The 111513-nt window shown below is 48.4% G+C and overlaps 2 protein-coding genes and 1 long non-coding RNA gene across 3 annotated transcripts; 1 reads left to right on the forward strand and 2 right to left on the reverse strand.

The window, feature by feature from the left end:
- Positions 1–15792: 15792 nt before the first annotated feature.
- On the reverse strand, positions 15793–61306 carry LOC141162452 (uncharacterized). The gene is made up of 3 exons (XR_012250781.1): positions 61187–61306; positions 60059–60142; positions 15793–16463 (listed from the first exon to the last, which is right to left on the reverse strand). It is a non-coding gene; the product is annotated as an uncharacterized lncRNA (long non-coding RNA).
- Positions 60597–64072, forward strand: LOC141162451 (uncharacterized). Its single transcript, XM_073648589.1, has 2 exons — positions 60597–60754; positions 61961–64072. The coding sequence occupies exons 1-2, from the start codon at positions 60736–60738 to the stop codon at positions 63775–63777; spliced, it is 1836 nt and encodes a 611-aa protein (XP_073504690.1). The 5' UTR covers positions 60597–60735; the 3' UTR covers positions 63778–64072.
- Positions 64073–80081: 16009 nt separating this feature from the next.
- LOC141162453 (E3 ubiquitin/ISG15 ligase TRIM25-like) lies at positions 80082–82755 on the reverse strand. The gene has a single exon (XM_073648590.1). The coding sequence runs from the start codon at positions 82727–82729 to the stop codon at positions 81152–81154; it is 1578 nt and encodes a 525-aa protein (XP_073504691.1). The 5' UTR covers positions 82730–82755; the 3' UTR covers positions 80082–81151.
- Between the last annotated feature and the right edge of the window lie 28758 nt (positions 82756–111513).

Below are 111513 nucleotides of genomic sequence, written 5' to 3' on the forward strand. Positions count from 1 at the left end.
GGGAGGGATGGGAAAAAAACATCCGCCAAGAATACTGGGCGCACTGCTGCGACAGGGGGGCAGTGTGCCCCAGCGCCCAAAAAGGACAGTAAGGCCCCAAAATCTGTGGGTGCAGGGCGGGCAGCGGTGCCCAACAAACAGTCTGCCCAGCACAAGGAACAAAATGCTGCAGTAAGGGGGCGGGGCGCTCCAGGAGACGACCTGCAGAAAGCCAGCAGCAACCAAAAGAAAACGGGTGTGGTGCTGCAGGGAAAGGAGTCTCTGGGAGTGCTCACCTCCCCCGGCCCAGCAGGTGTGAGTGCAGAGACACCAAGGGAGGAAGGAATGGAGGTGACTGTGGAAGGTGCAGAGAACAGCAGAGGTAATGGGGTGACAAGTAAAGGGAATGGAAGTAGTGGTGCAGTGAATGATGGGAGTAATGGTGGAGCAGATGGTGGGAGTAATGGTGGAGTAGATGGTGAGAGTAGTAGGAATGGTGGAAGTAGTGGTGCAGTGAATGATGATGCAGCAAATAGTGGGGGTAGTGGTGCAGTGAATGATGATGCAGCAAATGGTGGGGGTAGTGGTGGAATGAATGGTGGGAGTAGTGGTGTAGCAAATGGTGGGGGTAGTGGTGGAATGAATGGTGGGAGTAATGGTGTAGCAAATGGTGGGAGAAGTAGTGGAGTGAATGATGGGAGTGGTGGTCCTGCGAATGGTGGCAGTAGTAGTGGAGTGAATGGTGGGAGCAGCATTGGTGTTGGTGGGGGGGAAGTAGGCGATGGTCCCGCTGCCCCCCCAGCATTGGCTGGGGCTTCAGCCCAAAGCTATTCAGGAGCTGTCAGTGCTGGGGGTAGTAGTGCGCCCTCTTCTGGTGGCCCTGGGGATGGTGACTTGCAACAGCAGCTCCTGGAAGCCCTGAGGAGAGGGGAGAGCTCCATCACTGTAGAGGGGAGGGAGGTTGATCTGTCTTTCTGGATAGAGAGACATGGTCTTTCAGCCTTCCGAGATAGAGGGGCAGAGACTGTCTGGTCTCTGCCGACAACGGGGCAGAGGAGTAACCGTAGGAACCTGGTCCGTCTCCAGTGGGTAAGCTAGGATGCCTGTCCTGATAGGTCGAAGGTGGTTGAGCTCCTGCTGGGGATGGGCTTTGCGGCATATGACATCTTTGCCTTGATCCATCCCTACGGGACCTCCTACTTCGATGTCAGCTTCGTGAGACCGGAGGGCCTTGAGCTTTTCTGGTCTCGCCATGAGCTGGCTCGGAGTCGCCCCGAATGGCATGGTCTCTTTCCCCTGGCAATAACCCGCCAAGATTCAGTCAGGAAAGTGACCGTTTTGACTAGTAACGAGTCACTTTCCTGTATGGACATTACCACCTGGGTGAGTCGATACGGAGAGGTCACCAATATTCCCGAAAAGAATCTGGATGACCATGGTATCTGGTCAGGGGCCTGGACCTTCATGGTGAAATTGAAGGTTTCGGGAAACACTGTTACCCATATCCCCTCCTCAACCTTTTTGGGGAGGGATAGGATCTTGATTTTCTACCGGGGGCAGCCTAAGGTCTGTCACAGGTGCGGTAGCCCCACACACTTCAGTGCGCAGTGTACCACCCAGAAATGCGCACTGTGTGGGGACCTCGGTCATCTTGCTGCTGCCTGTCGCAGGATTAGGTGTAACTTGTGTGGTGACCTCGGTCACCCGTTCAGTCGCTGTCCGCGTTCCTTCGCCAATGCGGTCCTGAAAGCGGCGAGTGCGGGACAGGCGAAAGCCGGGACTAATCTTGCTGGTGAAGGGACCAGCAAAGGCGGGGGAGGCAGGGATCCGGTGAGGAGCAAGTTGCCGCCATCCAACATCAGGCGGCAGGAGCAGCACCGTGGGGACAGGGGGCAGGGAGTAATGTCCCTAAACTCTGACCCAGGTACTTCACTTGCAGCTGAGGATCCTAAAGACAGTGAATTGAGTGAGGAGATCAAGAGACTTGAAAGGGAAGAGCGAGAAGACGCCACGTCTTCCCAGGAACCCTCTTCTGGTGACAGTCTAGATGAGGGAGAGGGGGAGTGGTCACAGAAAAAGAAAAAGGGTAACAGGAAAATGGCCAGAGGTAGGAGGGGGACCAGGTCTCGAGCTGCCTCTTTGGAGTGCGACCCCTCTGACTCTCTGGCCGTGATCCAGGCGCCATTGGAGGGTTCAGCCGCCCCCCCTCTGGTGGATCTCTCCAACCGGTTCGGGGCTCTCCAGGACCTCCCTCTGGAGGGGGGAAGTGGGGACCCGGGGCCGGAGGTTGCGGACAAGGTGGTTGGGGCTCAGGAGATGGCTGGGTCTTCCTCTCGGGGGCAAATACAAAGCCCTCTGGGGGGGACGACTAACCCAGGACCACCAGACAAGGGCAAGAATGTATGTAAGGAGAGAATGGACGAGTCTGTTTGTCTTAAGCGCACTAAAAACCCGTCGTTATCGGAGGAAGAGGTTGGGACTGTCAGTGGTGGGAAGAAAAAGGCTATCTAATTCAATCAATCATGATGGCGGCACCCACCCCGTTGACGCTGGCAACTATTAACGTTTGCAGCATAAAGTCAGATGCGGCAAGGTACACGGCCTTTCATTTTCTCGGCCAACTTGACGCCGACATTTTGTTTTTGCAGGAGACCAGGTTGACCGATATATCAACCTTGCAGAAAGCAAGGCGGGAGTGGAGGCATGGACCCTCCTACTGGTCTCTTGCGGCTGAGCCGTATAGCGGGGTTGCGGTCCTTTTTAAGACCGCAGCGGTTGAATGCAGACGAGTGATCGAATTAGAAATGGGGAGATGCTTGATCCTAGATGTCTCCATGGGGGGACAAGAGCTTCGGCTCATTAACATCTACGGTCCCCAGTCCAAGTGGGACCGCAAATGTCTCTTCCTGAAGATCAAACCTTTTTTATTTTCGAGTCGGCAGGTGGTCTTCGGAGGGGATTTCAACAACGTCACGAGATCCTGTGATAGAGGAGGTTCCGGAGACCAGCTGGCTTATGACTGCGTCGCGTTAAACAGGATAGTGAGTGAGGCTCGCCTGGTGGATGTCCACATCCGGCACAACCCGGGCGACACGGGATTCACCTTTTTTAGAGGTAGTCAGTGCAGGTCTAGGCTAGACAGGTTTTATTTGAAGGAGGAGGCCGTCTCTTCACCGTTGTCGGTTGTGGAGGTGGAGTTCTCCGATCACTGTTTGATTATGTTTTCTCTGAACGTTACAGAGACTCCTCGGATGGGAAGAGGTTATTGGAAGCTGAATTTGTCACTCCTTGAGGAAGAAGCTGTAAGACGGTCTTTTGAGGAATTCCTTCAGAGCCAGGTACCATTGCTGGGCCTAAGTAACACTAAGTCGGAGTGGTGGGAGATGTTCAAACATCGGGTGGCGAGATTCTTCTGGCACCTCTCGAACCTCAGAAGCCTGAACAGGGATCGCCTGTATCAGAGCCTGAGGAGGAAACTCGAGCATCTTGTTTCGACTGGAGGTAGCCGTGAGGAGATCTCCAGAGTGAAGTTCTTGCTGAAGAGGTGTCAGTACGATAGGCACGCATCTTTGGTTTTCGAGAGGGACTACGGGAAGTACTGCTCGCCCGACCCTTACAGAAATTGTAAGATGTCAGTGAATAGTAAGATAGTGACGGGGCTGGTGGACAGTACGGGGTCCCTGAGAAGGTCCAGATCAGGGATCTTGGAGGTTGTCAGTTCCTACTACTCGCACCTCTTGGGAAGGAGGGAGCTGGATCGTGACGGGATGTCGGTTTTCCTGGATGAATCTGTTCCTGAGCCAGGGGCTGACCTCTCGCTGGGCGGTTTGGCAGAAGCGATCAAAGAAGAGGAAGTGAGACTGGCGATCGATGGGCTTAGGCCCAAAAAGTCGCCAGGTCCGGATGGCTTAACATCCGAGTTCTTTAGGACCTTTAGGGACTCTTTGGTCCCCCTCTTGACTCAGGTGTTTAACGAGTGTCTCTCCTCGGACACTCTGCCGAGATCATTAAGGAAGTCAGCTTTGATAATTTTGTCAAAGGGTAAGGATCCATCACGCATTGAGAACTGGCGTCCGATAGCACTTCTCAATGTGGACAGGAAGATTTTGGCTAAGATACTTTTCAACAGGCTGGTGAAGTTTGCACCCCGGCTCCTTTCGGAGGTTCAGCACTGTTGCGTTCCTGGCCGTAGCACTTTTAGTGCTGTTCTAGGTGTCCGAGAGGCCGTGGAGCAAGGCAGAGCGGGCCTTTGGAAGGGGTTCTTGCTGACCCTGGATCAGGCAAAAGCCTTTGATCGGGTTAACCACGAGTACCTCTGGTCCACTCTTTTGAGGTATGGTCTGCCTGGAGGGTTTGTGGACTGGCTTAAGACCTTGTATGCAGGGGTTGAGACTTTCCCTCTGGTGAATGGGTGGATTGGACGACCTTTCGGGGTAGGGTCCGGTGTCCGTCAGGGCTGTCCTCTTAGCCCTTTGCTTTACGCATTTGCGATCGATCCCTTCCTCAGAAGGATCGATTGTGGACCGTTGGCGGGGGTGCGGATGGGCGGGGCGGCGCGGGAGGCTATCCTGAGGGTGGTGGCCTACGCGGATGATGTCACCATCTTTGTTTCTTCGCAAGAGGAGGCAGCGGCGGTGATGTCAGAAGTGGAGCGCTACTCGGAGGCATCCGGGTCCAAGGTCAACCTGGATAAGTGTGAGAGTCTCTGGCTGGGAGGCGGAGATCCCAGTTTTGATCTTCCGGACACCCTCCCCGAACCCCAAGAACATGCCAAAGTCCTGGGCATCGAATTCGGCCAGGGTGATTACCCCACGAAAAACTTGGAAGGCAGAATCAAAGGTGTCGCCCAAAGAGTGGACCAATGGAGGGGTTGGTCTTTGACCCTGAGGGAAAGGGTTGGCCTGTGCAAAGCTTTCCTGCTCCCCTTGCTAATCTACCTGGGCAGCGTCTGTGTCTTGCCAGAGCCTCTCTGGACACGGGTCTACAGTCTGTTCTTCCAGATGTTATGGGGGAACAGACTAAACCTAGTCAAGCGGGAGGTCACTTACCGCACGAGGAGACTAGGGGGTTTGAATTTGGTAAACCCCGTGGTGTTCCTAGTGAACACCTTCTTGAAAGTGAACGTGGCAAACCTCTGGAAAGAGAGGGCTCCTCCGTGGGTATTCTCCTGCAAGGGATGGTTTCAGCCTTTCTTCCAGGAATGGGAGACAGGGGGAAGAGTGAAGGATCTCCGCACACCACACGGGCATCTCCCGGCTTACGTTACCCCGGTTCTGAAAATGATCCGCCGGTGGGGTCTGGGAATGTGGGAGGTGAGGTCCCTCCCGAGGAAACTCCTCGATATGAGGGTCTTGCTTTCTCATTTTCAGAGTCCATTGGTCCTCAAAGACTGCCCAAGTCGGGATCTGGAGGTTGGGTTGAGTTTGTTAAATTCTAGCAGGATCCCCAAGAAGTACTGGGACTTGACTTGGCGCTGCTTCCATGGTAAGCTGTATGTGAGGAACAATTTGAAGTACAGGAGCTCGGAGGACAGGAATTGCCCCCGTGAGGCTTGTGCTAACGTGCTGGAAAGCATGGAGCACTTCCTGCTTCATTGTCCCTTTAATACAGAGGTGTACAACAGGCTGGGGGCTTCCATTGGTTGGCCGCAGCTGGCTACTCTGTCCTACGCCGGGTGGGCCTATGGAGCGTTCGGAGACCTTGGGAGAAGGGACCGAGACACTTTATTCATAGTCAGCGCAGTGGTGAGGTATTTCACGTGGAACGCACGAGTTTTAGTTTCGACGCAGAGTAAAATCCTCCATGTAGATGAAGTCTGTAGGAACATCCTAGGTGACTTGGTGAAGGTACGTTCTCTGGAGTATGAAGGACTGGGTGCCCGGAGGGCGGCCCGTCTCTGGAGGGGCTTTTCCTTCAGGGTGCCTTAGTCCGGTAGTACTCCTATATCCTGGTGGTGGGCTGATGTCTTTTCACCCTAGATATTTGTTTTGTATTTCTGTCTCCTGGATAGAAGGTTTGCCGGCATCGAACTTGAGCCTTGGATGGTGAGTGTGTAGGTTGTGTTCTGTATATATTGTATATAATGTATAATAGGGGTTTTTAGTTAGGTTGGGTGGGGGATTTGGGGGGGGGGGTTCTTCATCAGCGGTGATAAGAGGACTGATCTGGCCTGATCCTAGCTCGGAGTAATCCTGAACTTTGTGGCCAGGGCTGGATCAGGGGTGGCGGGATAGTTAGTGTAGGTCTGTGTTTTATGTATATATATTTAAAATTACAAAAAAATATAAAATATAAAAAATAAAATAAAATAAAAAAATAAAATAAAAAAATTGTCCATATCACTATTGTATATATTGTTATTTTTGGTTTTCTGTGGTGTGAATGAGGTGCGGTAAGGGTGTGACAGTAAGGTCAAGCAGTGGGACCAGTAGGTTAGTGTTAGTGTCCGGTTGTATATACGTTATATTAGGTTTAGTGTTTTATTGTATATAATCTTGTATATAGGACGGTGTGAGCGTTGTGTGGGATTGTATATAGTAGTATGAATGAAGCTGGGCCGGGGGTTTTATAATATTTATTTCTTGTATATGTATATATTCCTGGGGTGATGGTGATTTTGTTCTTTCTCTGTAGGTCGGATCTTATATTTGTGTTTTGATTTATTTTGCTTCTATTTTCTGTGATTTGTGTCGGGTTTTTGTCGTCTTGTTCTGCAGTTTTGTTCTTATGTTTTGTGTCCTGTAATGTTTTCTTCTATAAATAAAAAAGACCTACAATCTATTACTCCATGTTATCATGGAAATTGCCTCTTCAGAGAAAAAGAGGACTTGAACTCTATAGCGCCACCTATTGGAAGCAGCGATCCTACAAGTCACTATCGACCCTTTAACGAGCCTTGCAATATGATTTAGGATAATAGCCAAATCAGAATCTCAATTTGCAGACCTGTTTCGGGCTGTTGGTCCTCATCAGTACAAAGTATGAGAACTGATTTGGCTAGATGAGAGGCTCTGGACTGAGGTCTAAGGGGTAACGTTTCTCTTTGTGGAGAGTGACACACCGACTCTGGCATGCCAAGGTAAGGAGGCTTAGTCGCCATGCAATGCTCCTCTGGGAAATTTAATATGCAAATTGCCTCTTCAGAGAAAAAGAGGACTTGAACTCTATCAGCTCTCATACTTTGCACTGACGAGAGCCAACAGCCCGATACACCGTGTCTGCAAATTGAGATTCTGATTTGGCTTTTATCCTAAGTCATATTGCACGACTCGTTAAAGGGTTGATTGTGACTTGTAGGATTGCTGCTTCCAATAGGTGGCGCTATAGAGTTCAAGTCCTCTTTTTCTCTGAAGAGGCAATTTGCATATTAAATTTCCCAGGTGAGCACCCCCGAATCCGGTGACAGTCAGGGTCTTCCCAGGAATGAGTTCTTCGGGTAACACGAACTCAGGGCGGCTGAGGGTGCGTTCTGCGCCAGTGTCCTTAAGGCCGACAGTAACGGTGTTGCCCTCAGTAACCGGTTGTAAGTTCTCATGGGCCCTGCCAACTGCCCCACCCACAAAAAGAATGGCTGCAGTATGCGCTGGGGCCTCAGGTGTGGGGTCCATCTTCTGCCTCTCCGGGCAGACTAGGCTGATATGACCCGTTTGGTCACAAGTATAGCACTTACGGGAGTCAAATGCAGGCTGGGTGCTGGAAGATGAGGCAGAACCCGCTGAGGGCCGGCTGGCTGGAACACTGGGGATGGTTGTAGGCTTACCCCCTTTCCAGCTGGCGGTGGCTGACTTCCGCACCTCTGGTGTATGGTTGACCTCATAGGCATCTGCGATCTGGGCTGCTTTGGCGGTTTCCTTTGGCTCCCGGTCCAGCACAAACTGTCGCACTTTCACAGGGCAAAGGCAAAGAAACTGGTCCTTCACCATCAGATCCTTCAGGTCCTCAAAGGTGGTGACTGACAGTCCTTGGATCCACTGCTCAAAATTGGTTCTGAGCCCATCCACCGCATCACTGTAGCTATCATGTGGTCCACGTTGGAGGGCTCTGCACTTTTTCCGGTAAACCTCCAGAGTCAGCTGGTACTTTTTTTTATCAGGGCCTGCTTGACGGCCTTGTAGTCTCCATCTTGTTCTCAAGGGAAAGAAGCAAACACGTCCAGAGCTTTTCCTCTGAGCCCTGGGGTTAAATACCTGGCCCACTGGGTTTCAGGCAGATAATACTGCCTGCAGGCTTTTTCAAACCCTCGCAGAAATATGTCCAAGTCCCCGTCTTTCTCCATTAAATTAAAATGCTCAGGACGGGGTTTAAAACTGTTGGTACTGCTGGACTCACTGCTCGATGGGGTGGACCTCGGCATCTGGATTCAGGCTAACTCCAGTTGGTACCACTGCTCATCTTGCCACCTTCGCTCAGCAGCCTCTCGGTCAGCTTGGGCCTGGCTCTCAGCGTCCTCTCGGTCAGCCTCTCGGAATTTTAGGATTAGTTGAGCCGTCCTTCATGATCGTCTGCTGTGAGCTGCTCCAAGGCCATCTGCAGGTGGGAGTCCACACTACCCTGGCTGCGGGTATGGCTGGCAATCACAGGTGGGACCCCTGCAACGGCACCATCCGGGCCTTGGCTGGCCGCCCCATCATCAGGGCTCTGCTGTCGGACAGGCTCTGCAGCACATTGCAACCGTTCAGCAATCATTGGGCCTTGTTTTTGCCCGTGGGGTCAATCTGTCTATGCTCACACAGAGCAGTGATAGTGTCCTCTGACTGCTGGTGATACCAGGGCTCTCCACATGTAGCCATTATTGCCAAATAAAAGTTAGGACAGAAAAACAAGAGAAGAGGAGGGGGTGCAACTGCTACATGTACAGTAATGTCCCAGATAAAAAATATTAAAACACTGAGTCTGATTTCTTAAAACTTTGCACAAAATTCTCAAAAGAACCGTGCAAGTTTTCAGTAACAGGAATGATTGCTCAATCCAGTCACTGATGTTCTGTAATATCCCACCGCTGCCACCAATTTGTCAGGGACTCACACGGACGACAGCGGGAAGATCACACAATATCTCACCGTTGCCGTCACTCTGTCCGGATTTCATCAGGGATTCGTGAGCACACGATCCCGACTACTCACTACGGAGCTATCGGCAAGCGAGCAGAAAGCGTATGGCGTCACACCTCCAGATTCCAACGCATGGAATATGTGTATACGCCCCGTACAGTTACTGCCAGCTTCATGATAGCCCAATTATTATTATTCGCTGCCACCACCGGCCGAGTTTGAAATATAATACAGGCCTGGCCAGACGCCTGCGTTCTGGTAGCGTATGGCTTCAGGGGAGGGAACTATTACAGGACAAAAGAAACAGAACTATTAAATTTTATATTTAATCCAAAAGGGAGGCAGTGTTTTCAAAAATATACAAAGATTTTACAAAGGGGACAATTCAGTAGAGATTATACAGTTACACAAAATAAACAGGATTAAAGAAGAAACTTACTCTATACAGTTCACAGGGACGACTCGGTATAGGTGGAGGTGAGACACTCCAGATTTGACCGTTCTCGAACAGGATTCATTGCTATATTAAATATATATTCCCGGCAAAAAATGCTCATCCATCCTCCGTGGATTCTTTTATGCCTAAGGAGAGGCCTGCCAACACACCCCCTGGGATGACATCACGGTGGCTGGTCTCCAGCCTTCATATTTTTATTAAGATATGTTTTTTGCGATAACTTATTGTTGATTGATCTTAGAGGCCCGAAAGTGATACCACATTTTTCGTTATGATTTTACCTTTCTTTAGAGACCACACATGGCATAGCTGCAATCCGTTATTCTGGTACTTTTGCGCTACAGCGACGGGAAAATATCCATATTGTTCCCTAGCTGACCCTGTCACTAAAAATATAGGTCCCATTATTATCGGAATTGCCATCACCCCTGTTGAACCCCCCCCCCAAATCCCCAACCTAACTAAAAACCCCCTTTATACATTACATACAATATATACAGTACAGACCAAAAGTTTGGACACACCTTCTCATTTAAAGATTTTTCTGTATTTTCATGACTATGAAAATTGTACATTCACACTGAAGGCATGAAAACTATGAATTAACACAGGTGGAATTATATACTTAACAAAAAAGTGTGAAACAACTGAAAATATGTCTTATATTCCAGGTTCTTCAAAGTAGCCACCTTTTGCTTTGATGACTGCTTTGCACACTCTTGGCATTCTCTTCATGAGCTTCAAGAGGTAGTCACCGGAAATGGTTTTCACTTCTCAGGTGTGCCCTGTCAGGTTTAAAAAGTGGGATTTCTTGCCTTATAAATGGGGTTGGGACCATCAGTTGTGTTGTGCAGAAGTCAGGTGGATACACAGCTGATAGTCTTACTGAATAGACTGTTAGCTGCTTTTTTCCTGCCATAATACAAATTCCAAGTAAAGAAAAACGAGTGGCCATCATTACTTTAAGAAATGAAGGTCAGTCAGTCAAAAAAATTGGGCAAACTTTCAAAGTGTCCCCAATTGCAGTTGCAAAAACCATCAAGCGCTACAAAGAAACTGGCTCACATGAGGACCGCCCCAGGAAAGGAAGACCAAGAGTCACCTCTGCTTCTGAGGATAAGTTTATCCGAGTCACCAGCCTCAGAAATTGCAGGTTAACAGCAGCTCAGATTAGAGACCAGGTCAATGTCACACAGAGTTCTAGCAGCAGACACATCTCTTCAACAACTGTTAAGAGGAGACTTTGTGCAGCAGGCCTTCATGGTAAAATAGCTGCTAGGAAACCACTGCTAAGGACAGGCAACAAGCAGAAGAGACTTGTTTGGGCTAAAGGACACAAGGAATGGACATTAGACCAGTGGAAATCTGTGCTTTGGTCTGATGAGTCCAAATTTCAGATCTTTTGTTCCAACCACAGTGTCTTTGTGCGACGCAGAAATGGTGAACGGATGGACTCTACATGCCTGGTTCCCACCGTGAAGCATGGAGGAGGAGGTGTGATGGTGTGGGGGTGCTTTGCTGGTGACACCGTTGGGGATTTATTCAAAATTGAAGGCATACTGAACCAGCATGGCTACCACAGCATCTTGCAGCGGCATGCTATTCCATCCAGTTTGCGTTTAGTTGGACCATCATTTATTTTTCAAAAGTACAATGACCCCAAACACACCTCCAGGCTGTGTAAGGGCCATTTGACCAAGAAGGAGAGTGATGGGGTGCTACGCCAGATGACCTGGCCTCCACAGTCACCAGACCTGAACCCAATCGAGATGGTTTGGGGTGAGCTGGACCGCAGAGTGAAGTCAAAAGGGCCAACAAGTGCTAAGCATCTCTGGGAACTCCTTCAAGATTGTTGGAAGACCATTTCCGGTGACTACCTCTTGAAGCTCATCAAGAGAATGCCAAGAGTGTGCAAAGCAGTCATCAAAGCAAAAGGTGGCTACTTTGAAGAACCTAGAATATAAGACATATTTTCAGTTGTTTCACACTTTTTTGTTCAGTGTATAATTCCACATGTGTTAATTCATAGTTTTGATGCCTTCAGTGTGAATGTACAATTTTCAGTCATGAAAATACAGAAAAATCTTTAAATCAGAAGGTGTGTCCAAACTTTTGGTCTGTACTGTATATATATATATATATATATATATATATATATATATATATATATATATATATAAAATTAGAAAAAATGTATTTCGGCTTGTTGTGGTGTGAATGAGGTGAAGTAAGAGTGTGTGACTGTAAGGTTAGGCAGTGGGCCAGTAGGTAAGTATTAGTTCAGTTTTCAGTTGTAGATAGGTTATAACAGAGGCTTACATACTGCTGGTGCAGCCGGTGCAATTGCACCGGGGCCCGGCGGTGCAGGGGGGCCCTTGCAGGTTGGATAATAATGAGGGCAATCTGGCCAGTTTCTCGGATCCCGAGGCTCCCGGGAGCCCATGGCCAGATTGCCCTCATTCTGTGCGGCGTGTGACACAAACGTGCGGTGCTTGATGACATCAGCCAGCAACGCGCGCCTGTGTCAGGGAGAAAAGTTGCTGGTGAGGACGATGCTGCAGGGGAGGGGGCTGAGAGGTAAGTTGTTTTTTTTTAATTTTATCCAATACACTGGGGCAATGATGGGGTGGAGGGATAGCAATGATGAGGATGATGGGGGACAGCAATGATGAGGATGATGGGGAGGAGAGAAATTATGAGGGTGTTGGGGGGACCGCAATGATGGGGGGAGAGCAATAATGGGGGACAATATTGATGAGGATGATGGGGGGAGAGCAATGATGAGGGTGATTGGGGGACAGCAATGATGGGAGGAGAGCAATGATGGGGGACAGTAATGATGAGGGTGATGTGGGGACAGCAATGATGAGGATGATGGAGGACAGCAATGATGAGGATGATGAGGGGGAGAGCAGAGATGGGGAGAGCAATGATGAGGATGATGGGGGACAGTAATGATGAGGATGATGGGGGAGAGCAATGATGGGGGTGATGTGGGGAGAGCAATGATGTGGGTGATGGGGGAAGAGCAATGATGGGGGTGATGGGGAGAGCAATGATGGGGGTGATGGGGAGAGCAATGATGGGGGTGATGGGGGGACAGCAATGATGGGAGTGATGGGGGAGAGCAATGATGGGGGTGATGTGGAGAGAGCAATGATGTGGGTGATGGGGGAGAGCAATGATGGGGGTGATGTGGGGAGAGCAATGATGTGGGTGATGGGGGGAGAGCAATGATGGGGGTGATGGGGAGAGCAATGATGGGGGTGATGGGGGAGAGCAATGATGAGGATGATGGGGGACAGCAATGATGGGAGTGATGGGGGAGAGCAATGAAGAGTATGATGGAGCAATGATGAGGGTGATGGGGGGAGAGCAATGATGGGAGTAGTGTGGGACAGCAATGATGGGGGGTGGTGTGTGATAGCAATGATGGGGGTGGTGTGCAACAGCAATGATGGGGGTGGTGTGCGACAGCAATGATGGGGTGGTGTGGGACAGCAATGATGGAGGTAAGATGCATATGACACTTTATAATGAATTGAAAGGTGGGAGAAGACGCTGTCAGGGACTTGTAATGAATTGGGATGTGGTGGAGGATGCTCAGTACCTGATAATGTCTTCTCCCACCTCCAAAGTGTGGGGGAGACAAATGTATATATACAATATATGTGACCTTGTTATTTTATAGGCTGGAGATCATCGTGACAAGAAGAGACGTGGCTGGGAGATGTGGACATGAAGGTCTGACCCGATGGAGACGTCAGCGGTAAGTGCCGGGATGTAAATATTATTCTGTATCTGCGCTGTGTGACTTGGAGTGATAATGTTATCTGTAAAATCCCTTAGGCCACATTCTCACATTTGTGTGAAATGTCCGTGTGCTGCCAGATTTTTTTATCAGATGGTTCACGGACTCGTAGAGTTTGATAGATCCATTCACACATCCATAAAAATCACGGATCTGAGAATGAGATCTAAGAGGGTCAGAGAATGTCCTGTTCTGATCCGATTTTTCACTCTTTGTTTCATTGCAGCCATTTGGTAAATTCTAAAAATTTCATTTTTTTTATCATTATAGTACACTCTGCACCCCATCCTGACTGAAAAAAAACAAATTTAGAAATTTTTGCAAATTTATTAAAAAATAATAACTGAACTATCACATGGTCATAAGTCTTCAGACCCTTTGCTCAGTATTGAGTAGAAGCCCCCTTTGAGCTAGTACAGCCATGAGTCTTCTTGGGAATGATGCAACAAGTTTTTCGCACCTGGATTTGGCGATCCTCTGCCATTCTTCCTTGCAGATCCTCTCCAGTTCCGTCAGGTTGGATGGTGAACGTTGGTAGACAGCCATTTTCAAGTCTCTCCAGAGATGCTCAATTGGGTTTAGGTCAGGGCTCTGGCTGGGCCAGTCAAGAATGGTCACAGAGTTGTTCTGAAGCCGCTCCTTTGTTATTTTCGCTGTGTGCTTAAGGGGTTGTCCAGTACTTTAAAAATATGCCAATGTGTTTTAATGATAAATAGAAGCTTCTTTCTAATTACCTCCAGGTGCTGTTTCTGCCTGTGAGCGGCGCCATGACAGGCAGCACGTGACCCCCGGCCGCAGCCAGCTCTGACATCCGTTGAGGTCACGACAAGTCCAGGCTGCAGTCGAGGGTTCCTCTTCCGCGTTCCACCGGTGGCTGCTGGGTTGTGGGTGGGGTTACCCGCTACTCACACCCGGCATCCACCACGCGCTCTCCCTGTCCCCATTCATTGGGAAAGCGCATGGTGGATGCTGGGTGTGACACAGGGAATAACCCCGCCAACAACCCAGCAGCCACCGTGGGGACCCCAGCGCTGAGTCATGCCTCACTTGACGTGACGTCAGCAGGGGGTCATGTGCTGCCTGTGAGCGGCCACCAATAGCGCCGCTCACATGCAGAAACAGCTCCAGGAGGTAATTAGAAAGAAGCCTCTATTTATCATTAAAACACATTGGCATATTTTTAAAAGCACCGGACAACCCTTTTAGGGTCATTGTCTTGTTGGAAGGTGAACCTTCGGCCAAGTCTGAGGTCCAAAGCAATCTGGAAGAGGTTTTCTTCCAGGATATCTCTGTGCTTGGCTGCATTCATGTTTCCTTTAATTGCAACCAGTCGTCCTGTCCCTGCAGCTGAAAAACACCCCCATAGCATGATGCTGCCACCACCATGTTTCACTGTTGGGATTGTATTGGGCAGGTGATGAGCAGTGCCAGGTTTTCTCCACACATACCGCTTAGAATTATCACCAAAAAGTTCTATCTTCGTCTCATCAGACCAGAGAATCTTATTTCTCATAGTCTGGGAGTCCTTCATGTGTTTTTGAACAAACTCTATGCGGGCTTTCATATGTCTTGCACTGAGGAGAGGCTTCCGTCGGGCCACTCTGCCATGAAGGCCCGACTTGTGGAGGCATGCATCTCCCTACTGCATCTCTGGAGCTCAGCCACAGTGATCTTGGGGTTCTTCTTTACCTCTCTCACCAAGGCTCTTCTCCCACGATTGCTCAGTTAGACTGGACGGCCAGGTCTAGGAAAACTTCTGGTGGTCCCAAACTTCTTGCATGTAAGGATTATGGAGGCCACTGTGCTCTTCGGAACCTTGAGTAATGAAGAAATTCTTCTGTAACCTTGGCCAGATCTGTGCCTTGCCACAATTCTGTCTCTGAGCTCCTTGGGCAGTTCCTTTGAGCTCATGATTCTCATTTGGTCTGACATGCACTGTGAGCTGTGGGGTCTTATATAGACAGGTGTGTGCCTTTCCAAATCAAGTCCTATCAGTTTAATTAAACACAGCTGGACTCCAATGAAGGAGTAGAACCATCTCAAGGAGGATCACAAGGAAATGGACAGCATGTGACTTAAATATGAGCAAAGGGTCTGAATACTTATGACCATGTGATATTTCAGTTTTTCTTTTTTAATACATTTGCAAAAATTTCTACATTTCTGTTTTCTTCAGTCAAGATGGGGTGCAGAGTGTACTTTAATGAGAAAAAAATGAACTTTTTAGAATTTACCAAATGGCTGCAATGAAACAAAGAGTGAAAAATGTAAAGGGGTGTGAATACTTTACGTACCCACTGTATATATAATATATAATATATATATATATCTGTAGCTTTGTTGCAATAAAACGAGGGGGGCCCACACACATTTCTTGCACAGGGGCCCCAAGCTGTCAGTGTCCGCCCCTGGATTTTAATATATGTAGTATTGTATAATATAGTTATGTGATTTTAGGGTTTTATTGTATATAACATTGCATATAGGACGGCGTGTTTGAAGTGTATATAGGATAGTATGAACATTGTTTGGGTTTGTATATAGTAGTATGAATGAAGCTGGGCCAGTGGTTGTACGTGATTTTATACTATATATTATTTTTATGTAAGGAAGGGAAAGGTGGGGCATTCATGTCGTGATGGTTATTTTGTTTCTTCACTTTTAGTTTTATTTTCTTCATTATTTTGTTTCTTTTATTGTAAATTTTCTTTTTATCCCTTTTCAGTAGGTCGAGAATCTTCTTCCGCTTCTGGTTTATTTATTTTGCTTCTATTTCTGTGATTTGTGTCGGGTTCTGTCATCTTGTTCTGATCTGGAGCTTTGTTCTTGTGCTTTGTTGTATCGTATCCTGTGATGTATTGTAGTTGTGTTGTGTAGTGACACTTCTTCTGTAAAATAAAAAAGACCTACAATCTATTGCTCCCTGTTATCAGCCGTGTCATCTGGCTTCTCTGTCTCTCCGCCCCATAACTCTGTGGGTGCGATGCTCTGCAGAGCGGTGTGTTTCTTGGTGCCGCCGGTGATCCATTCCTCGATGTCCTCGCTCCCCGGTGTACGCCCGCGTCCTTGGATAATACAGTCGGGCAATAATGGCCCTAGAACATCGTGTTCCATCGAAATCCTGGAAATGTCGCGTCTCCTCCGCTCTTATCTGACCCGACCTGATCTGTAAACAGCGGCGAGAATCCGTTATCTGTGTCCTGAGCACCAGGCCGCCGGGCACAGACCCGCAGACCATTACCCTCACCCCTAGGAGGCGAACGCTGTATCTAAGCCTACCATATGTGGTACTGTCTGCTGTATCTAATCCTCATCAGTAGGTGGGGAGTCACCTGCCTCCTGTACCGCCGGTGAGGTGGGCTCTCCCATACATGAGGTCCCACTAACTCTTTGTTGGGCTACCCCGGGTGTATACCGCGTCCCCGTCTGTTGTGACGAGCGGCCGCTCTCCTCAGGGCAGTGACCGAGCGGCCATCATCACAGCACACAGGAGGGACCGAGACACCGCCAAAATCACACAGATCAAACAGGATCTGACCTGACGGACAGGGACGAACACAGCCAGCAAGTGCCCCCCAGAGCCGCCAGCTACCCCCAACTCTGCATCTAAGCCTGTCCTGTGTGATACTGGCTGCTGAGCCGTGTATCTAATCCTATCCTGTGTGATACTGTCTGCTGAGCCGTGTATCTAATCCTATCCTGTGTGATACTGTCTGCTGAGCTGTGTATCTAATCCTATCCTGTGTGATACTGTCTCCTGAGCCGTGTATCTAATCCCATCCTGTGTGATACTGTCAGCTGAGCCGTGTATCTAATCCTATCCTGTGTGATACTGTCTGCAGAGCCGTGTATCTAATCCTACCCTGTGTGATACTGTCAGCTGAGCCGTGTATCTAATCCTACCCTGTGTGATACTGTCTGCTGAGCCGTGTATCTAATCCTATCATGTGTGGTACTGTGTGCTGAGCTGTGTATCTAATTCTATCCTGTGTGATACTGTCCGCTGAGCCGTGTATCTAATCCTCTCCTGTGTGTTACTGTCTGATGAGCCGTGTATCTAATACTATACTGTGTGATACTGTCTGCTGAGCCGTGTATCTAATCCTCTCCTGTGTGATACTGTCTGCTGAGCCGTGTATCTAATCCTATCCTGTGTGATACTGTCTGCTGAGCTGTGTATCTAATCCTATCCTGTGTGATATTGTCTGCTGAGCTGTGTATCTAATCCTCTCCTGTGTGATACTGTCTGCTGAGCTGTGTATCTAATCCTCTCCTGTGTGATACTGTCTACTGAGCTGTGTATCTAATCCTCTCCTGTGTGATACTGTCTGCTGAGCTGTGTATCTAATCCTCTCCTGTGTGATACTGTCTGCTGAGCCGTGTATCTAATCCTATCCTGTGTGATACTGTCTGCTGAGCCGTGTATCTAATCCTCTCCTGTGTGATACTGTCTGCTGAGCCGTGTATCTAATCCTCTCCTGTGTGATACTGTCTGCTGAGCTGTGTATCTAATCCTATCCTGTGTGATACTGTCTGCTGAGCTGTGTATCTAATCCTCTCCTGTGTGACATTGTCTGCTGAGCCGTGTATCTAATCCTATCCTGTGTGATACTGTCTGCTGAGCCGTGTATCTAATCCTCTCCTGTGTGATACTGTCTGCTGAGCCGTGTATCTAATCCTCTCCTGTGTGATACTGTCTGCTGAGCCGTGTATCTAATCCTCTCCTGTGTGATACTGTCTGCTGAGCCGTGTATCTAATCCTCTCCTGTGTGATACTGTCTGCTGAGCCGTGTATCTAATCCTATCCTGTGTGATACTGTCTGCTGAGCCGTGTATCTAATCCTCTCCTGTGTGATACTGTCTGCTGAGCCGTGTATCTAATCCTCTCCTGTGTGATACTGTCTGCTGAGCTGTGTATCTAATCCTATCCTGTGTGATACTGTCTGCTGAGCCGTGTATCTAATCCTCTCCTGTGTGACATTGTCTGCTGAGCCGTGTATCTAATCCTCTCCTGTGTGATACTGTCTGCTGAGCCGTGTATCTAATCCTATCATGTGTGATACTGTCTGCTGAGCCGTGTATCTAATCCTCTCCTGTGTGACATTGTCTGCTGAGCCGTGTATCTAATCCTCTCCTGTGTGATACTGTCTGCTGAGCCGTGTGTATCTAATCCTCTCCTGTGTGATACTGTCTGCTGAGCTGTGTATCTAATCCTCTCCTGTGTGATACTGTCTGCTGAGCCGTGTATCTAATCCTCTCCTGTGTGATACTGTCTGCTGAGCCGTGTATCTAATCCTCTCCTGTGTGATACTGTCTGCTGAGCCGTGTATCTAATCCTCTCCTGTGTGATACTGTCTGCTGAGCCGTGTATCTAATCCTCTCCTGTGTGACATTGTCTGCTGAGCCGTGTATCTAATCCTATCCAGTGTGATACTGTCTGCTGAGCCGTGTATCTAATCCTATCCTGTGTGATACTGTCTTCTGAGCAGTGTATCTAATCCTATCCTGTGTGATACTGTCTGCTGAGCCGTGTATCTAATCCTCTCCTGTGTGATACTGTCTTCTGAGCCGTGTATCTAATCCTATCCTGTGTGATACTGTCTTCTGAGCCGTGTATCTAATCCTATCCTGTGTGATACTGCTGAGCTGTGTATCTAATCCTATCCAGTGTGATACTGTCTGCTGAGCCGTGTATCTAATCCTATCCAGTGTGATACTGTCTGCTGAGCCGTGTATCTAATCCTATCCAGTGTGATACTGTCTGCTGAGCCGTGTATCTAATCCTATCCTGTGTGATACTGTCTTCTGAGCCGTGTATCTAATCCTATCCTGTGTGATACTGTCTTCTGAGCCGTGTATCTAATCCTATCCTGTGTGATACTGCTGAGCCGTGTATCTAATCCTATCCAGTGTGATACTGTCTGCTGAGCCGTGTATCTAATCCTCTCCTGTGTGATACTGTCTGCTGAGTCGTGTATCTAATCCTATCCTATGTGCTACCGTCTGCTGAGTCGTGTATCTAATCCTATCCTGTGTGATACTGTCTGCTGAGCCGTGTATCTAATCCTATCCTGTGTGATACTGTCTGCTGAGCTGTGTATCTAATCCTCTCCTGTGTGATACTGTCTGCTGAGCTGTGTATCTAATCCTCTCCTGTGTGATACTGTCTGCTGAGCCTTGTATCTAATCCTCTCCTGTGTGATACCGTCTGCTGAGCCGTGTATCTAATCCTATCCTGTGTGATACCGTCTGCTGAGCCGTGTATCTAATCCTATCCTGTGTGATACTGTCTGCTGAGCCTTGTATCTAATCCTCTCCTGTGTGATACCGTCTGCTGAGCCGTGTATCTAATCCTATCCTGTGTGATACCGTCTGCTGAGCCGTGTATCTAATCCTATCCTGTGTGATACTGTCTGCTGAGCCGTGTATCTAATCCTCTCCTGTGTGATACTGTCTGCTGAGCCGTGTATCTAATCCTATCCTGTGTGATACTGTCTGCTGAGCCGTGTATCTAATCCTATCCTGTGTGATACTCTCTGCTGAGCTGTGTATCTAATCCTATCCTGTGTAATACTGTCTGCTGAGCCGTGTATCTAATCCTATCCTGTGTAATACTGTCTGCTGAGCCGTGTATCTAATCCTCTCCTGTGTGATACAGTCTGCTGAGCCGTGTATCTAATCCTATCCTGTGATACTGTCTGCTGAGCCGTGTATCTAATCCTATCCTGTGTGATACTGTCTGCTGAGCCGTGTATCTAATCCTCTCCTGTGTGATACCGTCTGCTGAGCCGTGTATCTAATCCTATCCTGTGTGATACTGTCTGCTGAGCCGTGTATCTAATCCTATCCTGTGTGATACTGTCTGCTGAGCTGTGTATCTAATCCTATCCTGTGTGATACTGTCTGCTGAGCCGTGTATCTAATCCTATCCTGTGTGATACTGTCTGCTGAGCTGTGTATCTAATCCTATCCTGTGTGATACTGTCTGCTGAGCCGTGTATCTAATCCTATCCTGTGTGATACTGTCTGCTGAGCTGTGTATCTAATCCTCTCCTGTGTGATACTGTCTGCTGAGCCGTGTATCTAATCCTCTCCTGTGTGATACCGTCTGCTGAGCCGTGTATCTAATCCTCTCCTGTGTGATACTGTCTGCTGAGCTGTGTATCTAATCCTATCCTGTGTGATACTGTCTGCTGAGCCGTGTATCTAATCCTCTCCTGTGTGATACTGTCTGCTGAGCCGTGTATCTAATCCTATCCTGTGTGATACTGTCTGCTGAGCCGTGTATCTAATCCTATCCTGTGTGATACTGTTTGCTGAGCTGTGTATCTAATCCTATCCTGTGTGATACTGTCTGCTGAGCCGTGTATCTAATCCTATCCTGTGTGATACTGTCTGCTGAGCCGTGTATCTAATCCTCTCCTGTGTGATACTGTCTGCTGAGCCGTGTATCTAATCCTCTCCTGTGTGATACAGTCTGCTGAGCCGTGTATCTAATCCTATCCTGTGTGATATTGTCCGCTGAGCCGTGTATCTAATCCTATCCTGAGTGATACTGTCTGCTGAGCTGTGTATCTAATCCTATCCTGTGTGATACTGTCTGCTGAGCCGTGTATCTAATCCTATCCTGTGTGATACTGTCTGCTGAGCCGTGTATCTAATCCTCTCCTGTGTGATACTGTCCGCTGAGCCGTGTATCTAATCCTATCCTGAGTGATACTGTCTGCTGAGCCGTGTATCTAATCCTATCCTGTGTGATACTGTCTGCTGAGCTGTGTATCTAATCCTCTCCTGTGTGATACTGTCTGCTGAGCCGTGTATCTAATCCTCTCCTGTGTGATACTGTCTGCTGAGCTGTGTATCTAATCCTATCCTGTGTGATACTGTCTGCTGAGCCGTGTATCTAATCCTATCCTGTGTGATACTGTCTGCTGAGCCGTGTATCTAATCCTATCCTGTGTGATACTGTCTGCTGAGCCGTGTATCTAATCCTATCCTGTGTGATACTGTTTGCTGAGCTGTGTATCTAATCCTATCCTGTGTGATACTGTCTGCTGAGTTGTGTATCTAATCCTATCCTGTGTGATACTGTTTGCTGAGCTGTGTATCTAATCCTATCCTGTGTGATACTGTCTGCTGAGTTGTGTATCTAATCCTATCCTGTGTGATACTGTCTGCTGAGCCGTGTATCTAATCCTATCCTGTGTGATACTGTCTGCTGAGCCGTGTATCTAATCCTATCCTGTGTGATACTGTCTGCTGAGCCGTGTATCTAATCCTATCCTGTGTGATACTGTCTGCTGAGCCGTGTATCTAGTCCTCTCCTGTGTGATACTGTCTGCTGAGCCGTGTATCTAATCCTCATGTGTGATACTGTCTGCTGAGCCGTGTATCTAATCCTATCCTGTGTGATACTGTCTGCTGAGCTGTGTATCTAATCCTCTCCTGTGTGATACTGTCTGCTGAGCTGTGTATCTAATCCTCTCCTGTGTGATACTGTCTGCTGAGCCGTGTATCTAATCCTCTCCTGTGTGATACTGTCTGCTGAGCCGTGTATCTAGTCCTCTCCTGTGTGATACTGTCTGCTGAGCCGTGTATCTAATCCTATCCTGTGTGATACTGTCTGCTGAGCCGTGTATCTAATCCTCTCCTGTGTGATACTGTCTGCTGAGCCGTGTATCTAATCCTATCCTGTGTGATACCTTCTGCTGAGCCGTGTATCTAATCCTATCCTGTGTGATACTGTCTGCTGAGCCGTGCATCTAATCCTATCCTGTGTGATACTGTCTGCTGAGCCGTGTATCTAATCCTCTCCTGTGTGATACTGTCTGCTGAGCCGTGTATCTAATCCTCTCCTGTGTGATACTGTCTGCTGAGCCGTGTATCTAATCCTATCCTGTGTGATACTGTCTGCTGAGCCGTGTATCTAATCCTCTCCTGTGTGATACTGTCTGCTGAGCCGTGTATCTAATCCTATCCTGTGTGATACCTTCTGCTGAGCCGTGTATCTAATCCTATCCTGTGTGATACTGTCTGCTGAGCCGTGCATCTAATCCTATCCTGTGTGATACTGTCTGCTGAGCCGTGTATCTAATCCTATCCTGTGTGATACTGTCTGCTGAGCCGTGTATCTAATCCTCTCCTGTGTGATACCGTCTGCTGAGCCGTGTATCTAATCCTCTCCTGTGTGATACCTTCTGCTGAGCCGTGTATCTAGTCCTCTCCTGTGTGATACTGTCTGCTGAGCCGTGTATCTAATCCTATCCTGTGTGATACTGTCTGCTGAGCCGTGTATTTAATCCTCTCCTGTGTGATACTGTCTGCTGAGCCGTGTATCTAATCCTCTCCTGTGTGATACTGTCTGCTGAGCTGTGTATCTAGTCCTCTCCTGTGTGATACTGTCTGCTGAGCCGTGTATCTAGTCCTCTCCTGTGTGATACTGTCTGCTGAGCCGTGTATCTAATCCTCTCCTGTGTGATACTGTCTGCTGAGCCGTGTATCTAATCCTATCCTGTGTGATACCTTCTGCTGAGCCGTGTATCTAATCCTCTCCTGTGTGATACCGTCTGCTCAGCCGTGTATCTAATCCTCTCCTGTGTGATACCTTCTGCTGAGCCGTGTATCTAGTCCTCTCCTGTGTGATACTGTCTGCTGAGCCGTGTATCTAATCCTATCCTGTGTGATACCGTCTGCTGAGCCGTGTATCTAATCCTATCCTGTGTGATACTGTCTGCTGAGCCGTGTATCTAATCGTCTCCTGTGTGATACTGTCTGCTGAGCTGTGTATCTAATCCTCTCCTGTGTGATACTGTCTGCTGAGCCGTGTATCTAATCCTATCCTGTGTGATACTGTCTGCTGAGCCGTGTATCTAATCCTATCCTGTGTGATACTGTCTGCTGAGCCGTGTATCTAATCCTATCCTGTGTGATACTGTCTGCTGAGCCGTGTATCTAATCCTCTCCTGTGTGATACTGTCTGCTGAGCCGTGTATCTAATCCTATCCTGTGTGATACTGTCTGCTGAGCCATGTATCTAATCCTCTCCTGTGTGATACTGTCTGCTGAGCCGTGTATCTAATCCTCTCCTGTGTGATACTGTCTGCTGAGCCGTGTATCTAATCCTCTCCTGTGTGATACCGTCTGCTGAGCCGTGTATCTAATCCTCTCCTGTGTGATACCTTCTGCTGAGCCGTGTATCTAATGCTATCCTGTGTGATACCTTCTGCTGAGCCGTGTATCTAATCCTCTCCTGTGTGATACTGTCTGCTGAGCCGTGTATCTAATCCTCTCCTGTGTGATACCTTCTGCTGAGCCGTGTATCTAATCCTATCCTGTGTGATACTGTCTGCTGAGCCGTGTATCTAATCCTCTCCTGTGTGATACTGTCTGCTGAGCCGTGTATCTAATCCTATCCTGTGTGATACTGTCTGCTGAGCCGTGTATCTAATCCTATCCTGTGTGATACTGTCTGCTGAGCCGTGTATCTAATCCTCTTCTGTGTGATACTGTCTGCTGAGCAGTGTATCTAATCCTCTCCTGTGTGTTACTGTCTGCTGAGCCGTGTATCTAATCCTCTCCTGTGTGATACTGTCTGCTGAGCTGTGTATCTAATCCTATCCTGTGTGATACTGTCTGCTGAGCTGTGTATCTAATCCTATCCTGTGTGATACTGTCTGCTGAGCCGTGTATCTAATCCTATCCTGTGTGATACTGTCTGCTGAGCTGTGTATCTAATCCTCTCCTGTGTGATACTGTCTGCTGAGCCGTGTATCTAATCCTCTCCTGTGTGATACCGTCTGCTGAGCCGTGTATCTAATCCTATCCTGTGTGATACTGTCTGCTGAGCCGGGTATCTAATCCTCTCCTGTGTGATACTGTTTGCTGAGCTGTGTATCTAATCCTATCCTGTGTGATACTGTCTGCTGAGCTGTGTATCTAATCCTATCCTGTGTGATACTGTCTGCTGAGACGTGTATCTAATCCTCTCCTGTGTGATACTGTCTGCTGAGCCGTGTATCTAATACTATCCTGTGTGATACTGTCTGCTGAGCTGTGTATCTAATACTATCCTGTGTGATACTGTCTGCTGAGCCGTGTATCTAATCCTCTCCTGTGTGATACTGTCTGCTGAGCTGTGTATCTAATCCTATCCTGTGTGATACTGTCTGCTGAGCTGTGTATCTAATCCTATCCTGTGTGATACTGTCTGCTGAGCCGTGTATCTAATCCTATCCTGTGTGATACTGTCTGCTGAGCCGTGTATCTAATCCTATCCTGTGTGATACTGTCTGCTGAGCCGTGTATCTAATCCTATCCTGTGTGATACTGTTTGCTGAGCTGTGTATCTAATCCTATCCTGTGTGATACTGTCTGCTGAGTTGTGTATCTAATCCTATCCTGTGTGATACTGTTTGCTGAGCTGTGTATCTAATCCTATCCTGTGTGATACTGTCTGCTGAGTTGTGTATCTAATCCTATCCTGTGTGATACTGTCTGCTGAGCCGTGTATCTAATCCTATCCTGTGTGATACTGTCTGCTGAGCCGTGTATCTAATCCTATCCTGTGTGATACTGTCTGCTGAGCCGTGTATCTAATCCTATCCTGTGTGATACTGTCTGCTGAGCCGTGTATCTAGTCCTCTCCTGTGTGATACTGTCTGCTGAGCCGTGTATCTAATCCTCATGTGTGATACTGTCTGCTGAGCCGTGTATCTAATCCTATCCTGTGTGATACTGTCTGCTGAGCTGTGTATCTAATCCTCTCCTGTGTGATACTGTCTGCTGAGCTGTGTATCTAATCCTCTCCTGTGTGATACTGTCTGCTGAGCCGTGTATCTAATCCTCTCCTGTGTGATACTGTCTGCTGAGCCGTGTATCTAGTCCTCTCCTGTGTGATACTGTCTGCTGAGCCGTGTATCTAATCCTCTCCTGTGTGATACTGTCTGCTGAGCCGTGTATCTAATCCTATCCTGTGTGATACCTTCTGCTGAGCCGTGTATCTAATCCTATCCTGTGTGATACTGTCTGCTGAGCCGTGCATCTAATCCTATCCTGTGTGATACTGTCTGCTGAGCCGTGTATCTAATCCTCTCCTGTGTGATACTGTCTGCTGAGCCGTGTATCTAATCCTATCCTGTGTGATACCTTCTGCTGAGCCGTGTATCTAATCCTATCCTGTGTGATACTGTCTGCTGAGCCGTGCATCTAATCCTATCCTGTGTGATACTGTCTGCTGAGCCGTGTATCTAATCCTCTCCTGTGTGATACTGTCTGCTGAGCCGTGTATCTAATCCTCTCCTGTGTGATACTGTCTGCTGAGCCGTGTATCTAATCCTATCCTGTGTGATACTGTCTGCTGAGCCGTGTATCTAATCCTCTCCTGTGTGATACTGTCTGCTGAGCCGTGTATCTAATCCTATCCTGTGTGATACCTTCTGCTGAGCCGTGTATCTAATCCTATCCTGTGTGATACTGTCTGCTGAGCCGTGCATCTAATCCTATCCTGTGTGATACTGTCTGCTGAGCCGTGTATCTAATCCTATCCTGTGTGATACTGTCTGCTGAGCCGTGTATCTAATCCTCTCCTGTGTGATACCGTCTGCTGAGCCGTGTATCTAATCCTCTCCTGTGTGATACCTTCTGCTGAGCCGTGTATCTAGTCCTCTCCTGTGTGATACTGTCTGCTGAGCCGTGTATCTAATCCTATCCTGTGTGATACTGTCTGCTGAGCCGTGTATTTAATCCTCTCCTGTGTGATACTGTCTGCTGAGCCGTGTATCTAATCCTCTCCTGTGTGATACTGTCTGCTGAGCTGTGTATCTAGTCCTCTCCTGTGTGATACTGTCTGCTGAGCCGTGTATCTAGTCCTCTCCTGTGTGATACTGTCTGCTGAGCCGTGTATCTAATCCTCTCCTGTGTGATACTGTCTGCTGAGCCGTGTATCTAATCCTATCCTGTGTGATACCTTCTGCTGAGCCGTGTATCTAATCCTCTCCTGTGTGATACCGTCTGCTCAGCCGTGTATCTAATCCTCTCCTGTGTGATACCTTCTGCTGAGCCGTGTATCTAGTCCTCTCCTGTGTGATACTGTCTGCTGAGCCGTGTATCTAATCCTATCCTGTGTGATACCGTCTGCTGAGCCGTGTATCTAATCCTATCCTGTGTGATACTGTCTGCTGAGCCGTGTATCTAATCGTCTCCTGTGTGATACTGTCTGCTGAGCTGTGTATCTAATCCTCTCCTGTGTGATACTGTCTGCTGAGCCGTGTATCTAATCCTATCCTGTGTGATACTGTCTGCTGAGCCGTGTATCTAATCCTATCCTGTGTGATACTGTCTGCTGAGCCATGTATCTAATCCTATCCTGTGTGATACTGTCTGCTGAGCCGTGTATCTAATCCTCTCCTGTGTGATACTGTCTGCTGAGCCGTGTATCTAATCCTATCCTGTGTGATACTGTCTGCTGAGCCATGTATCTAATCCTCTCCTGTGTGATACTGTCTGCTGAGCCGTGTATCTAATCCTCTCCTGTGTGATACTGTCTGCTGAGCCGTGTATCTAATCCTCTCCTGTGTGATACCGTCTGCTGAGCCGTGTATCTAATCCTCTCCTGTGTGATACCTTCTGCTGAGCCGTGTATCTAATGCTATCCTGTGTGATACCTTCTGCTGAGCCGTGTATCTAATCCTCTCCTGTGTGATACTGTCTGCTGAGCCGTGTATCTAATCCTCTCCTGTGTGATACCTTCTGCTGAGCCGTGTATCTAATCCTATCCTGTGTGATACTGTCTGCTGAGCCGTGTATCTAATCCTCTCCTGTGTGATACTGTCTGCTGAGCCGTGTATCTAATCCTATCCTGTGTGATACTGTCTGCTGAGCCGTGTATCTAATCCTATCCTGTGTGATACTGTCTGCTGAGCCGTGTATCTAATCCTCTTCTGTGTGATACTGTCTGCTGAGCAGTGTATCTAATCCTCTCCTGTGTGTTACTGTCTGCTGAGCCGTGTATCTAATCCTCTCCTGTGTGATACTGTCTGCTGAGCTGTGTATCTAATCCTATCCTGTGTGATACTGTCTGCTGAGCTGTGTATCTAATCCTATCCTGTGTGATACTGTCTGCTGAGCCGTGTATCTAATCCTATCCTGTGTGATACTGTCTGCTGAGCTGTGTATCTAATCCTCTCCTGTGTGATACTGTCTGCTGAGCCGTGTATCTAATCCTCTCCTGTGTGATACCGTCTGCTGAGCCGTGTATCTAATCCTATCCTGTGTGATACTGTCTGCTGAGCCGGGTATCTAATCCTCTCCTGTGTGATACTGTTTGCTGAGCTGTGTATCTAATCCTATCCTGTGTGATACTGTCTGCTGAGCTGTGTATCTAATCCTATCCTGTGTGATACTGTTTGCTGAGCTGTGTATCTAATCCTATCCTGTGTGATACTGTCTGCTGAGACGTGTATCTAATCCTCTCCTGTGTGATACTGTCTGCTGAGCCGTGTATCTAATACTATCCTGTGTGATACTGTCTGCTGAGCTGTGTATCTAATACTATCCTGTGTGATACTGTCTGCTGAGCCGTGTATCTAATCCTCTCCTGTGTGATACTGTCTGCTGAGCTGTGTATCTAATCCTATCCTGTGTGATACTGTCTGCTGAGCTGTGTATCTAATCCTATCCTGTGTGATACTGTCTGCTGAGCTGTGTATCTAATCCTATCCTGTGTGATACTGTCTGCTGAGCCGTGTATCTAATTCTATCCTGTGTGATACTGTCCGCTGAGCTGTGTATCTAATCCTATCCTGTGTGATACTGTCTGCTGAGCCGTGTATCTAATCCTCATGTGTGATACTGTCTGCTGAGCCATGTATCTAATCCTATCCTGTGTGATACTGTCTGCTGAGCTGTGTATCTAATCCTCTCCTGTGTGATACTGTCTGCTGAGCTGTGTATCTAATCCTCTCCTGTGTGATACTGTCTGCTGAGCCGTGTATCTAATCCTCTCCTGTGTGATACTGTCTGCTGAGCCGTGTATCTAGTCCTCTCCTGTGTGATACTGTCTGCTGAGCCGTGTATCTAATCCTATCCTGTGTGATACTGTCTGCTGAGCCGTGTATCTAATCCTCTCCTGTGTGATACTGTCTGCTGAGCCGTGTATCTAATCCTATCCTGTGTGATACCTTCTGTTGAGCCGTGTATCTAATCCTATCCTGTGTGATACTGTCTGCTGAGCCGTGTATCTAATCCTATCCTGTGTGATACTGTCTGCTGAGCCGTGTATCTAATCCTCTCCTGTGTGATACTGTCTGCTGAGCCGTGTATCTAATCCTATCCTGTGTGATACCTTCTGCTGAGCCGTGTATCTAATCCTCTCCTGTGTGATACCGTCTGCTGAGCCGTGTATCTAATCCTCTCCTGTGTGATACTGTCTGCTGAGCCGTGTATCTAATCCTCTCCTGTGTGATACTGTCTGCTGAGCCGTGTATCTAATCCTATCCTGTGTGATACTGTCTGCTGAGCCGTGTATCTAATCCTCTCCTGTGTGATACTGTCTGCTGAGCCGTGTATCTAATCCTATCCTGTGTGATACCTTCTGCTGAGCCGTGTATCTAATCCTCTCCTGTGTGATACTGTCTGCTGAGCCGTGTATCTAATCCTCATGTGTGATACTGTCTGCTGAGCCGTGTATCTAATCCTCTCCTGTGTGATACTGTCTGCTGAGCTGTGTATCTAATCCTCTCCTGTGTGATACTGTCTGCTGAGCCGTGTATCTAATCCTCTCCTGTGTGATACCTTCTGCTGAGCCGTGTATCTAATCCTCTCCTGTGTGATACCGTCTGCTGAGCCGTGTATCTAATCCTCTCCTGTGTGATACCTTCTGCTGAGCCGTGTATCTAATGCTATCCTGTGTGATACCTTCTGCTGAGCCGTGTATCTAATCCTCTCCTGTGTGATACTGTCTGCTGAGCCGTGTATCTAATCCTCTCCTGTGTGATACCTTCTGCTGAGCCGTGTATCTAATCTTATCCTGTGTGATACTGTCTGCTGAGCCGTGTATCTAATCCTCTCCTGTGTGATACTGTCTGCTGAGCCGTGTATCTAATCCTATCCTGTGTGATACTGTCTGCTGAGCCGTGTATCTAATCCTCTCCTGTGTGATACTGTCTGCTGAGCCGTGTATCTAATCCTATCCTGTGTGATACTGTCTGCTGAGCCGTGTATCTAATCCTATCCTGTGTGATACTGTCAGCTGAGCCGTGTATCTAATCCTCTCCTGTGTGATACCTTCTGCTGAGCCGTGTATCTAATCTTATCCTGTGTGATACTGTCTGCTGAGCCGTGTATCTAATCCTATCCTGTGTGATACTGTCAGCTGAGCTGTGTATCTAATCCTCTCCTGTGTGATACAGTCTGCTGAGCCTTGTATCTAATCCTCTCCTGTGTGATACTGTCTGCTGAGCCGTGTATCTAATCCTATCCTGTGTGATACTGTCTGCTGAGCCGTGTATCTAATCCTCTCCTGTGTGATACCGTCTGCTGAGCCGTGTATCTAATCCTCTCCTGTGTGATACTGTCTGCTGAGCCGTGTATCTAATCCTCTCCTGTGTGATCCTGTCTGCTGAGCCGTGTATCTAATCCTATCCTGTGTGATACTGTCTGCTGAGCCGTGTATCTAATCCTCTCCTGTGTGATACTGTCTGCTGAGCCGTGTATCTAATCCTATCCTGTGTGATACTGTCTGCTGAGCCGTGTATCTAATCCTCTCCTGTGTGATACTGTCTGCTGAGCCGTGTATCTAATCCTATCCTGTGTGATACCTTCTGCTGAGCCGTGTATCTAGTCCTCTCCTGTGTGATACCTTCTGCTGAGCCGTGTATCTAATCCTATCCTGTGTGATACTGTCTGCTGAGCCGTGCATCTAATCCTATCCTGTGTGATACTGTCTGCTGAGCCGTGTATCTAATCCTATCCTGTGTGATACTGTCTGCTGAGCCGTGTATCTAATCCTCTCCTGTGTGATACCGTCTGCTGAGCCGTGTATCTAATCCTCTCCTGTGTGATACCTTCTGCTGAGCCGTGTATCTAGTCCTCTCCTGTGTGATACTGTCTGCTGAGCCGTGTATCTAATCCTATCCTGTGTGATACTGTCTGCTGAGCCGTGTATCTAATCCTATCCTGTGTGATACTGTCTGCTGAGCCATGTATCTAATCCTCTCCTGTGTGATACTGTCTGCTGAGCCGTGTATCTAATCCTCTCCTGTGTGATACTGTCTGCTGAGCCGTGTATCTAATCCTCTCCTGTGTGATACCGTCTGCTGAGCCGTGTATCTAATCCTCTCCTGTGTGATACCTTCTGCTGAGCCGTGTATCTAATGCTATCCTGTGTGATACCTTCTGCTGAGCCGTGTATCTAATCCTCTCCTGTGTGATACTGTCTGCTGAGCCGTGTATCTAATCCTCTCCTGTGTGATACCTTCTGCTGAGCCGTGTATCTAATCCTATCCTGTGTGATACTGTCTGCTGAGCCGTGTATCTAATCCTCTCCTGTGTGATACTGTCTGCTGAGCCGTGTATCTAATCCTATCCTGTGTGATACTGTCTGCTGAGCCGTGTATCTAATCCTATCCTGTGTGATACTGTCTGCTGAGCCGTGTATCTAATCCTCTTCTGTGTGATACTGTCTGCTGAGCAGTGTATCTAATCCTCTCCTGTGTGTTACTGTCTGCTGAGCCGTGTATCTAATCCTCTCCTGTGTGATACTGTCTGCTGAGCTGTGTATCTAATCCTATCCTGTGTGATACTGTCTGCTGAGCTGTGTATCTAATCCTATCCTGTGTGATACTGTCTGCTGAGCCGTGTATCTAATCCTATCCTGTGTGATACTGTCTGCTGAGCTGTGTATCTAATCCTCTCCTGTGTGATACTGTCTGCTGAGCCGTGTATCTAATCCTCTCCTGTGTGATACCGTCTGCTGAGCCGTGTATCTAATCCTATCCTGTGTGATACTGTCTGCTGAGCCGGGTATCTAATCCTCTCCTGTGTGATACTGTTTGCTGAGCTGTGTATCTAATCCTATCCTGTGTGATACTGTCTGCTGAGCTGTGTATCTAATCCTATCCTGTGTGATACTGTCTGCTGAGACGTGTATCTAATCCTCTCCTGTGTGATACTGTCTGCTGAGCCGTGTATCTAATACTATCCTGTGTGATACTGTCTGCTGAGCTGTGTATCTAATACTATCCTGTGTGATACTGTCTGCTGAGCCGTGTATCTAATCCTCTCCTGTGTGATACTGTCTGCTGAGCTGTGTATCTAATCCTATCCTGTGTGATACTGTCTGCTGAGCTGTGTATCTAATCCTATCCTGTGTGATACTGTCTGCTGAGCTGTGTATCTAATCCTATCCTGTGTGATACTGTCTGCTGAGCCGTGTATCTAATTCTATCCTGTGTGATACTGTCCGCTGAGCTGTGTATCTAATCCTATCCTGTGTGATACTGTCTGCTGAGCCGTGTATCTAATCCTCATGTGTGATACTGTCTGCTGAGCCATGTATCTAATCCTATCCTGTGTGATACTGTCTGCTGAGCTGTGTATCTAATCCTCTCCTGTGTGATACTGTCTGCTGAGCTGTGTATCTAATCCTCTCCTGTGTGATACTGTCTGCTGAGCCGTGTATCTAATCCTCTCCTGTGTGATACTGTCTGCTGAGCCGTGTATCTAGTCCTCTCCTGTGTGATACTGTCTGCTGAGCCGTGTATCTAATCCTATCCTGTGTGATACTGTCTGCTGAGCCGTGTATCTAATCCTCTCCTGTGTGATACTGTCTGCTGAGCCGTGTATCTAATCCTATCCTGTGTGATACCTTCTGCTGAGCCGTGTATCTAATCCTATCCTGTGTGATACTGTCTGCTGAGCCGTGTATCTAATCCTATCCTGTGTGATACTGTCTGCTGAGCCGTGTATCTAATCCTCTCCTGTGTGATACTGTCTGCTGAGCCGTGTATCTAATCCTATCCTGTGTGATACCTTCTGCTGAGCCGTGTATCTAATCCTCTCCTGTGTGATACCGTCTGCTGAGCCGTGTATCTAATCCTCTCCTGTGTGATACTGTCTGCTGAGCCGTGTATCTAATCCTCTCCTGTGTGATACTGTCTGCTGAGCCGTGTATCTAATCCTATCCTGTGTGATACTGTCTGCTGAGCCGTGTATCTAATCCTCTCCTGTGTGATACTGTCTGCTGAGCCGTGTATCTAATCCTATCCTGTGTGATACCTTCTGCTGAGCCGTGTATCTAATCCTCTCCTGTGTGATACTGTCTGCTGAGCCGTGTATCTAATCCTCATGTGTGATACTGTCTGCTGAGCCGTGTATCTAATCCTCTCCTGTGTGATACTGTCTGCTGAGCTGTGTATCTAATCCTCTCCTGTGTGATACTGTCTGCTGAGCCGTGTATCTAATCCTCTCCTGTGTGATACCTTCTGCTGAGCCGTGTATCTAATCCTCTCCTGTGTGATACCGTCTGCTGAGCCGTGTATCTAATCCTCTCCTGTGTGATACCTTCTGCTGAGCCGTGTATCTAATGCTATCCTGTGTGATACCTTCTGCTGAGCCGTGTATCTAATCCTCTCCTGTGTGATACTGTCTGCTGAGCCGTGTATCTAATCCTCTCCTGTGTGATACCTTCTGCTGAGCCGTGTATCTAATCTTATCCTGTGTGATACTGTCTGCTGAGCCGTGTATCTAATCCTCTCCTGTGTGATACTGTCTGCTGAGCCGTGTATCTAATCCTATCCTGTGTGATACTGTCTGCTGAGCCGTGTATCTAATCCTCTCCTGTGTGATACTGTCTGCTGAGCCGTGTATCTAATCCTATCCTGTGTGATACTGTCTGCTGAGCCGTGTATCTAATCCTATCCTGTGTGATACTGTCAGCTGAGCTGTGTATCTAATCCTCTCCTGTGTGATACTGTCTGCTGAGCCGTGTATCTAATCCTATCCTGTGTGATACTGTCTGCTGAGCCGTGTATCTAATCCTATCCTGTGTGATACTCTCTGCTGAGCTGTGTATCTAATCCTATCCTGTGTAATACTGTCTGCTGAGCCGTGTATCTAATCCTCTCCTGTGTGATACTGTCTGCTGAGCCGTGTATCTAATCCTCTCCTGTGTGATACAGTCTGCTGAGCCTTGTATCTAATCCTCTCCTGTGTGATACTGTCTGCTGAGCCGTGTATCTAATCCTATCCTGTGTGATACTGTCTGCTGAGCCGTGTATCTAATCCTCTCCTGTGTGATACCGTCTGCTGAGCCGTGTATCTAATCCTCTCCTGTGTGATACTGTCTGCTGAGCCGTGTATCTAATCCTCTCCTGTGTGATCCTGTCTGCTGAGCCGTGTATCTAATCCTATCCTGTGTGATACTGTCTGCTGAGCCGTGTATCTAATCCTCTCCTGTGTGATACTGTCTGCTGAGCCGTGTATCTAATCCTATCCTGTGTGATACTGTCTGCTGAGCCGTGTATCTAATCCTCTCCTGTGTGATACTGTCTGCTGAGCCGTGTATCTAATCCTATCCTGTGTGATACCTTCTGCTGAGCCGTGTATCTAGTCCTCTCCTGTGTGATACTGTCTGCTGAGCCGTGTATCTAATCCTCATGTGTGATACTGTCTGCTGAGCCGTGTATCTAGTCCTCTCCTGTGTGATACTGTCTGCTGAGCTGTGTATCTAATCCTCTCCTGTGTGATACTGTCTGCTGAGCTGTGTATCTAATCCTCTCCTGTGTGATACCTTCTGCTGAGCCGTGTATCTAATCCTCTCCTGTGTGATACCGTCTGCTGAGCCGTGTATCTAATCCTCTCCTGTGTGATACCTTCTGCTGAGCCGTGTATCTAATGCTATCCTGTGTGATACCTTCTGCTGAGCCGTGTATCTAATCCTCTCCTGTGTGATACTGTCTGCTGAGCCGTGTATCTAATCCTCTCCTGTGTGATACTGTCTGCTGAGCCGTGAATCTAATCCTATCCTGTGTGATACTGTCTGCTGAGCCGTGTATCTAATCCTATCCTGTGTGATACTGTCAGCTGAGCTGTGTATCTAATCCTCTCCTGTGTGATACTGTCTGCTGAGCCGTGTATCTAATCCTATCCTGTGTGATACTGTCTGCTGAGCCGTGTATCTAATCCTATCCTGTGTGATACTCTCTGCTGAGCTGTGTATCTAATCCTATCCTGTGTAATACTGTCTGCTGAGCCGTGTATCTAATCCTCTCCTGTGTGATACTGTCTGCTGAGCCGTGTATCTAATCCTCTCCTGTGTGATACAGTCTGCTGAGCCTTGTATCTAATCCTCTCCTGTGTGATACTGTCTGCTGAGCCGTGTATCTAATCCTCTCCTGTGTGATACTTTCTGCTTAGCCGTGTATCTAATCCTCTCCTGTGTGATACCGTCTGCTGAGCCGTGTATCTAATCCTATCCTGTGTGATACTGTCTGCTGAGCCGTGTATCTAATCCTATCCTGTGTGATACTGTCTGCTGAGCTGTGTATCTAATCCTATCCTGTGTGATACTGTCTGCTGAGCCGTGTATCTAATCCTATCCTGTGTGATACTGTCTGCTGAGCAGTGTATCTAATCCTCTCCTGTGTGTTACTGTCTGCTGAGCCGTGTATCTAATCCTCTCCTGTGTGATACTGTCTGCTGAGCTGTGTATCTAATCCTATCCTGTGTGATACTGTCTGCTGAGCTGTGTATCTAATCCTATCCTGTGTGATACTGTCTGCTGAGCCGTGTATCTAATCCTATCCTGTGTGATACTGTCTGCTGAGCCGTGTATCTAATCCTCTCCTGTGTGAAACTGTCTGCTGAGCCGTGTATCTAATCCTCTCCTGTGTGATACCGTCTGCTGAGCCGTGTATCTAATCCTCTCCTGTGTGATACTGTCTGCTGAGCTGTGTATCTAATCCTATCCTGTGTGATACTGTCTGCTGAGCCATGTATCTAATCCTCTCCTGTGTGATACTGTCTGCTGAGCCGTGTATCTAATCCTATCCTGTGTGATACTGTCTGCTGAGCCGTGTATCTAATCCTATCCTGTGTGATACTGTCTGCTGAGCCATGTATCTAATCCTATCCTGTGTGATACTGTCTGCTGAGCAGTGTATCTAATCCTCTCCTGTGTGTTACTGTCTGCTGAGCCGTGTATCTAATCCTCTCCTGTGTGATACTGTCTGCTGAGCTGTGTATCTAATCCTATCCTGTGTGATACTGTCTGCTGAGCTGTGTATCTAATCCTATCCTGTGTGATACTGTCTGCTGAGCTGTGTATCTAATCCTATCCTGTGTGATACTGTCTGCTGAGCCGTGTATCTAATCCTCTCCTGTGTGAAACTGTCTGCTGAGCCGTGTATCTAATCCTCTCCTGTGTGATACCGTCTGCTGAGCCGTGTATCTAATCCTCTCCTGTGTGATACTGTCTGCTGAGCTGTGTATCTAATCCTATCCTGTGTGATACTGTCTGCTGAGCCATGTATCTAATCCTCTCCTGTGTGATACTGTCTGCTGAGCCGTGTATCTAATCCTATCCTGTGTGATACTGTCTGCTGAGCCGTGTATCTAATCCTATCCTGTGTGATACTGTTTGCTGAGCTGTGTATCTAATCCTATCCTGTGTGATACTGTCTGCTGAGCCGTGTATCTAATCCTATCCTGTGTGATACTGTCTGCTGAGCCGTGTATCTAATCCTATCCTGTGTGATACCTTCTGCTGAGCCGTGTATCTAATCCTATCCTGTGTGATACTGTCTGCTGAGCCGTGCATCTAATCCTATCCTGTGTGATACTGTCTGCTGAGCCGTGTATCTAATCCTCTCCTGTGTGATACTGTCTGCTGAGCCGTGTATCTAATCCTCTCCTGTGTGATACTGTCTGCTGAGCCGTGTATCTAATCCTATCCTGTGTGATACTGTCTGCTGAGCCGTGTATCTAATCCTCTCCTGTGTGATACTGTCTGCTGAGCCGTGTATCTAATCCTATCCTGTGTGATACCTTCTGCTGAGCCGTGTATCTAATCCTATCCTGTGTGATACTGTCTGCTGAGCCGTGTATCTAATCCTCTCCTGTGTGATACCGTCTGCTGAGCCGTGTATCTAATCCTCTCCTGTGTGATACCTTCTGCTGAGCCGTGTATCTAGTCCTCTCCTGTGTGATACTGTCTGCTGAGCCGTGTATCTAATCCTATCCTGTGTGATACTGTCTGCTGAGCCGTGTATCTAATCCTCTCCTGTGTGATACTGTCTGCTGAGCTGTGTATCTAGTCCTCTCCTGTGTGATACTGTCTGCTGAGCCGTGTATCTAGTCCTCTCCTGTGTGATACTGTCTGCTGAGCCGTGTATCTAATCCTCTCCTGTGTGATACTGTCTGCTGAGCCGTGTATCTAATCCTATCCTGTGTGATACCTTCTGCTGAGCCGTGTATCTAATCCTCTCCTGTGTGATACCGTCTGCTCAGCCGTGTATCTAATCCTCTCCTGTGTGATACCTTCTGCTGAGCCGTGTATCTAGTCCTCTCCTGTGTGATACTGTCTGCTGAGCCGTGTATCTAATCCTATCCTGTGTGATACCGTCTGCTGAGCCGTGTATCTAATCCTATCCTGTGTGATACTGTCTGCTGAGCCGTGTATCTAATCGTCTCCTGTGTGATACTGTCTGCTGAGCTGTGTATCTAATCCTCTCCTGTGTGATACTGTCTGCTGAGCCGTGTATCTAATCCTATCCTGTGTGATACTGTCTGCTGAGCCGTGTATCTAATCCTATCCTGTGTGATACTGTCTGCTGAGCCATGTATCTAATCCTATCCTGTGTGATACTGTCTGCTGAGCCGTGTATCTAATCCTCTCCTGTGTGATACTGTCTGCTGAGCCGTGTATCTAATCCTATCCTGTGTGATACTGTCTGCTGAGCCATGTATCTAATCCTCTCCTGTGTGATACTGTCTGCTGAGCCGTGTATCTAATCCTCTCCTGTGTGATACTGTCTGCTGAGCCGTGTATCTAATCCTCTCCTGTGTGATACCGTCTGCTGAGCCGTGTATCTAATCCTCTCCTGTGTGATACCTTCTGCTGAGCCGTGTATCTAATGCTATCCTGTGTGATACCTTCTGCTGAGCCGTGTATCTAATCCTCTCCTGTGTGATACTGTCTGCTGAGCCGTGTATCTAATCCTCTCCTGTGTGATACCTTCTGCTGAGCCGTGTATCTAATCCTATCCTGTGTGATACTGTCTGCTGAGCCGTGTATCTAATCCTCTCCTGTGTGATACTGTCTGCTGAGCCGTGTATCTAATCCTATCCTGTGTGATACTGTCTGCTGAGCCGTGTATCTAATCCTATCCTGTGTGATACTGTCTGCTGAGCCGTGTATCTAATCCTCTTCTGTGTGATACTGTCTGCTGAGCAGTGTATCTAATCCTCTCCTGTGTGTTACTGTCTGCTGAGCCGTGTATCTAATCCTCTCCTGTGTGATACTGTCTGCTGAGCTGTGTATCTAATCCTATCCTGTGTGATACTGTCTGCTGAGCTGTGTATCTAATCCTATCCTGTGTGATACTGTCTGCTGAGCCGTGTATCTAATCCTATCCTGTGTGATACTGTCTGCTGAGCTGTGTATCTAATCCTCTCCTGTGTGATACTGTCTGCTGAGCCGTGTATCTAATCCTCTCCTGTGTGATACCGTCTGCTGAGCCGTGTATCTAATCCTATCCTGTGTGATACTGTCTGCTGAGCCGGGTATCTAATCCTCTCCTGTGTGATACTGTTTGCTGAGCTGTGTATCTAATCCTATCCTGTGTGATACTGTCTGCTGAGCTGTGTATCTAATCCTATCCTGTGTGATACTGTCTGCTGAGACGTGTATCTAATCCTCTCCTGTGTGATACTGTCTGCTGAGCCGTGTATCTAATACTATCCTGTGTGATACTGTCTGCTGAGCTGTGTATCTAATACTATCCTGTGTGATACTGTCTGCTGAGCCGTGTATCTAATCCTCTCCTGTGTGATACTGTCTGCTGAGCTGTGTATCTAATCCTATCCTGTGTGATACTGTCTGCTGAGCTGTGTATCTAATCCTATCCTGTGTGATACTGTCTGCTGAGCTGTGTATCTAATCCTATCCTGTGTGATACTGTCTGCTGAGCCGTGTATCTAATTCTATCCTGTGTGATACTGTCCGCTGAGCTGTGTATCTAATCCTATCCTGTGTGATACTGTCTGCTGAGCCGTGTATCTAATCCTCATGTGTGATACTGTCTGCTGAGCCATGTATCTAATCCTATCCTGTGTGATACTGTCTGCTGAGCTGTGTATCTAATCCTCTCCTGTGTGATACTGTCTGCTGAGCTGTGTATCTAATCCTCTCCTGTGTGATACTGTCTGCTGAGCCGTGTATCTAATCCTCTCCTGTGTGATACTGTCTGCTGAGCCGTGTATCTAGTCCTCTCCTGTGTGATACTGTCTGCTGAGCCGTGTATCTAATCCTATCCTGTGTGATACTGTCTGCTGAGCCGTGTATCTAATCCTCTCCTGTGTGATACTGTCTGCTGAGCCGTGTATCTAATCCTATCCTGTGTGATACCTTCTGCTGAGCCGTGTATCTAATCCTATCCTGTGTGATACTGTCTGCTGAGCCGTGTATCTAATCCTATCCTGTGTGATACTGTCTGCTGAGCCGTGTATCTAATCCTCTCCTGTGTGATACTGTCTGCTGAGCCGTGTATCTAATCCTATCCTGTGTGATACCTTCTGCTGAGCCGTGTATCTAATCCTCTCCTGTGTGATACCGTCTGCTGAGCCGTGTATCTAATCCTCTCCTGTGTGATACTGTCTGCTGAGCCGTGTATCTAATCCTCTCCTGTGTGATACTGTCTGCTGAGCCGTGTATCTAATCCTATCCTGTGTGATACTGTCTGCTGAGCCGTGTATCTAATCCTCTCCTGTGTGATACTGTCTGCTGAGCCGTGTATCTAATCCTCTCCTGTGTGATACTGTCTGCTGAGCCGTGTATCTAATCCTCTCCTGTGTGATACTGTCTGCTGAGCCGTGTATCTAATCCTCTCCTGTGTGATACTGTCTGCTGAGCCGTGTATCTAATCCTCTCCTGTGTGATACTGTCTGCTGAGCCGTGTATCTAATCCTATCCTGTGTGATACCTTCTGCTGAGCCGTGTATCTAATCCTCTCCTGTGTGATACTGTCTGCTGAGCCGTGTATCTAATCCTCTCCTGTGTGATACTGTCTGCTGAGCCGTGTATCTAATCCTCTCCTGTGTGATACTGTCTGCTGAGCCGTGTATCTAATCCTCTCCTGTGTGATACCGTCTGCTGAGCCGTGTATCTAATCCTCTCCTGTGTGATACCTTCTGCTGAGCCGTGTATCTAATGCTATCCTGTGTGATACCTTCTGCTGAGCCGTGTATCTAATCCTCTCCTGTGTGATACTGTCTGCTGAGCCGTGTATCTAATCCTCTCCTGTGTGATACCTTCTGCTGAGCCGTGTATCTAATCCTATCCTGTGTGATACTGTCTGCTGAGCCGTGTATCTAATCCTCTCCTGTGTGATACTGTCTGCTGAGCCGTGTATCTAATCCTATCCTGTGTGATACTGTCTGCTGAGCCGTGTATCTAATCCTATCCTGTGTGATACTGTCTGCTGAGCCGTGTATCTAATCCTCTTCTGTGTGATACTGTCTGCTGAGCAGTGTATCTAATCCTCTCCTGTGTGTTACTGTCTGCTGAGCCGTGTATCTAATCCTCTCCTGTGTGATACTGTCTGCTGAGCTGTGTATCTAATCCTATCCTGTGTGATACTGTCTGCTGAGCAGTGTATCTAATCCTCTCCTGTGTGTTACTGTCTGCTGAGCCGTGTATTTAATCCTCTCCTGTGTGATACTGTCTGCTGAGCCGTGTATCTAATCCTCTCCTGTGTGATACTGTCTGCTGAGCTGTGTATCTAGTCCTCTCCTGTGTGATACTGTCTGCTGAGCCGTGTATCTAGTCCTCTCCTGTGTGATACTGTCTGCTGAGCCGTGTATCTAATCCTCTCCTGTGTGATACTGTCTGCTGAGCCGTGTATCTAATCCTATCCTGTGTGATACCTTCTGCTGAGCCGTGTATCTAATCCTCTCCTGTGTGATACCGTCTGCTCAGCCGTGTATCTAATCCTCTCCTGTGTGATACCTTCTGCTGAGCCGTGTATCTAGTCCTCTCCTGTGTGATACTGTCTGCTGAGCCGTGTATCTAATCCTATCCTGTGTGATACCGTCTGCTGAGCCGTGTATCTAATCCTATCCTGTGTGATACTGTCTGCTGAGCCGTGTATCTAATCGTCTCCTGTGTGATACTGTCTGCTGAGCTGTGTATCTAATCCTCTCCTGTGTGATACTGTCTGCTGAGCCGTGTATCTAATCCTATCCTGTGTGATACTGTCTGCTGAGCCGTGTATCTAATCCTATCCTGTGTGATACTGTCTGCTGAGCCATGTATCTAATCCTATCCTGTGTGATACTGTCTGCTGAGCCGTGTATCTAATCCTCTCCTGTGTGATACTGTCTGCTGAGCCGTGTATCTAATCCTATCCTGTGTGATACTGTCTGCTGAGCCATGTATCTAATCCTCTCCTGTGTGATACTGTCTGCTGAGCCGTGTATCTAATCCTCTCCTGTGTGATACTGTCTGCTGAGCCGTGTATCTAATCCTCTCCTGTGTGATACCGTCTGCTGAGCCGTGTATCTAATCCTCTCCTGTGTGATACCTTCTGCTGAGCCGTGTATCTAATGCTATCCTGTGTGATACCTTCTGCTGAGCCGTGTATCTAATCCTCTCCTGTGTGATACTGTCTGCTGAGCCGTGTATCTAATCCTCTCCTGTGTGATACCTTCTGCTGAGCCGTGTATCTAATCCTATCCTGTGTGATACTGTCTGCTGAGCCGTGTATCTAATCCTCTCCTGTGTGATACTGTCTGCTGAGCCGTGTATCTAATCCTATCCTGTGTGATACTGTCTGCTGAGCCGTGTATCTAATCCTATCCTGTGTGATACTGTCTGCTGAGCCGTGTATCTAATCCTCTTCTGTGTGATACTGTCTGCTGAGCAGTGTATCTAATCCTCTCCTGTGTGTTACTGTCTGCTGAGCCGTGTATCTAATCCTCTCCTGTGTGATACTGTCTGCTGAGCTGTGTATCTAATCCTATCCTGTGTGATACTGTCTGCTGAGCTGTGTATCTAATCCTATCCTGTGTGATACTGTCTGCTGAGCCGTGTATCTAATCCTATCCTGTGTGATACTGTCTGCTGAGCTGTGTATCTAATCCTCTCCTGTGTGATACTGTCTGCTGAGCCGTGTATCTAATCCTCTCCTGTGTGATACCGTCTGCTGAGCCGTGTATCTAATCCTATCCTGTGTGATACTGTCTGCTGAGCCGGGTATCTAATCCTCTCCTGTGTGATACTGTTTGCTGAGCTGTGTATCTAATCCTATCCTGTGTGATACTGTCTGCTGAGCTGTGTATCTAATCCTATCCTGTGTGATACTGTCTGCTGAGACGTGTATCTAATCCTCTCCTGTGTGATACTGTCTGCTGAGCCGTGTATCTAATACTATCCTGTGTGATACTGTCTGCTGAGCTGTGTATCTAATACTATCCTGTGTGATACTGTCTGCTGAGCCGTGTATCTAATCCTCTCCTGTGTGATACTGTCTGCTGAGCTGTGTATCTAATCCTATCCTGTGTGATACTGTCTGCTGAGCTGTGTATCTAATCCTATCCTGTGTGATACTGTCTGCTGAGCTGTGTATCTAATCCTATCCTGTGTGATACTGTCTGCTGAGCCGTGTATCTAATTCTATCCTGTGTGATACTGTCCGCTGAGCTGTGTATCTAATCCTATCCTGTGTGATACTGTCTGCTGAGCCGTGTATCTAATCCTCATGTGTGATACTGTCTGCTGAGCCATGTATCTAATCCTATCCTGTGTGATACTGTCTGCTGAGCTGTGTATCTAATCCTCTCCTGTGTGATACTGTCTGCTGAGCTGTGTATCTAATCCTCTCCTGTGTGATACTGTCTGCTGAGCCGTGTATCTAATCCTCTCCTGTGTGATACTGTCTGCTGAGCCATGTATCTAGTCCTCTCCTGTGTGATACTGTCTGCTGAGCCGTGTATCTAATCCTATCCTGTGTGATACTGTCTGCTGAGCCGTGTATCTAATCCTCTCCTGTGTGATACTGTCTGCTGAGCCGTGTATCTAATCCTATCCTGTGTGATACCTTCTGCTGAGCCGTGTATCTAATCCTATCCTGTGTGATACTGTCTGCTGAGCCGTGTATCTAATCCTATCCTGTGTGATACTGTCTGCTGAGCCGTGTATCTAATCCTCTCCTGTGTGATACTGTCTGCTGAGCCGTGTATCTAATCCTATCCTGTGTGATACCTTCTGCTGAGCCGTGTATCTAATCCTCTCCTGTGTGATACCGTCTGCTGAGCCGTGTATCTAATCCTCTCCTGTGTGATACTGTCTGCTGAGCCGTGTATCTAATCCTCTCCTGTGTGATACTGTCTGCTGAGCCGTGTATCTAATCCTATCCTGTGTGATACTGTCTGCTGAGCCGTGTATCTAATCCTCTCCTGTGTGATACTGTCTGCTGAGCCGTGTATCTAATCCTATCCTGTGTGATACCTTCTGCTGAGCCGTGTATCTAATCCTCTCCTGTGTGATACTGTCTGGTGAGCCGTGTATCTAATCCTCATGTGTGATACTGTCTGCTGAGCCGTGTATCTAATCCTCTCCTGTGTGATACTGTCTGCTGAGCTGTGTATCTAATCCTCTCCTGTGTGATACTGTCTGCTGAGCCGTGTATCTAATCCTCTCCTGTGTGATACCTTCTGCTGAGCCGTGTATCTAATCCTCTCCTGTGTGATACCGTCTGCTGAGCCGTGTATCTAATCCTCTCCTGTGTGATACCTTCTGCTGAGCCGTGTATCTAATGCTATCCTGTGTGATACCTTCTGCTGAGCCGTGTATCTAATCCTCTCCTGTGTGATACTGTCTGCTGAGCCGTGTATCTAATCCTCTCCTGTGTGATACCTTCTGCTGAGCCGTGTATCTAATCTTATCCTGTGTGATACTGTCTGCTGAGCCGTGTATCTAATCCTCTCCTGTGTGATACTGTCTGCTGAGCCGTGTATCTAATCCTATCCTGTGTGATACTGTCTGCTGAGCCGTGTATCTAATCCTCTCCTGTGTGATACTGTCTGCTGAGCCGTGTATCTAATCCTATCCTGTGTGATACTGTCTGCTGAGCCGTGTATCTAATCCTATCCTGTGTGATACTGTCAGCTGAGCTGTGTATCTAATCCTCTCCTGTGTGATACTGTCTGCTGAGCCGTGTATCTAATCCTATCCTGTGTGATACTGTCTGCTGAGCCGTGTATCTAATCCTATCCTGTGTGATACTCTCTGCTGAGCTGTGTATCTAATCCTATCCTGTGTAATACTGTCTGCTGAGCCGTGTATCTAATCCTCTCCTGTGTGATACTGTCTGCTGAGCCGTGTATCTAATCCTCTCCTGTGTGATACAGTCTGCTGAGCCTTGTATCTAATCCTCTCCTGTGTGATACTGTCTGCTGAGCCGTGTATCTAATCCTATCCTGTGTGATACTGTCTGCTGAGCCGTGTATCTAATCCTCTCCTGTGTGATACCGTCTGCTGAGCCGTGTATCTAATCCTCTCCTGTGTGATACTGTCTGCTGAGCCGTGTATCTAATCCTCTCCTGTGTGATCCTGTCTGCTGAGCCGTGTATCTAATCCTATCCTGTGTGATACTGTCTGCTGAGCCGTGTATCTAATCCTCTCCTGTGTGATACTGTCTGCTGAGCCGTGTATCTAATCCTATCCTGTGTGATACTGTCTGCTGAGCCGTGTATCTAATCCTCTCCTGTGTGATACTGTCTGCTGAGCCGTGTATCTAATCCTATCCTGTGTGATACCTTCTGCTGAGCCGTGTATCTAGTCCTCTCCTGTGTGATACTGTCTGCTGAGCCGTGTATCTAATCCTCATGTGTGATACTGTCTGCTGAGCCGTGTATCTAGTCCTCTCCTGTGTGATACTGTCTGCTGAGCTGTGTATCTAATCCTCTCCTGTGTGATACTGTCTGCTGAGCTGTGTATCTAATCCTCTCCTGTGTGATACCTTCTGCTGAGCCGTGTATCTAATCCTCTCCTGTGTGATACCGTCTGCTGAGCCGTGTATCTAATCCTCTCCTGTGTGATACCTTCTGCTGAGCCGTGTATCTAATGCTATCCTGTGTGATACCTTCTGCTGAGCCGTGTATCTAATCCTCTCCTGTGTGATACTGTCTGCTGAGCCGTGTATCTAATCCTCTCCTGTGTGATACTGTCTGCTGAGCCGTGAATCTAATCCTATCCTGTGTGATACTGTCTGCTGAGCCGTGTATCTAATCCTATCCTGTGTGATACTGTCAGCTGAGCTGTGTATCTAATCCTCTCCTGTGTGATACTGTCTGCTGAGCCGTGTATCTAATCCTATCCTGTGTGATACTGTCTGCTGAGCCGTGTATCTAATCCTATCCTGTGTGATACTCTCTGCTGAGCTGTGTATCTAATCCTATCCTGTGTAATACTGTCTGCTGAGCCGTGTATCTAATCCTCTCCTGTGTGATACTGTCTGCTGAGCCGTGTATCTAATCCTCTCCTGTGTGATACAGTCTGCTGAGCCTTGTATCTAATCCTCTCCTGTGTGATACTGTCTGCTGAGCCGTGTATCTAATCCTCTCCTGTGTGATACTTTCTGCTTAGCCGTGTATCTAATCCTCTCCTGTGTGATACCGTCTGCTGAGCCGTGTATCTAATCCTATCCTGTGTGATACTGTCTGCTGAGCCGTGTATCTAATCCTATCCTGTGTGATACTGTCTGCTGAGCTGTGTATCTAATCCTATCCTGTGTGATACTGTCTGCTGAGCCGTGTATCTAATCCTATCCTGTGTGATACTGTCTGCTGAGCAGTGTATCTAATCCTCTCCTGTGTGTTACTGTCTGCTGAGCCGTGTATCTAATCCTCTCCTGTGTGATACTGTCTGCTGAGCTGTGTATCTAATCCTATCCTGTGTGATACTGTCTGCTGAGCTGTGTATCTAATCCTATCCTGTGTGATACTGTCTGCTGAGCCGTGTATCTAATCCTATCCTGTGTGATACTGTCTGCTGAGCCGTGTATCTAATCCTCTCCTGTGTGAAACTGTCTGCTGAGCCGTGTATCTAATCCTCTCCTGTGTGATACCGTCTGCTGAGCCGTGTATCTAATCCTCTCCTGTGTGATACTGTCTGCTGAGCTGTGTATCTAATCCTATCCTGTGTGATACTGTCTGCTGAGCCATGTATCTAATCCTCTCCTGTGTGATACTGTCTGCTGAGCCGTGTATCTAATCCTATCCTGTGTGATACTGTCTGCTGAGCCGTGTATCTAATCCTATCCTGTGTGATACTGTCTGCTGAGCCATGTATCTAATCCTATCCTGTGTGATACTGTCTGCTGAGCAGTGTATCTAATCCTCTCCTGTGTGTTACTGTCTGCTGAGCCGTGTATCTAATCCTCTCCTGTGTGATACTGTCTGCTGAGCTGTGTATCTAATCCTATCCTGTGTGATACTGTCTGCTGAGCTGTGTATCTAATCCTATCCTGTGTGATACTGTCTGCTGAGCTGTGTATCTAATCCTATCCTGTGTGATACTGTCTGCTGAGCCGTGTATCTAATCCTCTCCTGTGTGAAACTGTCTGCTGAGCCGTGTATCTAATCCTCTCCTGTGTGATACCGTCTGCTGAGCCGTGTATCTAATCCTCTCCTGTGTGATACTGTCTGCTGAGCTGTGTATCTAATCCTATCCTGTGTGATACTGTCTGCTGAGCCGTGTATCTAATCCTCTCCTGTGTGATACTGTCTGCTGAGCCGTGTATCTAATCCTATCCTGTGTGATACTGTCTGCTGAGCCGTGTATCTAATCCTATCCTGTGTGATACTGTTTGCTGAGCTGTGTATCTAATCCTATCCTGTGTGATACTGTCTGCTGAGCCGTGTATCTAATCCTATCCTGTGTGATACTGTCTGCTGAGCCGTGTATCTAATCCTATCCTGTGTGATACCTTCTGCTGAGCCGTGTATCTAATCCTATCCTGTGTGATACTGTCTGCTGAGCCGTGCATCTAATCCTATCCTGTGTGATACTGTCTGCTGAGCCGTGTATCTAATCCTCTCCTGTGTGATACTGTCTGCTGAGCCGTGTATCTAATCCTCTCCTGTGTGATACTGTCTGCTGAGCCGTGTATCTAATCCTATCCTGTGTGATACTGTCTGCTGAGCCGTGTATCTAATCCTCTCCTGTGTGATACTGTCTGCTGAGCCGTGTATCTAATCCTATCCTGTGTGATACCTTCTGCTGAGCCGTGTATCTAATCCTATCCTGTGTGATACTGTCTGCTAAGCCGTGTATCTAATCCTCTCCTGTGTGATACCGTCTGCTGAGCCGTGTATCTAATCCTCTCCTGTGTGATACCTTCTGCTGAGCCGTGTATCTAGTCCTCTCCTGTGTGATACTGTCTGCTGAGCCGTGTATCTAATCCTATCCTGTGTGATACTGTCTGCTGAGCCGTGTATCTAATCCTCTCCTGTGTGATACTGTCTGCTGAGCTGTGTATCTAGTCCTCTCCTGTGTGATACTGTCTGCTGAGCCGTGTATCTAGTCCTCTCCTGTGTGATACTGTCTGCTGAGCCGTGTATCTAATCCTCTCCTGTGTGATACTGTCTGCTGAGCCGTGTATCTAATCCTATCCTGTGTGATACCTTCTGCTGAGCCGTGTATCTAATCCTCTCCTGTGTGATACCGTCTGCTCAGCCGTGTATCTAATCCTCTCCTGTGTGATACCTTCTGCTGAGCCGTGTATCTAGTCCTCTCCTGTGTGATACTGTCTGCTGAGCCGTGTATCTAATCCTATCCTGTGTGATACCGTCTGCTGAGCCGTGTATCTAATCCTATCCTGTGTGATACTGTCTGCTGAGCCGTGTATCTAATCGTCTCCTGTGTGATACTGTCTGCTGAGCTGTGTATCTAATCCTCTCCTGTGTGATACTGTCTGCTGAGCCGTGTATCTAATCCTATCCTGTGTGATACTGTCTGCTGAGCCGTGTATCTAATCCTATCCTGTGTGATACTGTCTGCTGAGCCATGTATCTAATCCTATCCTGTGTGATACTGTCTGCTGAGCCGTGTATCTAATCCTCTCCTGTGTGATACTGTCTGCTGAGCCGTGTATCTAATCCTATCCTGTGTGATACTGTCTGCTGAGCCGTGTATCTAATCCTCTCCTGTGTGATACTGTCTGCTGAGCCGTGTATCTAATCCTCTCCTGTGTGATACTGTCTGCTGAGCCGTGTATCTAATCCTCTCCTGTGTGATACCGTCTGCTGAGCCGTGTATCTAATCCTCTCCTGTGTGATACCTTCTGCTGAGCCGTGTATCTAATGCTATCCTGTGTGATACCTTCTGCTGAGCCGTGTATCTAATCCTCTCCTGTGTGATACTGTCTGCTGAGCCGTGTATCTAATCCTCTCCTGTGTGATACCTTCTGCTGAGCCGTGTATCTAATCCTATCCTGTGTGATACTGTCTGCTGAGCCGTGTATCTAATCCTCTCCTGTGTGATACTGTCTGCTGAGCCGTGTATCTAATCCTATCCTGTGTGATACTGTCTGCTGAGCCGTGTATCTAATCCTATCCTGTGTGATACTGTCTGCTGAGCCGTGTATCTAATCCTCTTCTGTGTGATACTGTCTGCTGAGCAGTGTATCTAATCCTCTCCTGTGTGTTACTGTCTGCTGAGCCGTGTATCTAATCCTCTCCTGTGTGATACTGTCTGCTGAGCTGTGTATCTAATCCTATCCTGTGTGATACTGTCTGCTGAGCTGTGTATCTAATCCTATCCTGTGTGATACTGTCTGCTGAGCCGTGTATCTAATCCTATCCTGTGTGATACTGTCTGCTGAGCTGTGTATCTAATCCTCTCCTGTGTGATACTGTCTGCTGAGCCGTGTATCTAATCCTCTCCTGTGTGATACCGTCTGCTGAGCCGTGTATCTAATCCTATCCTGTGTGATACTGTCTGCTGAGCCGGGTATCTAATCCTCTCCTGTGTGATACTGTTTGCTGAGCTGTGTATCTAATCCTATCCTGTGTGATACTGTCTGCTGAGCTGTGTATCTAATCCTATCCTGTGTGATACTGTCTGCTGAGACGTGTATCTAATCCTCTCCTGTGTGATACTGTCTGCTGAGCCGTGTATCTAATACTATCCTGTGTGATACTGTCTGCTGAGCTGTGTATCTAATACTATCCTGTGTGATACTGTCTGCTGAGCCGTGTATCTAATCCTCTCCTGTGTGATACTGTCTGCTGAGCTGTGTATCTAATCCTATCCTGTGTGATACTGTCTGCTGAGCTGTGTATCTAATCCTATCCTGTGTGATACTGTCTGCTGAGCTGTGTATCTAATCCTATCCTGTGTGATACTGTCTGCTGAGCCGTGTATCTAATTCTATCCTGTGTGATACTGTCCGCTGAGCTGTGTATCTAATCCTATCCTGTGTGATACTGTCTGCTGAGCCGTGTATCTAATCCTCATGTGTGATACTGTCTGCTGAGCCATGTATCTAATCCTATCCTGTGTGATACTGTCTGCTGAGCTGTGTATCTAATCCTCTCCTGTGTGATACTGTCTGCTGAGCTGTGTATCTAATCCTCTCCTGTGTGATACTGTCTGCTGAGCCGTGTATCTAATCCTCTCCTGTGTGATACTGTCTGCTGAGCCGTGTATCTAGTCCTCTCCTGTGTGATACTGTCTGCTGAGCCGTGTATCTAATCCTATCCTGTGTGATACTGTCTGCTGAGCCGTGTATCTAATCCTCTCCTGTGTGATACTGTCTGCTGAGCCGTGTATCTAATCCTATCCTGTGTGATACCTTCTGCTGAGCCGTGTATCTAATCCTATCCTGTGTGATACTGTCTGCTGAGCCGTGTATCTAATCCTATCCTGTGTGATACTGTCTGCTGAGCCGTGTATCTAATCCTCTCCTGTGTGATACTGTCTGCTGAGCCGTGTATCTAATCCTATCCTGTGTGATACCTTCTGCTGAGCCGTGTATCTAATCCTCTCCTGTGTGATACCGTCTGCTGAGCCGTGTATCTAATCCTCTCCTGTGTGATACTGTCTGCTGAGCCGTGTATCTAATCCTCTCCTGTGTGATACTGTCTGCTGAGCCGTGTATCTAATCCTATCCTGTGTGATACTGTCTGCTGAGCCGTGTATCTAATCCTCTCCTGTGTGATACTGTCTGCTGAGCCGTGTATCTAATCCTCTCCTGTGTGATACTGTCTGCTGAGCCGTGTATCTAATCCTCTCCTGTGTGATACTGTCTGCTGAGCCGTGTATCTAATCCTCTCCTGTGTGATACTGTCTGCTGAGCCGTGTATCTAATCCTCTCCTGTGTGATACTGTCTGCTGAGCCGTGTATCTAATCCTATCCTGTGTGATACCTTCTGCTGAGCCGTGTATCTAATCCTCTCCTGTGTGATACTGTCTGCTGAGCCGTGTATCTAATCCTCTCCTGTGTGATACTGTCTGCTGAGCCGTGTATCTAATCCTCTCCTGTGTGATACTGTCTGCTGAGCCGTGTATCTAATCCTCTCCTGTGTGATACCGTCTGCTGAGCCGTGTATCTAATCCTCTCCTGTGTGATACCTTCTGCTGAGCCGTGTATCTAATGCTATCCTGTGTGATACCTTCTGCTGAGCCGTGTATCTAATCCTCTCCTGTGTGATACTGTCTGCTGAGCCGTGTATCTAATCCTCTCCTGTGTGATACCTTCTGCTGAGCCGTGTATCTAATCCTATCCTGTGTGATACTGTCTGCTGAGCCGTGTATCTAATCCTCTCCTGTGTGATACTGTCTGCTGAGCCGTGTATCTAATCCTATCCTGTGTGATACTGTCTGCTGAGCCGTGTATCTAATCCTATCCTGTGTGATACTGTCTGCTGAGCCGTGTATCTAATCCTCTTCTGTGTGATACTGTCTGCTGAGCAGTGTATCTAATCCTCTCCTGTGTGTTACTGTCTGCTGAGCCGTGTATCTAATCCTCTCCTGTGTGATACTGTCTGCTGAGCTGTGTATCTAATCCTATCCTGTGTGATACTGTCTGCTGAGCTGTGTATCTAATCCTATCCTGTGTGATACTGTCTGCTGAGCCGTGTATCTAATCCTATCCTGTGTGATACTGTCTGCTGAGCTGTGTATCTAATCCTCTCCTGTGTGATACTGTCTGCTGAGCCGTGTATCTAATCCTCTCCTGTGTGATACCGTCTGCTGAGCCGTGTATCTAATCCTATCCTGTGTGATACTGTCTGCTGAGCCGGGTATCTAATCCTCTCCTGTGTGATACTGTTTGCTGAGCTGTGTATCTAATCCTATCCTGTGTGATACTGTCTGCTGAGCTGTGTATCTAATCCTATCCTGTGTGATACTGTCTGCTGAGACGTGTATCTAATCCTCTCCTGTGTGATACTGTCTGCTGAGCCGTGTATCTAATACTATCCTGTGTGATACTGTCTGCTGAGCTGTGTATCTAATACTATCCTGTGTGATACTGTCTGCTGAGCCGTGTATCTAATCCTCTCCTGTGTGATACTGTCTGCTGAGCTGTGTATCTAATCCTATCCTGTGTGATACTGTCTGCTGAGCTGTGTATCTAATCCTATCCTGTGTGATACTGTCTGCTGAGCTGTGTATCTAATCCTATCCTGTGTGATACTGTCTGCTGAGCCGTGTATCTAATTCTATCCTGTGTGATACTGTCCGCTGAGCTGTGTATCTAATCCTATCCTGTGTGATACTGTCTGCTGAGCCGTGTATCTAATCCTCATGTGTGATACTGTCTGCTGAGCCATGTATCTAATCCTATCCTGTGTGATACTGTCTGCTGAGCTGTGTATCTAATCCTCTCCTGTGTGATACTGTCTGCTGAGCTGTGTATCTAATCCTCTCCTGTGTGATACTGTCTGCTGAGCCGTGTATCTAATCCTCTCCTGTGTGATACTGTCTGCTGAGCCGTGTATCTAGTCCTCTCCTGTGTGATACTGTCTGCTGAGCCGTGTATCTAATCCTATCCTGTGTGATACTGTCTGCTGAGCCGTGTATCTAATCCTCTCCTGTGTGATACTGTCTGCTGAGCCGTGTATCTAATCCTATCCTGTGTGATACCTTCTGCTGAGCCGTGTATCTAATCCTATCCTGTGTGATACTGTCTGCTGAGCCGTGTATCTAATCCTATCCTGTGTGATACTGTCTGCTGAGCCGTGTATCTAATCCTCTCCTGTGTGATACTGTCTGCTGAGCCGTGTATCTAATCCTATCCTGTGTGATACCTTCTGCTGAGCCGTGTATCTAATCCTCTCCTGTGTGATACCGTCTGCTGAGCCGTGTATCTAATCCTCTCCTGTGTGATACTGTCTGCTGAGCCGTGTATCTAATCCTCTCCTGTGTGATACTGTCTGCTGAGCCGTGTATCTAATCCTATCCTGTGTGATACTGTCTGCTGAGCCGTGTATCTAATCCTCTCCTGTGTGATACTGTCTGCTGAGCCGTGTATCTAATCCTATCCTGTGTGATACCTTCTGCTGAGCCGTGTATCTAATCCTCTCCTGTGTGATACTGTCTGCTGAGCCGTGTATCTAATCCTCATGTGTGATACTGTCTGCTGAGCCGTGTATCTAATCCTCTCCTGTGTGATACTGTCTGCTGAGCTGTGTATCTAATCCTCTCCTGTGTGATACTGTCTGCTGAGCCGTGTATCTAATCCTCTCCTGTGTGATACCTTCTGCTGAGCCGTGTATCTAATCCTCTCCTGTGTGATACCGTCTGCTGAGCCGTGTATCTAATCCTCTCCTGTGTGATACCTTCTGCTGAGCCGTGTATCTAATGCTATCCTGTGTGATACCTTCTGCTGAGCCGTGTATCTAATCCTCTCCTGTGTGATACTGTCTGCTGAGCCGTGTATCTAATCCTCTCCTGTGTGATACTGTCTGCTGAGCCGTGTATCTAATCCTCTCCTGTGTGATACCTTCTGCTGAGCCGTGTATCTAATCTTATCCTGTGTGATACTGTCTGCTGAGCCGTGTATCTAATCCTCTCCTGTGTGATACTGTCTGCTGAGCCGTGTATCTAATCCTATCCTGTGTGATACTGTCTGCTGAGCCGTGTATCTAATCCTCTCCTGTGTGATACTGTCTGCTGAGCCGTGTATCTAATCCTATCCTGTGTGATACTGTCTGCTGAGCCGTGTATCTAATCCTATCCTGTGTGATACTGTCAGCTGAGCTGTGTATCTAATCCTCTCCTGTGTGATACTGTCTGCTGAGCCGTGTATCTAATCCTATCCTGTGTGATACTGTCTGCTGAGCCGTGTATCTAATCCTATCCTGTGTGATACTCTCTGCTGAGCTGTGTATCTAATCCTATCCTGTGTAATACTGTCTGCTGAGCCGTGTATCTAATCCTCTCCTGTGTGATACAGTCTGCTGAGCCTTGTATCTAATCCTCTCCTGTGTGATACTGTCTGCTGAGCCGTGTATCTAATCCTATCCTGTGTGATACTGTCTGCTGAGCCGTGTATCTAATCCTATCCTGTGTGATACTGTCTGCTGAGCCGTGTATCTAATCCTCTCCTGTGTGATACTGTCTGCTGAGCCGTGTATCTAATCCTCTCCTGTGTGATACCGTCTGCTGAGCCGTGTATCTAATCCTCTCCTGTGTGATACTGTCTGCTGAGCCGTGTATCTAATCCTCTCCTGTGTGATCCTGTCTGCTGAGCCGTGTATCTAATCCTATCCTGTGTGATACTGTCTGCTGAGCCGTGTATCTAATCCTCTCCTGTGTGATACTGTCTGCTGAGCCGTGTATCTAATCCTATCCTGTGTGATACTGTCTGCTGAGCCGTGTATCTAATCCTCTCCTGTGTGATACTGTCTGCTGAGCCGTGTATCTAATCCTATCCTGTGTGATACCTTCTGCTGAGCCGTGTATCTAGTCCTCTCCTGTGTGATACTGTCTGCTGAGCCGTGTATCTAATCCTCATGTGTGATACTGTCTGCTGAGCCGTGTATCTAATCCTCTCCTGTGTGATACTGTCTGCTGAGCTGTGTATCTAATCCTCTCCTGTGTGATACCTTCTGCTGAGCCGTGTATCTAATCCTCTCCTGTGTGATACCGTCTGCTGAGCCGTGTATCTAATCCTCTCCTGTGTGATACCTTCTGCTGAGCCGTGTATCTAATGCTATCCTGTGTGATACCTTCTGCTGAGCCGTGTATCTAATCCTCTCCTGTGTGATACTGTCTGCTGAGCCGTGTATCTAATCCTCTCCTGTGTGATACTGTCTGCTGAGCCGTGAATCTAATCCTATCCTGTGTGATACTGTCTGCTGAGCCGTGTATCTAATCCTATCCTGTGTGATACTGTCAGCTGAGCTGTGTATCTATTCCTCTCCTGTGTGATACTGTCTGCTGAGCCGTGTATCTAATCCTATCCTGTGTGATACTGTCTGCTGAGCCGTGTATCTAATCCTATCCTGTGTGATACTCTCTGCTGAGCTGTGTATCTAATCCTATCCTGTGTAATACTGTCTGCTGAGCCGTGTATCTAATCCTCTCCTGTGTGATACTGTCTGCTGAGCCGTGTATCTAATCCTCTCCTGTGTGATACAGTCTGCTGAGCCTTGTATCTAATCCTCTCCTGTGTGATACTGTCTGCTGAGCCGTGTATCTAATCCTCTCCTGTGTGATACTTTCTGCTTAGCCGTGTATCTAATCCTCTCCTGTGTGATACCGTCTGCTGAGCCGTGTATCTAATCCTATCCTGTGTGATACTGTCTGCTGAGCCGTGTATCTAATCCTATCCTGTGTGATACTGTCTGCTGAGCTGTGTATCTAATCCTATCCTGTGTGATACTGTCTGCTGAGCCGTGTATCTAATCCTATCCTGTGTGATACTGTCTGCTGAGCAGTGTATCTAATCCTCTCCTGTGTGTTACTGTCTGCTGAGCCGTGTATCTAATCCTCTCCTGTGTGATACTGTCTGCTGAGCTGTGTATCTAATCCTATCCTGTGTGATACTGTCTGCTGAGCTGTGTATCTAATCCTATCCTGTGTGATACTGTCTGCTGAGCCGTGTATCTAATCCTATCCTGTGTGATACTGTCTGCTGAGCCGTGTATCTAATCCTCTCCTGTGTGAAACTGTCTGCTGAGCCGTGTATCTAATCCTCTCCTGTGTGATACCGTCTGCTGAGCCGTGTATCTAATCCTCTCCTGTGTGATACTGTCTGCTGAGCTGTGTATCTAATCCTATCCTGTGTGATACTGTCTGCTGAGCCATGTATCTAATCCTCTCCTGTGTGATACTGTCTGCTGAGCCGTGTATCTAATCCTATCCTGTGTGATACTGTCTGCTGAGCCGTGTATCTAATCCTATCCTGTGTGATACTGTCTGCTGAGCCATGTATCTAATCCTATCCTGTGTGATACTGTCTGCTGAGCAGTGTATCTAATCCTCTCCTGTGTGTTACTGTCTGCTGAGCCGTGTATCTAATCCTCTCCTGTGTGATACTGTCTGCTGAGCTGTGTATCTAATCCTATCCTGTGTGATACTGTCTGCTGAGCTGTGTATCTAATCCTATCCTGTGTGATACTGTCTGCTGAGCTGTGTATCTAATCCTATCCTGTGTGATACTGTCTGCTGAGCCGTGTATCTAATCCTCTCCTGTGTGAAACTGTCTGCTGAGCCGTGTATCTAATCCTCTCCTGTGTGATACCGTCTGCTGAGCCGTGTATCTAATCCTCTCCTGTGTGATACTGTCTGCTGAGCTGTGTATCTAATCCTATCCTGTGTGATACTGTCTGCTGAGCCATGTATCTAATCCTCTCCTGTGTGATACTGTCTGCTGAGCCGTGTATCTAATCCTATCCTGTGTGATACTGTCTGCTGAGCCGTGTATCTAATCCTATCCTGTGTGATACTGTTTGCTGAGCTGTGTATCTAATCCTATCCTGTGTGATACTGTCTGCTGAGCCGTGTATCTAATCCTATCCTGTGTGATACTGTCTGCTGAGCCGTGTATCTAATCCTCTCCTGTGTGATACTGTCTGCTGAGCCGTGTATCTAATCCTCTCCTGTGTGATACAGTCTGCTGAGCCGTGTATCTAATCCTATCCTGTGTGATACTGTCTGCTGAGCCGTGTATCTAATCCTATCCTGAGTGATACTGTCTGCTGAGCCGTGTATCTAATCCTATCCTGAGTGATACTGTCTGCTGAGCCGTGTATCTAATCCTCTCCTGTGTGATACTGTCCGCTGAGCCTTGTATCTAATCCTATCCTGAGTGATACTGTCTGCTGAGCCGTGTATCTAATCCTATCCTGTGTGATACTGTCTGCTGAGCTGTGTATCTAATCCTCTCCTGTGTGATACTGTCTGCTGAGCCGTGTATCTAATCCTCTCCTGTGTGATACTGTCTGCTGAGCCGTGTATCTAATCCTCTCCTGTGTGATACTGTCTGCTGAGCTGTGTATCTAATCCTATCCTGTGTGATACTGTCTGCTGAGCCGTGTATCTAATCCTATCCTGTGTGATACTGGCTGCTGAGCCGGGTATCTAATCCTCTCCTGTGTGATACTGTCTGCTGAGCCGTGTATCTAATCCTCTCCTGTGTGATACTGTCTGCTGAGCTGTGTATCTAATCCTATCCTGTGTGATACTGTCTGCTGAGACGTGTATCTAATCCTCTCCTGTGTGATACTGTCTGCTGAGCCGTGTATCTAATACTATCCTGTGTGATACTGTCTGCTGAGCTGTGTATCTAATACTATCCTGTGTGATACTGTCTGCTGAGCCGTGTATCTAATCCTATCCTGTGTGATACTGTCTGCTGAGCCGGGTATCTAATCCTCTCCTGTGTGATACTGTCTGCTGAGCCGTGTATCTAATCCTATCCTGTGTGATACTGTCTGCTGAGCTGTGTATCTAATCCTCTCCTGTGTGATACTGTTTGCTGAGCTGTGTATCTAATCCTATCCTGTGTGATACTGTCTGCTGAGCCGTGTATCTAATCCTATCCTGTGTGATACTGTCTGCTGAGCCGTGTATCTAATCCTCTCCTGTGTGATACTGTCTGCTGAGCCGTGTATCTAATCCTATCCTGTGTGATACTGTCTGCTGAGCCGTGTATCTAATCCTCTCCTGTGTGATACTGTCTGCTGAGCCGTGTATCTAATCCTATCCTGTGTGATACTGTCTGCTGAGCCGTGTATCTAATCCTCTCCTGTGTGATACTGTCTGCTGAGCCGTGTATCTAATCCTCTCCTGTGTGATACTGTCTGCTGAGCCGTGTATTTAATCCTCTCCTGTGTGATACTGTCTGCTGAGCCGGGTATCTAATCCTCTCCTGTGTGATACTGTTTGCTGAGCTGTGTATCTAATCCTATCCTGTGTGATACTGTCTGCTGAGCTGTGTATCTAATCCTATCCTGTGTGATACTGTCTGCTGAGCCGTGTATCTAATCCTATCCTGTGTGATACTGTCTGCTGAGCCGTGTATCTAATCCTATCCTGTGTGATACTGTCTGCTGAGCCGTGTATCTAATCCTATCCTGTGTGATACTGTCTGCTGAGCCGTGTATCTAGTCCTCTCCTGTGTGATACTGTCTGCTGAGCCGTGTATCTAATCCTCATGTGTGATACTGTCTGCTGAGCCGTGTATCTAATCCTATCCTGTGTGATACTGTCTGCTGAGCCGTGTATCTAATCCTCTCCTGTGTGATACTGTCTGCTGAGCCGTGTATCTAATCCTCTCCTGTGTGATACTGTCTGCTGAGCTGTGTATCTAATCCTCTCCTGTGTGATACTGTCTGCTGAGCCGTGTATCTAATCCTCTCCTGTGTGATACTGTCTGCTGAGCTGTGTATCTAATCCTCTCCTGTGTGATACTGTCTGCTGAGCCGTGTATCTAATCCTCTCCTGTGTGATACTGTCTGCTGAGCCGTGTATCTATTCCTCTCCTGTGTGATACTGTCTGCTGAGCTGTGTATCTAATCCTCTCCTGTGTGATACTGTCTGCTGATCCGTGTATCTAATCTTCTCCTGTGTGATACTGGCTGCTGAGCCGTGTATCTAATCCTATCCTGTGTGATACTGTCTGCTGAGCCGTGTATCTAATCCTCTCCTGTATGTTACTGTCTGCTGAGCCGTGTATCTAATCCTCTCCTGTGTGATACTGTCTGCTGAGCCGTGTATCTAGTCCTCTCCTGTGTGATACTGTCTGCTGAGCCGTGTATCTAATCCTCTCCTGTGTGATACCGTCTGCAGAGCCGTGTATCTAATCCTATCCTGTGTGATACTGTCTGCTGAGCCGTGTATCTAGTCCGCTCCTGTGTGATACTGTCTGCTGATCCGTGTATCTAATCCTATCCTGTGTGATACTGTCTGCTGAGCCGTGTATCTAGTCCTCTCCTGTGTGATACTGTCTGCTGAGCCGTGTATCTAGTCCTCTCCTGTGTGATACTGTCTGCTGAGCCGTGTATCTAATCCTATCCTGTGTGATACTGTCTGCTGAGCCGTGTATCTAATCCTCTCCTGTGTGATACTGTCTGCTGAGCCGTGTATCTAATCCTATCCTGTGTGATACCGTCTGCTGAGCTGTGTATCTAATCCTCTCCTGTGTGATACTGTCTGCTGATCCGTGTATCTAATCCTATCCTGTGTGATACCGTCTGCTGAGCCGTGTATCTAGTCCTCTCCTGTGTGATACTGTCTGCTGATCCGTGTATCTAATCCTCTCCTGTGTGATACTGTCTGCTGAGCATTGTATCTAGTCCTCTCCTGTGTGATACCGTCTGCTGAGCATTGTATCTAGTCCTCTCCTGTGTGATACTGTCTGCTGAGCCGTGTATCTAATCCTCTCCTGTGTGATACTGTCTGCTGAGCCGTGTATCTAGTCCTCTCCTGTGTGATACCGTCCGCTGAGCCGTGTATCTAATCCTATCCTGTGTGATACCGTCTGCTGAGCATTGTATCTAGTCCTCTCCTGTGTGATACTGTCTGCTGAGCCGTGTATCTAGTCCTCTCCTGTGTGATACTGTCTGCTGAGCCGTGTATCTAATCCTCTCCTGTGTGATACTGTCTGCTGAGCATTGTATCTAGTCCTCTCCTGTGTGATACCGTCTGCTGAGCATTGTATCTAATCCTCTCCTGTGTGATACCGTCTGCTGAGCTATGTATCTAGTCCTCTCCTGTGTGATACTGTCTGCTGAGCCGTGTATCTAATCCTATCCTGTGTGATACCGTCTGCTGAGCCGTGTATCTAGTCCTCTCCTGTGTGATACTGTCTGCTGAGCCGTGTATCTAGTCCTCTCCTGTGTGATACTGTCTGCTGAGCCGTGTATCTAATCCTATCCTGTGTGATACTGTCTGCTGAGCCGTGTATCTAATCCTATCCTGTGTGATAATGTCTGCTGAGCCGTGTATCTAATCCTCTCCTGTGTGATACTGTCTGCTGATCCGTGTATCTAATCTTCTCCTGTGTGATACTGGCTGCTGAGCCGTGTATCTAATCCTATCCTGTGTGATACTGTCTGCTGAGCCGTGTATCTAATCCTCTCCTGTATGTTACTGTCTGCTGAGCCGTGTATCTAATCCTCTCCTGTGTGATACTGTCTGCTGAGCCGTGTATCTAGTCCTCTCCTGTGTGATACTGTCTGCTGAGCCGTGTATCTAATCCTCTCCTGTGTGATACTGTCTGCTGAGCCGTGTATCTAATCCTCTCCTGTGTGATACCGTCTGCAGAGCCGTGTATCTAATCCTATCCTGTGTGATACTGTCTGCTGAGCCGTGTATCTAGTCCGCTCCTGTGTGATACTGTCTGCTGATCCGTGTATCTAATCCTATCCTGTGTGATACTGTCTGCTGAGCCGTGTATCTAGTCCTCTCCTGTGTGATACTGTCTGCTGAGCCGTGTATCTAATCCTATCCTGTGTGATACTGTCTGCTGAGCCGTGTATCTAGTCCTCTCCTGTGTGATACTGTCTGCTGAGCCGTGTATCTAATCCTATCCTGTGTGATACTGTCTGCTGAGCCGTGTATCTAGTCCTCTCCTGTGTGATACTGTCTGCTGAGCTGTGTATCTAGTCCTCTCCTGTGTGATACTGTCTGCTGAGCCGTTTATCTAGTCCTCTCCTGTGTGATACTGTCTGCTGAGCCGTGTATCTAATCCTCTCCTGTGTGATACTGTCTGCTGAGCCGTGTATCTAATCCTATCCTGTGTGATACCGTCTGCTGAGCTGTGTATCTAGTCCTCTCCTGTGTGATACTGTCTGCTGAGCTGTGTATCTAATCCTATCCTGTGTGATACTGTGTGCTGAGCCGTGTATCTAATCCTATCCTGTGTGATACTGTCTGCTGAGCTGTGTATCTAATCCTATCCTGTGTGATACTGTCTGCTGAGCCGTGTATCTAATCCTATCCTGTGTGATACTGTCTGCTGAGCCGTGTATCTAATCCTCTCCTGTGTGAGTAGCTGCCCCCGCTGGCAGACCTAGGTAACAGCAGGCTTCTACCTTGTTGCGTGCAGTCTGGTAATGGCGGTTATGATGGCGGGCAGCAGCTTCTTATCTCCGCTCCTGCCTCCGCTGGCCGCGGTCCTGTGTACACATAACGGTTAATATTAATCAGACCTGTCTCATCTCTTCCCCTCCATTTATTTGTTATTTGTCTATTATTGTATTGGAGTCACCGGCTTGCATGTCATTTCATGGAAACCGTCAGCAGGCAGGTCAGCTGCAGCGGCTGTAACCTGCTCAGATCCACGGACCTTTCATATCATAGCATAAAATCCTTATACGTAGGCACACCAGAAGAAACAGATCCGTCAACAGCACCCTGCTGACGGTTTCCAGGTCATTCTGTGAATGGATTCATAAAGGGGGGTCACAATTCACCCCCCAATCCCTCTTTCCTCCTCCCCTATATATTACAGGTAGTGAATAGGTTAACAATGCAAAGTCTTTCCAGGACACATCCCTTTAATTCCCCAGTCTATGATATCATGGGCTATGAATAGGCAGCCACCTAGTAACCAATGTGTTAACCCTGGCGGTGAGAGGGTTAACGAGGCGAGCGCTTTCCAGGACCCAGCCTATCTGGAGCTGGCCAGGAGCACTCGCTGTTATCACCCTGCTCAGTGCTCGCACTGACCCCGGAGCCAGCCGCAGTGTCCACTCTGCTATGTGCCAGTATGGGCCCTACAAGCGCAGGTAGGTGACCCGAAAAAGTCCGGGATACGCCCCAATAGCCATATCTAGGGGCTGCGGGAAGTAGGAGACCTGTCGACATCGTGGCCGCCCTCCATACCCTGATGCTACTACAGCCAGGGCTACTTGCTGATGTTCTCCCAGCCAGGGTGTGGCTCACAAGGTGCCCACGATGTCCGCTGCTAACTGAACTACTTACTGGATGCATTAGGCATCAGGACCCCAATAGTTACTAAATTCATTTTAAAGGGGGTCCCCAATTTCCAGAAATCTGTTTACGGACACAATATGGTTGAGTACCCCCCCAGTATTTAGAAATTGAGCGGAGAATCCTCCCACCAGGAAGCCACATGGTCTATGGACACATGAAGGTGGGGTGTACATTTGGGGGGGGGTCTTCTTCACAAATTACACTGTATAGAAAGCACCACCTACTTGCTGATGAGCTCCAGCTATAGATGATAATTCATATTCATTGGTACCTCCAATCTCAGTGTAAAATCTTTAGGTGCAGAATTAAGAGGCGATCATAAAGGGTTAATAAAAGCCCACGTTACCCGCCTCTCCCCCCCCCCCCAATATTCCCTCCCGCGGACCCACATGACATGCTGAGTCAGGAACAGGAGGCGTGATGCCAGCGGTTTTTGACACCTTCCCAAAATTCAGGCGTGAATAGTGAATATTGTCCTATAATGTAATAGATACGTTCCGTGCACTGGCCTGATATATATATATGTCGCCAGACCGCGAGACGGCGCCTTATACGAAGCCGCCAAATCTGTCCCGAAATGCGGTGGCACTGGAGCAAAAGGGGGGTCACTGACAGATCTGCCAGCCAGGGGTTTGGGAGAGCTGCATCACGGAAGGTGGCCAAGTTGGTTGAGATCCAACTTTTCCGGGAACCGATATTAGACGATGAGGGCAACTTGGGGAAACTTTTTGGACTTTGACTTTTTGGACACTGTCACCCTACCATCTTTGCCAAATTTAAAGCTCATCCCCTTCATTGAGGCTCCTCGCCTCTGACTATAGGTATTATCCTGATTGTAGGTTATACTCTCTATCAGAATTCAGCCCTCTGTGTACTGACTTTCTGTTGGGTTTGTGCCTATGAACATCATCCAGTCTGTAAAAGCAGAACTGTAGTGTAAAGAACGGGGGAGAGTCCACTCTTATGTCTTACTCCATTTCCTATTTTCTTTTCCACAGAGGTTGTAGCCTTGATCCTTCTCTGCAGTTTCGTGACAAGGACCTGTGTGGCCTCAGAGTCTCGAACTACTGAAGGAGACGCAACTTTATTATCTACGGAGACTAAATGTCCAACATCTTGTGTTTGCAGTTACGACTACAATGAAGACTACAACGTCTTTTGCAGCTCTCGGAATCTCTCCCGTGTGCCAGATCTACTGCCCACAAGTGTCCGAGCCTTATGGCTGGATGGCAACAATCTTACCGCCGTGCCCACAGAAGCTTTCAAAAACTTATCCCAGCTTGACTTTCTTAACCTGCAGAGTAGCCACCTTACTAGCCTAGAGCCACACGCCCTCCATGGCCTCAAGGGTTTAGCCCATTTGCATTTAGAAAGAAACATCTTGAGGTTCTTGGCCCCTAACACCTTCCTTCACACCCAGAACTTGGTCTCCTTGAGCCTCAACAACAATTACTTCACAAAGATCGAAGATGGCTTATTCTCAGGTCTTTCAAACCTTTGGTACCTAAACTTGGGCTGGAACTCATTGGTGGCTCTTCCGGACACCGTGTTTCATGACCTACCTAACCTTAGAGAGCTAATTTTGGCTGGAAACCATCTGACCTACGTTCATTCTCCGTTGTTTGTAAGTTTGGTGGAACTAAAGGAGCTGGACCTCAGTGGGAATATGTTACGAGGGTTGAAAGCTCACATTTTTATCAAATTACATAAGCTTCAGAAATTGTATCTCAACCACAACATCATCTCCACCATCGCTTTTCGAGCCTTTTTCGGCATGAAGTCCCTCCGATGGTTGGATATGTCACAAAATCGTCTGGCTGCCCTTTCTGAAGACACCTTTACTGGTTTACTAAGCCTCCATGTTCTTAGGTTGTCCAACAATTCTCTTATTAGCTTACGCCCAAGGGTCTTCAAGGATCTCCAATTTTTAGAAGAGCTCAACTTGAGCTACAACAAGCTCAGGACTCTAGTTGAACGAGTGTTTGAAGGTCTTGGACAACTTGAATTCTTGTCTTTGAATAATAATAACATTCAGGAGATCCGTCCAGGAGCGTTCACGGGACTCTTCAACGTGGCAGTGATGAACTTGTCAGGGAACTGCCTCAAGATCCTTTACGAACATTCGTTCCGAGGACTCGGAAAGCTTCATAGCTTGCATGTGGAGAACAGTTGTATCAGCAGGATAAAGCCTCACATGTTCTTGGGCCTCTCGAATCTTAGGAGGCTCTTTCTCCAGCATAATGACATCTCAGTCATCGATGACAACAGCTTCTCTGACCTTCAAGATCTACTAGAACTTGACCTTCGGTTCAATAAGTTGACTCAACTCTCAGCTAAATCCTTCATGGGACTCAAAGATCTCTCCTACCTTCTTCTGGCCAACAACCAACTGCAGACTCTTTCTTCGGAGACCTTCAGTTCATTTCAGAAGCTTCAATGGCTTGATCTTTCGGACAACCTCTTGAATGTTGTGGCTACTGACACCTTTCTGCCGTTTTCTCGTCTTCGGTATCTCAGCCTTCAAAGGAACCCACTGAAAATCATCTCGATTAGTACCTTATTCATGAGTTCTCCAATCCAACAGCTGTGGTTACACGGGAACCATTGGGATTGTGGCTGTTCCCTAAAGGACCTAAGAGACTTCTGCCTAAGAAATGCCACCGTTGTCCCCAGAGTTGTACAGTCCATGTCGGAGGGTTATGATACCAGTCCTCCTAACTACATCTACAACAACATCACCTGTGCTGGCCCCCTGATGGTTGTAGGACAGGACCTAAGGGATTTGAGTGATGAACATTTTTCGCAATGTCCTTGATTGGAGGGCGACAAACTTGGGATGATTTACTCCCATTACACAATGTCAAACTGATGACACCCCTGTAGGACACCAGGCTTCTCCTTTAGGGAACTGCATCGTTCAAATACCATCTACCAATGGACCAATTGACGATTCAGCCTCTCGCTCGATTGTACCCATCATTTTTTGCATTAGTTGGTCTGTGGAGTATGTTCCTAGTGGACTGATATACCCATATACAAAGCATGCATGCTTCCTTTATAGTGGACAGACCTTTAATGAACTATATAAAAAAAAAGAATATTCCATTGTCTTACAGTTGTGGAAATGTTTTCTCATTGGCTTTTTCTACGTGGCCATCGTAGAGATGGATTAGAAATTCTGAATATCTATGTAGCAGTCAAATCTCCGTCTTTTTGATACTGAGTCCCAAACCTCCACAAAGCGTAACCGTCATTTTAATTTTTATTTCCCAAATCAAGGGTAAAATCCGTATTTAGCATAGACACAATGTTCCCATAACTGAGATAGGAGATGACAGTTAGTGCTTAAAAATTCTATGGAGAGGGGAGGAGCTAGAGGCAGAGACAGAGATTCTGCTGCAAGTTCTCCTGAAGCAACAGTTACAGTTCTCCATAAAACTTTATGAGCACCATCTGTCATGTCTTATCTTGGTAATGAGAAAGTGTGTACTCACTACAGACAGATTTTACCTGTGAACTGAGAATTTTGAGAATAAAAGATAGTACTGGTGGAGAAACAAGCAGATTTCTCTGATAAGATATATCACAAAGTTTCTTATTTTCCCATGTACTAATGGTTTATGAAAAATAATACGCTTTAAATACCATTAGAGTTGCCTTCAGCCACCACTAGGGGGAGCGTACTGTCTAATTCAATGTATAAACTGTATGCAGTGTCCTCCCTCTAGTGGTGGCTTCAGGTAGCCAGGATTATTTGATTTAACTGTATGGATGGATATGCTGGGGATTTGGAGCTCTGTATCAGAGTAAGTATTGTATGAAAATTCAGAGGTGTAAAATTTTGGAGCTTTTCATTGAACGGCATTCTATACTAAATAAAAATGGATAAAAGTAAACAGAAGAGAAACTGTCAGGAAGGATGCGGAAAACGTAGGTTTACATTTTCTCCTGATGCTTTCCATCTTCATCTGGGAGATGAGGGAAGATGTGGGCTAAAAGAGCGGACATTTAGGCTCAATTCATCACAGAAATTTCACCAGAATTTTGTAACTTGCTTTAAAAAGTTGCGCAAAACCTTTGAGATTTTGAGGTTTTCATGCCAGTTTCTCCAAGCTCTTCCAAAATGGATGGAGCTGGGATGGGTCAGGGGCGCGTTGGGGGCATGATGCCGCAGCCCGTCTCATTCATGACGAGCTGTGGCTTTCCCTACTCCAGGAATCTTACTCCAGTCAAAAACTGGAGTAAGATTTCTGACGTGGTGAATGGAGACACACACCACTTGTCAGATGCTCCTGATTCATTAAGAGGTATGCACCTTGTAAATAAATCAGGAGCGTCAAACTCCAGCATGCCCCCTCAGGTACAGTGGGTACCCTTGCGGGCTTACATTCTACATGATAAAGGGGAAGGAAACAGTAGGTACGGCGGTCTAAGCAGCTCCAGTGTTGGTGAGGCGGCAGCTCTGGTGGTGGTGAGGCGGCAGCTCTGGTGGTGGTGAGGCGGAAGTTCTGGTGGTGGTGAGGCGACAGCTCTGGTGGTGGTGAGGCGGCAGCTCTGGTGGTGGTGAGGCGACAGCTTTGGTGGTGGTGAGGCGACAGCTCTGGTGGTGGTGAGGCGGCAGCTCTGGTGGTGGCGAGGCGACAGCTCTGGTGGTGGTGAGGCGACAGCTCTGGTGGTGGTGAGGCGGCAGCTCTGGTGGTGGCGAGGCGACAGCTCTGGTGGTGGCGAGGCGGCAGCTCTGGTGGTGGTGAGGCGGCAGCTCTGGTGGTGGCGAGGCGACAGCTCTGGTGGTGGCGAGGCGGCAGCTCTGGTGGTGGCGAGGCGACAGCTCTGGTGGTGGTGAGGCGACAGCTCTGGTGGTGGTGAGGCGGCAGCTCTGGTGGTGGCGAGGCGGCAGCTCTGGTGGTGGTGAGGCGACAGTTCTGGTGGTGGTGAGGCGGCAGCTCTGGTGGTGGTGAGGCGACAGCTTTGGTGGTGGTGAGGCGACAGCTCTGGTGGTGGCGAGGCGGCAGCTCTGGTGGTGGTGAGGCGACAGCTCTGGTGGTGGCGAGGCGGCAGCTCTGGTGGTGGTGAGGCGACAGCTCTGGTGGTGGTGAGGCGGAAGTTCTGGTGGTGGTGAGGCGACAGCTCTGGTGGTGGTGAGGCGGCAGCTCTGGTGGTGGTGAGGCGACAGCTTTGGTGGTGGTGAGGTGGCAGCTCTGGTGGTGGCGAGGCGGCAGCTCTGGTGGTGGCGAGGCGACAGCTCTGGTGGTGGTGAGGCGGCAGCTCTGGTGGTGGTGAGGAGGCAGCGGGGTCATTGCAGGCTGTAAGCGGTTTTGAAGAGATGGGTTTCCAAATTCTGCTTCAAAGTTCCGAACATAGGTGATAATCGGATGTGTTGGGGCACAGAATTATATTAATATATATATATATATATATACCCCCCAGCAACATTCGGACTATAAGACGCACCCCCCATTTTCCTCCAAAATTTTGGAGGAAAAAAGTGTGTCTTATAGTCCGAAAAATATGGTAATTTTATTTCAGTTCTTCAATACAAAAAGTGAAGCTCCTATATTATATAGAGTCATTACACACAGAGGGATCTATTATATAGAGTCATTACACACAGAGGGATCTATTATATAGAGTCATTACACACAGAGGGATCTATTATATAGAGTCATTACACACAGAGGGATCTATTATATAGAGTCATTACACACAGAGGGATCTATTATATAGAATCCTTACACACAGAGGGATCTATTATATAGAGTCATTACACACAGAGGGATCTATTATATAGAGTCATTACACACAGAGTTATCTATTATATAGAGTCATTACGCACAGAGGGATCTATTATATAGAGTCATTACGCACAGAGTGATCTATTATATAGAGTCATTACGCACAGAGGGATCTATTATATAGAGTCATTACGCACAGAGCGATCTATTATATAGAGTCATTACGCACAGAGGGATCTATTATATAGAGTCATTACACACAGAGGGATCTATTATATAGAGTCATTACACACAGAGGGATCTATTATATAGAGTCATTACACACAGAGGGATCTATTATATAGAGTCATTACACACAGAGGGATCTATTATATAGAGTCATTACACACAGAGGGATCTATTATATAGAGTCATTACACACAGAGGGATCTATTATATAGAATCCTTACACACAGAGGGATCTATTATATAGAGTCATTACACACAGAGGGATCTATTATATAGAGTCATTACACACAGAGGGATCTATTATATAGAGTCATTACACACAGAGGGATCTATTATATAGAGTCATTACACACAGAGGGATCTATTATATAGAGTCATTACACACAGAGGGATCTATTATATAGAATCCTTACACACAGAGGGATCTATTATATAGAGTCATTACACACAGAGGGATCTATTATATAGAGTCATTACACACAGAGGGATCTATTATATAGAGTCATTACACACAGAGGGATCTATTATATAGAATCCTTACACACAGAGGGATCTATTATATAGAGTCATTACGCACAGAGGGATCTATTATATAGAGTCATTACACACAGAGGGATCTATTATATAGAGTCATTACACACAGAGGGATCTATTATATAGAGTCATTACGCACAGAGCGATCTATTATATAGAGTCATTACACACAGAGGGATCTATTATATAGAGTCATTACACACAGAGGGATCTATTATATAGAGTCATTACACACAGAGGGATCTATTATATAGAATCCTTACACACAGAGGGATCTATTATATAGAGTCATTACACACAGAGGGATCTATTATATAGAGTCATTACACACAGAGTTATCTATTATATAGAGTCATTACGCACAGAGGGATCTATTATATAGAGTCATTACGCACAGAGTGATCTATTATATAGAGTCATTACGCACAGAGGGATCTATTATATAGAGTCATTACGCACAGAGCGATCTATTATATAGAGTCATTACGCACAGAGGGATCTATTATATAGAGTCATTACACACAGGGATCTATTATATAGAGTCATTACACACAGAGGGATCTATTATATAGAGTCATTACACACAGAGGGATCTATTATATAGAGTCATTACACACAGAGTGAGCTATTATATAGAGTCATTACACAGAGGGATCTATTATATAGAGTCATTACGCACAGAGCGATCTATTATATAGAGTCATTACGCACAGAGGGATCTATTATATAGAGTCATTACGCACAGAGGGATCTATTATATAGAGTCATTACACACAGAGGGATCTATTATATAGAGTCATTACACACAGAGGGATCTATTATATAGAGTCATTACACACAGAGGGATCTATTATATAGAGTCATTACACACAGAGGGATCTATTATATAGAGTCATTACACACAGAGGGATCTATTATATAGAGTCATTACACACAGAGGGATCTATTGTATAGAATCCTTACACACAGAGGGATCTATTGTATAGAGTCATTACACACAGAGGGATCTATTATATAGAGTCATTACACACAGAGGGATCTATTATATAGAGTCATTACACACAGAGGGATCTATTATATAGAGTCATTACACACAGAGGGATCTATTATATAGAGTCATTACACACAGAGGGATCTATTATATAGAATCCTTACACACAGAGGGATCTATTATATAGAGTCATTACACACAGAGGGATCTATTATATAGAGTCATTACACACAGAGGGATCTATTATATAGAGTCATTACACACAGAGGGATCTATTATATAGAATCCTTACACACAGAGGGATCTATTATATAGAGTCATTACGCACAGAGGGATCTATTATATAGAGTCATTACACACAGAGGGATCTATTATATAGAGTCATTACGCACAGAGGGATCTATTATATAGAGTCATTACGCACAGAGCGATCTATTATATAGAGTCATTACACACAGAGGGATCTATTATATAGAGTCATTACACACAGAGGGATCTATTATATAGAGTCATTACACACAGAGGGATCTATTATATAGAGTCATTACACACAGAGGGATCTATTATATAGAGTCATTACACACAGAGGGATCTATTATATAGAGTCATTACACACAGAGGGATCTATTATATAGAGTCCTTACACACAGAGGGATCTATTATATAGAGTCATTACACACAGAGGGATCTATTGTATAGAGTCATTACACACAGAGGGATCTATTATATAGAGTCATTACACACAGAGGGATCTATTATATAGAGTCATTACACACAGAGGGATCTATTATATAGAGTCATTACACACAGAGGGATCTATTATATAGAGTCATTACACACAGAGGGATCTATTGTATAGAGTCATTACACACAGAGGGATCTATTATATAGAGTCCTTACACACAGAGGGATCTATTATATAGAGTCCTTACACACAGAGGGATCTATTATATAGAGTCCTTACACACAGAGGGATCTATTATATAGAGTCCTTACACACAGAGGGATCTATTATATAGAGTCATTACACACAGAGGGATCTATTATATAGAGTCATTACACAGAGGGATCTATTATATAGAGTCATTACACACAGAGGGATCTATTATATAGAGTCATTACACAGAGGGATCTATTATATAGAGTCATTACGCACAGAGTGATCTATTATATAGAGTCATTACGCACAGAGGGATCTATTATATAGAGTCATTACGCACAGAGCGATCTATTATATAGAGTCATTACGCACAGAGGGATCTATTATATAGAGTCATTACACACAGGGATCTATTATATAGAGTCATTACACACAGAGGGATCTATTATATAGAGTCATTACACACAGAGTGATCTATTTCAAGTGTTTATTTCTGTTAATGTTGATGATTATGGCTTACAGCCAATGAAAACACAAAAGTCATTATCTCAGTAAATTAGCATAAAACACCTGCAAAGGCTTCCTAAGCATTTAAAAAGGTCCCTTAGTCTGTTTCAGTAGGCTCCACAATCATGGGGAAGACTGCTGACTTGACAGATGTCCAGAATGCCGTCATTGACATGACGCGCCCCCTGGGTCGTGGGGTACTCGGTGCCGGGCCGGTCGTTGCTAGGGGAGATGTCACAGTGGCGGTGACCTGGTCTGTGACCCAGGGCGGTCAATCCAAAGGGGCTTATTACAGGGGAATTAAAGTTTTTGTATAGAGTTTGTGACGCCACCTGTGGTATGCGGCTATGTGGAGCCGCCGCTGCGGAGCAGGTCCTCTGGAGCTGGTGTTGATGCAGCAGAGTTGGTTTAGATCTCCACAGGTAGAGCTTAGCTCCAGGGCAGTGTAGATGTTGTAGATGTTGCTGGGCGTTGTAGTGCAGTGTAGTGCAGGGAGTGATGGCGCAGATAATAATCACGGAGACAGTGGGGTGCAGTCTTCAGGGTCTTTACTCACGGTTGTTGCAGTCCAAGTTACAGGTACCAGTGTAACTTCCCTCGTCGTGCTGCACTTACTCAGAGAGAGGTTCAGCCAACCCTCAGATATCTCCGGATTACTTAGCAGGGCCCCCTTCTGTATGTTCTCTCTCTCTGGCCGTCTTCCTGCACCTCATACCTAGTGTCCCAATCCGGTACCTGCGGGCCTTGTCGGGCGACGTCTGTTCCGTCCCCTGGGTCCTCTATGGCTACCTTCTTGGTGAGACTGATATGGACTGTTGGCTACAGGACTTGAAATACTGCAGCCTCCGGTTTCTAGTTGAGTCATAAAGTACTCTGCTAGTTGAGGGACCGGTCCCCTTTGTGTGGTCTGACCCCTCCACCTCCCGGTAGATTCGGGCGTACGGGGGGCCTCCAGCACTGCGTGTACCCCTGGGGTCCCTTCCTCGTTCCTCTCCTTCTCCTTCAGTACTGGGCCTCTCCTCAGGCCCTCCTCCTCAGCAGCGCTCCAACAGAGCTCCTGCTCCCAACTCCTCTCACTGTAGACTGTCCTCTCTCTGTACTAGAATGTTCCACCCTCTTTTTATATCACTTCTTTCATGTGCTCCCCTTACCTGCTTCCTCCACCCACACCCTCTGCATAGTTCCACCCTTCAGCTAGGGACCAGGGACTGTGCTCTCCCTTAGGAGCAATCTCGCCCTGCCCCCACTGAAATGGAATGTGTTGGATGCAGGTGTTTGGGTCCCAGGCTGTACTCCTACCTTACCTGAGAGTGAGATACCACACCTCTGGGTGAGATGCAGTACCTCTGTGGCGACTGAACCCTCAGGGGCGCCACAGACACCCTCCACAAGGTCGCAGAGTCTGGAGGAAGAGTGGAGAGGCCACAATCCAAGCTGCTGGAGGTCTAGTGTGAAGTTTCCACAATCAGTGATGGTTTAGGGAGCCATGTCATCTGCTGGTGGAGGTCCACTGTGTTTTTATCAAGACCAAAGTCAGCGCAGCCGTCTACCAGGACATTTTAGAGCACTTCATGCTTCCCTCTGCCGACAAGCTTTTTGGAGATGGAAATGTCATTCTCCAGCAGGACTTGGCCCCTGTCCACACGGCCAAAAGTACCAATACCTGGTTTACACACAACAGTATCACTGTGCTTGATGGGCAGCAAACTCGCCTGACCTTAACCCCATAGAGAATCTATTATAGAGAATCTATGGGGTATTGTCAAGAGGAAGATGAGAGACCCCAGACTCAACAATGCAGACGAGCTGAAGGCGGCTATCAAAGCCATCTGGGCTTCCATAACACCTCAGCAGGGCCACAGGCTGATCGCCTCCATGTCACATTGCAGCATTGATGCAGTAATTGATGCAAAAGGAGCCGACCAAGTATTGAGGGGATTTACTGATCAGACATTTCAGTAGGACAACATTTCCGATTTTAAAATAATTTTTCAAGCTGTTGTTATAAAGTATTCTAATTTACTGAGATAATGACTTTTGTGTTTTCATTGGCTGTAAGCCATAATCATCAACATTAACAGAAATAAACACGTGAAATAGATCACTGTGTGTAATGACTCTATATAATAGATCCCTCTGTGTGTAATGACTCTATATAATAGATCCCTCTGTGTGTAATGACTCTATATAATAGATCCATCTGTGTGTAATGACTCTATATAATAGATCCCTCTGTGTGTAATGACTCTATATAATAGATCACTCTGTGTGTAATGACTCTATATAATAGATCCCTCTGTGTGTAATGACTCTATATAATAGATCCCTCTGTGTGTAATGACTCTATATAATAGATCCCTTTGTGTGTAATGACTCTATATAATAGATCCCTCTGTGTGTAATGACTCTATATAATAGATCACTCTGTGTGTAATGACGCTATATAATAGATCCCTCTGTGTGTAATGACTCTATATAATAGATCCCTCTGTGTGTAATGACTCTATATAATAGATCCCTCTGTGTGTAATGACTCTATATAATAGATCCCTCTGTGTGTAATGACTCTATATAATAGATCCCTCTGTGTGTAATGACTCTATATAATAGATCCCTCTGTGTGTAATGACTCTATATAATAGATCCCTCTGTGTGTAATGACTCTATATAATAGATCCCTCTGTGTGTAATGACTCTATACAATAGATCCCTTTGTGTGTAATGACTCTATATAATAGACCCCTCTGTGTGTAATGACTCTATACAATAGATCACTCTGTGTGTAATGACTCTATATAATAGATCCCTCTGCGTGTAATGACTCTATATAATAGATCACTCTGCGTGTAATGACTCTATATAATAGATCCCTCTGCGTGTAATGACTCTATATAATAGATCCCTCTGTGTGTAATGACTCTATATAATAGATCCCTCTGTGTGTAATGACTCTATATAATAGATCACTCTGCGTGTAATGACTCTATATAATAGACCCCTCTGTGTGTAATGACTCTATACAATAGATCCCTCTGTGTGTAATGACTCTATATAATAGACCCCTCTGTGTGTAATGACTCTATACAATAGATCACTCTGTGTGTAATGACTCTATATAATAGATCCCTCTGTGTGTAATGACTCTATATAATAGATCCCTCTGTGTGTAAGGACTCTATATAATAGATCCCTCTGTGTGTAAGGACTCTATATAATAGATCCCTCTGTGTGTAAGGACTCTGTATAATAGATCCCTCTGTGTGTAATGACTCTATATAATAGATCCCTCTGCGTGTAATGACTCTATATAATAGATCACTCTGCGTGTAATGACTCTATATAATAGATCCCTCTGCGTGTAATGACTCTATATAATAGATCCCTCTGTGTGTAATGACTCTATATAATAGATCCCTCTGTGTGTAATGACTCTATATAATAGATCCCTCTGTGTGTAATGACTCTATATAATAGACCCCTCTGTGTGTAATGACTCTATACAATAGATCACTCTGTGTGTAATGACTCTATATAATAGATCCCTCTTTGTGTAATGACTCTATACAATAGACCCCTCTGTGTGTAATGACTCTATATAATAGATCCCTCTGCGTGTAATGACTCTATATAATAGATCACTCTGCGTGTAATGACTCTATATAATAGATCCCTCTGCGTGTAATGACTCTATATAATAGATCCCTCTGTGTGTAATGACTCTATATAATAGATCCCTCTGTGTGTAATGACTCTATATAATAGATCACTCTGCGTGTAATGACTCTATATAATAGACCCTTCTGCGTGTAATGACTCTATACAATAGATCACTCTGTGTGTAATGACTCTATATAATAGATCCCTCTGTGTGTAATGACTCTATACAATAGACCCCTCTGTGTGTAATGACTCTATATAATAGATCCCTCTGTGTGTAATGACTCTATATAATAGACCCCTCTGTGTGTAATGACTCTATACAATAGATCACTCTGTGTGTAATGACTCTATATAATAGATCCCTCTGTGTGTAATGACTCTATACAATAGATCCCTCTGTGTGTAATGACTCTATATAATAGATCCCTCTGCGTGTAATGACTCTATATAATAGATCCCTCTGCGTGTAATGACTCTATATAATAGATCGCTGTGTGTAATGACTCTATATAATAGATCGCTCTGTGTGTAATGACTCTATATAATAGATCCCTCTGTGTGTAATGACTCTATATAATAGATCCCTCTGCGTGTAATGACTCTATATAATAGATCCCTCTGCGTGTAATGACTCTATATAATAGATCCCTCTGCGTGTAATGACTCTATATAATAGATCCCTCTGTGTGTAATGACTCTATATAATAGATCCCTCTGCGTGTAATGACTCTATATAATAGATCGCTCTGCGTGTAATGACTCTATATAATAGATCCCTCTGCGTGTAATGACTCTATATAATAGATCCCTCTGTGTGTAATGACTCTATATAATAGATCCCTCTGTGTGTAATGACTCTATATAATAGATCCCTCTGTGTGTAATGACTCTATATAATAGATCCCTCTGTGTGTAATGACTCTATATAATAGATCCCTCTGTGTGTAATGACTCTATATAATAGATCCCTCTGTGTGTAATGACTCTATATAATAGATCCCCCTGTGTGAAATGACTCTATATAATAGATCCCTCTGTGTGTAATGACTCTATATAATAGATCCCTCTGTGTGTAATGACTCTATATAATAGATCCCTCTGTGTGTAATGACTCTATATAATAGATCCCTCTGTGTGTAATGACTCTATATAATAGATCCCTCTGCGTGTAATGACTCTATATAATAGATCGCTGTGTGTAATGACTCTATATAATAGATCGCTCTGTGTGTAATGACTCTATATAATAGATCCCTCTGTGTGTAATGACTCTATATAATAGATCCCTCTGCGTGTAATGACTCTATATAATAGATCCCTCTGCGTGTAATGACTCTATACAATAGATCACTCTGTGTGTAATGACTATATAATAGATCCCTCTGTGTAATGACTCTATATAATAGATCCCTCTGTGTGTAATGGCTATATATAATAGATCACTCTGTGTGTAATTACTCTATATAATAGATCCCTCTGTGTGTAGTGACTCTATATAATAGATCTCTCTGTGTGTAATGACTCTATATAATAGATCTCTCTGTGTGTAATGACTCTATATAATAGATCCCTCTGTGTGTAATGACTCTATATAATAGATCCCTCTGTGTGTAATGACTCTATATAATAGATCACTCTGTGTGTAATGACTCTATATAATAGATCCCTCTGTGTGTAATGACTCTATATAATATAGGAGGTTCACTTTTTGTATTGAAGAACTGAAAAAAATTTACTTTTTGATGATATTCTAATTTAGTGAGATGCACCTGTAGATCAGGTGGGGAAGATACGTGAGATTGAGGAAATATGATGAGCTCAGTTTTGTCCACATTGAGCTTTAGGAAGCGGTAGGAGATGTAGGAGGATACGGCTGATAGACACTCCGGGATTCTGGACAGCAGAGAGGTAGATCTGAGTGTCATCAGCGTATAGATGGTACTGGAAGCCATGGGACTTTAGGAGTTGTCCCAGGCCAAAGGTATAGATGGAGAAGAGTAAGGGTCTCAAGACAGAGCCTTGAGGGACTTTGACAGAGAGAAGACGGGATGAAGAGGCAGTGTGGGAGACGGTAAATGTGGGGTTAGAGAGGTATGAGGAGATCCTGGATGGGGCGAGGTCATTGATACCAGGGAAGAAAGGATCTGTAACAGGAGGGAGTGGTCAACTGTGTCTAAAGGCCCCGTCACACTTAGCGACGCTGCAACGATCCCGACAACGATATGACCTGTCAGGGATCGTTGCTGCGTCGCTATGTGGTCGCTGGTGTCAGGGATCTTTCCACGATGTCCTGCTCCTGGTTACCAGCCTGCTGAAGCAGGAGCAGGCTGGTAACCATGATAAACATCGGGTTACTAGGGGCACACGCGCACCTAGTAACCTGTTGTTTATCATGGTTACCACTCTGCTACGGTGAGCGGGAGGTTACCGCTCACTTTAGCAGGCTCGTAACCATGATAAACATCAGGTTACTAGGTGCGCGTGTGCCCCTAGTAACTCGATGTTTACCATGGTTACCAGCCTGATCGCTGCTCCCGCTGGTCGCACACAGCGATGTGTGCTGACCAGCGTGAGGGCAACGACCAAAAAAAGGTCCAGGACATTCTGCAGCGATCAGCGAGCTCACAGCAGGGGCCTGATCTCTGCAAAGTGTCACACATAGCGACATCGCTGGTGAGGTCGCTGTTGCGTCACCAAAACCGTGACACAGCAGCGATCTCGCTATGTGAGACGGGGGCTTAAGGCAGAGGACAAGTCTAGAAGGAGGAGTATAGAGAAATTACTGTTAGGTTTGGCAGTAAGTAGGTAGTTGGTAATTTTGGTTAAGGCAGTTTTGGTGCAATGGTGGGGGCCAGGGGCGTACATAGAAATCATGGGGCCCCATAGCAGAAGCTCTAATTGGGCCCCCTCCCCAAAAAAAAAATAATAAACATATATTTGTCTGTGTCACAGAAGAGCAGATCTCACAACCTTCCAGCCTTTATACTGTAATTTTCCTCCATCTGAAGTCCTAGATTCCTCTTTCATTGCCTCATAAAGTGTGATTCCAACAAAAGTGCCCCCCAAACACAGTATGATCCCCCCATGGTGCATTCCTTCACATTAGCCTCCACATGCACAGTATAATGACCCTATTGTACCCCATTTCAACTCCCAAGGCAAAGTATGGTGACCCCAACACAGTATGATCCCCCAATTGTGACCCCCACAGAGCCCTCCATAGACTATAATGTGCCTACATACAGTATAATGGCCCGCACTAGCCCTCCATACAGTATAATGGGCCTACATACAGTATAATGGCCCGCACTAGCCCTCCATACAGTATAATGGGCCTACATACAGTATAATGGCCCACACTAGCCCTCCAAAGAGTATAATGGACCCCACACAACCCTTCACACTGTATAATTACTTTTATACAGTATAATGGCCCCACACATAGCACTCAAAATATTATAATGGCTCCACATAGCCTTCCATATAGTATAATACACCACCCATAATCCTCCATATAGTATAATGCGCCCCCCCCCCATAATCCTCCATATAGTATAATGAACTTCCCATGGTCCTCCATAGAATATAATGTACTCCCCATAGTCCTCCATACAGTATATTACACACCCCATAGGGTAAAATGCAGCCCCCATATAGTATAATGCACCCCACAGTCCTGCAGTATTATGGGCACCACGTACTCACTGATTTTAAAATACTGTATATTTTAAATAAGCCGACCCAAGTATAAGCCGAGGCCCCTAATTTTAGCACAAAAAACTGGGAAAACGTATTGACTCGAGTATAAGCCTAGGGTGATAAATGCAGCAGCTACTGGTAAATTTCCCCAATCCTGGTCTGTGTGGCCTCCTCAATCCCCCAATCCTGGTCTGTGTGGCCTCCTCAATCCCCCAGTCCTGGTCTGTGTGGCCTCCTCAATCCCCCAGTCCTGGTCTGTGTGGCCCCCTCATCCCCCAATCCTGGTCTGTGTGGCCTGCTCTATCCCCCAATCCTGGTCTGTGTGGCCTCCTCAATCCCCCAATCCTGGTCTGTGTGGCCTCCTCAATCCCCCAATCCTGGTCTGTGTGGCCTCCTCAATCCCCCAATCCTGGTCTGTTTGGCCCCCTCATCCCCCTGATGATCAGGGACAGGGCCGGTGTCAGCACCCGGCTTACCTAGGCAAGTGTCGGGGCCATCAGAGGGGCCCACTCGCTGTCAGGGCTCGGGCCGCTTCCTCGGCATCTGTGCAGGACCGCTGGCGCTGCTTGAATGCCGGCATTTCACCAGACATGGCCACGCGCTGTGCAGCTGTGTCTGGTAGTAATGACACAGCAGGGGCGACACTGCACCTTTAATTGTGCTTGTGTGTCGCCCCTGCCACGTCATTACTACCAGACACAGCCGCACATCGCACTGTACGCGGCCATGTCTGGTAAAGTGCCGGTAATCAAGCAGCGCCGGCGGTCTTGCACTGGTGCCGGGCCCCGACGGCGAGTGGGCCCCTCTGATGGTGCAGGGCCATGTCTGTGACACACCGGCAGCCCTGCACTGCCACATACCTGAGGAGCTGCTGAACTGGACACAGGCCGGGGCCAGGTGAGCGAGTTTCCCCAGTCCCCATATTAAAAATATTTCTAATGTGTGTGTGCGCCCATGTATGATGTGAATGTCTGTGTATATGACTGTGTATATATATTTGTGTGTTTTTAAGAATTTGTGTTCAAATATATATGTATGAATGTATGTGTACGTATATGTTTGTGTATGCGCGTGTCTGCGTATTGTATGTGTGCATATCTGTGTTCCATGTGCTTTTGTGCATGTCTGCGTACTGTGTGTGTGTGCATGTCTGAGTACTGTGTGTGTGCGTGCGCATGTTTGAGTACTGTGTGTGTGTGCGCATGTCTGAGTACTATGTGTGTGCGTGCATGTCTGCGTACTGTGTGTGTGTGTGTATGTCTGCGTACTGTGTGTGTGTGCATGTCTGCGTACTGTGTGTGTGCGTACTGTGTGTGTGCGTACTGTGTGTGTGCGCGCATGTCTGCGTACTGTGTGTGTGTGTGCGCATGTCTGCGTACTGTGTGTGTGCGTACTGTGTGTGTGCGCGCATGTCTGCGTACTGTGTGTGTGTGCGCATGTCTGCGTACTGTGTGTGTGTGTGTGCGCATGTCTGCGTACTGTGTGTGTGCGTACTGTGTGTGTGCGTACTGTGTGTGTGCGCGCATGTCTGCGTACTGTGTGTGTGTGTGCGCATGTCTGCGTACTGTGTGTGTGCGTACTGTGTGTGTGCGCGCATGTCTGCGTACTGTGTGTGTGTGCGCATGTCTGCGTACTGTGTGTGTGTGCGCATGTCTGCGTACTGTGTGTGTGTGCGCATGTCTGCGTACTGTGTGTCTGCGTACTGTGTGTGTGCGCGCATGTCTGCGTACTGTGTGTGTGTGTGTGCGCATGTCTGCGTACTGTGTGTGTGTGTGTGTGCGCATGTCTGCGTACTGTGTGTGTGTGTGTGTGTGTGTGTGTGTGTGTGTGTGTGTAAAGGATGAGGGGGCAGGCTGGGCCCCGTGTTGTATACCTATATTTCTCTGCGGTATCTGTGCATCATGAATCATGGTATGTGTTAAAGGGGCCCACTGAGACTCTTTCGCCCGAGGGCCACGAAAACCTGGAGCCGGCCCTGATCAGGTAGCACCATAGAGCCGCTCGATGATGGAGGCTGACATCACTGACATCCAGGGTTGGACGGACCCACCAGAGAACAGGAGAAACTTCCGGTGGGCCCTGTCTTCTCCTTCAGGAGAGTTCATAGTACAAACCTTGCAGCAGCTATGGGACTCTTGAGCGAGGAAGAAAAGTGGGCCCTCAGAATCAAATCCTCTGGTGGGCCCAATGTTCTTCAGTCTGACCCTGCTGACATCACAAGTCATGTGGATTATGTCATCACTGTCTTTTTCATCATTGCGATAGTGACAGTAGTATTGTATACCCTCTCGCTTTGTTAGTTTGCTATGACTGAGCCATTTCCTATGTCTCCAGCATCTTGCTCAGATCGGAGACCCACAGCGACATTCGATCTTCCCGTCTGGAGATCTCACTGCGCATTTTCTGCTCTACAACCAGATGATCTTTTTATGTTTGCAAGCAGATGGATCATTTTCTTTGCAGCAATGGCCTCTCCCTCTTCAGGAAAAGCCGTATTATTTCAGAAGCTTCTTTCTTATCGAATGATACGAGGACTCAATCAGAGAGTGATTCACTGACGTAGGGGCGTAAGATGTTCCTGACACATGGAGGTCTCACTCAAGAAAAAACTTCATGGTTGGTACAAGAGTCCTACAAGAAAGAAGGAAGATCTACGTCTTCTCCCGAGGCGGCCATGTTTTTTAGTCTGTATCACATCCACAAGTCCGGCCCGACCATGGATGTATGAAACTATGCATCGTATCGTTGTTAGTTGGGGCTTTAATACAGATCAGAAAATATGGCTGCTACACAGAGTGTGAATTAGTCCTGATACTGCGGATGCTCGCAGAAGTTTCTACAACCTATCGAAGACATTGATACGAATTTTGAATCTTTTTATTGTGTGAGGCATAGAAATGTGTAACAATTGAACGATTACATTGGATCGTAATAAATGATCGTCTTCACACTATAATGCCAAATCTCACAGAATCAAGGCAGAAAATCTTGAAGGATGGGTTCAGGGCCGCGGACTCCACCACTTGGGGTCCTTCAGAGGCCATGAGGGTGTTAATGTTGGTAAGGGCACCTACTATGAAGAACATATTTGGGCGCTCTAGCCGTAGTGTTCCTGGTGAATTGCCGCTGCCTCCGCAGCCCATTATAGCCCTACATCTGGCAAGAGGCAGCGTCACCAATGAGCAAAGACTCCACTGCCACCTGCTGGCAGAATATGGCATATATCTAAAATAACATACAGTATTATTAACCGCCTCTAGAGCCTGAAACCTGTAGCATTAGAGTGACCATCGTTTTAATTCAATAAATGACTAATAAAGCGTAAAAATAAGCAGCTTTGTAAAATATCTTATCAGAGAAATCTGCTTCTTTCTCCTCCTGGACTGATCTTCACTCTCAAGTCAATCATAAAATGTCTAAAATCAGTATTCAGTGAAGATAAATGTTCCGAATACTGAGATAGGAGATGACAATTGGTGCTTTTAAATGTCTAAGGAGTAGGGAGGAGCTAGAGGCCGAGACAGACATTCTGCTGCAAGTTCTCCTGACACATCAGTTATGGTTCTCCATAGAACTTTATAAGCACTAACTGACATCTCTTATCTCAGTAAAGGGAGAATCTGTATTCACTGGAAACACATTTTACCCATGAATTGAGAATGAATGATCAGAAGGGGACATTTTTTTTTTGATGTATTATGAAGTTTCTTATTTTCTATTGATTTATGAAAAAAAAAATAAAACTGAGATCACCGTTTAAGGTCAGTTGATAACCGAAAAAAAACAGGAAACCAACCGTTTAGTGCATATTTTACATATTAGTGATCGTTATATTTGTCAAGTCTCCTCACTGCCTCTCCTGCTCCAGTAAAAGGGCCCAAGGCGGCACATAGACGTGATAACTTTTTGCACTGTTTATGGTTCTTAACCGGCAGCTACCTGAGAACAATAGCCTGGTTTAAGACTCGTTAATGATTCTGAGGCAAGAGTCTGGGAATATATAAAAGGCGAGGTGCAGCGGCTCGGAGAAGGAGGCGGTGAAGGTATGTAACTGCCTTATGGGGTCACACGCCTGAACGAAGGACAAACGCCCGGCCTCATAATCCAAATAGATCCCCACAACCCGCACCTGAGGGTGGGATAACAGTTGTTTGTGGGTATTGTTGTGACGTGCCGTAAAAAAGTAATTTGCACATAAAGCCCAAGACTTGTCATTATACCCAAGGAACGATTCGTTACCCACAACCCTCCTCTGAAGACTTTCCCCGGCCACCCCTATCAGCCATCTCTCCGCCTGGCTCACGTCCACCTCCCAGTAATGTCTCCCGGAGGAGAAGCTGCAGGAACTAAAGACTTGACGGGACTTGAACCTCTTGGGCCCATCGGGTCTGTTCTGTGACGTAGAAGAATAAGAAGCAGATCTGAGATCTCGTGATATAATGATGTTATTCTGAGCCGTGTCTATATCCAGTAATATGTCCGATTTCTCAAGCTCTGGGAACTCTCTCTTTATCCTCATAAACATGTCGTCTGAAAAGCGTGCAAGTCCCCGGTGTAATATCTGGGAGACTGATATGTGGTTCTGAGTCCCAATGTTCTTCACCTCACCGATGACATTGGGGGTCCTGTGACTGATCCCACCCCTTCTGTTCAGCTCAGTCATGAAGGCGAGAGGGTCGTGGACCTTACACAACTCCTCGGCCTGATGGATCTTAATTGCGAGCTCGTATCTTTGCTTCTCGAGTTGTTGGATTAAGTTGCTGATTGGCAACAAGACTTGATTTTCCTGCCTGGAGATCTCATGAAGGACTTTTCTCTCCAACACGCTCAGTTGATTCCTGAGGTCTTTGAACAAGTAGTGGACTCTCTTAGTGATCTCGGTGAACCTCATCTTCTCATCCTTCCTATGATCCTGTAGGTTGTGGACTGTCTTCTCAATGTCCTCCTGCTCAGAGTTTAGTTTCTCCATGATGTTCTCCAGTTTTTCCTTCTCTTTCTGAAAGGCCACATCCAATAGTGCCGTATCATGACCCTTATGGTCTCCGACAACCCAGCAGGACACACAGAGACAGGCGCCGTCTATAGGGCAGTAGTATTTCAGCACTTCTTTGTGTGTGGAGCATTTTCTTTCCTCCAGGGTAACAGTGGGGTCAACTAAGGTATGTTCTGGTGACTTACTGTGTCTGGTCAGGTGCTTTTCACAAAAAGACGCCTCACACTGCAGACATGTCCTTACAGCCAGGGCAGGAGAATCACAGTAAGTGCAGAAGATTCTGGTCGCCTCCATATCAGGCTGAGTAGATGAGAAACGCTCCACTATGTTCCTCAGCTTCCGGTTCTTCTCCAGGGCCGGACGCTCCGGATATTCTGCTCTGCAGTCAGGACAGGAATACCCTCCAGCCGCCTCCTGGGCATCCAGCACACTCACAATACACGAGCGGCAGAAGTTGTGTCCACATCTCAGGGATACGGGATCTGTATAGAGGCTCAGGCAGATGGAGCAGTTCAGCTCGTCCCTCAGCTCAGCAGACGCCATTGTGGTGGGAAAGAGCAGGAACCGAAAGTGAAAAAGTTTCTTTCCATAAGAGGCGGAGAGTTTCTCCAGAGAAATTAACCCCTGGAATTTTGTTATGTTTGCTGTCACGTTCAAACTACCGTTCATTTATCCATAATCACCTAATAGACCAAAAACGTTGAAGTTTCTTCCATTTGGATCAGAAACTCCTATTCAGGAGTGTTAGCCAAAGTAAGTAAAAAAAATATTCTGACAAGACAAAAAAAAAAAAACTTTTAAAAATATAAAAATGTCAAACAAAAAGGCATAAACCACAGAAAATAAATACAGCCAAATAGTAAAGGTATAAGAACCGCACAAAAGGCATGGCGCAAGAAAATTGTGCACAAATCATGAAAATGCAAAAAGATAGGTAACCCAGCAAAGAGAAAGGTACTGACGGGGGCGCAGCAGTCACAGGAACGGATTCACAGGTTATTAAACTCAGCAAATGCTGAAAGCCAGAAGAGAGGACCTAAGCTTGGATAAAATTCACAGAGATAACCACTAAGTGCTCAATAAAAAAGAGGCGATATAGGCACAGAAAGAAAGGAAAAAGTGTCCTGTGTAAAGATTGATGGACGCTGTAGAGCTGGAAAAAGATCAGAGAAATAGACCAAAGTTGGTATAAGAAGTGAGGAAGTAAAAAAAAAAAAACCTGTGTGGCAGCCAACGCTCGTTTCGCCTACAGCTTCCTCAGGGGGTCCTCTCTTATCGCTCTCAGCATTTGCTGTATAGTAGTTTTGAGGCAGGGCTTTTCACCCCTGGTTTGTACGTTTATTATGTTCACTCCATGGCCCCACTATCAGTATTTTTTCTTACGGTCACGTGACAACGAGCTTCTCTCCGAGAGAATTAGGAAGAGCAGCTCGTCGGCATGTGACTTAGGCCATGGCCCCACTATCAGTATTCGGTCAGTATTTTTCTCAGGAGTGGGAGCCAAAACCAGGTAAGGAACAATCAGAGAAAAGGTATAATAGAAACAAGTCACCAATTCTGCATTTATCACCCACTGACCAAATACTGACCAAATACTGATAGTGGGGCCGTGGCCTTAGTAAGGGAACAGTGCAGAAAAGTGCAGAATACTGATCAAATACTGATAGTGGGGCCGTGGCCTTAGTAAGGGAACAGTGCAGAAAAGTGCAGAACACTGATCAAATACTGATAATGTGGCGGTGGCCTCACACTGCATTCCTTAAACAACTGTGAATCAGTGGTCATTCTCCTGTGAATGCTGCACACCCAATTTAACCCATTAGTACCTTTCTTTTTGCACTTTCATTATGTGTGAGGTTCTTATACCTTATTATTTGACATTAGGATTATATATTATCACTTTCTTTGTAGGATTTATTCCACAGTGTGTTTATGATAATGTGATTGATCCATACCTTTTGATATTAACTATTGATTACATTTTTTATTCATTTTTCTTATGGCTTTTTTTTTACCTTGTGTGCACTTACTCTGCATTAATTAGCTGTATTTATTGTTGGAGGTTCCCTATATGATTTATACCCTTGTTTGACATTCTCCCTTTATATATATATATTTTTTTTAAGTGTCTTGTGAGTTGGTCAATAAAGAATATTGGATTACTTACTTTGGCCATCACTCCTGAATCCTTTATTTATCCTGTTGCAACGTTTTTAGACCACAGGGGGGCGCAGTTGTCATGAAATCACATCCACTTTGCTTGGACAGTTCAACACAGCAGAATTTCTGTGCAGAAAATACGCAGCATTTACGCTACATGTGAACAAGGTCTAAGGGTATGTGCTCACGATGCAGAAATGCTCAGGATTTTTTCCTGAGCGTTTCTGCATCTCTCTGGCAGGAAAAAACGCATGTGGATTGTACATGCGGATTGTGCATGCGGATTGTACATGCGGATTGTACATGTGGATTGTACATGCGGATTGTACATGCGTTTTCCTGCCAGGGACAAGCGGATGTGAAGCGTTCTTCACTTGCATTTCCGCATGCGGGTTGACAAGCGATTTTTAGCATCACTTGGAAAGTGCTTGTCAACTTCACACTATATAAATCCATGCAACCGGCAACCGGCATGGATTTATATAGTGTGTGAATGTCAAAAAATAAAAAATAAATCTATACTTTACCCTCTGATGGCCCCCGGTGTCCGGCTTCGCTCGGTCCCGGCTGCCGGCAGTGAAGACTTTAGGACCTTCCGACGTCAGCGTCACGTGACCCGTCACATGACTGACGTCAGCGAAGGTCCTTCATTCAACCGCGAAGTGCCCGGGAAGCCGGCAGGACGCAGCGCGGGCCATCAGTAGGTGAGAATATATATATTTTTTATTTTATTCTTTTTTTATAATGGTACCTGGGTCTGGATGAGAGTCCTCTCCTCCACACCCGGGTACCATCCGCACATTAAACCGCATGAAAAGCGCATCAACATATACAGTGATGCGGATTCCATGCGGTCTAATGCAAGTCAATGGCGGCAAAAGAGCAGCGTTTCCGCAAAATTAATTGACATGCTGCGGATTTTTGACCGCAGCGTTTACGCATCATGGGCACAGCACATGCGGATTTCAATTGGGGAACATTGCTGCCCTTCTACCATGCGTTTCTGCGGCGTTTATGCAACTGCAAAAACGCCGCGGAAACGCATGAAAAACGCATCGTGTGAACTCAGCCTAAATGTCCAAGCAAAGTGGATGCGATTCCATGACATTCCCGCCCTCTGTGCGTCTTTTGCGGTTTTGGTGCATTTTCTCCATAGGCTTCTTCTGAAAAAAAAAAAGTTGCTTCATTTTTAAGTGCAGAATCAAAGCTTTTCTGTGCTATTAAAAAAGTGTTAAAAACTCAGCTTCATACCTGCCCCAAAATTGCATCAAATAAGCGGGAGAACGCATGAAAGAAACGCAGCAAACACACAATAGTCAGAGTATATTAGTACTGTGTTGTCTGGTTCCAGACACCTGCAGAAAAAAAGCAGTAGAAGGAAAGCAGCAATTACACTACGTGTGAACACGGCCTCAGCTTTACATTTTTATTACATTTTTTTATGGGTTTAATAGAGAAAAAATATCACTCACGCCATTTTTTTACGCCATTTACCGATCCCCTTAAATAATCTGATCGCTGTGTTCTGCGGGTCGTTACAATTATAGGGACACAAAATATGTCCATGTTATTTGCTGAATTGTGATGTTTATTATTTAAAAAAATATGCATTACTGGTTTTTTTTTCATGTTCAAGTGTTTTTCATTATTTTTTAGTAATTTTATAAGATGAAAAAAAATCGCTTTTATTTTTCTTATGTACAAATGCATAGAAAATACGCTGCTGTGTGCAATGTATCAGTACAATCTGCCTGTGGTGTCAGAGCCTGCAATACAGATCAAGTATACAAAATTCTCCCTGTTACATCACCTGTGAGGGTGAAGGTTGTGGGTTTGAGACCTGGGGAGACTCACAAAAAGATGAAAAAATGAAATTTTTGTAATTGCTTTTTATAGGAACAAAGAAATCTGACTTTTTCTTCACCTCTAGTATACAGGGAACATGGAAATACATTGTTAGATACAATGTATCTCTATGTGAAATAGCATAGCTCCCAACTGTCCCAGATTCAGCAGGACTGTCCTGATATGAGAACTCAGTCCCACATCCCATATCTTTCATCTCACTCACCTCCTTGATTGCTCCCATAGCTCCTCCTTGGGGGCTGCTTCTCTCTGCTCAGTGCATATATTAAATTATATATTCACTTCTGCTCCCTCCTGTGAGTGGGTCTCCCCCCTAGACCTGAACTAGCATCTATTAGTGTTCACAGGCTGGTGCTCTACCAATGAGCCACAGGTCACGATGATATAGACAGGAGAGTTTGTTAATCTTGACATCTATTGCAGGCAATGAACCAAAAGCAGGTTATACATGTCCATAGAGATACATTGTGTATAACAACGTATTTTTATGGTCCCTGTATACTGAGGTGAAGAAAAATATGTTTTTTTTGTTCCTATTAAAGTAGTAAAAATAAGCAATTACAAAAATGTTATTTTATTTATTTTTCTGTGAGTCTCCAGGTCTCAAACCCACGACCTTAACAATACAGGCAGGAGCCTAAGCTACTGAGCCACAAGCTCTGAGGAAATAACAGGGAGAACTTTATATACTTGATCTGACTCCACAAGCAGATTATATTGATAGAAATACACTACTATGTACTTGTATGTATTTGTATTCTAGAGGGAGAATAAGAGATTTTTTCATCTTATAAAATTGCTAAAAAATAATAATGAAAAACACTTGATAATGAAAAAAATATTGGCATTTTTAATGCGTTTTATAAAAAATAATATGCATTACAAATCAGCACATAACATGGACATATCCCTGTAATTGTAACGACCCGCGGAACACAGCGATCAGATTATTTACGGAGATCAGTAAGTGACGTAAAAAAAAATGGCGTGATTGATATTTTTTCTCTTTTAAACCCATAAAAAATGTAGTAAATCTGTAACGCTCAGGCCATGTTCACACGTAGTGTAAATGCTGCGTTTTTTTCTACTGCTTTTTTCTGCACGTTTTCAGCAGGTGACCTCATCACTCGATGCAATAACAATCTTCTCTGATTATTGCGAGTTTTCTGCGTTTCTTTTATGTGTTTTCCCCCTAATTTGATGCAATTTTGGTGCAGATATGCAGCCGCTTTTTTCACGCTTTTTTTAATAGCACAGAAAAGCTTTGATTCTGCGCTTAATAATGCAACTGCGTTTTTTTTTCATGCTTTTTTTTTTCAGAAGAAGCCTATAGAGAAAAAATACACCAAAACTGCAGAGTTCAGCAGCGTCTTCAGACCACGGAGGGCGGAGATTTCATTGAATCACATCCACTTTGCCTTTAAATTTAGACCTTGTTCACATTTAGGGTAAATGCTGAGTATTTTCTGCTGCTTTTTTTGCACAGATATTCTGCTGTATTTAACTCTCCAAAGTGGATGCGCTTTCATGAAAACTGCGCCCCCTGTGGTCTAAAGACGCTACTGAACTGTGGGGCTTTGGTGCTTTTTTTTCTCCCATCTTCTATGTGGAGCTTAAAAAAAAAAACGCATGTAAAAAACTGCAGAAACTTTTTTAAATGCAGAATCAAAGCTTTTCTGTACTATAAAAAAACACATTAAAAATGTGGCTTCACATCTGCACCAAAAACGCATCAAATAAGGGGGAGAAGATTGTTATTGTGGAGTTTGGTGCGGATCCTGTAGAAAACAAAAGACGCAGTATTTATGCTATGTGTGAACACGGCCTTGCAGACAGAAAAAAGCCGGATGTCGTACAGTGAAGCTATATAAAGATGATAAAGTTCTGGCGGCTCCGACTGTGAATGAAGGAACAAAAATAAATCCGCAGGACGCACAGATGACGTCGCGCTGCCCGGACCAACCAAAAGCCACCGGGAATGCCGGAAGGTTAGAGATTCGAGGTCTCCCGACAAGTCACCAGGTAGCAATGACCTGGACGCTGGACCAGAGACCCGTGTATCCATCCACTCATCTCTAGTCCCACCTGTCCCGGATACGGTGGACAGTCCCGGATTTAGTTCTACACCCTGCAGTCTCACTGCCTGCGCTCCTCTGACGTCTCTTCGTGCCAGAATTTGCCGAGGGGCACTACCCACGCCGCGTGATCTGTCCCTCTTTCTATTCTTCAATAGTTGGGAGGTATGATAATAGTATAATCTGATTCTGGGTTCAGTACAGGTCAAGATTACCAGCTTCTCCAATCTACATCATTGTGGTATGTGACTCAGATAGTGCTACAGCCTGCGAGTCCCAGGGAGACCTGATCACAGGAGAGGGGTGAATATTATAATTTAATTTATGCACTGAACAGAGAGATGTGGCCCCTCTCCTAAGGAGTAAGGAGGAGCAACAGAGCGATGAAGACATTGGAGTGTAGTGAGGTATCAGAAGCCGGGACAAAAGCTCTGAAGTGTCGGGACAGTCCCGCTGAATTCGGGACGGTTGGGAGCTTTGTACCAGGAGACTACTAATGAGGTCAATAATATCAACCAAACACCAGAAGGACAAGCAGTGAGCTGGAGAGAGAGCACTTCCTGGTTGGGTGAAGTCACATGATGCATCACATGTCCCCTCTTCAGCCAGTCGGCTGCTTTGAAGAGGATCCTTTTATGTCTCCTGTTTCTAAGGATTCATGCAGTGTATATGATCACATGACCCTTTTCAGAGCAGCTGATTGGTTGAGGGATAGGATGTGAAGTGTCTAGGGATTCCGTCATAGGACCAGGATGCGATCTGGGGACAAGTATGAAATTGTAACCATATCTCCTAACTATGAAAAATAAGGACGAAGGAAACATACAGTGGAGCACGCCACAGCAACTCTTATTTTATGCTACGCCAGTACTCTAACCTCACCCACTCCTTTATATGCACCCACACAGACATATTCTCCTAGAGAAGCCCATCAGTGCTCCCACAAAGTATGATACCACTTTCATGGCCCCCACAGTGCTCACCACACACAGTACTATGTCAACACAGTGCTCCCACACAGCATGATGCCCTCACAGCCCCTATACACAGTATGATGCCCCCAGAGCCCTTCATACACAGTGTGATGCCCCCACAGCCCTTCATACACAGTATGATGTCCCCACAGCCCTTCTGACACAGTATGATGCCCCCACAGCCTCTATACACAGTATGATGCCCCCCAGCCCTCCATACACAGTATGATGCCCTCACAGCCCCTATACACAGTATGATGCCCCCACGGCCCTTCATACACAGTATGATGCCCCCACAGCCCTCCATACATAGAAAGATGTCCCCACAGCCCTTCATACACAGTATAATGCCCACACAGCACTCCATACACAGTATGATTCCCCCACAGCCCTTCATACACAGTATGATGTCCCCACAGCCCTTCATACACAGTATGATGTCCCCACAGTCCTTCATACACAGTATGATATCCCCACAGCCCTTCATACACAGTATGATGCCCTCCAGCCCTCCATACACAGTATGATCCCCCACAGCCCCTATACACAGTATGATGCCCCCACAGCCCTTCATATACAGCATATACAGTATGATGTCCCCGCAGCCCTTCATACAAGGTATGATGCCCCCACAGCCCTCCATACACAGTATGATGCCCCCACAGCCCCTATACACAGTATGATGCCCCCACAGGCCTCCATACACAGAAAGATGTCCCTACAGCCCTTCATACACAGTATGATGCCCACACAGCCCTTCATACAGAGTATGATTTTCCCCACAGCCTTTCATACACAGTATGATGCCCACACAGCTATCCTTACACAGTATGATGCCCCCGTAGCCCCAATACACAGTATGATGCCCCCATAGTCCCCATACACAGTATGATTTCTCCACAGCCCTCCATACACAGTATGATGCCCCCACAGCCCTCCATACACAGTAGGATGCCCCCACAACACCTGTACACAGTATGATGCCCCCACAGCTCTACATACACGATATGATACCCCCACAGCCCTCCATACAGAGTATGATGGGCACACAGATCTCCTTACACAGTATGATGACCACACAGCCCCCTATACATAGTATGATGCTCCCACAGATCTCCACACATAGTACGATTCCCCCTCATCAGCATACTACTTGCCTGCATACCTGCTCCAGAACTGTACCTCAGGATCCGGGATGGTTGAAGGCCTGGAATACCATCTGTTTGCATCCCAGTATGGAGTAGAGAAGGAGCAGATGAATCCATATATAGAATAATGGGGAGACGCTGAGACGAGGAAAGGAGACGATGAGGAGACAGCCTGGAGTCAGTGTGAAGAACTACAGAGACTACTAGGGCTGACTGATAATTCACCAAGACACTATGAGGTCCCTTGAGTGACACCAGGGAAGACTGCTCTGTGAGAGACACCAGGGAGGAGCGCTCTGTGAGACACACCAAGGAGGAGTGCTCTGTGAGAGACACCAAGGAGGAGTGCTCTGTGAGACACACCAAGGAGGAGCGCTCTGTGAGTGACACCAGGGAGGAGCGATCTGTGAGAGACACCAAGGAGGACTGCTCTGTGAGACACACCAAGGAGGAGTGCTCTGTGAGACACACCAAGGAGGACTGCTCTGTGAGTGACATCAGGGAGGAGTGCTCTGTGAGACACACCAAGGAGGAGTGCTCTGTGAGTGACATCAGGGAGGGACGCTCTGTGAGAGACACCAGAGAGGACTGCTCTGTGAGAGACACCAGGGAAGAGCGATCTGTGAGAGACACCAAGGAGGACTGCTCTGTGAGAGACACCAGGGAGGAGTGCTCTGTGAGAGACACCAGGGAAGAGCGATCTGTGAGAGACACCAAGGAGGAGCGCTCTGTGAGTGACATCAGGGAGGGATGCTCTGTGAGAGACACCAGGGAGGAGCGCTCTGTGAGACACACCAAGGAGGAGCGCTCTGTGAGAGACACCAGGGAGGAGTGCTCTGTGAGAGATGTAGCACCCTGAGGATTCGGCTGCTACAGGGGTATTGCACCTCAACCCAGAGGTGTGATATTCCACTCCCGGGTAAGGATGGAGTGTGGAACTGAGCTCAGTTAGCTGCATGCACTACACACATCCCATTTCCGGAGGACGGACCAATGGTACTCCCACTTAATAATGTGCAGGTACGACCGAGTCTGTCCTTGGCTGGAGTGGGAGGGGGGTGGAATATCCCAGTAGTGTAGGGGCAGATAGGGGGAGCAGCCTGGGTAGTGCTAGGAGCTCATTGGGTGCTGGTCACCTGAGCTCACACATAGAGGGAGTATATAAGGTGGGAACCATCTTAGATCAGGGTCAGTCAGTCTGTCAGAGTGTAACCTGAAGAGAGCAGAGGAGCAGAGCAGCCCAAGACCCAGAGAGAGAGAGGAGAGAGAAAGACCCAGAGGGGGAGAAAGAAGGAACTCCAAGAGCCCAAATTAGACCAGAGGGTGAAGAGTTGGCAACAGGGTACCGGATCCCAAGCTGGCAGAGGCTACAGCACACCTTAGCCAGGAACCGGAGGCCGTGGGCAGAATCTGCCACGGCCACCCACTATATCCACCCGGAAGGCAGACCACGCATAGGGTCAGGGAACCCAGAGACAAGGGTTCACCAACAGGAGGCCCGAGGGAGCCGGACATTGGTGGATCCCTGGTGGGGAAGGCCAGAGACGAGGACAGGACAGAAAGGGAGCTCAGAACCACGCTCCAGAACTACTTGGGGGTTGGCCGAGTCCAGGACCTGGTGGACGCAGCGCGGCTCGGGTGGTCACTCAAGGCCGGAGTGACCGGTACAAGAACAGCAGTAAGTAAAGAACCCTGAACTGCACAACCCGACTCTGACTCTCATTACCATCTTCCCTGCACTTCCACAACCACCATCCTCTGCACCTGACCCCCCTGAGGCTATACCCCTCCCGTTGGGGGTTATACTACCTGAGCTGCACAAACACCATCAGCCTCAGCGGACCCTGCTGCAGCGGCGGCCGTAGTGACCACAATTCAACGGGTGGCGTAGTCGACATAAAGAACTTTAGTAACATCAGTAAGGACTGCCACACACTGAGCTTGACACCCTGGGCACGGACCGGGTCACAGCCACTCGGAGACTACAACCCCCATCTGATCCGGCTCCGGGTATCCCCAACAACACTGGCCCAGGGGGCGCGTCAACTTTGGCGTAGTCGGCAGGATTACGTGCCCGCAACAACCGGGTACTGCGTGCCTGAAGAAAAGTACACCGTTACCTTAAAAAGAAGTCTCCTGCCAGTTCCGGAGGGTCCCTGCCATCGGGCCCCATCACAGGTCGTTTCCCGCCGGTTGTCCGCCATTTGCAGCTTTTTCCCGCCATCCATGGAGTTTCCCGCCACTGGGAGACGATTCCCGCCATTTCCAAAGATTTCCCGCCTTGGAAGAGCGGACGCCATTATGGGCGTGCCAGAGGGTGGCAAAAGGCCACCTCCCATCGTGGGCCAGGTCGAAGAATGGCGCCAAAAGCGGAAACCGCGCCCACCAACAGAGACTGTGATGCTGGAAGTGTCCATCAGCGTGAGAGAACTGCCCCTGGAACTGACAATCACTAAGTTGCCCCGGGACCACCCTCAATGTGGGCGGAGACAGAACAAAGGAGCGAAGATGGGTGCAGCCTGGAGGAGTCTGGAGAGAGCGCACCCGGAGACAAGACGTCTGGAAGAGAGTCCAGAGAGAGCCTACCCGGAGATGGAGGGAGAGCCAGGCAGCACCGACCCAGTGGTCAGGAGCCTGATGCGGGCCGCCACTCCAGGCAGCACCGACCCAGTGGTCAGGAGCCTGTTGCAGGTCGCCACTCCAGAAGGCCTGCTGGAGATCCTAACACAGCTCCCCCGAGACCGGGAGTGTGCACAGACCGCGCTGGAGGGCCTCGCACAGAGGTTGGCCCGGGTGCAACGAGAGACGTTGGCGGAGTGGAGCCGAGAGATGGCCCAGCAGACCGAGACTCGTCAGCGGAGCACGCCACCCGAGACGAGGAGACAGACCGCCTCTGAGGATGGCGCAGGAGGACTGAAGGCCGGAGACGGCGCCGAGAAGGGAGCTGAACGGACGGAGGCAGGTAAAGGGGATGTCACTACCCCGAGCCGGGAAACCGCGTGCCTGCCCCAGCTCCCCGTCGCAGAGCCCGAAGTACCCCCTGCCGTGCCCGTCGCTGCAACGTCACCGCCGCAGACTAGGCCTCAAACGGAAGCCGCGACCCCTGTGACGTCACACGCCTCGACCCCGAGCGTGGCCAAGCAGGAAGTACCATCGGCCTGGTCGCAAGGCCTAGTACCCCCGGGCAACGCAATACCAACAGCGCCCCCTACCTCCGCGGAGCCCCCGGCCTGGTCGCAGGGCCAAGTAACACAGGGCGCCGCCGTTCTTACGGTGCCCTTTACTTTCAAGGTGCCCCAGGCCTGGTCGCAAGGTCTGGTAAACCCGGGCACCGCTACCACCACGGCGCCCATAACATCTAGAGCGCCGCACCTGGGTGAAGATCTATTCGCCCAGCATACGTGCCCGGATGGGCAGCCCTTCATATGGCCACCGGAGTTTCACCATCCCCGACTCCGGAAAGAGAGACCCCTAGCCGAACCCCTGATTCCGGTTCCGAAGCCTGTAAAGAGGACCTCGCCCCCGCTAGAAGAGACCCAGTTTGAGTGGGATCCCACCGGAGAAGACCTCATGGGGTTCACTCAGGAGACTCGGGCAGCCGCAGCAGAGCGTGCAGAGTGCTGCCGGCAGCAGCTCGAGGTCTTCGAGAGGGAGCGGAGAGAGAGGCGGGTCCGGGAACAACAAGCCCAAATAAGGAGCGCGGAGCAGAAGAGCCGGACCAGGAGAAACCCCCGTGCAGCGCATGGTCCCCGTACCATCGGGACTGTGATAAAGTTCAATCTGCAGCATGGGTGGGGTTTCATCAGGGATCACCGCACCCCAGGCGACGTCTTCGTGACCAGGAGAGACGTTGAGTCCCACCTACCGGAGGGACACAGAGGTCGTGACCTGTATTTAGGGGACGAGGTCACCTTCACCCGGCACAAGTGTGCCAAAGGACCCTACGCCCTCCATGTGCATCGCCTGACGGAGGAGGAGCTGCGGTGTGAGGAGGAGCAAGAGGACCCGGACGGGTCTGAAACTGAAACTGTCCACAAAGAAAGAGCAGGAGGACACCGTCGTTGAGTACGGTAGTGAAGAGACTGTATAAAGTTACCCGTCAGGGTATAAGAACTGTTACTTAGTTAAAATATAGTCCCCGTTGGGACCAGCCAAGAGTGAACTGTTAATCCCGTGTGTCCCTATTCCCACTGACCGAGGACTGAGAGCGGTCATCCCTTTCCTAATACCTGGCCGAGGACTGAGAGCGGCCATAATTCCCTTGTATATAGTTGCGCTTCCTAAAGCGCCCCCTACTGGTTTTATAGGGAAAACCATTTTTCTTCAAGAGACTGTCGCACTTTACCCGGTCACAAGTTGCACCGTGACCGGAGGTACCAGAGGACAAGAATGTTTTTATGAAAAGTTTTTATGAAAAGTTTTATATGAAAAGTTTATGCTGATAATATATGATGTTTTATATGTTTTATATGTTTATGTTTATGAAAAATAATTGTATGTTTGTGGATGTTTTTTTTATATCTTACAGCCCGAGGACGTGCTGTGATTTACCAGGGGGGAATGTAGCACCCTGAGGAATCGGCTGCTACAGGGGTATTGCACCTCAACCCAGAGGTGTGATATTCCACTCCCGGGTAAGGATGGAGTGTGGAACTGAGCTCAGTTAGCTGCATGCACTACACACATCCCATTTCCGGAGGACGGACCAATGGTACTCCCACTTAATAATGTGCAGGTACGACCGAGTCTGTCCTTGGCTGGAGTGGGAGGGGGGTGGAATATCCCAGTAGTGTAGGGGCAGATAGGGGGAGCAGCCTGGGTAGTGCTAGGAGCTCATTGGGTGCTGGTCACCTGAGCTCACACATAGAGGGAGTATATAAGGTGGGAACCATCTTAGATCAGGGTCAGTCAGTCTGTCAGAGTGTAACCTGAAGAGAGCAGAGGAGCAGAGCAGCCCAAGACCCAGAGAGAGAGAGGAGAGAGAAAGACCCAGAGGGGGAGAAAGAAGGAACTCCAAGAGCCCAAATTAGACCAGAGGGTGAAGAGTTGGCAACAGGGTACCGGATCCCAAGCTGGCAGAGGCTACAGCACACCTTAGCCAGGAACCGGAGGCCGTGGGCAGAATCTGCCACGGCCACCCACTATATCTACCCGGAAGGCAGACCACGCATAGGGTCAGGGAACCCAGAGACAAGGGTTCACCAACAGGAGGCCCAAGGGAGCCGGACATAGGTGGATCCCTGGTGGGGAAGGCCAGAGACGAGGACAGGACAGAAAGGGAGCTCAGAACCACGCTCCAGAACTACTTGGGGGTTGGCCGAGTCCAGGACCTGGTGGACGCAGCGCGGCTCGGGTGGTCACTCAAGGCCGGAGTGACCGGTACAAGAACAGCAGTAAGTAAAGAACCCTGAACTGCACAACCCGACTCTGACTCTCATTACCATCTTCCCTGCACTTCCACAACCACCATCCTCTGCACCTGACCCCCCTGAGGCTATACCCCTCCCGTTGGGGGTTATACTACCTGAGCTGCACAAACACCATCAGCCTCAACGGACCCTGCTGCAGCGGCGGCCGTAGTGACCGCAATTCAACGGGTGGCGTAGTCGACATAAAGAACTTTAGTAACATCAGTAAGGACTGCCACACACTGAGCTTGACACCCTGGGCACGGACCGGGTCACAGCCACTCGGAGACTACAACCCCCATCTGATCCGGCTCCGGGTATCCCCAACAACACTGGCCCAGGTGGCGCGTCAGAGACATCAAGGAGGACTGCTCTGTGAGAGACACCAGGGAGGAGCGCTCTGTGAGAGACATCAAGGAGGACTGCTCTGTGATTGACACCAAGGAGGACTGCTCTGTGAGAGACATCAGGGAGGAGCGCTCTGTGAGAGACACCAGGGAGGACTGCTCTGTGAGTGACACCAGGGAGGACTGCTCTGTGAGAGACACCAAGGAGGACTGCACTGTGAGAGACACCAGGGAGGAGCGCTCTGTGAGACACACCAAGGAGGAGTGCTCTGTGAGACACACCAAGGAGGAGTGCTCTGTGAGACACACCAAGGAGGAGCGCTCTGTGAGTGACACCAGGGAGGGATGCTCTGTGAGAGACACCAGGGAGAACTGCTCTGTGAGAGACACCAGGGAGGAGCGATCTGTGAGAGACACCAAGGAGCACTGCTCTGTGAGAGACACCAGGGAAGAGCGATCTGTGAGAGACACCAAGGAGGACTGCTCTGTGAGAGACACCAGGGAGGACTGCTCTGTGAGAGACACCAGGGAGGAGCGCTCTGTGAGAGACATCAAGGAGGACTGCTCTGTGAGAGACACCAGGGAGGAGCGCTCTGTGAGAGACATCAAGGAGGACTGCTCTGTGAGTGACCCCAAGGAGGAGTGCTCTGTGAGAGACACCAGGGAGGACTGCTCTGTGAGTGACACCAGGGAGGAGTGCTCTGTGAGAGACACCAAGGAGGACTGCTCTGTGAGAGACACCAAGGAGGAGTGCTCTGTGAGAGACACCAAGGAGGACTGCTCTGTGAGAGACACCAAGGAGGACTGCTCTGTGAGAGACACCAGGGAGGAGCGATCTGTGAGAGACACCAAGGAGGAGTGCTCTGTGAGAGACACCAGGGAAGAGCGATCTGTGAGAGACACCAAGGAGGACTGCTCTGTGAGTGACATCAGGGAGGGACGCTCTGTGAGAGACACCAGAGAGGACTGCTCTGTGAGAGACACCAGGGAGGAGCGCTCTGTGAGAGACATCAAGGAGGACTGCTCTGTGAGTGACACCAAGGAGGAGTGCTCTGTGAGAGACACCAGGGAGGACTGCTCTGTGAGAGACACCAGGGAGGACTGCTCTGTGAGAGACACCAGGGAGGAGCGCTCTGTGAGAGACATCAAGGAGGACTGCTCTGTGAGAGACACCAGGGAGGAGCGCTCTGTGAGAGACATCAAGGAGGACTGTTCTGTGAGTGACACCAGGGAGGACTGCTCTGTGAGAGACATCAAGGAGGACTGTTCTGTGAGTGACACCAGGGAGGACTGCTCTGTGAGAGACATCAAGGAGGACTGTTCTGTGAGTGACACCAGGGAGGACTGCTCTGTGAGAGACACCAGGGAGGACTGCTCTGTGAGAGACACCAAGGAGGAGCGCTCTGTGAGAGACATCAAGGAGGACTGCTCTGTGAGAGACACCAGGGAGGAGCGCTCTGTGAGAGACATCAAGGAGGACTGCTCTGTGAGAGACACCAGGGAGGAGCGCTCTGTGAGAGACATCAAGGAGGACTGCTCTGTGAGAGACACAAGGGAGGAGCGCTCTGTGAGAGACATCAAGGAGGACTGTTCTGTGAGTGACACCAGGGAGGACTGCTCTGTGAGAGACACCAGGGAGGACTGCTCTGTGAGAGACACCAAGGAGGAGCGCTCTGTGAGAGACACCAGGGAGGAGCGCTCTGTGAGAGACATCAAGGAAGACTGCTCTGTGAGAGACACCAGGGAGGAGCGCTCTGTGAGAGACATCAAGGAGGACTGCTCTGTGAGAGACACCAGGGAGGAGCGCTCTGTGGGAGACATCAAGGAGGAGTGCTCTGTGAGTGACACCAGGGAGGACTGCTCTGTGAGAGACACCAGGGAGGACTGCTCTGTGAGAGACACCAAGGAGGAGTGCTCTGTGAGACACACCAAGGAGGACTGCTCTGTGAGTGACACCAGGGAGGACTGCTCTGTGAGGGACACCAGGGAGGAGCGCTCTGTGAGAGACACCAGGGAGGAGTGCTCTGTGAGAGACACCAAGGAGGAGCGCTCTGTGAGAGACACCAAGGAGGAGTGCTCTGTGAGTGACACCAGGGAGAAGTGCTCTGTGAGAGACACCAGGGAGGAGCGCTCTGTGAGAGACACCAAGGAGGAGTGCTCTGTGAGTGACACCAGGGAGAAGTGCTCTGTGAGAGACACCAGGGAGGAGCGCTCTGTGAGAGACACCAAGGAGGACTGCTCTGTGAGAGACACCAGGGAGGACTGCTCTGTGAGAGACACCAGGGAGGAGTGCTCTGTGAGAGACACCAAGGAGGACTGCTCTGTGAGAGACACCAGGGAGGAGCGCTCTGTGAGTGACACCAAGGAGGAGTGCTCTGTGAGACATACCAAGGAGGAGTGCTCTGTGAGTGACACCAGGGAGGGACGCTCTGTGAGAGACACCAGGGAGAACTGCTCTGTGAGAGACACCAGGGAGGAGCGATCTGTGAGAGACACCAAGGAGCACTGCTCTGTGAGAGACACCAGGGAGGAGCGATCTGTGAGAGACACCAAGGAGGACTGCTCTGTGAGAGACACCAGGGAGGAGCGCTCTGTGAGAGACACCAGGGAGGAGCGCTCTGTGAGAGACACCAGAGGAGCGCTCTGTGAGAGACACCAAGGAGGAGTGCTCTGTGAGAGACACCAAGGAGGACTGCTCTGTGAGTGACACCAGGGAGGAGTGCTCTGAGAGAGACACCAAGGAGGACTGCTATGTGAGAGACACCAGGGAGGAGCGATCTGTGAGAGACACCAAGGAGGAGTGCTCTGTGAGACACACCAAGGAGGACTGCTCTGTGAGAGACATCAAGGAGGAGTGCTCTGTGAGTGACACCAGGGAGGAGCGATCTGTGAGAGACACCAAGTAGCACTGCTCTGTGAGAGACACCAGGGAAGAGCGATCTGTGAGAGACACCAAGGAGGACTGCTCTGTGAGTGACATCAGGGAGGGACGCTCTGTGAGAGACACCAGGGAGGACTGCTCTGTGAGTGACACCACGGAGGAGCGATCTGTGAGAGACACCAAGGAGCACTGCTCTGTGAGAGACACCAGGGAAGAGCGATCTGTGAGAGACACCAAGGAGGACTGCTCTGTGAGTGACATCAGGGAGGGACGCTCTGTGAGAGACACCAGGGAGGACTGCTCTGTGAGAGACACCAGGGAGGAGCGCTCTGTGAGAGACACCAAGGAGGACTGCTCTGTGAGAGACACCAGGGAGGAGCGCTCTGTGAGTGACACCAAGGAGGAGTGCTCTGTGAGACACACCAAGGAGGAGTGCTCTGTGAGACACACCAAGGAGGAGCGCTCTGTGAGTGACACCAGGGAGGGACGCTCTGTGAGAGACACCAGGGAGAACTGCTCTGTGAGAGACACCAGGGAGGAGCGATCTGTGAGAGACACCAAGGAGCACTGCTCTGTGAGAGACACCAGGGAGGAGCGATCTGTGAGAGACACCAAGGAGGACTGCTCTGTGAGAGACACCAGGGAGGAGCGCTCTGTGAGAGACACCAGGGAGGAGCGCTCTGTGAGAGACACCAGAGGAGCGCTCTGTGAGAGACACCAAGGAGGAGTGCTCGGTGAGAGACACCAAGGAGGACTGCTCTGTGAGTGACACCAGGGAGGAGTGCTCTGAGAGAGACACCAAGGAGGAGTGCTCTGTGAGTGACACCAAGGAGGACTGCTATGTGAGAGACACCAGGGAGGAGCGATCTGTGAGAGACACCAAGGAGGAGTGCTCTGTGAGACACACCAAGGAGGAGTGCTCTGTGAGTGACACCAAGGAGGACTGCTCTGTGAGTGACACCAAGGAGGACTGCTATGTGAGAGACACCAGGGAGGAGCGATCTGTGAGAGACACCAGGGAGGAGTGCTCTGAGAGAGACACCAAGGAGGAGTGCTCTGTGAGTGACACCAAGGAGGACTGCTCTGTGAGAGACACCAGGGAGGAGCGATCTGTGAGAGACACCAAGGAGCACTGCTCTGTGAGTGACATCAGGGAGGGACGCTCTGTGAGAGACACCAGGGAGGACTGCTCTGTGAGAGACACCAGGGAGGAGCGCTCTGTGAGAGACATCAAGGAGGACTGCTCTGTGAGAGACACCAGGGAGGAGCGCTCTGTGAGAGACATCAAGGAGGACTGCTCTGTGAGTGACACCAGGGAGGACTGCTCTGTGAGAGACATCAAGGAGGACTGCTCTGTGAGTGACACCAGGGAGGACTGCTCTGTGAGAGACATCAAGGAGGACTGCTCTGTGAGTGACACCAGGGAGGAGTGCTCTGTGAGAGACATCAAGGAGGACTGCTCTGTGAGAGACACCAGGGAGGAGCGCTCTTTGAGAGACATCAAGGAGGACTGCTCTGTGAGTGACACCAGGGAGGACTGCTCTGTGAGAGACACCAAGGAGGACTGCTCTGTGAGAGACACCAGGGAGGAGTGCTCTGTGAGAGACATCAAGGAGGACTGCTCTGTGAGAGACACCAGGGAGGAGCGCTCTGTGAGAGACATCAAGGAGGACTGCTCTGTGAGAGACACCAGGGAGGAGCGCTCTGTGAGAGACATCAAGGAGGACTGCTCTGTGAGAGACACCAGGGAGGAGCGCTCTGTGAGAGACATCAAGGAGGAGTGCTCTGTGAGACACACCAAGGAGGACTGCTCTGTGAGTGACACCAGGGAGGACTGCTCTGTGAGAGACACCAGGGAGGACTGCTCTGTGAGAGACACCAAGGAGGAGCGCTCTGTGAGAGACACCAAGGAGGAGTGCTCTGTGAGACACACCAAGGAGGACTGCTCTGTGAGTAACACCAGGGAGGAGTGCTCTGTGAGAGACACCAAGGAGGACTGCTCTGTGAGAGACACCAGGGAGGAGCGCTCTGTGAGAGACATCAAGGAGGACTGCTCTGTGAGAGACACCAGGGAGGAGCGCTCTGTGAGAGACACCAGGGAGAACTGCTCTGTGAGTGACACCATGGAGGAGCGCTCTGTGAGAGACACCAGGGAGGAGCGCTCTGTAAGTGACACCAGGGAGAAGTGCTCTGTGAGAGACACCAGGGAGGAGTGCTCTGTGAGTGACACCAGGGAGAAGTGCTCTGTGAGTAACACCAGGGAGGACTGCTCTGTGAGAGACACCAAGGAGGACTGCTCTGTGAGAGATGTGACACCCCAGGGGTCTGGTTTTCCACAGTAATGTAATGTTATGTCTGAGAGCAGGTGGGAGGTCCTTTAGTCAGGGATCCTGTGCATGCCACACCTTCTGCCCAGTCTTGGGAGGGGAAGAACTTCCCCTATATAAACCTGGGGCTGAGGCAGGGTGAGTGAGTAGAAGAAGAGAAGAAGTAGAGACAGCATAGGAAGAAACAGCAGTTACAAGGAGTCAGGGGCTGGCAGCTGCAGAGTTCGCCCTGACTAAGAAGACTTTTTACCGGACCCGGGGTCCGAGGCTGTGGGGACTAATTCCTGCCCAGCAGCAGAATCCGTCAGGCAGGGGATTTCAGGTCCTCTGGCCCAGAAGCCCGAAGGCACGGTCACACGCGTGGGACCAGCACCGCCATCGTGGAGCGGAAGCCATTAGAAGGCCCCGAGTCACCGGCCATACGGGTGAGCACCACACGGTACACTCAGGGACGTGGGCTACTTACATCAGCTCCTAGCAAGGTAGCCAGAAGAGTACAGTCAGTTTGGGAGGCCTACAACTACGCCTGGCCAGGGGAGATCCCATCTGCTCAAGGACTGACCAGGCCCCATCCGCTAGCAAGTACTCCGGGAGGGTCTTTTGTTGTTACCAGTAAAGACCCTGAACTACACCGTACCGTCTCTGAGTGGTTCCTGCTACCCCCATCATCCACGTCGGCTGCCCTGAGGCCATACCCCTCCCGTTGGGGGTTATACTATCACGCTGCACAATCCCACCATCGGCCTCAGCGGTCTGCCCTGCAGCAGCAGCCCCCTGGCTGCACTCAACGGGTGGCGTAGTCATCAACCATTTACTACTAATGGACTGCCGTCTAGTTTGACTCCCTGGGCACGGACCGGGTCACCGCCACGAGACTACAACCCTCCACAGATCCGGCTCCGGGTAAGCTCCCGCATGCGCAGCGCAGCGCGACACAGGCCCAGGGGCGCGTCAACTTTGGCGTAGTCGGCAGGATTTCGTGCCCGCAACCACCGGGTACTGCGTGCCTGAAAAAGACTGTTCAAACTTACCAGTGGTGAAGATTCCCGCCATCCGTGGAGTTTTCCTGCCATCCGGCGCCATCTTCGGCCTTCTTCCCGCCATCCGAGGAGTTTTCCCGCCATCCGGCGCCATCTTGGAGACGCCGCGCGGGAAGAAGAGGGGCGTGGACTCCGAAAGCGCGCGAGAACTGAAGCCCCGCCTCACGTCCGGACGTTGCGTAAGGTCCTGGAAGGAGCCCAGCAGACGCCGACGTCACAGGAGCGCGACGGAAGGTCCTCAACCCTGACGATCCACTGCGGAGCCGCGGCCTACGGAAGAGGATCATCGCAAGGTAGGCCACGGTCCACTAGGGGGGGAGGAAGATGTCGGATACGGAGGAGAGCTTCACTGCCCCAACCCCCGCCAGCGCTACCGCTGCTGCAGTTATGCCCTTCACAATGCCCTATATCCCGGGAGCAGCTTGGCTACCCCAGTACTCAGGGGAGTCACATACCCTGCATGACTTTAGAGAAAAGCTGGATAGCCTCTTCCAGGTGTACCCCCTCACAGAAGAGCAAAAAGTGAGCATCCTGGTGGCCCAACTAACCGGGGCAGCCAAAAGGGAAGTAAAATCCTGGCCACCTGGGAGGAAGACTGTCGCAGGGATACTAACCCGGCTGAAGGACACCTTTGATACCCGCACCTCAGCCGAGATTAAGCTTAGATTCTACGGGTGCAAGCAGCGAGCGCATGAGAGTATAAGGGACTATGCACTAAACCTACAAGAGGCCCTGAGGGCCATAAAGCAGACCGACCCTGATGGGGTGGGAAACGAGGACAGGCTGTTGACTGAACAATTTATAGAGGGTTTATATTGCAATGCCCACTGAACCCAGTTGCGGGCAATGGCCTTACAGGATCCCCATCTGGACTTTGCACAGTTCAAGGACAGAGCCATCCGGGTGCTCCGAGAACCGGCACCAGGTGGCGTTGTGACCCACAGGCGCCCCACTACCACTTACTACCAGGAGGCGGCGCCCTTGTCAGCAGGGCCTGTGGGAGCTGATGCGCAGGCTTTGGACAATGACCCGGCTCCAGACCTACACCATCAGGTCCAAGAGCTAGCTAAGAGCGTTGCTGCGCTAACCCGAACTGTGCAGTCTTTACAGGTCTCCACCCCAGGGAAGATCCAGCTGGCATCCGGACCGGAGGACATCCCGTGGCGTCGACCAAGGAGGACCCCACCGGCCAGAGGAAGACCCAGTGACCGATACAGCGAGGACGGACGACCCATCTGCCGCCGCTGCAATCAACCCGGACATATGGAAAGGTACTGTTCTTTAAACGGGCACAACCTGGGGTAGAGGGCCAACCCCCAGGAAAAAGATCACCAGGCCCATCGAACTGGCGCGACAGATATGTGGGAGGACGTCCAGTCTTGCCTGTGGTACTGGATGGCATTCCCATGAGTGCCCTACTGGATACCGGGTCACAGGTCACCACCATCCCGTACGTGCTCTTCAAGCAGTACTGGAATGACTCGGATATTACCCACTACCCTGACGACGACTTGAGTATCATCGCCAGCAATGGCCAGCCCGTGCCACAGATCGGATTTAAGGAGGTGGCCCTCAAAATCGGTAGAGTCGAACTGGCCGCACAGGGACTGATCATTGTAGATATTGATAAACATGAGAGTCACCCAAAAATAACTCTAGGAACTAACGTAATTGAAAATTGTCTTGCAGAGGTGATTTTCCTTTTACAGCAGGTTGCCAAGAACGCCAGCTCCGGCGAGCAGCGGGTGCTCCAGAAAGAGATCCGGGCACTGATGCAACGGCAACAAGTGGAACTCTCCGGCGGTGAGATTGGTAGCGTAAGAATGTGTGACCCTTTTCCTATTGCCATGCCCCCAAAAAGTGAAATGATGATTTGGTGCCGGGCAGCTATTGGTCTGAGAGGAAGAGATTACCAGGCAATGGTAGAACCAGTTTACTCAGACAGTAGGCCCACCATTTTGACAGCACGGGGGGTGGTCAATGTACGCCATGGGAGGGTGCCCATTCGCATAATAAATATCGGGGAGAGGGAAGTGTACCTGCCCCGGTATGCCACGCTAGCCAAATTATATACCACTAATCAAAATTCTATACAATCTGTGGAACCCTTGCCTCCATCTCACCCGGAGGAAGGTAACGGCTCTAAGAAAGACATGGAGGACTGGTGTCAGCAACTACATTTGGGTACTGATTCCACTCCCTCACATCAGAAACAAGGAGTCTATCGGGTGGTTCAAGAGTATGAGAGAGTGTTTAGTAAACACCCGTTAGACTTCGGGCGAGTCAAGGGGGTAGAACACCGCATCCCCACGGGAGATCATCCTCCCATAAAAGAGAGGTATCGACCCGTACCCCCTGCACATTACCAACACGCCAAGGGGATGCTTAGAGACATGAAGGAGGCTGGGGTAATCCGGGATAGCTGTAGCCCCTGGGCAGCCCCACTAGTTTTAGTCAAAAAGAAAGACAACACCATGAGGATGTGTGTAGATTACCGGAAAATCAACCGTATCACACACAAGGATGCGTACCCCTTACCAAGGATAGAGGAGTCATTGGCTGCTTTAAGATCTGCTAACTTCTTCTCTACCTTGGATCTCACTAGCGGGTACTGGCAGGTTCCTGTAGCAGAGGCGGACCGGGAGAAGACCGCATTCACCACCCCGATGGGACTTAGTGAGTTCACCTGCATGCCGTTCGGACTCTGCAACGCCCCAGGAACCTTCCAACGATTAATGGAGTGCTGTCTGGGCCACAGAAACTTCGAGACGGTCCTGTTGTACCTGGACGATGTCATCGTATACTCCAAAACTTATGAGGACCACCTGAAACACCTGGCGGAGGTGTTCGAAGCTCTGGCGAGTTACGGCCTAAAGGTGAAACCCTCCAAGTGTCACCTCCTGAAACCAAAGGTGCAATACCTGGGACACGTGGTGAGCGCTGACGGAGTGGCTCCCGACCTCGATAAGATCACCGCAATTAAGGGATGGCCAAGCCCCTCCAGCGTAAAAGAAGTGCGGCAGTTCCTGGGGTTGGTAGGCTACTACCGAAGGTTTATTCCCGGTTTCACCAAAAAGGCAGCGCCTATGCAGGACCTCCTGATAGGCCAGTCCCGGAAGGCCAAGAACCAGAAGCCGCCCTTCAAATGGGAAGAGCTAGAAGAAGAGTCCTTCCGCCAGCTGAAGATGGCCCTCACGGGGGATGAAATCTTGGCGTACCCAGACTATAGCCAGCCCTTCATCCTCTACACCGACGCCAGTAACATCGGGCTAGGAGCCGTACTATCCCAGATTCAGCAGGGGAGAGAACGAGTGATCTCCTATGCCAGCCGAAAACTGCGACCCACCGAAAGGAACCCCGAGAATTACAGCTCATTTAAGCTAGAGTTCCTGGCCGTGGTATGGGCAGTCACCGAGCGCTTTAGGCATTACCTCGCTTCTTCCCGGTTCACCGTATACACGGATAACAACCCGTTGATACACCTGGACACGGCAAGACTCGGTGCCCTGGAGCAGAGGTGGATGGCCCGTCTGTCCAACTACGAGTTCACAATCAAATACCGGGCAGGACGCTCCAATACTAACGCGGACGCCCTGTCCAGGATGCCCAACCTGCCGGACGAAGGAGAAGATCCGGAGGGACTGGAAGAAGTTGAACTCCCTGCGTTCCACCGTCATGGGACTATCCAGTATTCCCACCGGGTAAGGGGTAAGCAAGCTGCTACGTTGAACCCCTTACCCCACTACAACTGGGCGGAAACGCAAGACAGCGACCCTGCCGTCCGACTGGTGAAGGAGATGCTGACTCGGCCGGAGGCTCGCCTTGAACCAGACGCTCCGGAGGAAGCCAAACAACTATGGGCGGAGAAGAGTCGACTATTCCTTCACAAGGGGAAGTTGTGCCGCAGAATGGTCAACTCCCGGACGCATGAACTACTCTGGCAAGTAGTGGTGCCCCGAAGAGACGCAGCCATGGTGATGGAGGCATACCACGACGGAGCTGGACACTTCGGGTGGAAAAAGCTGGAGTTCCTGCTGCGCGAGCGGTTCCACTGGGTAGGCATGAGGGGAACCATCGAGAAGTGGTGCAGAGACTGTGGCCCGTGCAATCTGAGAAGGAAGGACCGGGCCAGCCAGAAGACTCCCCTGCAGTCCATCGTCACCCGGCAACCGTTGGAACTGGTAGCCTTGGATCATGTAAAACTGACCCTAAGCAGAAGTGGCTACGTCTACACGTTAACCATCGTGGATCATTACTCCCGGTTCTTGGTTGTCGTCCCCGTCAAGGACTTAACGGCTCAAACAGCAGCTAGGGCCTTCCAGCAGCACTTCTGCCGTCCACACGGGTACCCGGACCAAGTGCTGACGGACCAGGGACCTGCCTTTGAAGCGGAGGTCTTCCAGGAATTCTGCAATCTGTATGGCTGCCGGAAGATAAGGACGACACCCTACCATCCGCAAACTAATGGACTTTGTGAAAAAATGAACCAGGTGGTAATGGATCTTCTAAAAACATTGCCCCTGGAAGAACGCAGTCTGTGGCCTGAGAAGTTGCCCGATCTGGTGGACCTATACAACCACATCCCGGTAGGTTCCACCAACTGTACCCCGGCTTACCTAATGAGGGCGAGACCTGGTAAGTTACCTGTTGACCTGGAAATGGGAGTCCTGACACCTGAGGACACTTCACCAGAAACAGACTGGGACACAGAGAGGCAGCAGCAGTACCGGAGAGTACAGGAGAGCGTGGAGCGAAGTCTCTGTCAGGCTAGGGAAAGACAAGAGAAGACTTACAACCAGTATGCTCCCGCTGTTCCCCTGGTACCCGGAGAGCAGGTCTTGAAGAGGAAAAGACGGCTCCACAAGTTGGATGACCAGTGGGAGAAGGACCCGTACACCGTACTGCCCTCAAGCCACGAGAACCCGAAGGTCTGTACCATCAGTAAAGACGGAGGGGAAACCACAGCCATTGTATCCCGGGACCACCTGAAGAAGTGTCCCGAACAACTGAGGAACCCTGAAGAGGAACAAGAAGACCATCGACCCGTGGGAGAAAGGGAAGATATGGTTAGTACCGTGCTCGGGGACTTCCCTCGGTCTTGGACTCAAGTCAATGGTGCAGTTGTGGTACCCGTACTCACCTTCCTCCAACCATCATCCCAAGAACCTACGGAGCAACGGGTAGAGCTGGAAGAACAGCCGGTCCAGGAGGCAGAAGACTCCACACAGGTAGAACAGGAGAATCAACCCTCTGCTTATAGTGAGCCTGCCGTACCCCTAGTGAGACAAAGAGCCGGTAGACAGCTGCCCAGTTTACCCTTGACAGCTCCTACACCCTGTAGTTCAGGGCCAGACAGTCAGCTCCGTAGGTCCACTAGGGCCACTAGAGGCCAGTTACCCGCACGTTGGAGGATCTAAATGTTTAAGCTATTTTATAATGTTTACCTGTCTATAGTTGCTTGTGTGTAATTTTGTATTTCTAGTTGTTTTTAGGAATCCTTGGTGGATTTACCGGGAATCCTTGTATATAGTTGGAGCGTAACCCAGGATGGACTAAAGACTGTCAAGGACTCGGGGTAGAACAGACCCCTACCTGGTTACGTCTCCCTGTGTTGGTGAAATGGACACCTTGCTTTCTTCAGAGACTGCACCCGGTTGCGGACACGCCGTAACCATCTTTATGTGTTTTCTTATTGTATTATTAATGTTTTGCCTTGTTATGTTTTCTAAATGTGTTTAGTCCCGGAGTACTAAATTTTACTAGGGGGGAATGTGACACCCCAGGGGTCTGGTTGCCACAGTAACGGAATGTTATGTCTGAGAGCAGGTGGGAGGTCCTTTAGTCAGGGATCCTGTGCATGCCACACCTCCTGCCCAGTCTTGGGAGGGGAAGAACTTCCCCTATATAAACCTGGGGCTGAGGCAGGGTGAGTGAGTAGAAGAAGAGAAGAAGTAGAGACAGCATAGGAAGAAACAGCAGTTACAAGGAGTCAGGGGCTGGCAGCTGCAGAGTTCGCCCTGACTAAGAAGACTTTTTACCGGACCCGGGGTCCGAGGCTGTGGGGACTAATTCCTGCCCAGCAGCAGAATCCGTCAGGCAGGGGATTTCAGGTCCTCTGGCCCAGAAGCCCGAAGGCACGGTCACACGCGTGGGACCAGCACCGCCATCGTGGAGCGGAAGCCATTATAAGGCCCCGAGTCACCGGCCATACGGGTGAGCACCACACGGTACACTCAGGGACGTGGGCTACTTACATCAGCTCCTAGCAAGGTAGCCAGAAGAGTACAGTCAGTTTGGGAGGCCTACAACTACGCCTGGCCAGGGGAGATCCCATCTGCTCAAGGACTGACCAGGCCCCATCCGCTAGCAAGTACTCCGGGAGGGTCTTTTGTTGTTACCAGTAAAGACCCTGAACTACACCGTACCGTCTCTGAGTGGTTCCTGCTACCCCCATCATCCACGTCGGCTGCCCTGAGGCCATACCCCTCCCGTTGGGGGTTATACTATCACGCTGCACAATCCCACCATCGGCCTCAGCGGTCTGCCCTGCAGCAGCAGCCCCCTGGCTGCACTCAACGGGTGGCGTAGTCATCAACCATTTACTACTAATGGACTGCCGTCTAGTTTGACTCCCTGGGCACGGACCGGGTCACCGCCACGAGACTACAACCCTCCACAGATCCGGCTCCGGGTAAGCTCCCGCATGCGCAGCGCAGCGCGACACAGGCCCAGGGGCGCGTCAGAGACACCAGGGAGGACTGCTCTGTGAGTGACACCAGGGAGGACTGCTCTGTGAGAGACACCAAGGAGGACTGCTCTGTGAGTGACACCAAGGAGGACTGCTCTGTGAGTGACACCAGGGAGGACTGCTCTGTGAGAGACACCAGGGAGGATCGCTCTGTGAGAGACACCAGGGAGGAGCGCTCTGTGAGAGACACCAGGGAGGAGCGCTCTGTGAGAGACACCAAGGAGGACTGCTCTGTGAGTGACACCAGGGAGGAGTGCTCTGAGAGAGACACCAAGGAGGACTGCTATGTGAGAGACACCAGGGAGGAGCGATCTGTGAGAGACACCAAGGAGGAGTGCTCTGTGAGACACACCAAGGAGGAGTGCTCTGTGAGTGACACCAGGGAGGAGCGATCTGTGAGAGACACCAAGTAGCACTGCTCTGTGAGTGACACCAGGGAGGAGCGATCTGTGAGAGATACCAAGGAGGACTGCTTTGTGAGAGACACCAGGGAAGAGCGATCTGTGAGAGACACCAAGGAGGACTGCTCTGTGAGTGACATCAGGGAGGGACGCTCTGTGAGAGACACCAGGGAGGACTGCTCTGTGAGAGACACCAGGGAGGAGCGCTCTGTGAGAGACATCAAGGAGGACTGCTCTGTGAGAGACACCAGGGAGGAGCGCTCTGTGAGAGACATCAAGGAGGACTGCTCTGTGAGTGACACCAGGGAGGACTGCTCTGTGAGAGACATCAAGGAGGACTGCTCTGTGAGTGACACCAGGGAGGACTGCTCTGTGAGAGACATCAAGGAGGACTGCTCTGTGAGTGACACCAGGGAGGAGTGCTCTGTGAGAGACATCAAGGAGGACTGCTCTGTGAGAGACACCAGGGAGGAGCGCTCTGTGAGAGACATCAAGGAGGACTGCTCTGTGAGTGACACCAGGGAGGACTGCTCTGTGAGAGACACCAAGGAGGACTGCTCTGTGAGAGACACCAGGGAGGAGTGCTCTGTGAGAGACATCAAGGAGGACTGCTCTGTGAGAGACACCAGGGAGGAGCGCTCTGTGAGAGACATCAAGGAGGACTGCTCTGTGAGAGACACCAGGGAGGAGCGCTCTGTGAGAGACATCAAGGAGGACTGCTCTGTGAGAGACACCAGGGAGGAGCGCTCTGTGAGAGACATCAAGGAGGAGTGCTCTGTGAGTGAGACCAGGGAGGACTGCTCTGTGAGAGACACCAGGGAGGACTGCTCTGTGAGAGACACCAAGGAGGAGCGCTCTGTGAGAGACACCAAGGAGGAGTGCTCTGTGAGACACACCAAGGAGGACTGCTCTGTGAGTGACACCAGGGAGGAGTGCTCTGTGAGAGACACCAGGGAGGACTGCTCTGTGAGAGACACCAAGGAGGACTGCTCTGTGAGAGACACCAGGGAGGAGCGCTCTGTGAGAGACATCAAGGAGGACTGCTCTGTGAGAGACACCAGGGAGGAGCGCTCTGTGAGAGACACCAGGGAGAACTGCTCTGTGAGTGACACCAGGGAGGAGCGCTCTGTGAGAGACACCAAGGAGGAGTGCTCTGTAAGTGACCCCAGGGAGAAGTGCTCTGTGAGAGACACCAGGGAGGAGCGCTCTGTGAGAGACACCAAGGAGGAGTGCTCTGTGAGTGACACCAGGGAGAAGTGCTCTGTGAGTAACACCAGGGAGGACTGCTCTGTGAGAGACACCAAGGAGGACTGCTCTGTGAGAGACACCAGGGAGGACTGCTCTGTGAGTGACACCAGGGAGGACTGCTCTGTGAGAGACACCAAGGAGGACTGCTCTGTGAGTGACACCAAGGAGGACTGCTCTGTGAGTGACACCAGGGAGGACTGCTCTGTGAGAGACACCAGGGAGGATCGCTCTGTGAGAGACACCAGGGAGGAGCGCTCTGTGAGAGACACCAGGGAGGAGCGCTCTGTGAGAGACACCAAGGAGGAGTGCTCTGTGAGAGACACCAAGGAGGACTTCTCTGTGAGTGACACCAGGGAGGAGTGCTCTGACAGAGACACCAAGGAGGACTGCTATGTGAGAGACACCAGGGAGGAGCGATCTGTGAGAGACACCAAGGAGGACTGCTCTGTGAGAGACACCAGGGAGGAGCGATCTGTGAGAGACACCAAGGAGGACTGCTCTGTGAGAGACACCAGGGAAGAGCGATCTGTGAGAGACACCAAGGAGCACTGCTCTGTGAGAGACACCAGGGAAGAGCGATCTGTGAGAGACACCAAGGAGGACTGCTCTGTGAGTGACATCAGGGAGGGACGCTCTGTGAGAGACACCAAGGAGGACTGCTCTGTGAGTGACACCAGGTAGGAGTACTCTGTGAGAGACACCAA

This window comes from Phyllobates terribilis, unplaced genomic scaffold, assembly GCF_046119375.1.
Source record: "Phyllobates terribilis strain yellow unplaced genomic scaffold, ASM4611937v1 Scaffold_9__5_contigs__length_417890890, whole genome shotgun sequence".
Lineage (NCBI taxonomy): Eukaryota > Metazoa > Chordata > Amphibia > Anura > Dendrobatidae > Phyllobates > Phyllobates terribilis.

Coding starts and splice junctions, on each gene's coding strand:
- LOC141162453 (XM_073648590.1), bottom strand. CDS start 82,729: ATGGCGTCTGCTGAGCTGAGGGACGAGCTGAACTGCTCCATCTGCCTG.